Below are 102206 nucleotides of genomic sequence, written 5' to 3' on the forward strand. Positions count from 1 at the left end.
GAAAAACAATAGGGACCTCGCAGCGGTCACTGCTCGGGCCCTAATAATAATAATAATAAAAATAATAATAATTTCCACAAAAACAATGGGGACCTCGTAGCGGTCGCTGCTCAGGCCCTAATAATAATTTCTACAAAAACAATAGGGACCTCGCCGCCGTCGCTGCTCGGGCCCCAATAATAATTTCTACACAAAGTCCATTGTGGTGACCCGCCCCCTTTTAAGTAAATTCAAAATGGCCGACTTCCTGTAAAACCTAGCTCATTGCTCCAAGAGACTTTTTTGTAGGTCTTGGTCTTATACATACAGTGAACCCTCGCTACTTCGCGGTTCACCTTTCGCGGGTTCAGTGCTTCGCGGGTCTAAAAAATATTCGGGGGCATTGTAGTTTCGCCGAGCGGCACGACGGGGCGCTGGAGCGGTTAGACGGCCGGCGTGCGCCGAAGAAGAGCGTGGGCGAAGAGGAGAGTGGACGAAGAAGAGCACGTTCTCCCGGACACGATCGGTGGCGACGTTTCGCGCGGTTCGGACCGTACCAGAGCTCCGGCCGGCGTGCGTGGCAGTTAAGCCGTAGAGGAGCACCTTCCCCGGGCACGGGCGGTGCCAAGCGGCCCCTAAGTTTAACCGAATGGAAGCTCCGGAGGAGGAGGGCATGCTCGCGTCACAGTAAGCCGAAGAGGAGCACCTTCCCCGGGCACGGGCGGTTCCAAGCGGCCCCTAAGTTTAACCGAATGGAAGCTCCGGAGGAGGAGGGCATGCTCGCGTCACAGTAAGCCGAAGAGGAGCACCTTCCCCGGGCACGGGCGGTTCCAAGCGGCCCCTAAGTTTAACTGAATGGAAGCTCCGGAGGAGGAGGGCATGCTCGCGTCACAGTAAGCCGAAGAGGAGCACCTTCCCCGGGCACGGGCGGTGCCAAGCGGCCCCTAAGTTTAACCGAATGGAAGTTCCGGGGGAGGAGGGCGGGCGTGTGTCACAGTTAAGCCGAATTGGAGCACCTCTTCCGCCCGGGCACGAGCGGAGCGCGAGGCTGTCAGTTATGAATGAATAAATGAATAAATAAATAAAGAATGCCACCTTTCATTTCACAGGGCACACCGGACGGCGTACCAGCAGGTAAAAGTCGGAGTAATTAAATAAATACAAAAAGAATGGCTGGGGAATAAAAAAATAATACGTTTTAATAATAATTTGGTTTTTTTGTTATAAAATGAATTTCACTCTCTCTCTCCCCGTATATATATATATATATATATATATATATATATATATATATATATATATATTTATGATATATATTGTATATTTTTTTTAAGCATTTTTGAAGGTGCGCCGCTACTTCGCGGATTTTCAGTTTTCGCGGGTGGTCTCGGTCCCCATTAACCGCGATAACCGAGGGTTCACTGTACTCCATAAAATTTACAAAAAGCGAGGTGAAACACTCAACCAGAGCTGCTTTTTTTTAACATTTCTCGAGGGCCATGGCGAGCCATTTCAAAAAAGCTGCACAACTAACTTGTAAAATATTGATGAATTTGCTCGGCCTGATGTGTGTGTAAAGTTTTACGAGTTGTCGTTCATATTTAGAACCTCATAATCAGCTTTGTTTTATTGCCGAACAGTGCAATGCCACTCCCACAACTTTTCACGAAAAATCACGAATTTCGTATTGTGACATCCTCATGGCCGAAACAGTCATCCGAGCATATATGAGGGCGACCTTGTTGAGTTGCACGGAGAAAAACATCCAAGAAAATAACTTGTATTAGCTTTTACCAGTTGGTGGCGCTACTACTATGATGTAAAATAAGTTGGTAGATGTCTTCAGGGCTGAAGTATCCTCAAATGTGTACAACTTCGAGAAGATAGGATCATCTGAGTCATGTTGCCGGAGCTTTTGTTGCCACAAAGTACAATCGGACTTTTCAGCACCTTAATAGCCACGCCTTTTGCCAAAACGTCACAAAATTCGGCAGAGAGTAAGATCATTGTCTTGAGTCTTTTCTGACTAATTTTCAGTCGGATTCGTCAAAAGGGCACCGTGCAGTACGTGAAAATTAAAATAAAAACAAATTTTTGATTCCACTTGGCGGCACTGTGTGTATAACAAAATAATAACATTAAGATGTCTTCAGGTCGGGACGTTTTATTTACAGGTGAAGGTTTGGATTTTTAGGAGCATGTGCAGGGGAGTTATTAAGCATTCATTTATTTGTATTAGGTTCATTTTGTCTTCTTATTATTGATATTTGACTGATTCATTAAAAGCAGACAATTATGTTTTAGGTTAATTTTTTACCTGACATGTTTCAGCGAGTCTTTCGCCTTCTTCAGAGTGTCGCATGATGGTGTCTTGAGACCCGTCTTTATCAGCTGATGTTCCATGAGGGTGTGACTTACCTGTCAAAAAAATGAAAAATCAGAGCAGTAAAAGAACAAGCACAACATGAACATTACAAATCAGCAATCACTGACCACTGCAAAAGGGAAAACCACATCATGGACCGGGAGAAGGGCAGGGTCATCCGCACCGAAGAGAACAAACAACAGCGCTGGATCAGAGAGGCCATTGAGATCTGCAAGCGAGGCATAAAAACCATGAACAGAGACAAGGGAGCCTTCATCCTCTCTACCACCTGGAGCAGCATTTTGGCGGAGTGAACGGACAGCGGGGGGCGTGACTTGCCTTCATTCTTGTGACAGGTAAGTCACGCCCTCATGGAACATCAGCTGATAAAGACGGGCCACAAGACACCATCATGTGACACTCTGAAGAAGGCGAAAGACTTTCGTATTGTGACATCCTCAAGGCCTAAACACTCATCCGAGCAAATGTAAGGTAGATTTTGTTAACCTGCCCGGAGAAAAAAATCAACGAAAATAATTTGTATTTGTTTTAACCAGTTGGTGGCGCTACCACTGCGATCAAAAATAAGTTGGCAGCCGTCTTCAGGGCCTGAATATCCTCAAATGTGAAAAATTTCGAGAAGATGGATCATCTGAATCATTTTGCAGGAACTTTTGTTGCCACGGAGAATAATCAGACTCTGCGGCACCGTAATAGCCACGCCCTTCGAAGGAAAGTCACAAAAATAGGGATAGAGTAAGATCAATGTCTTGAGTCTTTTCTAGCCAATTTTCAATCAGATTCGTTAAAAGGGCACCGTGCAGTACGTCAAAATGTAAAAAATGATATTGATTGGCGCAAGGTGTATAACTGAATATAAACATATAGATGTCTTCAGGTACAGACTCTTTATGTACATGTGAAGTTTTGGATTTTTAGCAGCATGTGCAGGAGAGTTATTAAGCATTTTGTCCATTGCGGCGAAGGAAATCTTAAGTGAAAACTTTGATGCCCCGCCCCCGTCATATAGTATTTCGGAAACAAAAAATTTTAGCCCCAGTGTTTGTGCCAGGTCTTCAGATGCTACAGACAGAATTTTAAGGCAATCAGATGAAGCCTTTAGGAACAGGGTGCAAAAGAATGACCCCTGTAAACATGCAAAAAAGGGCAAAAGTCGGACTTTCAAAAATTCATAACTCACTTCCTGTTCATATTAGACGTTAAAATATCAAATTTTTCGCCATGCCCGATGAGACTGCCAAGTTTGGTGAGTTTTTGTGCATGTTTCGGGGGTCAAAAATGCGATCGAACAATCGGAAAAATAATAATAATAATAATTTCTACAAAAACAATAGGGACTTCGCAGCGGTCGCTGCTCAGGCCCTAATAATAATAATAATAATAACAATAAAAGTAATAATGTTTTCTACAAAAACAATAGGGACCTCGCCGCGGTCGCTGCTCGGGCCCCAATAATAATTTCTACACAAAGTCCATTGTGGTGACCCGCCCCCTTTTAAGTAAATTCAAAATGGCCGACTTCCTGTAAAACCTAGCTCATTGCTCCAAGAGACTTTTTTGTAGGTCTTGGTCTTATACATACAGTGAACCCTCGCTACTTCGCGGTTCACCTTTCGCGGGTTCAGTGCTTCGCGGGTCTAAAAAATATTCGGGGGCATTGTAGTTTCGCCGAGCGGCACGACGGGGCGCTGGAGCGGTTAGACGGCCGGCGTGCGCCGAAGAAGAGCGTGGGCGAAGAGGAGAGTGGACGAAGAAGAGCACGTTCCCCCGGACACGATCGGTGGCGACGTTTCCCGCGGTTCGGACCGTACCAGAGCTCCGGCCGGCGTGCGTGGCAGTTAAGCCGTAGAGGAGCACCTTCCCCGGGCACGGGCGGTTCCAAGCGGCCCCTAAGTTTAACCGAATGGAAGCTCCGGAGGAGGAGGGCATGCTCGCGTCACAGTAAGCCGAAGAGGAGCACCTTCCCCGGGCACGGGCGGTGCCAAGCGGCCCCTAAGTTTAACCGAATGGAAGCTCCGGGGGAGGAGGGCGGGCGTGTGTCACAGTTAAGCCAAATTGGAGCACCTCTTCTGCCCGGGCACGAGCGGAGCGCGAGGCTGTCAGTTATGAATGAATAAATGAATAAATAAATAAAGAATGCCACCTTTCATTTCACAGGGCACACCGGACGGCGTACCAGCAGGTAAAAGTCGGAGTAATTAAATAAATACTAAAAGAATGGCTGGGGAAGAAAAAAATAATACGTTTTAATAATAATTTGGTTTTTTTGTTATAACATGAATTTCACTCTCTCTCTCCCCGTATATATATATATATATTTATATATATATATATATATATATATATATATATTTATTATATATATTGTTTATTTTTTTTAAGCATTTTTGAAGGTGCGCCGCTACTTCGCGGATTTTCAGTTTTCGCGGGTGGTCTCGGTCCCCGTTAACCGCGATAACCGAGGGTTCACTGTACTCCATAAAATTTACAAAAAGCGAGGTGAAACACTCAACCAGAGCTGCTTTTTTTAACATTTCTCGAGGGCCATGGCGAGCCATTTCAAAAAAGCTGCACAACTAACGTATAAAATATTGATAAATTTGCTCGGCCTGATGTGTGTGTAAAGTTTTACGAGTTGTCGTTCATATTTAGAACCTCATAATCAGCTTTGTTTTATTGCCGAACAGTGCAATGCCACTCCCACAACTTTTCACGAAAAAGGACGAATTTCGTATTGTGACATCCTCATGGCCGAAACAGTCATCCGAGCATATATGAGGGCGACCTTGTTGAGTTGCACGGAGAAAAACATCCAAGAAAATAACTTGTATTAGCTTTTACCAGTTGGTGGCACTACTACTACGATGTAAAATAAGTTGGTAGATGTCTTCAGGGCTGAAGTATCCTCAAATGTGTACAACTTCGAGAAGATAGGATCATCTGAGTCATGTTGCCGGAGCTTTTGTTGCCACAGAGTACAATCGGACTTTTCAGCACCTTAATAGCCACGCCTTTTGCCAAAACGTCACAAAATTCGGCAGAGAGTAAGATCATTGTCTTGAGTCTTTTCTGACTAATTTTCAGTCGGATTCGTCAAAAGGGCACCGTGCAGTACGTGAAAATTAAAATAAAAACAAATTTTTGATTCCACTTGGCGGCACTGTGTGTATAACAAAATAATAACATTACGATGTCTTCAGGTCGGGACGTTTTATTTACAGGTGAAGGTTTGGATTTTTAGGAGCATGTGCAGGGGAGTTATTTAGCATTCATTTATTTGTATTAGTTTCATTTTGTCTTCTTATTATTGATATTTGACTGATTCATTAAAAGCAGACAATTATGTTTTAGGTTAATTTTTTACCTGACATGTTTCGGCGAGTCTTTCGCCTTCTTCAGAGTGTCGCATGATGGTGTCTTGAGCTGATGTTCCATGAGGGTGTGACTTACCTGTCAAAAAAATGAAAAAAATCAGAGCAGTAAAAGAACAAGCACAACATGAACATTACAAATCAGCAATCACTGACCACTGCAAAAGGGAAAACCACATCATGGACCGGGAGAAGGGCAGGGTCATCCGCACAGAAGAGAACAAACAACAGCGCTGGATCAGAGAGGCCATTGAGATCTGCAAGCGAGGCATAAAAACCATGAACAGAGACAAGGGAGCCTTCATCCTCTCTACCACCTGGACCAGCATCTTGGCGGAGTGAACGGACAGCGGGGGGCGTGACTTGCCTTCATTCTTGTGACAGGTAAGTCACGCCCTCATGGAACATCAGCTGATAAAGACGGGTCACAAGACAGCATCATGTGACACTCTGAAGAAGGCGAAAGACTTTCGTATTGTGACATGCTCAAGGCCTAAACACTCATCCGAGCAAATATAAGGTAGATTTTGTTAACCTGCCCGGAGAAAAACATCAACGAAAATAATTTGTATTTGTTTTAACCAGTTGGTGGCGCTACCACTGCGATCAAAAATAAGTTGGCAGCCGTCTTCAGGGCCTGAATATCCTCAAATGTGAAAGATTTCCAGAAGATGGATCATCTGAATCATTTTGCAGGAACTTTTGTTGCCACGGAGAATAATCAGACTCTGCGGCACCGTAATAGCCACGCCCTTTGAAGGAAAGTCATAAAATTAGGGATAGAGTAAGATCAATGTCTTGAGTCTTTTCTAGCCAATTTTCAATCGGATTCGTTAAAAGGGCACCGTGCAGTACGTCAAAATGTAAAAATTTATATTGATTGGCGCAAGGTGTATAACTGAATATAAACATATAGATGTCTTCAGGTACCGACTCTTTATGTACATGTGAAGTTTTGGATTTTTAGCAGCACGTGCAGGAGAGTTATTAAGCATTTTGTCCATTGCGGCGAAGGAAATCTTAAGTGAAAACTTTGAAGCCCCGCCCCCGTCATATAGTATTTCGGAAACAAAAAATTTCAGCCCCAGTGTTTGTCCCAGGTCTTAAGATGCTCCAGACAGAACTTTAAGGCAATCAGATGAAGCCTTTAGGATCAGGGTGCAAAAGAATGACCCCTGTAAACATGCAAAAAAGGGCAAAAGTCGGACTTTCAAAAATTCATAACTCACTTCCTGTTCATATTAGACGTTAAAAAATATCAAATTTTTCGCCATGCCCGATGAGACTGCCAAGTTTGGTGAGTTTTTGTGCATGTTTCGGGGGTCAAAAATGCGATCGAACAATCGGAAAAATAATAATAATAATAATTTCTACAAAAACAATAGGGACTTCGCAGCGGTCGCTGCTCAGGCCCTAATAATAATAATAATAATAATAATAAAAGTAATAATAATTTCTACAAAAACAATAGGGACCTCGCCGCGGTCGCTGATCGGGCCCCAATAATAATTTCTACACAAAGTCCATTGTGGAGACCCGCCCCCTTTTAAGTAAATTCAAAATGGCCGACTTCCTGTAAAACCTAGCTCATTGCTCCAAGAGACTTTTTTGTAGGTCTTGGTCTTATACATACAGTGAACCCTCGCTACTTCGAGGTTCACCTTTCGCGGGTTCAGTGCTTCGCGGGTCTAAAAAATATTCGGGGGCATTGTAGTTTCGCCGAGCGGCACGACGGGGCGCTGGAGCGGTTAGACGGCCGGCGGGCGCCGAAGAAGAGCGTGGGCGAAGAGGAGAGTGGACGAAGAAGAGCACGTTCCCCCGGACACGATCTGTGGCGACGTTTCGCGCGGTTCGGACCGTACCAGAGCACCGGCCGGCGTGCGTGGCAGTTAAGCCGTAGAGGAGCACCTTCCCCGGGCACGGGCGGTTCCAAGCGGCCCCTGAGTTTAACCGAATGGAAGCTCCGGAGGAGGAGGGCATGCTCGCGTCACAGTAAGCCGAAGAGGAGCACCTTCCCCGGGCACGGGCGGTTCCAAGCGGCCCCTAAGTTTAACCGAATGGAAGCTCCGGAGGAGGAGGGCATGCTCGCGTCACAGTAAGCCGAAGAGGAGCACCTTCCCCGGGCACGGGCGGTGCCAAGCGGCCCCTAAGTTTAACCGAATGGAAGCTCCGGGGGAGGAGGGCGGGCGTGTGTCACAGTTAAGCCGAATTGGAGCACCTCTTCTGCCCGGGCACGAGCGGAGCGCGAGGCTGTCAGTTATGAATGAATAAATGAATAAATAAATAAAGAATGCCACCTTTCATTTCACAGGGCACACCGGACGGCGTACCAGCAGGTAAAAGTCGGAGTAATTAAATAAATACAAAAAGAATGGTTGGGGAATAAAAAAATAATAAGTTTTAATAATAATTTGTTTTTTTTGTTATAACATGAATTTCACTCTCTCTCTCTCTCTCTCTCCCCCCGTATATATATATATATATATATATATATATATATATATATATATATATATATATATATATTTATATATTTATTATATATATTGTATATTTTTTTAAAGCATTTTTGAAGGTGCGCCGCTACTTCGCGGATTTTCAGTTTTCGCGGATGGTCTCGGTCCCCATTAACCGCGATAACCGAGGGTTCACTGTACTCCATAAAATTTACAAAAAGCGAGGTGAAACACTCAACCAGGGCTGCTTTTTTGAACATTTCTCGAGGGCCATGGTGAGCCATTTCAAAAAAGCTGCACAACTAACGTATAAAATATTGATAAATTTGCTCGGCCTGATGTGTGTGTAAAGTTTCACGAGTTGTTGTTCATATTTAGAACCTCATAATCAGCGTTGTTTTATTGCCGAACAGTGCAATGCCACTCCCACAACTTTTCATGAAAAAGGACAAATTTCGTATTATGACATCCTCATGGCCCGAAACAGTCATCCGAGCATATATGAGGGCGACCTTGTTGAGTTGCACGGAGAAAAACATCCAAGAAAATAACTTGTATTAGCTATTAGCAGTTGGTGGCGCTACTACTACGATGAAAAATAAGTTGGTAGATGTCTTCAGGGCTTAAGTATCCTCAAATGTGTGCAACTTCGAGAAGATAGGATCATCTGACTCATGTTGCTGGAGCTTTTGTTGCCACAGAGTACAATCGGACTTTTCAGCACCGTAATAGCCACGCCTTTTGCCAAAACGTCACAAAATTCGGCAGAGAGTAAGATCATTGTCTAGAGTCTTTTCTGACTAATTTTCAGTCGGATTCGTCAAAAGGGCACCGTGCAGTACGTGAAAATTAAAATAAAAAAAATTTTTTGATTCCACTTGGCGGCACTGTGTGTATAACAAAATAATAACATTAAGATGTCTTCAGGTCGGGACGTTTTATTTACAGGTGAAGGTTTGGATTTTTAGGAGCATGTGCAGGGGAGTTATTAAGCATTCATTTATTTGTATTAGGTTCATTTTGTCTTCTTATTATTGATATTTGACTGATTCATTAAAAGCAGACAATTATGTTTTAGGATAATTTTTTACCTGACATGTTTCGGCGAGTCTTTCGCCTTCTTCAGAGTGTCGCATGATGGTGTCTTGAGCTGATGTTCCATGAGGGTGTGGCTTACCTGTCAAAAAAATGAAAAAAATCAGAGCAGTAAAAGAACAAGCACAACATGAACATTACAAATCAGCAATCACTGACCACTGCAAAAGGGAAAACCACATCATGGACCGGGAGAAGGGCAGGGTCATCCGCACAGAAGAGAACAAACAACAGCGCTGGATCAGAGAGGCCATTGAGATCTGCAAGCGAGGCATAAAAACCATGAACAGAGACAAGGGAGCCTTCATCCTCTCTACCACCTGGACCAGCATCTTGGCGGAGTGAACGGACAGCGGGGGGCGTGACTTGCCTTCATTCTTGTGACAGGTAAGTCACGCCCTCATGGAACATCAGCTGATAAAGACGGGTCACAAGACACCATCATGTGACACTCTGAAGAAGGCGAAAGACTTTTGTATTGTGACATGCTCAAGGCCTAAACACTCATCCGAGCAAATATAAGGTAGATTTTGTTAACCTGCCCGGAGAAAAACATCAACGAAAATAATTTGTATTTGTTTAACCAGTTGGTGGCGCTACCACTGCGATCAAAAATAAGTTGGCAGCCGTCTTCAGGGCCTGAATATCCTCAAATGTGAAAAATTTCGAGAAGATGGATCATCTGAATCATTTTGCAGGAACTTTTGTTGCCACGGAGAATAATCAGACTCTGCGGCACCATAATAGCCACGCCCTTCGAAGGAAAGTCACAAAAATAGGGATAGAGTAAGATCAATGTCTTGAGTCTTTTCTAGCCAATTTTCAATCAGATTCGTTAAAAGGGCACCGTGCAGTACGTCAAAATGTAAAAAATGATATTGATTGGCGCAAGGTGTATAACTGAATATAAACATATAGATGTCTTCAGGTACAGACTCTTTATGTACATGTGAAGTTTTGGATTTTTAGCAGCATGTGCAGGAGAGTTATTAAGCATTTTGTCCATTGCGGCGAAGGAAATCTAAAGTGAAAACTTTGAAGCCCCGCCCCTGTCACATAGTATTTCGGAAACAAAAAATTTTAGCCCCAGTGTTTGTCCCAGGTCTTCAGATGCTACAGACAGAATTTTAAGGCAATCAGATGAAGCCTTTAGGATCAGGGTGCAAAAGAATGACCCCTGTAAACATGCAAAAAAGGGCAAAAGTCGGACTTTCAAAAATTCATAACTCACTTCCTGTTCATATTAGACGTTAAAATATCAAATTTTTCGCCATGCCCGATGAGACTGCCAAGTTTGGTGAGTTTTTGTGCATGTTTCGGTGGGTCAAAAATGCGATCGAACAATCGGAAAAATAATAATAATAATAATTTCTACAAAAACAATAGGGACTTCGCAGCGGTCGCTGCTCAGGCCCTAATAATAATAATAATAATATTATTAATAATAAAAGTAATAATATTTTCTACAAAAACAATAGGGACCTCGGAGCCGTCGCAGCTCGGGCCCTAATAACAATTTCTAGAAAAACAATAGGGACCTCGCAGCGGTCACTGCTCGGGCCCTAATAATAATAATAAAAATAATAATAATTTCCACAAAAACAATGGGGACCTCGTAGCGGTCGCTGCTCGGGCCCTAATAATAATTTCTTCAAAAACAATAGGGACCTCGCCGCCGTCGCTGCTCGGGCCCCAATAATAATTTCTACACAAAGTCCATTGTGGTGACCCGCCCCCTTTTAAGTAAATTAAAAATGGCCGACTTCCTGTAAAACCTAGCTCATTGCTCCAAGAGACTTTTTTGTAGGTCTTGGTCTTATACATACAGTGAACCCTCGCTACTTCGCGGTTCACCTTTCGCGGGTTCAGTGCTTCGCGGGTCTAAAAAATATTCGGGGGCATTGTAGTTTCGCCGAGCGGCACGACGGGGCGCTGGAGCAGTTAGACGGCCGGCGTGCGCCGAAGAAGAGCGTGGGCGAAGAGGAGAGTGGACGAAGAAGAGCACGTTCCCCCGGACACGATCGGTGGCGACGTTTCGCGCAGTTTGAACCGTACCAGAGCTCCGGCCGGCGTGCGTGGCAGTTAAGCCGTAGAGGAACACCTTCCCCGGGCACGGGCGGTGCCAAGCGGCCCCTAAGTTTAACCGAATGGAAGCTCCGGAGGAGGAGGGCATGCTCGCGTCACAGTAAGCCGAAGAGGAGCACCTTCCACGGGCACGGGCGGTTCCAAGCGGCCCCTAAGTTTAACCGAATGGAAGCTCCGGAGGAGGAGGGGATGCTCGCGTCACAGTAAGCCGAAGAGGAGCACCTTCCCCGGGCACGGGCGGTTTCAAGCGGCCCCTAAGTTTAACTGAATGGAAGCTCCGGAGGAGGAGGGCATGCTCGCGTCACAGTAAGCCGAAGAGGAGCACCTTCCCCGGGCACGGGCGGTGCCAAGCGGCCCCTAAGTTTAACCGAATGGAAGTTCCGGGGGAGGAGGGCGGGCGTGTGTCACAGTTAAGCCGAATTGGAGCACCTCTTCCGCCCGGGCACGAGCGGAGCGCGAGGCTGTCAGTTATGAATGAATAAATGAATAAATAAATAAAGAATGCCACCTTTCATTTCACAGGGCACACCGGACAGCGTACCAGCAGGTAAAAGTCGGAGTAATTAAATAAATACAAAAAGAATGGCTGGGGAATTAAAAAATAATATGTTTTAATAATAATTTGTTTTTTTTGTTGTAACATGAATTTCACTCTCTCTCTCCCCGTATATATATATATATATATATATATATATATATATATATATATATATTTATAAATTTGCTCGGCCTGATGTGTGTGTAAAGTTTCACGAGTTGTCGTTCATATTTACAACCTCATAATCAGCGTTGTTTTATTGCCGAACAGTGCAATGCCACTCCCACAACCTTTCACGAAAAAGGACGAATTTCGTATTGTGACATCCTCATGGCCGAAACAGTAATCCGAGCATATATGAGGGCGACCTTGTCGAGTTGCACGGAGAAAAACATCCAAGAAAATAACTTGTATTAGCTTTTACCAGTTGGTGGCGCTACTACTACGATGAAAAATAAGTTGGTAGAAGTCTTCAGGGCTGAAGTATCCTCAAATGTGTACAACTTCGAGAAGATAGGATCATCTGAGTCATGTTGCCGGAGCTTTTGTTGTCACAAAGTACAATCGGACTTTTCAGCACCGTAATAGCCACGCCTTTTGCCAAAACGTCACAAAATTCGGCAGAGAGTAAGATCATTGTCTTGAGTCTTTTCTGACTAATTTTCAGTCGGATTCGTCAGAAGGGCACCGTGCAGTACGTGAAAATTAAAATAAAAACAAATTTTTGATTCCACTTGGCGGCGCTGTGTGTAAAACAAAATAATAACATTAAGATGTCTTCAGGTCGGGACGTTTTATTTACAGGTGAAGGTTTGGATTTTTAGGAGCATGTGCAGGGGAGTTATTAAGCATTCATTTATTTGTATTAGGTTCATTTTGTCTTCTTATTATTGATATTTGACTGATTCATTAAAAGCAGACATTTATGTTTTAGGTTAATTTTTTACCTGACATGTTTCGGCGAGTCTTTCGCCTTCTTCAGAGTGTCGCATGATGGTGTCTTGAGACCAGTCTTTATCAGCTGATGTTCCATGAGGGTGTGACTTACCTGTCAAAAAAATTAAAAAATCAGAGCAGTAAAAGAACAAGCACAACATGAACATTACAAATCAGCAATCACTGACCACTGCAAAAGGGAAAACCACATCATGGACCGGGAGAAGGGCAGGGTCATCCGCACAGAAGAGAACAAACTACAGCGCTGGATCAGAGAGGCCATTGAGATCTGCAAGCGAGGCATAAAAACCATGAACAGAGACAAGGGAGCCTTCATCCTCTCTACCACCTGGAGCAGCGTCTTGGCGGAGTGAATGGACAGCGGGGGGCGTGACTTGCCTTCATTCTTGTGACAGGTAAGGCACGCCTTCATGGAACATCAGCTGATAAAGACAGGTCACAAGACACCATCACAGGGTTCGAAGTTAACTTTAAAAACTGCTTGCCCATAGGGCAAGTGCCACTAAAATTTGCCTTGCCCGAGTGGCCAAATTACTTGCCCAACTTGGGCAAGTGACAATTTTTTTTCTCTTGCCCTGAGTGACTTTTTGTATGACAAAGTGTCTAATTACAAATTGCATGAATTTTTTGTTCGGACAGTTCCCGCCTAGAAAGAATTAAAAATACGTTACAATCATAAGGGTTGCTTATAGAAAAATGTATCATGTATTAACACATTAATTAGGTGTCTGCTGACCCAGGATTATGTTATTGTTATGTTATGTTATATATGAAAGAGAATGTGGAATGACACTGAACGATGGAAGGTGGAAGGATGTGGAAAGATTGTGAATGACATTGAATGATTTGGAATGACACTGAAAGATTTTGAATAATACTGAATGACACTGAATGAAGTAAAACTTTCTGGGAACGGGCCAATTCAAGATAGCTGCCGCACTGTGGGGGAGGCTTTGGTACCAAATTTGGAAAGAGACCCAAACGGTTGGGTCCATTTTATATCAGTGTGGGGGTGAAACGTTGGTCTCGGCGGAGCTGTCTGAATATTGGAGAAGTTAGAAGACAAAGTAAAACAGAACAATTAAAATCACTCTTCAAATACATATTGTTTGGTGGGCAGAGCATGATTTACAGCTCACCATTTTATTGCATGCACCAAGCATGTTATACATTTTTCTGTCCATGGGATGGCGTAGTCAAGAAAAATGAAGCATCTCGAAGCCCATTCGTGTGTGAAGTATTTCCCTGCAGGGCTTGGCTGCTTTATGGGGCTTCATTTTGCCATCACTAGTTTTAGATAGTTTTAATTTTTGAAAGAGCATTTTTGTTTTAGTATTAAGGTAGGCCAGAAATGGAATGAAATGCAGAGATAGAAATGACACAGGAAAAATTTGGCTAGAAGGGCTATAATTTTCATTAAAGCAGAGAAGAAAATAGAAACGACAAAAAACATTGATGTGTACTTGTCCACTTTAAGGTAGAACTGGTTGAAGTGAAATGAGTCACAAGATTGGAAAAATAGGAAATACAATAGAATTAACATGTTCATTTTTGTGATAAGAAATTTGTGATTAGGTGAAAAGGGGAAAAAAAAGAGAATTACAGGCTTTTCAAATAAAACAACCTAGTAATTTAAATTGGCCAACTTGTAAAATGGAAAAGAAAATTCTAAATTATGCACAGAAAGCATGAACGTGTTGGGCAGAAGGAAGGAAAAAGAAAAGAAAGAAAGGAGGAAGCAGTAAGTCTTGTTACAAAACATTAACTTTTCAGGACGAGTTGTGGTAGCAATGGAGGATCACGTGACGTAATAAGTCAAACATAAAAGTGTGTGTAGAAGGAGTTCTACATCAACATGCGTTTTACTCATTAGGCCGTGATACACTGACAAAATTGGACTTCAATAGAATTAATAAGCACGGGCGAATTCAAACAAACGTCAAAACTTTAAAGGGGCGCATTGTCAGTGATAAGAAAGAGAAAAGATATTGCCAGACCACTTTTCTGTAAAAACTTTCCTTGGGACGCCTCGGTGACCCCCATTAAATCCCTGACCCTTCATAGATAAAGTTGAGGCCCAGTGCCTCTCAGGGCTGTAATTTATGTGGCAGAGAAAGGTCCAACAAGCCTTGGTAATCTTTAAAACAGTATCGTCATGGCCATGGAATGGGTTGTGTATGTTGGAACTTGTGAAGATACACTACAAGATTGTATCGACAAAGCATCTTAACGCACTACCAAATTATTATAAGCCATTTGAGCAAAACAGTGACTGCAAAAAATGACTTCATTAGCCTGGGTTACTGCAGGAACCAGGGCAAAATGAATTCATTTGCATATTTAGTCACAACAATTTGGATTTCGTGGCAGAGAACCACTTAGAGTGTGATTAAGAGCTTTCACTGCTGCTTTAAGGAATCAAAAAATTACATTCTTTTCCCACCACATTCACATTGCACGCCGGCCTAATTGTCACAGGGACACATTATACTGATAAGTTGCGGTGCATTTCAGCCCAGCGTCATTTTTTCCCCGCATCATCTAGGAGGCGCCACACGACTGTGGAGCCGTCCAAATTATCACCAAACCGCGACTTGACCTTCCTCCCGACTGGAGGAACTCAGACTTGTAACACAGACCAGGTGCGCATTCCAGACTGATAAGAAGTAAAAGTGTTTGAGAACCAAGGTCGCAGCCTGAAATCAAACTGACTTTTATGCGATGGGAGTACTAACATTGTGATACCAACGGATAAGAGATTGTTAGGATAAGCAGGAAGAGCGTAGGCGGGTGTGAGCTAATTAAAATTTGGGGTTTCCCATCTTGTATGAGTTGTATGGTTACAATGTGGACTGACAGTCAAGATAAATGTTCATGCGTTCTGTCGACATTGGGCTTTAAAAACCACAACAGGAAAAGAAAAGTTGTGCATAAAGCACGTCTAAAATAGTTATTTGTGAACGCAAAATTCACTTAACAGAAAATGACACAATTACAATTGGAAACTGCCTCGCCTTTATATCGACACAGCGCAGCTAAAAGGGAAAATGAACACACCCCCACACGCACACACACGCAGAAAATCAACTTGACAATTTGATCCCACGCCAGGGAAAAAGGTACCAGTAATTGAACGCACAAATTGGGAGAACAAAGGTGCAAACATTGCTGAGGACAGGATCAGCAAATTGGCAGATGGCAAATCCTGGCTGCCTAATTCATTGATTGGAAAAGTAATAAGAGTGACACACGAGCATAACCATGAGTCAAGAGAGGGGTAGTATGATATGAAATTGTTCCCACATACAGACTTTTCAACAAAAAACTTTTTTTTAGACAGTGTTATTTGTTTGAGATGCAATATTGTTTGGTTGTAATTCATATGTTTTCAAAATGGATTAAGTTGTTTCCGACAACATATGTTGATGCTAAAACAGTTGGAAAAAGTGTTGTGTAATCAAATTGTCAGGTTCAATCACCTAAGCATTCACTGAACATAGGCTAAATGAATGGAAGGAAGACAAGAGTTGATCTTTTACTCGCGAGGAGAACGAACAGAGGTGTGCTCAGTTACATCTCCAAATTCGTTCTGGAGCACACTCCGCCGAGCCCTCTATTTTATTAGGGAAGTCCCTAACAATACAATGTATTTGCACTAAGGGATGAAGGGGGGAGCACCAGCAGGAACATGTAAACATCTCAGACACAAGAGGAAAGACAGACATCAATGGCAGTCATCCACTGATTGAAAAGGCAGATATGCCCTTTTAGTGCTCTGGTACTAAAGTCTCAGTCCTTTTGTTTCAGAGGTGTGTCTCAGCACACCTCCTTTGATGTTGCAGACGTTGATCCAGTCTTCAGGCATCCGCTTCTCTGTGAAGTCTTCTCATCCATATGGTCAAACATGGGTCACGCTGTGGAACAATTCTTTTGCAATACTAATAGAGTAAAATATGGGATAAAATACATCTTCAACCTAACACAAATTATCCTGACATTTGGAATTTCAAGAAGTGATTTGAAGTGAAAATTATGCATTTTGTGAATGATGTTGTAACAAGTGGGACAGTTGTTGCAAAATTGACTCAAAGCGTCATTGTGCATACAGTCTGCAGGACTTGTGGAACGCACTAATGGGACTGTTAAGGGCAGACTTATCAAGAATATGAGGGAAAAAAAGGAGACAATGACCAGACTGTGTTTCAATCACAGCAATGAGGATAGTGCCAGCCGAAGTTAGGACACTATCCCCTATCGACTCTCAGGTTCATCAGAACCACCAGCGACTGGCACATCAGTCCCAGTCCACATGGGAAACATGTTTTGACCAAAAAAAAAAAAAAAAAAAAAAAGACGCAATTACTGGCCAGTGTGTTCTGATCCACAGAGAAATCACGTCCGTGTGGGAGACCAACTCTTCTTCAAGGTGCTGAAACGACTTCGTTGGGACAAGTGAATGCTGAGATGGCCCTCGCCAGATGATTGCAGTGACCCCGACGGCAGCAAAGGTCGCGGGGCGTGGCAGCTGGATCCACCAGTTGCAGTACAAGCTTCTCCGGTTTCCAGCTAAAGGCCGAGCAACGCGAATCCCTCGAACAGGAGCCCACCTGAGTCACAATATCGGACCACACGCACATCGGAACCGCACAACCAGCCACAGATACGAATGTTGAAGCCACAGAACAAAAAGATTAGATATTGTTTGGAAATTAATGACGTACATAAAGAATTTTAGCCTTGATTGGAGAACATTACTGCATTTACATTTTTAATAAAATGAAACAATTATTGATGTTATGACCACTACGAAGAATTTGAAAGACAATATATCGGGATAATTATGGTTTTCATTTTTGTTATTTGTAGTCTGTTCATGTTGCATTATTCTTATGACAAAGATGATTATTAACTGCATGTTTGTTGCCCAAATGTACCATTACAACCTGATTGATGTTGAGAATGACGAATTCGAACTGGACAATGACAAACTCGAACTGGACACTGAAACCTAAATAACACATGGACCCTTTTGCCCCTGCCCCCACACATGTACACACATACACCACACACGAAGATCCGGGAGGTAAAGACGGCTGTCCCCTCCTACAACGAGGCAAGGGCCTCCATCAAGTCGCCGCAGAGACAAGCTCTGCGTGGAGACAAGCTCTGCGTGGAGACAGTTTTGTTATTTTTCACTAGGTATATTGAAGTTTTTTTATGTTTTATTCCCAAGTGACCAACATACCATGAGAATCTCGTTCCACGCCGGAAGGGAGGAGGGGAATTTTGTCCCTACTGAGGGTTTTCGCCCCTCCACGGATGACCACACTGTTGTATGATTTCATTATGATGATCTGTCTTAAAGCCGTAAGGACATGATTTAAACCCACAAACGGGGGAATGTGAGATGGGATGAGGATATGTAAATAGTTTGTGTATTTCTAATCATGTTTTTATACACTATTTGTATCAGTTATAATTGCGCACACACACACAGACACTCACATTATTGCTTTAGCACACACGCGCACAACTGGAACACACGCACACACTTTAGTTTCGAATTCCTGACTGACTACTGTGGTTGATTGCTTCCTGCCTGCCTGCTAGAATTTCAGACAGACCTCCATTGTCTGCTTAGGTTGCTGATAAAAGACCGAACGGGTGGTAGAGAGTGAGAGAGAGTGCGCGAGATTGAACTGGCAAGACGCCTGCTTCACCTCCTGACTTCCTCTCCCATTCGCGAATGGTCAAAAACAGAACTCTAACTGGTTTGGTCTGGATTTATGCCACCTTCAGTCTAAAAATGGCGTCAGGACGTTTTAAACCTGACAGTTGCCTTGAGATCTCCGAGCTCGAACTGCCCTATTCCCACCTTGATCACAAGCTCCCATGAACCACTTGGACAGGGTTGCCTGTGTCCTTCTCGTTGATGTCCTTTGTGGCTCCATTCCTTTTCAGTGCTCCTAAAACAAAAAAGACAAGAAGCCAACTTAGTAAAGCTATTTAATGATTGTGAAACCTTATGGGACATGCTGAAATGTCTTCACACCACAATCCCTTAAAAAAAAAAAAATATATATATATATATTACCGTATAGAACATCAGAAAAAGGCAGGTCTCGGCGCTTGTTCTTGCTACGATGTCCAAAGAGATTGTACTTCAGAGACAGAGGATTTGTCATGATGAACGCCATCATTGTTCTGACACTATCGTCCAATCCACCAATACCTGCAACCATTATAACATGGGTGTCACTCGATCCAGATAATCATCACACACTTAAAAATATTTTGGCAGTTAAACTGGGTATGATAAACGTCACAGGAAAGGAATTGTTGATTAAGTGAACAGCTTCGGTAACGCCATATACACTCAAAGGGCAAGAGCCCAACATTCTACCAAAATGATTATGATTAGGGAGGTAACGATTCACTCAAGCCCCGATTAGATTTTTGATTTTCAGTTCTCGATTTCGATTCGATATTTTAATTGTTTTAAGTTGCTGCCACGTTTGTCTCTGTGCGCTCGTGTGATGCTGCAGCGATCCACAAACAAAATATGTCTATACGTCTTGTGCATTTTGAATGGAACCAAAAAACAATACACGATGCCAAATTGTACTATTATTATGAAACTGCCTATGAGTAGTAAAAGAAATACTTGTAAAAATATTTCACATTTTTAGAGCCCCAATACATTCTTTTAAATATAGAAGGGACTGAAATCATGTGAAAATTGAGTCTTTTTCTCAGTTTCCGACTTGGGGTGAACACATTCGGCTTATCATAGTTGCAGTTGACCATCTTGAACTCTGAAGTCTTTCAACTCGGCCTTCCGAATCAGGGTTTTAGAGGTGGGGCTATTTAGTGATACAGTAGGATGGTTTGATCTCTGTAGCTCCAGAATCAGGAATGTACTGGGACTGGGGTTCCTACTTGGGTTTAGGGTACCTAATTTTATATTTCAAGAAATTAAATAATTATTTATAATTTTGAAGATAATACATTAAAATTTCATCATTTTCATACCTGCATTAGATCCTGCAGTAGACTCACAGACTCAACACGTTGGACGTACTCAAGGACCTTCTGCAGCGCCTCTCTTGGTTAGGAAGCTTTTTCTCTGTGACAATCCATGGGGAGGTGTAGATGGTACTTCGTCATCACAGGCTTCAGACTCGTCACTTGAGAAAACATCCCTGCAATGGATGCATAGACACTTGGGCATGAATGTCATTTAACAACAAAAGCTAGAACAAAAAGCTTTGCATTTAAAAGAATACATCTGTGATGGGGAAGCCAGGTTAAAGTGTTAATTTTATAATTATGTAATTAGCTGCAGGTTAGTCTAGTGAAGGTGTAATCACTTCTATTTTGGAGCATAGCTTTTGCTCTGTCCAATCATTGCCTCACCTGCTGAAACCCACATTCGGGTATTTTACAAACCAAAAACTTAAATACCTGTACAGCTCTCATTTTTAACTTATTTTCTCTAACCTTTACCCACAAAATTTGAATATTCAAAATAAAAGTACACAAAGAAGTCACAATTTTTCCACATTAGTTACTTACGTAGTTCCTCTCAAATGCAGCTCAACACTGCATTGAATTAGAGCTTGATAAGCCTACACACAAAACATACAAAGCACATTGTGGCATGATTCTGAATGAGCCAATCTAGCATTTCAACATCTGTTCAACTGTTGGAATTTTAACTATTATCTGACTCTATTAACCAACATTCATCCAACAATTATGCGCGCTCGTTTTGGACACTGCATTGAATTAGAGCTTGATAAACCCACACACAAAACATACAAAGCACATTGTGGCATGATTCTGAATGAGCCAATCTAGCATTTCAATATCTGTTCAACTTTCATCTTTAATTATTTAAATAACAGGCAACATTCAACAGTTAATATGTTTTGCTTTACTTACCCAAATCAAACACATCACAAAAAAGCCTTAAATGAGCGAGTGGAGTAGATTGTATTAATTTGAGTGAAAGCTTAAGTCTTTTGGAGAATTTTGGAGAGAGATCGAGGGACACTGTGTTTAGCGTCGTAGGCCCAATGCTAACAATATGTAGCTCGTTGTAAAGGTCCTCATAAAAATAAATAAAACACACAACGCTTATCAGTATTATTAAAAGGGTGATTATAATGTACTTAAGTTTTCCCCAAAATAATTCGAGTACGTACGTTGTTGATATACCCTCTGTGTTCTCGTCACTTATCATTTTAGCATACTGTGTTTTAGCTAACGCACCAAGCAGTTTTCCAACACAGGCAACCTTGAAAAATTACAAAACACATTGTAAAGTAAGTCTAAAAAATGAGAGCCAGACATTTACCCAAGATTAATTAATTAATTCAATTATCGTTCGGGACTCACCGTGCTTTCAGCTCTTCTGCCGCACCTCAAAGACCGCGTAGCTTGCATTCGCTCCTTTTCTCACAGTTTGAATATGCTGCCTTCAAAAGAATCTGTAATTTTGACAACTCCAACTTGAATCTACAAAAATCAAGCAATAAGGTAGAAATAACTTCAAATATACTTTGAATAAAGATCTTTCACAGCATACAGAATTAATAAAATAACATTAATTAATAATGTTGATTTTGTTTATTAAAAAAAAAGTAACTGTGTTGACTGTTGGATGTGGCTGACAATGCTGGACCTGCCTTGTCAAATAGTTCATAGATGACAATCTTAGCTGTCTGGAATATTATAAAATGTTATCTTGTCCCTTAAGGGTTATTAAGTCACAGTTGGGGGTACATGTAAATTCACAAAATATAACGTCCAGCCTTGTTAAATTTAGCATAGATAAATACATGAATTTAATTTTAATTTTAATAAATCAATCAATCCTCTGTACTGCTTCTTGTCCTCACAAGGGTCCCCGGGAGTGCTGGAGCCTATCCCAGCTGTCTTCGGGCAGTCGACAGGGTACACCCTGAACTGGTTGCCAGTCAATCGCAGGGCACACAGAGACAAGCAACCATCCGCTCTCACACTCAGACCTTGGACCAGTGACCAATCAACCTATCATGAATGTTTTTGGAAAGTGGGAGGAAACCGGCGAAAACCCTAGCAGGCACAGGGAGAACCTTGCACTTCTGTACTGTGATGCGGACTTGCTAACCAGTCCGCCACCGTGCCGCTTGTTCTAAAGAGTCCCAGAAAATAAAAACACCCGTCCCTTAGTCAAAAGCGGAAAAAGTCCAACAACAACCCGACCATAATTTGCATTGTTCCATAAGTTAAATCAATGTCAAACCTAATAAAAGCTGACTTCTGGTCCTCAAAAATCCTACACTTATTTTAGTCCTTTCACAATCTCGCAGCATAGGCTCCATGGCCATGTCTCTATCGTTTTGGCATCCATTGAATAGTTCTACTGAGAATAGTCTTCGGGTGGTTACTATTAGCATAGCATGCATTAAATATCAAAAAGGCTCCAGAACAAATTTTCAAACCCATGCCCGCTTAGCTCATCTATAACCCATACAGGACCCAGACATGGTTGACCAGCTCTAACCTATGCCCACTTATCCCACACATAACCCAAACAGGACCGATAAATGGTGACCACTTCTAACCCATGCCCACTTAGCCCACACATAACCCAAATAGGACCCAGACATGGTTGACCAGCTCTAACCCATGCCCACTTGGCCCATATACAGCCCATATGAGACCCTCACATGGTTGACCAGTTCTAACCCATGCCCACTTAGCCCACACATAACCCAAATAGGACCTATAAATGGTTTCAGTAGTAGATTCAGTAGTTTTTATCATTACAGCATTTTCCCCTCTGTATAATGGACAGACATTAGGAGTGTTTCCTTACACTTAGATACGTTTATACTGTGTATATTTGCATGCTTTTTATGAATGTCTGCTGCTAATGTTATACATTAACGGCTACATTACGCCGCCGACTCTGTGTGAGCTATATCTTTGCTGCTGTAACACCTCAAATTTCCCCATTGTGGGACTAATAAAGGACATCTTTATCTTTATCTTTACCAGTTCTAACCCATGCCCACTTAGCCCATACACAACCCGTATTGCACCCACAACATTTGCCCAGTTTAAGCCCATGCCCACCAATCCCAGATGGCGCCCACATGGAACCCTGTACCATTGCCCACTTCTAGCCCATTCCCACTTGGTACCCAGGAATCCCGCATTTACCCCATTTGGGGCCCAGTTGGACATGTTGGCTGGGTACAGTACTTTTATTCTTGCAGTATTTTTATCATTGCAGTATTTTCAATCATTCAGTATTTTTTTTTATCATTGCAGCGTTTTTATTTATTTCCCCTCTGAACCATAGACAGGCATTAGGAGTGTTTCCTTACACTTGTATATGTTGTGGGCTGTAAGTGTGTATATACATGGGGATCTGTGTATATACGTATATACTGTGTATATTTGCATGCTTTTTATGAATGCCTGCTGCCAATGTTATACATTAACGGCTACATTACGTCGGTGCCACTGTGTGATGTATATCTTTGCTGCTGTAACACTGCAAATGTCCCCGTTATGGGACAATTAAAAGACATCTTTATCTTTAGAAATTGAAGATTCACTTGCGAGGCCATTTTCAACACGGACCTTTCAAGAGAAGCTATATCGTCCAACACTCGGTCAGTGCTGTCTAAGTGCTTTTCTGTATATTGTTTGTCCACCCGTGGTGTCATAAATTATGGTATTATGAGGGGGATTTATTCAAGTAGGACGAAGTAGGACTTCATTGAAGGCCCAGGTGTGAAATGCATGGCCCTCCACTGGTTCAAATAATATCTAAAACTAAATTACCAGTTACATGTGCAATTTCAATATTCAACAATTATCTCAACAAAAAAGGACAATCAGAATTTTTTTTAAATGCACAATAAAACAGAAAAGCCATTTCCGGGTATTTTACAATTCAGTCTTCATTGGGGAAAAAACATTCAACAATTTGCTTTTCTTATTTAATACATAGTTCAGCACAGCAGGTGGCGGACAAGCACCTTAAAATGTCATTCGCCTACACAAGGAAGAAGAACATGCCCGAGGCGCTCCCGTGTCCTCGTCTTTCGGTCAACCTGAGAATAATGTTCTTGAGGATTAAAGTTTATAAATGTAAGTATGATGTGATTTTTTATTTTATTTTATGTTGTTGAACAGTGTTTTTGTTTATTTTATAATATCGTCATTAAAAGGCTGTGGCGGTTGGAGAGTCAGCTTCGTGTTAGGGCGTGTTAAAGATCCCGATACCCACACTACACCCTCATTGAAGTATATACGAGTAAAATTATTCGAGCGCGCAGCCAAAGTATATTGTCCACAATTATTTGCGGACTTAACCAAAATCCCATTGAACTGGCGATGTTCGGTGGAATTCTTGTGCCCATGCTGAAAAAAATTCTCTTCAAATGTACATATCGAATTATGACATTATGATAAACAGTTGCATGTGTGCAATTTCGGTCACTCTTTTAAAGTCACCTACGTGTTTTGTCCCAGTGCAGCTAGCGTACTTAGCGACCTTGTGTGCATGCGCCGCAGATTGTGAGAGCGCCTCAAATAGTACAAATGAAGCTATAGCTTGTTCCGGTGGGTCCCAAGCCAGGGTTTTTTCCTAACTACCACATTACTTAAGTTTTAATATCACTCTCAACGTCAAAATTGTTACAAATAAATACATAATGATAACGTGCCGCCAAGCTCGATGACATAGGAGGCGGAAGTTGGTGTCGTCACACGCATTGTCCCAATTTTGCAATATCGGTACGCTTGGAACCTGTGCTCTGCAACACCCCATGTACACGTCAACGAGGAACGTATGGTGTAGAGTGTTTATTGCGATTGGGCCATTCTTTGTCACGGTCTTCTCTCTGACAAATTGGCATATTTAGCAGCCAAAATATAATGAGCCGTTGCTGTGATAGTAGTTGCAGCCCAAGGTTATTTTAGTAAACGAAAATGAACTCAAAACTTGAATAGAAAAAAATAAAATTCGATAATGAAAAAAATACAGTGAACCCTCGGTTATCGCGGTTAATGGGGACCGAGACCACCCGCGAAAACTGAAAATCCGCGAAGTAGCGGCGCACCTTCAAAAATGCTTAAAAAAAAAAGTGCGAAGTAGTGGTGCACCTTCAAAAATGTTTAAAAAAAAAAAATTAATAAATATATATATATATATATATATATATATATATATATATATATATACACGGGTAGAGAGAGAGAGAGTGAAATTCATGCTATAACAAAAAAAAAAATAATTATTATTAAAACTTATTATTTTTTTATTCCCCAGCCATTATTTTTGTATTTATTCAATTACTTCTTTTTGTATTTTTTTAATTGCTTCGACCTTTACCTGCTGGTACGCCGTCCGGTGTGCCCTGTGAAATGAAAGGTGGCATTCTTCATTTATTTTTTTTATTCATTTATTCATTCATAACTGACAGCCTCGCGCTCCGCTCGTGCTCGGGCGGAAGAGGTGCTCCTCTTCGGCTTAATTGTCATGCACGCCGGACCTGCTCCCCCGAAGCGTGTCTCCGTTCGATTGAACTCGGTTTCATTTCGCCCCGCCCGTGCCCGGGGAAGGTGCTCCTATTCGGCTTAACTGTGACACATGCCCGCCCTCCTCCCCCGGAGCTTCCATTCGGTTAAACTTAAGGGCCGCTTGGCACCGCCCGTGCCCGGGGAAGGTGCTTCTCTTCGGCTTAACTGTGACGCGAGCATGCCCTCCTCCTCCGGAGCTTCCATTCGGTTAAACTTAGGGGCCGCTTGACACCGCCCGTGCCCGGGGAAGGTGCTCCTCTTCGGCTTAACTGCCACGCACGCCGGCCGGCCTCCTCCGGAGCTCTCGTACGCTCCCGAACAGAGCGAAATGTCGCCCCGCTAGTGCCCGGGCGGAAGTTGTTCCTCTTCGGCTTAACTGCCACGCACGCTGGCCGGAGCTCTGGTACGGTCCGAACCGCGCGAAACGTCGCCCCAAATCGTGCCCGGGGGAACGTGCTCTTCTTCGTCCACTCTCCTCTTCGCCCACGCTCTTCTTCGGCGCATGCCGGCCGTCTAACAGCTCCAGCGCCCCGTCGTGCCGCTCGGCGAAACTACAATGCCCCCGAATATTTTTTAGACCCGCGAAGCACTGAACCCGCGAAAGGTGAACCGCGAAGTAGCGAGGGTTCACTGTAAAATGAAAATGCTCTTTCAAAAATTAAAACTATCTAAAACTAGTGATGGCAAAATGAAGCCCCATAAAGCAGCCAAGCCCTGCAGGGAAATACTTCACACATGAATGGGCTTCGAGATGCTTCATTTTTCTTGACTACGCCATCCCGTGGACAGAAAAATGTATAACATGCTTGGTGCATGCAATAAAATGGTGAGCTGTAAATCATGCTCTGCTTACCAAACAATATGTATTTGAAGAGTGATTTTAATTGTTCTGTTTTACTTTGTCTTCTCACTTCTCCAATATTCAGACAGCTCCGCCAAGACCAACGTTTCACCCCCACACTGATATAAAATGGACCCAACCGTTTGGGTCTCTTTCCAAATTTGGTACCAAAGCCTCCCCCACAGTGCGGCAGCTATCTTGAATTGGCCCGTTCCCAGAGAGTTTTACTTCATTCAGTGTCATTCAGTATTATTCAAAATCTTTCAGTGTCATTCCAAATCATTCAATGTCATTCACGATCTTTCCACATCCTTCCACCTTCCATCGTTCAGTGTCATTCCACATTCTCTTTGATATATAACATAACATAACAATAACATAATCCTGGGTCAGCAGACACCTAATTAATGTGTTAATACATGATACATTTTTATATAAGCAACACTTATGATTGTAACGTATTTTTAATTCTTTCTAGGCGGGAACTGTCCGAACAAAAAATTCATGCAATTTGTAATTAGACACTTTGTCATACAAAAAGTCACTCAGGGCAAGAGAAAAAAAATTGTCACTTGCCCAAGTTGGGCAAGTAATTTGGCCACTCGGGCAAGGCAAATTTTAGTGGCACTTGCCCTATGGGGAAGCAGTTTTTAAAGTTAACTTCGAACCCTGTGATGGTGTCTTGTGACCAGTCTTTATCAGCTGATGTTCCATGAAGGCGTGCCTTACCTGTCACAAGAATGAAGGCAAGTCACGCCCCCCGCTGTCCGTTCACTCCGCCAAGATGCTGCTCCAGGTGGTAGAGAGGATGAAGGCTCCCTTGTCTCTGTTCATGGTTTTTATGCCTCGCTTGCAGATCTCAATTGCTTCTTTGATCCAGCGCTGTAGTTTGTTCTCTCCGGTGCGGATGACCCTGCCCTTCTCCCAGTCCATGATGTGGTTTTCCCTTTTGCAGTGGTCAGTGATTGCTGATTTGTAATGTTCATGTTGTGCTTGTTCTTTTACTGCTCTGATTTTTTTAATTTTTTTGACAGGTAAGTCACACCCTCATGGAACATCAGCTGATAAAGACGGGTCTCAAGACACCATCATGCGACACTCTGAAGAAGGCGAAAGGCTCGCCGAAACATGTCAGGTAAAAAATTAACCTAAAACATAATTGTCTGCTTTTAATGAATCAGTCAAATGTCAATAATAAGAAGACAAAATGAACCTAATACAAATAAATGAATGCTTAATAACTCCCCTGGACATGCTCCTAAAAATCCAAACCTTCACCTGTAAATAAAACGTCCCGACCTGAAGACATCTTAATGTTATTATTTTGTTATACACACAGCGCCGCCAAGTGGAATCAAAAATTTGTTTTTATTTTAATTTTCACGTACTGCACGGTGCCCTTTTGACGAATCCGACTGAAAATTAGTCAGAAAAGACTCACTTACTCTCTGCCGAATTTTGTGACGTTTTGGCAAAAGGCGTGGCTATTACGGTGCTGAAAAGTCCGATTGTACTCTGTGGCAACAAAAGCTCCGGCAACATTACTCAGATGATACTATCTTCTCGAAGTTGTACACATTTGAGGATACTTCAGCCCTGAAGACATCCACCAACTTATTTTTCATCGTAGTAGTAGCGCCACCAACTGGTAAAAGCTAATACAAGTTATTTTTTTGGATGTTTTTCTCCGTGCAACTCAACAAGGTCGCCCTCATATATGCTCGGATGACTGTTTCGGCCATGAGGATGTCACAATAAGAAATTCATCCTTTTTCGTGAAAAGTTGTGGGAGTGGCATTGCACTGTTCGGCAATAAAACAACGCTGATTATGAGGTTCTAAATATGAACGACAACTCGTGAAACTTTACACACACATCAGGCCGAGCAAATTTATCAATATTTTATACGCTAGTTGTGCAGCCTTTTTGAAATGGCTCGCCATGGCCCTCGAGAAATGTTAAAAAAAGCAGCCCTGGTTGAGTGTTTCACCTCGCTTTTTGTAAATTTTATGGAGTACAGTGAATCCTCGGTTATCGCGGTTAATGGGGACAGAGACCACCCGCGAAAACTGAAAATCCGCGAAGTAGCGGCGCACCTTCAAAAATGCTTAAAAAAATATACAATATATATAATAAATATATATATATATATATATATATATATATATATATATATACGGGGAGAGAGAGAGTGAAATACATGTTATATGGCATTCTTTATTTATTTATTTATTTATTCTTTTATACATTCATAACTGACAGCTTCGCGCTCCGCTCGTGCCCGGGCGGAAGAGGTGCTCCAATTCGGCTTAACTGTGACACACACCCGCCCTCCTCCCCCGGAGCTTCCATTCGGTTAAACTTAGGGGCCGCTTGGCACCGCCCGTGCCCGGGGAAGGTGCTCCTCTTCGGCTTACTGTGACGCGAGCATGCCCTCCTCCTCCGGAGCTTCCATTCGGTTAAACTTAGGGGCCGCTTGGAACCGCCCGTGCCCGGGGAAGGTGCTCCTCTTCGGCTTACTGTGTCGCGAGCATGCCCTCCTCCTCCGGAGCTTCCATTCGGTTAAACTTAGGGGCCGCTTGGAACCGCCCGTGCCCGGGGAAGGTGCTCCTCTTCGGCTTACTGTGACGCGAGCATGCCCTCCTCCTCCGGAGCTTCCATTCGGTTAAACTTAGGGGCCGCTTGGCACCGCCCGTGCCCGGGGAAGGTGCTCCTCTACGGCTTAACTGCCACGCACGCCGGCCGGAGCTCTGGTACGGTCCGAACCGCGCGAAACGTCGCCACCGATCGTGTCCGGGGGAACGTGCTCTTCTTCGTCCACTCTCCTCTTCGCCCACGCTCTTCTTCGGCGCACGCCGGCCGTCTAACCGCTCCAGCGCCCCGTCGTGCCGCTCGGCGAAACTACAATGCCCCCGAATATTTTTTATACCCGCGAAGCACTGAACCCGCAAAAGGTGAACCGCGAAGTAGCGAGGGTTCACTGTATGTATAAGACCAAGACCTACAAAAAAGTCTCTTGGAGCAATGAGCTAGGTTTTACAGGAAGTCGGCCATTTTGAATTTATTAAAAGGGGGCGGGTCACCACAATGGACTTTGTGTAGAAATTATTATTGGGGCCCGAGCAGCGACCGCGGCGAGGTCCCTATTGTTTATGTAGAAATTATTATTAGGGCCCGAGCAGCGACCGCTACGAGGTCCCCATTGTTTTTGTGGAAATTATTATTATTATTATTATTAGGGCCCGAGCAGTGACCGCTGCGAGGTCCCTATTGTTTTTCTAGAAATTGTTATTAGGGCCCGAGCTGCGACGGCTGCGAAGTCCCTATTGTTTTTGTAGAAAATATTATTACTTTCAAATTTCCCCATTGTGGGACTAATAAAGGACATCTTATCTTATCTTCTCTTATTATTATTATTATTATTAGGGCCTGAGCAGCGACCGCTGCGAAGTCCCTATTGTTTTTGTAGAAATTATTATTATTATTATTTTTCCGATTGTTCGATTGCATTTTTGACCCCCGAAACATGCACAAAAATTCACCAAACTTGGCAGTCTCATCGGGCATGGCGAAAAATTTGATATTTTAATGTCTAATATGAATAGGAAGTGAGTTATGAATTTTTGAAAGTGCGACTTTTGCCCTTTTTTGCATGTTTACAGGGGTCATTCTTTTGCACCCTGATCCTAAAGGCTTCATCTGATTGCCTTAAAATTCTGTCTGTAGCATCTTAAGACCTGGGACAAACACTGGGGCTAAAATTTTTTGTTTCCGAAATACTATATGACGGGGGCGGGGCTTCGAAGTTTTCACTTAAGATTTCCTTCGCCGCAATGGACAAAATGCTTAATAACTCTCTTGCACATGCTGCTAAAAATCCAAAACTTCACATGTACATAAAGAGTCGGTACCTGAAAACATCTATATGTTTATATTCAGTTATACACCTTGCGCCAATCAATATCATTTTTTACATTTTGACGTACTGCACGGTGCCCTTTTAACGAATCCGATTGAAAATTGGCTAGAAAAGACTCAAGACATTGATCTTACTCTATCCCTATTTTTGTGACTTTCCTTCGAAGGGCGTGGCTATTACGGTGCCGCAGAGTCTGATTATTCTCCGTGGCAACAAAAGTTCCTGCAAAATGATTCAGATGATCCATCTTCTTGAAATTTTTCACATTTGAGGATATTCAGGCCCTGAAGACGGCTGCCAACTTATTTTTGATCGCAGTGGTAGCGCCACCAACTGGTTAAAACAAATACAAATTATTTTCGTTGATGTTTTTCTCCGGGCAGGTTTACAAAATCTACCTTATATTTGCTCGGATGAGTGTTTAAGCCTTGAGGATGTCACAATACGAAAGTCTTTCGCCTTCTTCAGAGTGTCACATGATGGTGTCTTGTGGCCCGTCTTTATCAGCTGATGTTCCATGAGGGCGTGACTTACCATTCACAAGAATGAAGGCAAGTCACGCCCCCCGCTGTCCGTTCACTCCGCCAAGATGTTGCTCCAGGTGGTAGAGAGGATGAAGGCTCCCTTGTCTCTGTTCATGGTTTTTATGCCTCGCTTGCAGATCTCAATGGCCTTCTGATCCAGCGCTGTTGTTTGTTCTCTTCGGTGCGGATGACCCTGCCCTTCTCCCGGTCCATGATGTGGTTTTCCCTTTTGCAGTGGTCAGTGATTGCTGATTTGTAATGTTCATGTTGTGCTTGTTCTTTTACTGCTCTGATTTTTCATTTTTTTGACAGGTAAGTCACACCCTCATGGAACATCAGCTGATAAAGACGGGTCTCAAGACACCATCATGCGACACTCTGAAGAAGGCGAAAGACTCGCCGAAACATGTCAGGTAAAAAATTAACCTAAAACATAATTGTCTGCTTTTAATGAATCAGTCAAATATCAATAATAAGAAGACAAAATGTACCTAATACAAATAAATGAATGCTTAATAACTCCCCTGCACATGCTCCTAAAAATCCAAACCTTCACCTGTAAATAAAACGTCCCGACCTGAAGACATCTTAATGTTATTATTTTGTTATACACACAGCGCCGCCAAGTGGAATAAAAAATGTGTTTTTATTTTAATTTTCACGTACTGCAACGTGCCCTTTTGACGAATCCGACTGAAAATTAGTCAGAAAAGACTCAAGACAATGATCTTACTCTCTGCCGAATTTTGTGACGTTTTGGCAAAAGGCGTGGCTATTACGGTGCTGAAAAGTCCGATTGTACTTTGTGGCAACAAAAGCTCCGGCAACATGACTCAGATGATCCTATCTTCTCGAAGTTGTACACATTTGAGGATACTTCAGCCCTGAAGACATCTACCAACTTATTTTTCATCGTAGTAGTAGCGCCACCAACTGGTAAAAGCTAATACAAGTTATTTTCTTGGATGTTTTTCTCCGTGCAACTCAACAAGGTCGCCCTCATATATGCTCGGATGACTGTTTCGGCCATGAGGATGTCACAATACGAAATTCATCCTTTTTCGTGAAAAGTTGTGGGAGTGGCATTGCACTGTTCGGCAATAAAACAACGCTGATTATGAGGTTCTAAATATGAACGACAACTCGTGAAACTTTACACACACATCAGGCAGAGCAAATTTATCAATATTTTATACGTTAGTTGTGCAGCTTTTTTGAAATGGCTCGCCATGGCCCTCGAGAAATGTTCAAAAAAGCAGCCCTGGTTGAGTGTTTCACCTCGCTTTTTGTAAATTTTATGGAGTACAGTGAACCCTCGGTTATCGCGGTTAATGGGGACCGAGACCACCCGCGAAAACTGAAAATCCGCGAAGTAGCGGCGCACCTTCAAAAATGCTTAAAAAAAAATACAATATATATAATAAATATATAAATATATATATATATATATATATATATACGGGGAGAGAGAGAGAGAGTGAAATTCATGTTATAACAAAAAAACCAAATTATTATTCAAACGTATTATTTTTTTATTCCCCAGCCATTCTTTTTTAATTTATTTAATTACTCTGACTTTTACCTGCTGGTACGCCGTCCGGTGTGCCCTGTGAAATGAAAGGTGCCATTCTTTATTTATTTATTTATTTATTCATTTATTCATTCATAACTGACAGCTTCGCGCTCCGCTCGTGCGCGGAAGAGGTGCTCCGATTCGGCTTAACTGTGACACACGCCCACCCTCCTCCCCCGGAGCTTCCATTCGGTTAAACTTAGGGGCCGCTTGGCACCGCCCGTGCCCGGGGAAGGTGCTCCTCTTCGGCTTACTGTGTCGCGAGCATGCCCTCCTCCTCCGGAGCTTCCATTCGGTTAAACTTAGGGGCCGCTTGGCACCGCCCGTGCCCGGGGAAGGTGCTCCTCTACGGCTTAACTGCCACGCACGCCGGCCGGAGCTCTGGTACGGTCCGAACCGCGCGAAACGTCGCCACCGATCGTGTCCGGGGGAACGTGCTCTTCTTCGTCCACTCTCCTCTTCGCCCACGCTCTTCTTCGGCGCACGCCGGCCGTCTAACCGCTCCAGCGCCCCGTCGTGCCGCTCGGCGAAACTACAATGCCCCCGAATATTTTTTATACCCGCGAAGCACTGAACCCGCGAAAGGTGAACCGCGAAGTAGCGAGGGTTCACTGTATGTATAAGACCAAGACCTACAAAAAAGTCTCTTGGAGCAATGAGATAGGTTTTACAGGAAGTCGGCCATTTTGAATTTACTTAAAAGGGGGCGGGTCACCACAATGGACTTTGTGTAGAAATTATTATTGGGGCCCGAGCAGCGACCGCGGCGAGGTCCCTATTGTTTATGTAGAAATTATTATTAGGGCCCGAGCAGCGACCGCTACGAGGTCCCCATTGTTTTTGTGGAAATTATTATTATTATTATTATTAGGGCCCGAGCAGTGACCGCTGCGAGGTCCCTATTGTTATTAGGGCCCGAGCTGCGACGGCTGCGAGGTCCCTATTGTTTTTGTAGAAAATATTATTACTTTTATTATTATTATTATTATTATTATTAGGGCCTGAGCAGCGACCGCTGCGAAGTCCCTATTGTTTTTGTAGAAATTATTCTTATTATTATTTTTCCGATTGTTCGATCGCATTTTTGACCCCCGAAACATGCACAAAAATTCACCAAACTTGGCAGTCTCATCGGGCATGGCGAAAAATTTGATATTTTAACGTCTAATATGAACAGGAAGTGAGTTATGAATTTTTGAAAGTCCGACTTTTGCCCTTTTTTGCATGTTTACAGGGGTCATTCTTTTGCACCCTGATCCTAAAGGCTTCATCTGATTGCCTTAAAATTCTGTCTGTAGCATCTTAAGACCTGGGACAAACACTGGGGCTAAAATTTTTTGTTTCCGAAATACTATATGAACGGGGGCGGGGCTTCGAAGTTTTCACTTAAGATTTCCTTCGCCGCAATGGACAAAATGCTTAATAACTCTCCTGCACATGCAGCTAAAAATCCAAAACTTCACATGTACATAAAGAGTCGGTACCTGAAGACATCTATATGTTTATATTCAGTTATACACCTTGCGCCAATCAATATCATTTTTTACATTTTGACGTACTGCACGGTGCCCTTTTAACGAATCCGATTGAAAATTGGCTAGAAAAGACTCAAGACATTGATCTTACTCTATCCCTATTTTTGTGACTTTCCTTCGAAGGGCGTGGCTATTACGGTGCCGCAGAGTCTGATTAATCTCCGTGGCAACAAAAGTTCCTGCAAAATGATTCAGATGATCCATCTTCTCGAAATTTTTCACATTTGAGGATATTCAGGCCCTGAAGACGGCTGCCAACTTATTTTTGATCGCAGTGGTAGCGCCACCAACTGGTTAAAACAAATACAAATTATTTTCGTTTATGTTTTTCTCCGGGCAGGTTAACAAAATCTACCTTATATTTGCTCGGATGAGTGTTTAGGCCCTGAGGATGTCACAATACGAAAGTCTTTCCCCTTCTTCAGAGTGTCACATGATGGTGTCTTGTGACCCGTCTTTATCAGCTGATGTTCCATGAGGGCGTGACTTACCTGTCACAAGAATGAAGGCAAGTCACGCCCCCCGCTGTCCGTTCACTCTGCCAAGATGCTGCTCCAGGTGGTAGAGAGGATGAAGGCTCCCTTGTCTCTGTTCATGGTTTTTATGCCTCGCTTGCAGATCTCAATGGCCTCTCTGATCCAGCGCTGTTGTTTGTTCTCTTCGGTGCGGATGACCCTGCCCTTCTCCCGGTCCATGATGTGGTTTTCCCTTTTGCAGTGGTCAGTGATTGCTGATTTGTAATGTTCATGTTGTGCTTGTTCTTTTACTGCTCTGATTTTTAATTTTTTTGACAGGTAAGTCACACCCTCATGGAACATCAGCTGATAAAGACGGGTCTCAAGACACCATCATGCGACACTCTGAAGAAGGCGAAAGACTCGCCGAAACATGTCAGGTAAAAAATTAACCTAAAACATAATTGTCTGCTTTTAATGAATCAGTCAAATATCAATAATAAGAAGACAAAATGAACCTAATACAAATAAATGAATGCTTAATAACTCCCCTGCACATGCTCCTAAAAATCCAAACCTTCACCTGTAAATAAAACGTCCCGACCTGAAGACATCTTAATGTTATTATTTTGTTATACACACAGCGCCGCCAAGTGGAATCAAAAATGTGTTTTTATTTTAATTTTCACATACTGCACGGTGCCCTTTTGACGAATCCGACTGAAAATTAGTCAGAAAAGACTCAAGACAATGATCTTACTCTCTGCCGAATTTTGTGACGTTTTGGCAAAAGGCGTGGCTATTACGGTGCTGAAAAGTCAGATTGTACTCTGTGGCAACAAAAGCTCCGGCAACATGACTCAGATGATCCTATCTTCTCGAAGTTGTACACATTTGAGGATACTTCAGCCCTGAAGACATCTACCAACTTATTTTTCATCGTAGTAGTAGCGCCACCAACTGGTAAAAGCTAATACAAGTTATTTTCTTGGATGTTTTTCTCCGTGCAACTCAACAAGGTCGCCCTCATATATGCTCGGAGGACTGTTTCGGCCATGAGGATGTCACAATACGAAATTCATCCTTTTTCGTGAAAAGTTGTGGGAGTGGCATTGCACTTTTTGGCAATAAAACAACGCTGATTATGAGGTTCTAAATATAAACGACAACTCGTAAAACTTTACACACACATCAGGCCGAGCAAATTTATCAATATTTTATACGTTAGTTGTGCAGCTTTTTTGAAATGGCTCGCCATGGCCCTCGAGAAATGTTCAAAAAAGCAGCCCTGGTTGAGTGTTTCACCTCGCTTTTTGTAAATTTTATGGAGTACAGTGAACCCTCGGTTATCGCGGTTAATGGGGACCGAGACCACCCGTGGAAACTGAAAATCCGCGAAGTAGCGGCGCACCTTCAAAAATGCTTAAAAGAAAATACAATATATATAATAAATATGTATATATATATATATATATATATATATATATATATATATATATATATGTATATATATATATATATATATATATATATATATATATGTATATATATATACGGGGAGAGAGAGAGTGAAATTCATGTTATAACAAAAAAAACAAATTATTATTAAAACGTATTATTTTTTTATTCCCCAGCCATTCTTTTTGTATTTATTTAATTACTCCGACTTTTACCTGCTGGTACGCCGTCCGGTGTTCCCTGTGAAATGAAAGGTGGCATTCTTTATTTATTTATTTATTTATTCATTTATTCATTCATAACTGACAGCTTCGCGCTCCGTTCGTGCCCGGGCGGAAGAGGTGTTCCAATTCGGCTTAACTGTGACACACGCCCGCCCTCCTCCCCCGGAGCTTCCATTCGGTTAAACTTAGGGGCCGCTTGGCACCGCCCGTGCCCGGGGAAGGTGCTCCTCTTCGGCTTACTGTGACGCGAGCATGCCCGCCTCCTCCGGAGCTTCCATTCGGTTAAACTTAGGGGCCGCTTGGAACCGCCCGTGCCCGGCGAAGGTGCTCCTCTTCGGCTTACTGTGACGCGAGCATGCCCTCCTCCTCCGGAGCTTCCATTTGGTTAAACTTAGGGGCCGCTTGGAACCGCCCGTGCCCGGGGAAGGTGCTCCTCTTCGGCTTACTGTGACGCGAGCATGCCCTCCTCCTCCAGAGCTTCCATTCGGTTAAACTTAGGGGCCGCTTGGCACCGCCCGTGCCCGGGGACGGTGCTCCTCTACGGCTTAACTGCCACGCACGCCGGCCGGAGCCCTGGTACGGTCCGAACCGCGCGAAACGTCGCCACCGATCGTGTCCGGGGGAACGTGCTCTTCTTCGTCCACTCTCCTCTTCGCCCACGCTCTTCTTCGGCGCACGCCGGCCGTCTAACCGCTCCAGCGCCCGTCGTGCCGCTCGGCGAAACTACAATGCCCCCGAATATTTTTTATACCCGCAAAGCACTGAACCCGCGAAAGGTGAACCGCGAAGTAGCGAGGGTTCACTGTATGTATAAGACCAAGACCTACAAAAAGTCTCTTGGAGCAATGAGCTAGGTTTTACAGGAAGTCGGCCATTTTGAATTTACTTAAAAGGGGCGGGTCACCACAATGGACTTTGTGTAGAAATTATTATTGGGGCCCGAGCAGCGACCGCGGCGAGGTCCCTATTGTTTATGTAGAAATTATTATTAGGGCCCGAGCAGCAACCGCTACGAGGTCCCCATTGTTTTTGTGGAAATTATTATTACTTTTATTATTATTATTATTATTATTATTAGGGCCTGAGCAGCGACCGCTGCGAAGTCGCTATTGTTTTTGTAGAAATTGTTATTAGGGCCCGAGCTGCGACGGCTGCGAGGTCCCTAATGTTTTTGTAGAAAATATTATTACTTTTATTATTATTATTATTATTATTATTAGGGCCTGAGCAGCGACCGCTGCGAAGTCGCTATTGTTTTTGTTGAAATTATTATTATTATTATTTTTCCGATTGTTCGATCGCATTTTTGACCCCCGAAACATGCACAAAAACTCACCAAACTTGGCAGTCTCATCGGGCATGGCGAAAAATTTGATATTTTAACGTCTAATATGAACAGGAAGTGAGTTATGAATTTTTGAAAGTCCGACTTTTGCCCTTTTTTGCATGTTTACAGGGGTCATTCTTTTGCACCCTGATCCTAAAGGCTTCATCTGATTGCCTTAAAATTCTGTCTGTAGCATCTTAAGACCTGGGACAAACACTGGGGCTAAAATCTTTTGTTTCCGAAATACTATATGACGGGGGCGGGGCTTCAAAGTTTTCACTTAAGATTTCCTTCGCCGCAATGGACAAAATGCTTAATAACTCTCATGCACATGCTGCTAAAAATCCAAAACTTCACATGTACATAAAGAGTCGGTACCTGAAGACATCTATATGTTTATATTCGTTTCCTGTCTTTTTTACGTCATAGTGTACATAAGGGTCTGATGCAACCTCTGACTGAGAATCAGCCTTGTCCGCATTGTGAATCATGTAAAAATCACCCAGCAGGGGGCAGAGGTGCAAAAGATCCGCCTTGAATCTGCGCCAGAGGTACAAATGGGGGGCGGGATCCTGGGGTAGACTTATAAGTGTGGAGAGCAGCGTGGGTAGCAGCAGCATCGGCAGCACTAGCAGCAGTCGCATTAGTAGCGTTAGCAATGAAATCCTCCAAGCAAATGACGATCGAGGAATGCTTTTTTGTAAAAAAAAAAGCTTCCTAAAAGCATCAAGGCGATGGAGACGCTTTGGTTGAGAGGATGACGCTTCGTCGTCGTCTCAACAAACAGGCGTCTAAAGAGGGTGCGCGTGCCTTGCGGCCTGCATCGCCTGCCTTCGGACAATAGCCAAAGCAGCTGAGAGTCCTCACCAGATCCCCCCGAACGAGGAGGTAAGCGCTCGCAAGTTACCATTGAACATGTGGTTTTACCCCTCATGCTTTTATTGTACATATCATGCATCTTGCGGGCAGAAAATGTCGCATAAATGTGCAGTTAGACGCGAGCGTATCTCCTCCCCGACGAGGAAACAACAATACTGAATGGTGTGGTAATCATGCATACTTTCTAAAATTCACAGATTGTGCATCCCGCGGCAAGAAAGTTCCTCCTCGTCTTGTTGGTGTAAAGAAAGGTAAATTATAATATGAAACTTCACACGCCAGCAATAAAATGCAGCAATAAATATATATTTCCAATTGTTTATATTTCTGTAATTTACAGGTTGTGCATCAGGAAGCAGTGGTTCCGGATGGCGTCACACTGGATGGCAACCGAGGAAAATCGACTTTACAGCAACCCCTGGACCACTGAATGCCGCTGCCCATTTGGAGTCTGAGGAGCCAGCTGATTTCCTGCAGCTGTTTCTCACGGATGAGCTTCTGCAGCACATCGCGGATGCCAGCAATCACTTCCCAGACAATTATTTTCACACAAACCCCAGTGGACAAACACAAGCTCGCCTATTTTCCACGGACCAGCAAAGCCAGACCACAACGAAAGTGTCGGGTCTGTTTGCGCAAAGGCAAACGGAGTGAAACAAGAATGTGGTGTGAACTATGTTGTGTGCCCTTGCATCAAGGCAACTGTTTTATTTTATATCACACAAAAAAAAAGTATGTATGACACTGATGTATTTCATTTTTGTACATAGTTCAACAGTTCAGTCGTTTAGTGTTATGTGCAAATAAATTTATTTTATCAAAAACATATTTTTTGTGCTTTTTTTTATTTTATAGAAGGCATGCATTATTTAGATGTTAGAGGTGTCATAAAAGCCATAAATAATAGTGTCAAAGTTCAAATTATGGTCAAAATGCATCAGTTTACAAAAAGCTCATTTTCTCAGTTTTATCCCCAGGGATTGGAGTTTTCATGAAATTTAGCTATTTTCAAATGCCGATTGTTCAAGAATGGAAAAAGATAGGAACAAACATTTTTTTTCTGTTGAAAGAAGAGAGTCTCATCTTTCTTCGGGTGTGCTCCATGTCTATATAGCATTAGAATACAATATTCTGTGGGCCTTGCAATATTAGTCAAAACCCAGGAAAACTCTGGGATTGAGTGGGTTGCTCCAGTGAAAATGGCTGGTATTTAATGAGTTAAGACTGGTTAGGACATCCGGCTCGCAGTCCCAAGGTGCAGGGTTCGATCCCGGGACCCAGCTTTCCTGTGTGGAGGTTGCATTTGTGAGTGAGTTTGAGCGCAGATGGTTGTTCGTCTTTGCGTGCCCTGCGATTGGCTGGCAACCACTTCAGGGTGTGCCCCGCCTACTGCCCGTTGACAGCTGGGTAGGCTCCAGCACGCTATCCTTGTGAGAATAAGCGGATTGGATATTACATGTATGTGTTTATGCCCTAGGCCAGGCGAGGGCAAACTACGGCCCGGGGGCCACATGCGGCCCGTTAAAAGTTTTAATCCGGGCCGCCGAACTTGAAAAAAATTTAATGAATAAACCTTGTTAATGTTTTATTTTCTAAACACTGTGGTTTTCAAAGACAAATATTATTGTTGGAATGCTTTTATTCACTTTCATATAAAATTAAATGTATTTTTTTTCTCAGATGAGGTGAGGTTTCCAAAACACTCCATCCATCTGCTCCTGGTCCGGCCCCTCTGTCATATTTTAGAACCCATTGTGGTCCTCCAATCAAAAAGTTTGCCCGCCCCTGCCCTAGGCTTTGTGTCTTTGCTTGGTTGACTGTGTAATGAGTGTATGAATGCATTTCTTTCTACCAGACACCTTGGACTTCCCATGGCAGATTAATAATCTATTTTATCTATCCATCAGAGTCACGAATGTCATTTGATGAGTAGAGAATTTAGAGTCTCCAATTAACCTAATATACATGGATTTGCGCATGGAAACCTGAGAAAAAGCCCTTAGTCCTACTTTTCCATCTGAACCACTTTATCCTCACGAGGGTCACAGCCGTGACATCCCAGCTGACTTCAGAAAGTAAGTGGGCGACGACTCATGATCTCTTGGTTGAATAATATTGTTAGGGGCTCAAAATGGCCCTCTACAATAAAATGGCAGAAGAATATTACATACTCTCTGGCAGAAGAATATTGCGTTTTTTTGTTTTGTCCAATTAACTTAAATAAAACTTGGGAAAATTTAATGATTACATGTAAACCAGCTGGTCTTCCCCATACCAAGCCCTGGCTAAAACTGACTGAAAAATGCATGATGTGTGCCTTTTAAACTCCTCGGCCCATCCACTATGCCAGGGATGGGCAAACTTTTTGATTGGGAGGGGGGGGGGCACAATGAGTCCTAAAATACATTTAATTTTAAACGAAAGTGAACAAAAGCATTACAACAATATATATGTCTTTGAAAAACCACAGTATTTAGAAAATAAACCATTAACAAGGCTTATTCATTTAATTTTTTTCAAGTTTGGGGGGCTGGATTGAAACGTTTAACGGGCCACAAGTGGCCCCCGGGCCGTAGTTTGCCCAAGTGCCCTAAGCCAATTGATTCTAAAAAATAACAGTTTTCTTCATCAAAACAACATTTTATGATCAACATAAATGTTAGTGAGTACATAAAGGTATACTCATTCGATCTATCATAACCCCATGCACTTAGACTGTACAAAAAAAAGAAAATTTTTATTTTAAAACCTAGTATTTCGCCATGACGTCACACGCTAGCGTCAAGTGCTTGGCGCTAAAAACCCGGAAGTAACAGCGGCGCTCGGTTTGAAAGTGGAGAGTTGTGCATGGTAGGCGAATTCGGGAGAAATGTTTGTTGAACACGAGGACTGTGGCGTAGAAGATGGTTTAACAGCGATCTAGTGCGCACCCAACCGTGATGGCTGACCAACGAAATAAATGCGGACCGACGGAGTGGACTGACAGGACGTGGAAAACAGGTGTGTGGCATGTGTGCGTGTGCACGAATGTGGGAGCGCGTTCACTATGGTGGCAGCGATCGCAAAGCAGCAGCACCACTCCTTGACAAAAGTATTGTACTTTCTCTGATGTTTTGGGTTTGCTCTGCTTTGGGGTTTGTAGTTCTGGCCACGCAAAAGTAACAAAGCAAGTTCTTGGATGTCTGCTTTTTTCTTGAACTGTTAATTGGTTAACATCGTGGCTCTTATTTTTATCTAATGTATGGAGTTTGGTGGCTATCTATATGCACAACTATATTAGTTGCACTTGAAATTGCATACAGAAAATTTGTATAAATAGGTTACGCTATAAAGTATAACAATATTAACAATCGTTATTGTTGTTACTGTTTATTTATTTTATTTTGCAATAACTGTGCTCCAAGCTTAGCTGTTGTGCCAGCTGCCAAGTAAAAATATGTAATCTCACTCAATAATAGGAATAAATACTTAACTAACATCTCAATTTTTCGGGTTGGGCTGTGGGGGAGGGGAGGGTGGCTGCCTGACAAAAAGCAGACTGTCCTGCACATGCGCAGACCAGCCGAGTGTGTGAAGTGTGCGTAAGTGCAGTACCGGGACCGACCACTAGACAGCGATCCTGAGTAATTTTTCCGCACACACATTTCTAGCACACTCGTCTTGTTTTTGTGACCTTCCTGGGAAGCCCTGAAACTTTGACAGGACCTCCCCCTGAGCTTCTTATCACTGAATTCAATGCTCTTTTTTGTGGGGCCCAGATTTTTGGTCCCCACAAAAATTTTGGTCCCCTACAGTGGGTGTGCTGTCCGATGTTGGTCCCCAACATGTAGCTTATACAAACACACACACACACCCCTACTTGTTTTTTTTGACATTGTTGGGCCACCTGAGCAAAACTCACATTGTGGGAACCACCCTTTCTAGTGGTTGTACAGCTCTGAAAAAAATCAGGCAGTGTCCAGGAATTTAGTTAAACACAAAAACCACTTCAAATTACCAATTAATGACCTGGAGGTCAAATGAGTGACTCAAGTGCATGTAATTCAGTCACTGTAGCCCAAAGATTCTCTGGGCCAGTGGATGAACCATTATTCGTCTTGGACAGCATTGAAGCAGGCCGTAGCCTGGTTTCTAAAGCTGAAAGACTTACTGACAGAGTAAAGGAAAATAGAAAGGAGTTAATCACATTAGGTGAAGAAGGCAAGATGAATTTATTCAAGAGAACTGTCAAAGGAAAGTATTTGACCTGCGACGACTTGGATAAAGCAGAAAGAGAACTTGTGAAATACTGTCAAAGGCGAAGTTTCAAAAAAGATTTAGCCATATTTGAAAAACAAAAAAGGGTGAAGAAAAGTAGCCCACTTTACAAGTTCAATATAGTACTTCAAGATGGTGTCATGAGGGTTGGTGGACAGTTGAGCCACGCAGCCATGCCTGAAACAGCAAAACAGCAAGCCATCTTGCCAAGGATTCACATAACACAAAGCTAGTCCTGAGATACATTCATGAGATTACAGCTCACGCTGGAAGGAACCACATGATGGCTAATCTGCATCAACAGTTTTGGATACCTCGAGCTGCTAGAGTCATCAGAAGAGTGCTACCTGACGATCCGCCTTTCAAGAGAATTGGCGTTGATTATTTTGGTCCATTCTAAGTAAGTAGGGTTAGAGGACAAGTAAAGAGATACGGCGTGATTTTTACATGTCTCGCTGTACGAGCCGTACATCTGGAAATTGCATCTTCACGTGACACAGATGCTTGTCTCAACGCAATCCGAAGATTTCTTGTCAGAAGAGGACAAGTGAGAGAGATGTATTCTGATAACGGAACCAACTTTAGATCAGCTGACAGTGAAATGAAGAAATCAATCAAAGAATGGAACACTAAGTAAATCGAGAAACACTTGCTGCAAAAAGGTATTCAGTGGCATAGCAATCCCCCAGCAGGTTCCCACCACGGAGGAAGCTGTGAGCGACTTATTTGGTCTGTGAGAAAAATCCTGAATGTCACTGTAAAAGAACAAATTTCGGGTGAAGAAAGTCAATATACCTTGCTTGGTGAGGCTGAAGCAGTTATAAACAGCAGGCCTATCACAAGGACATCTTCCGACCTCAACGACTTGGAAGCACTCACACCCAACACTCTGTTGTGGCTGAAGGTCAAACCTGAGTTACCTCCTGGAGTCTTCTGTAAAGACGACCAATACGCCCCAATACGTACCTCTGGGAATGAGCTGGTCAGCTCTTTAAAGAGTATTATGTAAGTTGAAATACATTAATCCATTTTTCTTTTTTGGACCATCTTTAACTGTGTAGTGTGTAATGTCTAAAATACAAAATGATCTGATTTTAGGGTGCAGTTGACGACTGTGGCACAGGTCCTCGCTCTACAAGTGCTAATAGTCTTCGGCAAAGAGAAAAATCTGCCATAAGGTACAGAAAACATTGGCATCAGAGTAAATGGATGCATGTTTTTGCAATGTGCGAGGAAACTGGCGAACTCAGAGAAAACTACGCAGGCTTGGGAGAACATGCAAACTCTACACAGGAAGGCCGGAGCCGGAATCGATCCCACAACCTCTGCATTGTGAGACCATCGTGCTCACAAGTCGCCCACCGTGGCGGCCGTCCATTATGAATGCCATCCCACCATCCATTATCTGTACGGCTTCTCCTCACAAGGGTTGCGGGGGGTGCTGGAGCCTATCCCAGCTATCTTGGGGCAGTAGGTGGGGTACACCCTAAACTGGTTGCCAGCCAATCGCAGGTCACACAAAGACAAACAACCATCCGCGCTCACACTCACACCAATTTAGGGTGTCCAAACAACCTGCCATGCATGTGTTTGGAATGTGGGAGGAAACCGGAGAACCCACGCAGGCGTGTGGGAAACATGCAAACTCCAAACAGGAAAGCCGGAATCAATCCCGCGACCTCTGCATTGTGAGACCATCGTGCTAACAAGTCGCCCACCATGCATCCCTGCTAAATAAATGATTAATTTTTACATTTTAGTATTTGTAAGCGATCTTGTGTTCATGACAGCATTTTCAACAGTGTGGGTGTTTGTATGAAAGCATTTCACTCGTGTATGGGCATGAGCATGTTTCAGTTGTATTTATGAATAACAATAATTTCACAATTGTGCCTGAGCGCCTTTCACTGGTGTGTATGAGAATGTTTCACCTATGTGTATGAGCGCATTTGACGAGTGTATGAGCAGCAACTATTTCACTAGTGTGTATGAGAGCGTTTCACTCGTATGTATGATAGCGTTTCATAAGTATGCATGAGCAACAACAATTTCACTGGTGTGTAAGAGTGCATTTCAGAAGTGTGAAGCGATTCCTGACTTTTGTCCCCAACGGCACCTCATACTCCCCATCTCCCGCTCACTTCTCCTGACCCCATGAGCCATCCCCGTTGCTACTACATGGAGATTTGATGTGTTTTTTTGTTTTTTTTGTTATTAGCTTCTTCAACATCTCTTCTGATTCTCATCTCTTCTCTGGCGCTCGTCTCCGCCTGTCTGATTTGAAGTCGACCTCAGAATTTGCACTATTTTGACATGACTTCTGTGGTAATCACTACTGACATATTGTGTCATTTGCTCAATAATACATTAAAATTATAATAAATAATAAAAATGGGTCCGGTGCCGAGCTCTGGCTTCATATCTTTAAAAGTGGTCTTCTCAAATCTGTTACTAATGGCCTCTAAATCGGTTGTGGTAGAGAAGGGGCAAATTAGACCTTATGGCATCTTAATTTGGTCAAGTCTTGTACCCATTTTCAAGGCCAGCGACTATTGCTTTAGCTATATACAAGAAAAGGATTATTCTGAATATACACAACAACAAATCCCAGATGTCCATCCCAAATGTTGTTTCAAAATAATCCAGTTCAGATGATAAACAAATGTATTGGTATGTTGAGGTCATTATTTCAAATCAAAATATACACTTCTTTTTCAGACAATGGGGAGGATCGAAGAAGTGGAAAAGTTGCAGGAGTAACTTCAAAACAATGCAAAGAGACAGAATCTGGAAGAATGTCAAGTTTGTCCATGTTTATATTTCTGGAATTTAGTGGGCGTGCATCTCGAAATGTTTGGGGATGGTTTGGGCTGCCAGACAAGACTTTCACTGCGAGCGCTGGACCACTGGATGCTGCGGCAAACAGCGGACTTCTTGCAGCTATTTATTACCAACAAGCTACTCCTGCACATCAATGATGCGGATGGCACAGACTGCTTTGCAGACAATTATTTTGAGGCAAAACCAAGAGGTCTGTAAGCACTCTGAAAACAAAGTAAAATATTTGACACCCACGGCAAAGAAAGCCATGCTACAGCATAGGGCTGGGCGATAAACCGAAAATTTACCGTTACCGAAATTTATTACAATGACCGAAATCATTTTGCCCATGTCGGTAAATTCGATGAATAAAAAAAGAAAAGCCTTTTGTCTGCGGCAATGTTCATGCCCCTTTAAGACCGCTACAGCGCCTCTAGTCATGTGACTCCACCCGTCTGTCGCTCTCGTTGCTGGCGATTCAAATCCAGAAGCTTTCTCACCACCCACAACACAACCATGCTGTGCTGAAAGTTCAAAGTGAGAAGCAAGGTTCGACAAGTGACAACAGCCCATGAACGGAGGCGACACCATACGAGAGAACGTCTCAGAGGTGGACGCGATAGCCTAGCACATAGCTAAAGATAAAGCTCCTCTAGTTACGTGGCGCGCACAGGATTTAAACGCTTCATGAAAGCCGTATTTCCCGATATGGACTACATCGGGCCGGGAGCTTAGACATGTCAAGCATTTTGCATCTACATCCGACTTGTGGTCGGGTCGCAACATGGATCCCTGATTGAGCCTAACTGTGCATTACATAGATGACAAGTGGCGACTGCGCAGCAGAGTACTCGAGACGGCACATTTTCCCCGATAATACCCACTTGTTTATTTGGCTTGCATTGACATTTTCTTTCATTTTATTTCGCGTTTTTTTATTTGCCATTATTTACATCATGAGAGCATCTTGGCGCAATCTATTTGCAGAAAAAGATTTCGCAAGAGGTACCCTTTTTCTTTGTGACATTGTTCAAGTCATGCAAAGCAAGCTCAGGGTTCGCGGTTAACCGCTTCCCGATTGCCCGGGGCAAGTGAAATTTGGCCACGGGCAAGGTAAAATTATGGGCAACTTGCCCGACCGGGCAAGCATTTTTTAAAGCAGCCAAATATCTTTAATTTTGACGAAAACGGTGGTGTGATCTGTTTGTGTGCACTGTATGGTGATGGTTTAACCCAGACAACCCCTTATGTTTTGGTATGGTCCATTGGCCTTATCGGGGGTAATGGGCGGGCGCTACGGGGATCAGTTAGTTCAGTGAATGTCGAGTTAAAGTGGACGTCAATAAATCCCGCAGTATTGGAACTCGCTGTCGTAGCATCCTCATTTGAAGTTTGAAAAACACAACAAAAACCTACGATATTTTGGCCGAAAATTGACAGCCGGAAGTTTTCTTACCTTCTGCGCATGTTTACGAGTGGCGACGAGTTCGTTCAAATCCGAACATTTCGGATTCCTCTGACATGACTAAAATAGCTCGAATATTTTTAAGTAGACAATTCAGTTGTGAGTAAGGAAGGGAGTAATATTTGATTATTGGCTGTTAATTCATTAGCTCCATGATGTGACCTGACATAGTGTCAGTGACTGTGTTCTGTTTATGCTATGAAACTTATGGAGGCAGCACCACAGGCACTGGTCTTAAAGGAATACACAAATTTGCCACACTCATAATTTACTCATGTGATTCCTCAATTAATACGCTCTCCTGGACTTAAAATTGATCATCTGGATTGCTGTAATATCATTTTCCCAATTTAACATGCAGATTTGTTAATTATTAAAACTACAATTAACATTTTCAATAACTGCACAGGATGATACATTTGCTCTTGTGAGTAGGGTTTCATGGTTGATGATGAAAACAAGATTAATTTATGCTTATCAGATTATATGTTTATTTACATTTGTGGCGCACATTTTACAACCATAAACATTTTATTCTTAGAGAAAAAAAATTGTCACTTGCCCAAGTCGGGCAAGTAATTTGGCCACTCGGGCAAGGCAAATTTTAGTGGCACTTGCCCTATGGGCAAGCAGTTTTTAAAGTTAACCGCGAACCCTGCAAGCTATTTGGAATGTTCATACAAATGATTTTTGTACTTTTATTTTTCATTGAAAGTAAAGTGTACCAGTTGGTCAATAAAAAAAACAGTCAATATGCAATTCCTGCATTTATTTTGATTTTAGTCCACGTGGGAATTTATTGTGCATTTATCGTTATCGAGGTAAAATTGCTCGATTTCTCGCGATATTGATTTGAGGTCATATCGCCCAGCCCTTCTACAGCATGTATACAGTGTGAGACGTGTTGTGTTCACTTGCTCCAAGGCAATTGTTTTTAAGTGTATACCACATATCCAACGAATTGTGTAATTTGTATGGCGGGGTGTACACATGCGTTGCAAAAACACATGCACACACTGTCACTCACGCACTTCCGTATATAGTTTATTTCAGCACCTTTTGTCATGCTGTTTTTATTTTATAGAAGGAAAGCATTATTTTGATGTCTGAGCTGTCACAAAAGAAAAAATAGAACTGTTGAAGTGAAGTCAAGCTTGTGCTTGAAATGTTTGTTCTTAGTTTCTCAGTTTTTCGTGAGCAATGGGAATTCAGTTATATTCAAACGCTGTCAGGTAAAGGCTCCATATTTTTATAGCATTATAGCACACTATTCTGTGGGCGCTAGAATTGAAGGGTTTGCGTTAGTAAAAATAGGTGGGATTAAATGAGCTGAAGTGTATCTCTTGAGTGCTCCTTAAATATTTGCCTGTGTTGGTATATTTTATTTTGGTCGTGTCATGTTTATTCTTACGCTGAAAGAGACATGAGGTGTTCGAAAAAAATAAATGATTTTTTTTTTTCCCGGTCAAAACTACCAATGGTGTCTGTTTTTTTTCCCTCCGTGAAATGTACGAGTTATCACTTTGACGCGCATGATGTCACGTGGCTGGAGGACTGGAAACTTGCACGAACAACATTTACGTTGAAATGTAACAATGACACATATCGACATCTAACAAACATGCATGGGCATCTAACATTGACACTTACATTGACGTCTATAACATAAACCATTACAATCACATCTAACAAACACGGACATCTAACAGACACATCGACATCCATCATAAACATTTACATAGACATCGACATCTAACCAACCTCTACATAGACATCTTACACACATCGACATCTAACAAACATTTACATAGACATCTAACATAAACACATCTAATATAGACACATAGATTGACATCTAACATCGACACATTGAGATCTAACATAGACATACATTGACATCTAACATAGACTGTTACATCGACAACTAACATCGACACAAGGCTTTGTCAAATGACACGTCATGACGACATATACAGAGACACAAGGCACAACAGCATATTTTTGGTACAAATTGAACCCGATATGTTAGCTACCTCGTTCGACTTAAAGGGTTAGCGAACTTGTTATGGTGGTTGAGGCGTGGTGGCTACCCAGCTCGTGTAGTGTATATTAAACTTAAGTTAATAATTTATGACCAGTAAACACGGATGTTGTAACGCAAAACAATGTTCAAATGTTAGTTTTTTTTCAACACATTTCATGAGAAAAAGCTCTACTTGTCTGTGAGAAATGTATGTTGTAGACCCATTATATAACACAATATTACACAATTTTACATTGGAATTTCATTTAATAAAACATTGACAATTATCTTTACAAACACTGTGTATGATTCATCTTTTCATTTGTTGTTCAATGAGCAAAACAGTGGCGATCAAAACAGTGCAAATTAAATGACATTTTATAGGTATCTGGTTGCAATACAGTGAACCCTCGCTACTTCGCGGTTCACCTTTCGCGGGTTCAGTGCTTCGCGGGTCTAAAAAATATTCGGGGGCATTGTAGTTTCGCCGAGCGGCACGACGGGGCGCTGGAGTGGTTAGACGGCTGGCGTCCGCCGAAGAAGAACGTGGGCGAAGAGGAGAGTGGACAAAGAAGAGCACGTTCCCCCGGGCACGATTTGGGGCGACGTTTCGCGCGGTTCGGACCGTACCAGAGCTCCGGCCAGCGTGCGTGGCAGTTAAGCCGAAGAGGAACAACTTCCGCCCGGGCACTAGCGGGGCGACATTTCGCTCCGTTCGGGACCGTGCGAGAGCTCCGGAGGAGACCGGCCGGCGTGCGTGGTTGTTAAGCCGAAGAGGAACACCTTCCGCCCGGGCATGAGCGGAGCGCGAGGCTGTCAGTTATGAATGAATAAATGAATAAATAAATGAAGAATGCCAGGGCACACCGGACGGCGTACCAGCAGGTAAAAGTCGAAGTAATTAAATAAATACAAAAAGAAGTAATTGAATAAATACAAAAATAATGGCTGGGGAATAAAAAAATGTTTTAATAATTTTTTTTTTTTGTTATAACATGAATTTCACCCTCTCTCTCTCTACCCGTATATATATATATATATATATATATATATATATATTATTTTATTTATTTATTTTTTTAAGCATTTTTGAAGGTGCGCCGCTACTTCGCACTTTTTTTTAAAAGCATTTTTGAAGGTGCGCCGCTACTTCGCACTTTTTTTTTTTTAAGCATTTTTGAAGGTGCGCCGCTACTTCGCGGATTTTCAGTTTTCGCGGGTGGTCTCGGTCCCCATTAACCGCGATAACCGAGGGTTCACTGTAGTAAGTTACATTCTAATTTACATTGACAGGTAATGGAAATGACTACTGGTAACCTCAATTGAACTGTATTTCAGTCAGAATGCCTCAAACATCATAAAAAAATAAAACGTTGAGTATTATTTCTCCTTCAAAATGTCAGAAGAAATACTCTATAATGGCCTGACGACATTAACATAGCTTATAGTATATAGCAGGGGTGGGAAAACTTTTTTATTGGCGGGCCACAATGGGTTCTAAAATTTGACAGAGGGGCTGGACCAGGAGCAGATGGATGGAGTGTTTTGGTAACCTCATCTCATCTGAGAAAAAAAATAAATTTAATTTTAAATGAAAGTGAACAAAAGCTTGTCTTTGAAAAACCACACTATTTTGAAAATAAAACATTAACAAGGTTTTTTTTTTTTTTTTTCAAATTCGGCGGGCCGGATTAAAACGTTTAACGGGCCGCATGTGGCCCCCGGGCCGTAGTTTTCTCACGGCGGTATATAGCATAGCGGCATAGGTTCCCTCGTCAACATCAAGTGAGTTACCCTCTTACCAAGACCAAAATACGGGGCTCTCCATCTCCCGGTCACTTCTCCAGACCCCAACAGTCACCCTCGTTGCGAGAACTTGGAGATTCGATGTTTATTTTTTTTCGCTTCTTCAACTTCGTGTCTGATTCTTTTCTCTTCTCTGGCTCCAGGATTCCGCTGTCAATCAGATGACGATTGAGGCGGGACTTCCGGTTCAAAGTCACCCTCAGAGTTTGCAACCATTTGAGATGGCTTCTGTGGTAATAACAACTGTCATAGGTGCAATTTGCTCTATAAAGCATTAAAAAAATAATAATAATAATAAATTACAAAAAATAGTCAAGTACAGCACTCGTCTCATAAACTAGGTAAGAATTTAGCGTTACTAACGTTGCTACACTATAAAGAGTGTTTTACTGACTAGCTAAACCCAGTTTGCTTAAACTGATCGTACACTGGACGAAATCTTACCGTTGTCTTTTTACAAATGGATTATGAAATTGTTGCAGAAATTGTTTTGCTGTGACGGAGGGCAAGTTTTATAAGGTTCGTTCATCGGGAAGGTTTTATATTAGACGAGGATGGTCTTGTTCTTCGGATTTTTTATTTATTTATAAAAGGCCGAGCATTTGTATTTGCGCTCAGACTGTGTTGCACAGTGCACACGAACCAAAAGCTCTAAAGAAAACACAATACCCGATCCAAACGGAGGGACGTGTTATCTTTATCTTCCACACCGCCTATCTTGTACTGGCTTGCGGGGAGGTGCTGCCGCCTATCCCGTCTGACTTTGGGCGAAATGCGGGAGGGACGACCTGAACAGAGAAATACAAAAAGAAGCAGTACAGCGTCAGTGTAACTCCTTACGGGATAATATCCTCGTCGCATAAACAAGGTAAGAATTTCACGGTATGCATTTTGGTGAACTATAAAGCGTGCTTTACTGACTGGAGCGACGTCGAGTTAGCCTAAATGTATCGTGCATTGGACTAAATCTAGCAAGTTAGAATTATACGATTTGTTCTTCGGGAAGGTTTTATATTAGAGGAGGAATTAAGATCTTGCCCTTCGGACATTTTTTGTGATAAAAGGCCGAGCATTTGCATTTGCGCACAGTATTAGTCCACGAAACAAGAAATACCCATGTACAAATAACTTGCAATTATAATAGTTGGAGCTGTAACAAAGTGTTTTTCATACGGTGTTGTATAAATTAGCAGGAAATTAGAACACAAATTAAAACACGTACAGTAGATACAAGAAGAACAACGACAGTCACATGTTGAGTCGAAAGCTAAAGAATAAAAATGTGTCTTCAAAACGTTTTAAAAGTGGACAGAGAGGGGGCTTGCCTAACATTCAATGGAGAGTCAGGGAATGGACTCCGAGTGCAAGTTTCAGGCCATCTATCTCAAGAAAGAGCTTCTGATGCACCTCAAACGGGTACTGCAAATTTAGTAAGTTCAGCGCATAGTTAATTCCCATGAGCAGGAGACTGGCAACATTTCCACAACCTCATTTTCTTAAGCAACAATGGAAACAGAGGCATGGGATGTGTCTTCTTGTCCCTCACTTGCTTGGAAGACATAGAGTACGTGTGTCAAACTCAAGGCCCGGGGCCAGATCTGGCCCACAACCTAATTTTATGTTGCCCGCAAAGGGCAAATCATCTGCATCAACTTCCTGTTTCTAGCATATTTTCTTCACAACAACACTGAGATATGAGATATTGCCAATTATTTGTTACCAATCCTCCCCTTTTAAAATAAATTGAAAAATTGTTGAACAATTACTTACTAGCTTCTGATTTCAAAACTGGCTTTCCAATCAATTTATATGGGTTCACAGTCCCTCTGAGGGAAACCACAACTACGATGTGGCCCGTCCATAAAAATGAGTTTGACACCCCTGACATAGACCTTCAGTACTTGCTTGGCCTGGTCCTCTTTTGCTTGTTCTCTGCTGACTTCCTGAAAGAGCATATACATCCATGGTTAGGTGCATAATGTCCCAAATTTGTGTTTGCTTTTTATAGTTCTGAATATCGCTGTCTTCAGGCAGTATCCAAGAAGCTCCAGAATCTTCACCTTGCAGGAGACTTCCAATGGCACGTTTTTGCAATCATTAACACTGCATCATCCAAAGAGAGCAAACCATTTTCAACATTTGAGATTGGTCAGTAATATTTACAAGTAACACCCACTCGTGTGGATTGACCAATAGATTAGATCTAGAAAAACATGAAATTACTCAAATTATGACAACATGTTTCAGCCGGACACCAGTGATATGTGACAGTATTTGCAATCTGCATTACATGTTTATAACAGCATATATGAGAATCAAAAAATAAATAAAAAGGGCAATGAAAACGGAAATTAAAATAGAAACCTCAACCTCAAGGATAGGATTTTTGTCGAAATCTCAAAATCGAAACTTTGGACCTTCTGATTTATTTTGTCAATTACCCGAAAGTAACCTTTGCCAAATGCCAACCCTTTAGCCAGAGCAGGTCACATACTGGCAGCAATTAATTTATTTGAATATTGTGACAAATAAAAATGTTTGCTGCACAGTCTATGAGTTAATTGCAGCTTTAAAAACGTAATACTGTTGTAATTTACCTGGTAGTCCGTGATGAGTTCCTCTGCAGACTGTCCGAGGAATTTCATCAAGGAATGGATTATGCCTTCCAGCTTCAACGTTTTGCTATTTAAAAAGACACAAGATGATTAAGTGTCTTAAATAAATAAAAGCTCACATATGCATTGCTTACATCCCAAAAAGTGCATCTCAACTTTAAATAAAAAAAATAGCAAGATATCCATAAGCTCTAACAGATCTTTTATTGTTTTATTCTGTTAATGTTTATGATGGACTTATCCAAAATAGTTTGATGCAAATTATATTTGCAGTAATAAAACACAACCCTCTTACATGACTGAGTGAACTGAGCATAGGTCTTATTTCAGTGCCAGTAACTCGGCCTTTTTTTCCAAGTATCTCCTTCAATTCCAGGGTGTAAAGTTCCATCTTGGTTAGCCAGGTTCTCTCAAATTGAACATATGTAATTTGTTTGAACTCTTTCTTAATCTGAAACATTTTTCCCTCAATTAGAACATTTTCAAAATTAAGAAATCTAAATCACGATTTAAATTTTGATTAATCGTCCAGCACTAGAAGATACAGCAGCAGGTATTACTCCTCCTCTAAAATAATAAAGGCAGTACAATCATCACTTAATTTGACACAGAGTTTGGATTAATTGCTGGACTATGGTCTGATATTTGTCCCACTTGAAACTAAATCTGAATATTGGTTATTTGAATGTGAATATCTTAACTTTGATATTTGAATTGAAACCTGAATGTTTTGAATTGAACACTGAATTATTGAATTGAAAAACTGAATTCGAATTACATAAATTGTATATTTTTAATTTGATTCTGAATTTTTCGATCATAATGTTTTTGTTAAGAACTATATCCCAATAAAATTCCTCAAAAAAAAGGTCTCCTCACCAAAAATTCAATACTGCATATGCTCAAATTCAGTTTACTAAGTAAAAATTCAAGACTCAGTGACAGACATACGGGAGCTTTAGGGTGCCTCAAGGATGTGCAATGGATTCCAATCACCTTCCACCTATCACATCAACCCCCCATCCTTCAGCAGATCCACTGGCTTCCAGTCAATCAACAAATCATTTTCAAAATTCTTCTATATATTTTCAAATCTATGGCTGGCGACCAGTTCAGGGTGTAGTGCGCCTTTCGCCCGTAGTCAGCTGGGATAGGCTCCAGCACCCTCCCGTGACCCTGTACCGGATAAGCGGTGTGGATAATGACATGACACATGACTTTCAAATCTCTTCACAACCTCGCCCCTCCCTACCTTTCAGACATCATCCATATTCCCACTCCATCCCGCGCTCTCCGGTCTTCATCCTCCTCACTCCACCCCTTGCCTGCCACCATGGGGGACAGAGCCTTCAGCGATTCGGTTCTCCAGCTCTGGAACTCTCTCCACCTGACCTCTGTAATTGCACCACCCTCCCTGTGTTTAAAACTAAACTCAAAACCAATCTGTTCCGCCTTAATTACTCTCTCCAATTCCAGATATGTCCCTCATCCACTTTATTGTATTTTATCCTGCTTGATTTACGTGTTGGTGTTTCTACCCGTATTTGTGTTTTTACTTTCGTATTTTACTCTGTACAGCGGCCTTGAGTGTCCTGAAAGATGCTTCCAAAAAAAAAAAAAAAAAAATATATATATATATATAAACACACACACACACACACACACACACACACACACACACATATATATGTTGTTTGTTTTTTTTTCATGGTGGAAAAAAATTTCATCTAAATAACTCTAATGAATTTGTCTTTTATCATGGTGGTCTGTAGGATGAATTGGATCAAGAGCCTGCCAAGTGCACCATGGTGGTGTTTGTTGTCCGGGAGGAAGAGGATCTTCAGCCACCACATTACATCGGGGCAGTTATTGTAGGTGTGAAGGTTCTTTGTCAGTTGCCATCTCTTGCACATAGATGTGTGATGCTGTTTGGCCTCATCTCTCCACTAAACCTGTCTTACCTAAGTAAGTTAAAACACGCTTTTGATGCACCACAAAAAAATACTCATGGAGATAGAACCAAACAAATTGACACGAATAGTGTGCGGTTTGAGTGTCAAACTAAATATTTGATAGCCCAAAAAAAACCCATTTCAGAATGTCCTTTTTAACCGTTTGTAGGTTGTATTCAGAGAAAAAAACTACAGCATTTTTCTAAAACAAAATTACATCAATTTAATGTCTTTATTCCAAAGTAACAAATATATATATATATATATATATATATATATATGTGTATATATATGTGTATATATATATATATACACAGACCAGTTGTCCTTTCATTTTACCATGAAGAGTCCTGAGACCTCTATGGCCCTGGTTAGACGACCACCCACCGCTGTGTTGTTGGGAATAAATGTGCAACATTGTTCACCGAACATAGCACAAACACCACCTCTCTCATTCAACAATACATCAACAGTCATCCTGTTTCGGAATGCCATTAGAGATTGGTTGATAGCCGTTCATGCACAGTTTCAAACCCACTTTGCGTCCAATTACCTAATTTTTGCACGTTGTGATGATGCAGTTGACCTGTCTGCGTTCTTTGTTCTTCGTTCGAGGACTCAAATCCTGTTACTTGATCTGTTAATTTACACTTACTTACTTACTTACACTAAGGAGAACACCGATGGCTTCCATGTATGTTGAATCATTTTTTTTTTTTTTTTTGCCGTGATACTCTGCTTTCTCTTTTTTAACGTCACCGATGTCCTGTCATGACATTGGACAGTTCACACAGTTTATTAACAAACAATATAAAACATACCATTTACGATCAATCAATTACATTTTGTGAAATGGCACTCTCCAGAAACTACCAATAATTTATAAGCAGGGCCTAGTTATGAAAAACACATACAGATATGCACTAAGTCTCAAAACCTTTTACATTTTTGGGTGATTTATCAAATGATCTATCATATCCACACCACCACCAGATTTCCCCTCTTGATAGTGATTGAAGTTTATTTCAACCACTATCAAAACCAGACACAGTGGTGGTGAAAAGATTCCTAACCGCTTAGCTCTGTCAGCAACATTAATGCTATTTAAATTTTCAAGAGCAACTATCATAGAAAACATGTTCATCTACATCAACTCTAGTCACAGGATACACGCTGACCCAATCCATACATGTATTATCAAGATAAGCATTAATATAATATCAATAATACAATTTCATTTGCTTATTTTGGATATCTCGTTGTCCAATTGCTATCTTTTCACGAAAGTACAGACTTTCTCCTGTAACTTTGTTCTGTGGACCAATAGTTGCCCACTTGAGTATTACTCATGGTTCCAACTCAAATCTATCAACATGTCGTCCAAGCTCCACAAATATGTCCCATCACTTTTTTTTTTTCAATTATCTGCTTGGTGTTTGCAAATCCATTTTGATTAGTAATTGGGATTCTTACTGTTGGTATTGTACTATAGTCACATCATAGTTTGTTTATGTAACTCTGGGTTGTTCCCACATATAACACAACAACAAAAATATCAGAATAAAATTGTATACATCCAACATAGAACAGCTGCTTTTAACCACTTCAGGGTCATTTTGTCTGAAATATCCCCTCTACTTAGTCTGGTGTCTTATGAAATAAGACCACCCTATCATCAGACTTCCGCTCATCTCCTTTGTAGGAGATTTCAACCAAAATGACCTTTTTACATGTGTCAAATGAACCAATGTTGACTCTTCTACTATATTTACAGCTGTGAGAGCTGTCAATAAAACTAAACATGGCATTCCCCCTTGGGTAATTACATATGTCTTATCTTCAAACTTCTTTCAAGCATCCAGTCTCCTGGCTCCACTAGTTTAGTGCCCTGCTAGGAGACAGAAAGATCCTCACCACTCTAAATTTGTGCCTGTCTTTGTTTTTCTAACACTTTTCACATGTAGTCAGCTAAAGTTGCTTCAGCATCTATTTCCCATTTGTTCTTAAATTTGAGGTATTCTATAAGGCCTTCCAAACAATGTTTTACAACGTCTCGGTCCTAAATACAATGAAATACAATACAGTGCAACTCTCTGTATATAACTCAAATTAACTCACATAAACACATTTACAGTAGATACCAGAAAAACAACAGAACAGCAACAGTCTCATGCTGAGTCAAAGGCCCGAATATTCATCTTCAAGCGAGGTTTAAAAGTGGACAGAGAGGCGACTCGTATAACATTCAATGGAAAGTCACAGTGCTTGTCGTTTTTACAAACAGTTTTACTAATTTCCATACACTGTGTCCACTGCCTCCCCGTTTCCTCAATGCATAGCCTTTTCACTTTTTTTTTTTTGTTCATTCTTTTCACCAATCCAGAGCTTTGAGGGTGGTAAGCACAATTATCTTTCAAATCAACGTGAAACATTCCTATCTCTTTCACAAGTTAGTTAACAAAATGGGTACTATTATCACTGTTTATTATTTTCAGGAATACCATATCTCGGAATGATATCCTTACAAAGTACTTTTGCCACTGTCAATGCATCTGGATTTGTTGGTTAGAAAGAGTTCTAACCATTTCGAATTCACATCTATGATGACCAAACATTTATTTTATTTTTTTTCTTCACTTTGGTTTTTATCAAATAAGTCCATATGAATAATTTGAAATGGATATTGTGGTGTAGGAAAGCGTCCTCTGCGTGGACTCAAATTACCTTGTGAATTGTGTTTCGCACACGTTAAACATGCCCTACAAAAATGTTTCGAATAAGCATTAAAGCCGTAAGCCGTATAATAACGTAATATCTGATGCACCATTTCCCCTGTTGAGACATGTGTTATCCCATGACTCAATATAGCAGCCCATTTGTAAAGATTATTGTTTGGTCATACAGAGATCACGTAGCGATGTTACACCATTTTCCTCCAAAGCCTTTGTTTAACTTTGGGACTTCTATCACTAAAACGTGTATGTCCGCAACAGCTTCTTTAGCTGTATTGTCTGCAATGTGTATTCAAGGAAAACACTTATGCAATGTATGCGCTACACATTTTAAGACGACTATATGTGTAAATAGTAACACAATTTACTCTCTTTAGTTTACACGCTTTTGTTTAAGATACTAATTCTGTTGCATGAGCTGAGTAATTTGAGGAGTAACTGCTAAGTTCTTTTTCCCAGTGTCATTTGATACAACTACAGTATTTTATTCATTTATTTATTTATTTATTTCCATCTACAAATAGCACTTCTCCGTTTTCTGAAGGCGAATCTTTTTGATGCCTTTACTTTTGGTTACTTTTTTCTACTAACTCATAACAATCTAGTTTTGTACCATCCTCCTGACATAATAATGACAGCCGGGTTTAATGTTGTACATCTCTCTATAATCAGATGTGGTTTTGATAACAATGTATTCATACACTATAAATGTCCCGCCGGTGACAAAAACGTCATGTTCATCAGCAAAAGCAATGCAGAAACCGCACGTGGTACTCTCAAAACCAGAGGATGGAACAAAACTATGGTTGCACTTGTTTCTGCAATTTCCAGATTGTGGGACTAATAAAAGACCATCTTTATCTTAATCTTATATCTACAGCAATAGATACTGCATTAACTGTTCTCATGCAGTGCTTCAATGCACATTCTACGTTGTCTAGTTTGGAATAGAAGTATGCGATTGGTTTCATCTTATCTCCATGTTTCTACACTAAAACTAAGGCCTTTTGCATCTGGACAAAGGGTCAGTGCCATACTTAATACGAACACTTGTTTCCTTTCACAAAAGCTGAATATGCTTTATCAGTCCAGTGTAAGGACAATGTCATTTAGAGGTTTTCCTCATTCATCATTTTACTCAGTGGCACAGTAATTTCTGCATAATTTGGAACTCAGACTTTACAATAATTTGTTAATCTTAAGCATGTTAATTTTATTTTTATTTCCTATTTTTCTAACTTTATGACTCATTTTACTTCAACCAGTTCTACCTCAAAGTGAACAAGTACACATCAATGTTATTTGTAGTCTCTAATTTCTTCTCTGCTTTAATTCCTTGGATGTTAAGATGGCGGCGCGCATGGACGCAGCGGCTAACAGCTCCCCCTCACAGTGCTCCTTATTACTTTTTATTAGTGTTTGCTTGCTCTTATTGGCATCAACTGAGGCACAACATCGATATACCCGCCAGGACATCGTGAACATTGGATATCGATGCGAAATAACCATCACAGAGGAATTTTGCTATGATCGCAAAATTCCGAACAAACTGGCGAGGCTGCCCGGCTCACCGTGGCTGGTCATCGGGACCGGGAGGCGGCGCAGGCGACGCAGAGAGAGGAAGCAGAAGCGAGGCTGCAGGTCCGGTGTCTTGCAACGGCTGCGACGGCAGCCCCATAGGCAACCACTACCGAGTCTGCACCTCACCAACGCCAGATCCGTGGTCCACAAAATCGACGACCTGGGATTACAAATCCTGGGAAACCGCTATGTGCGCGATAGCAGTGTGATCGTCGTCACGGAAACCTGGCTGCACGCAGACGTCCCCGACGCTAGCATCCAGCTGGCCGGGCGCTCGCTACATCGCGCGGATCGGACGAGGGACACCGGTAAGAGGAGGGGCGGGGGGCTCTGTGTTTACGTGCATGAGAACTGGTGCGGCGATAGCACGATCGTCGAGAAGCACTCTTCCCCCGACATCGAGTTCATGTCCGTTAAATGCCGGCCTTATTTTCTCCCGAGGGAGCTAACGGTAGTGATTCTCACAGCTGTTTACATCCCTCCCGACGCTAGCACTAGCACGGCGCTCTCGCTACTCGCGTGCGTCATCAATAAACATCAGCGGGCGCACCCTGATGGCGGTCACATTGTAGCGGGAGACTTTAATAAGGCCAATTTAAAGACTGTACTCCCAGAGTTTCACCAGCATGTCAAGTGCCCGACGAGGGGAGACAACACTCTCGACCATGTGTACTCGAACATCAAGCACGCATACAGAGCCCTCCCACTCGCCCCCCTCGGCCAGTCAGACCACCTGTCCTTGCAGCTCGCACCTGCGTACACCCCTCTCAGGCGCAGATTCAGGCCTACCACAAAGACTGTGAAAACCTGGCGTGACGACGCCATGAGTGAATTACAGGACTGCTTTCATGACACAAACTGGGACCTCTTTGATCATCAGGACCTTGATGTCTACACGCATTGTGTACTGGACTACATCAAGTTCTGCATGGAAACTGTGTCCCAACAAAAGACTATACGGACCTTCCCAAATGCGAAGCCCTGGATGTCCAGCAGGGTTCGCGCTCTCCTCAAGGCCCGTGACGCTGCCTTCAGGTCAGGCGACAAAGCCCAGTACAGGGTGGCTCGTGCTGACCTGAGCAAAGGCATCAAGCTAGCAAAGGCAACCTACAAGGGGAGGCTGGAGGCCCACCTTGCCAGTAACAGACCACGGGAGGTGTGGCAGGGTCTACGGAGCATCACCAACTTCCGTGGCAGCAGCACGACCTCTGTAGACCCGAGTGCATCGCTGGCAGAGGAGCTTAACTGCTTCTTCGCTCGCTTTGACTCGCCCCAACCATCACACCCCCGCACTTCAAGCTCCAACTCCCCCCCACTCATCGTAGAGGAACACGGTCAACCCCAGGAAAAGCTACTGGATCCGACGGAATACCAGGCAAGGTCCTCAGAGCATGTGCCCACCAACTGTCACATGTTTTCTGCAGGATCTTCAACCGCTCCCTGGCTCAGGCAGTCATCCCCTCCTGCTTGAAAACCTCCACCATTATTCCTGTCCCCAAAAAGTCACCAGCCGTCCACCTGAATGACTACCGTCCTGTTGCTCTCACACCAGTCATTATGAAGTGCTTCGAGAGGCTGGTTCTCCAGCACATCAGGGACTGCCTTCCTCCCACTCTGGACCCCTACCAGTTTGCATACCGGGCTAACAGATCCACTGAGGACGCCATCGACACTGCTCTGCATGTTGTACTGGGCCACCTGGAACAACAGCGGAGCTATGCAAGGATGCTCTTTGTGGACTACAGCTCGGCATTCAACACGATCATCCCAGACATCCTCGTCGCCAAACTGGACACTCTCGGCCTCCCTGCCCTCACACGCATCTGGATTAAGGACTTTCTGACCAACAGACCCCAGACTGTGTTGCTCGGCCCCTACACGTCCTCCACCCTCATGCTGAGCACCGGTTCCCCCCAAGGATGCGTGCTGAGCCCTCTCCTGTACGCCCTCTACACCTACGACTGCAGCCCGGCCCACGGCAACAACACCATCGTCAAGTTTGCTGACGACACGACAGTGGTCGGTCTGATCTCGGAAGGTTACGAGACAGCCTACAGAGAGGAGGTAAAGAGACTGACAACTTGGTGCAAGGACAACAGACTGCACCTTAACTCTGCTAAAACAAAGGAGATTGTCGTCGACTTCAGGAGGAACAAGACGCTGCCGCCCCCCCTCTGCATCGAAGGCGTGTGTGTGGAGAGGGTCCACACGTTCAAGTTCCTGGGAGTACAGATCTCCAATGACCTTTCTTGGAGTCACAACACCACAGCAGTGGTAAAGAAGGTCCGCCAACGTCTGCACTTCCTGAGAGTCCTCAGGAAATTCAACCTGGACAGGAAGCTGCTGCTGGCCTTCTACCACTCGTCCATCGAGAGCCTGCTGACGTACTCTGTCTCCACCTGGTACAGCGGCTGCACTGAGGCGGACAGAGTGAGGCTCCAGAGGACAGTCAAAACAGCGCAAAGGATTATTGGCTGCCCTCTCCCCTCGCTGTCGGACATCTACACCGCCCGGTGCCTCAGAAGGGCTCTCAACATCGTCAAAGACAATACCCACCCAAACTCACACCTGTTCGACCTGTTGCCCTCTGGCAGGCGCTACAGATGCATCAAATCAAGGACCAATAGACTGAGAAACAGTTTCTTTCCGAGAGCCATCTCCATACTGAACTCTCACACACACACGAGACCACCCTAACCTTGCAAAACAGCATTGTGATGTGTTTCTATATGCCCTATTCAGTCTTATTTATTTATCTAATTTATATATTTGTCTGTATTATTGTTGTATTGCACTGGAGAGGGGAGCCCTCTAATCTCGTTGCACACTTGAGTACAATGACAATAAAGGGATTTCTATTTCTATTTCTATTTCTATTTCTAATGTAAATACTAGCCCTTCTTATCAAATTACCATCTTTTTTTTCCGTGTCATTTCCATCTGTGCATTTCATTCCAGTTACTAACTACAGTTACCTTAATAGAAAGATCATCAACTGAAGTATGAAACATAACATATTTATTTCTTCAAATCATCCTTACAGCAGAACCTAATTCTTATCCTTATTCATTTGTTCAAGTCACACCTTCTTCAATCACCAAACTCTCTCTCTGACTTCCTCCCCCTACTTGGGAACGAGCATCTAACTTCAAAGAGCTGTTAACTCTTTGTTACAGCACACTCATGAGTTACGATTACACCAATACCCATTGCCCTCTGTCAAACTTTCCTCACTCCTTTTTTTTTTTTAATTTTCCAAATTCACTGTAGCCTTACCAAAGCCACTCAAAACTATCAAGGTATCAAATCAAAAACTACAAAATCAGGAAACACCTATGCTCCTACAAGGGTTTCTCATGCTCACTTCTTCATTCAATTAAGATTTCACAACACCTACTCCTCTCTTTCTGAAAAAGACACAAGTATACAATTAAGTAAAACCCATCATCAGAATGATATACCTTGTCTGTCGGATCATGTAAGTATAAATTGTGCCATCAATAATCTTTTTCTGTAAATTAATCACATCCCCACAACTTGGGCTCTCATTGTTCTGTAAAAGTAAACCTAATTTCAATTCATGCAACCAACTCAGTGTCCTTCTGGGTCCCTCAACCACACAGGTTCTAATTCTGTTACTCTAGACAGTTTTCCACTTGCAAATCTGACTATGACACATTTCTCTTGCTCTATCATTTGGAATTAATTTATTACAAGCAATCCTACATGCACCAGTGTCACATAAAAAGGTAATTGGTGACCCATTTACCAATAAGGTTATTTCAGCTCAGTTATTTCATCAAAGGCCAATATCTCTTGTAAATTTAGGAGGACCTCTTCATCTAGAAACTCATCTGTTCCTTGATCAGCCTCTAAATCCTGTTTAGATGCTTCCTATCCTAGTCATGCTGAAGGTTGCTTTTTCTCAGGGCAATCTCTTGCTATATGGCCTTCTTTACCACAACGCCAGCAGCCTGATGTATTTTGCCTGTTTGCTCCTCTTCCTATTCTTCCTCCTCTCTGTCGTCTGCCCCTTTGTCCTCTAAAGCTACCTAGGCCCTTTCCACCTCGATAAAAGACCTCCTGTCCTACCTGTCCTACCTGACCTGTCCTGTCTATAGACCTCTGCTTCTTTTTATTTTCTATCTTCTCAGCATGGAGGGCGTGATTTACATACTCCTCCAGGGTACCTGTTGGCAGGCAAATGAAATGTTTATTTACCCACTTATGAATTACCTCTCTTGAGCCTGCATGTAAAGCATTCTTCAACTGCTGTTGAAATGGCCCATTTACATTACCATTTTCCTGTAGCCCGCTGTGATTTTTAAACACAGCTGTCATTCTCACTTTGTGTTGCTCAAAAGTCTCATCATCCTTTTGTTTTACTCTTCCTATTTCAGTGTAATTTGCTCTATCTGACTTTTCGCATTCCTTTCCTTTGCTTATTTTGTTTTCATTCTCTTTTTGTTTCCTGTATCCCTCTTCTCTTTTTAAGGCTACCCTCATCCAATATTCTGTTTCCTCAAAGCCATTTTTCTTCATCTTTTTGGGGTCTTTTTCGTCTTTCCTATGATTGATCCCTGCAATGCGGCTATTTTTTGTGTATTTAACTGACCATTAAAGCCATGTTCAGTTATCCATGTATCTAAATACTGAGTTTTATCAGGATCCTGTTTTTCGATGAACTTCCAATCTCTACACTGCAGCGTATCCCTGGGTTTTATTTTACTACCTAATATCCCCATTTTAGAAAATTTGGACCAGTTTGTCAACACCTAAGGTGTTCTAAAAACTGGTTTCTCATCAGTAGGACAGCAACTCAAATTTCCTGTTGTGGTAATTCTCAATTCAACCTTTTCAGGTGGAGAATTATTGCCTTTGCATCCACACCAGTCTGCTGTGTACAACCCTACTGTATTACATCGGATAAAATACCAAGTGGTATTTGTAATCCCCAATCACACCGTTCACTCACTTTACATACGGTTTGCGCAAACATTCACACACGGAATTTAAGTGTACACACAGACTCCGCCGTCCTACTTTCTCCACGGAATTTCTCGGACTCCGCCGTCATATACCTGCCATTGACTAGTATTCACAGGGTTTTTTTATTTCTCACTCCACTGTCCTTCATGGACCTGCCATCGACTAGTATGCACAGGATTTCTTATCTATACACAATTTCTTTCTCTTTTCTCTATCTATCTTTCTTTCTTTCTCTTTTCTTATTTCATCTCTACTTCATGTCTTTCTTTGCTTTTTTTTCTTTTTTATGTTTTATTTTTATTTATTTATTCTTAATGCTCATTTATTTATTCTGAACACTTATTTATTTATTCTTAACGCGCAATGACCTCCAGTCAGTCACTTCCCCCCTAAAAAAAAATATCTCACCACTGTTGTCTTCCCTCCATTGGATCGCCGTCAACCGTCAGATCCCAGCTGGTGGGGTGAGGTCCCGTCCTGGAAAAGGATTTTTAGGCTCTCTCTAGTGAGCCTGCCATGGCCATGGTCTTTCTGGAGTTCACCACACCCGCTGGAATCCTCAGGTATCTTGGCTTCCCGCTCGAAGGACCAAAATAATGTCAGGTTCAATCACCTAAGCATTCACTGAACAAAGGCAAAATGAATGAAAGGAAGACAAGAGTTGATCTTTTACTCGCGAGGAGAACGAACGGAGGTGTGCTCAGTTACATCTCCAACTTCGTTCTGGAGCACACTCCGCCGAGCCCTCTATTTTATTTGGGAAGTCCCTAAACAATACAATGTATTTGCACTAAGGAACGAAGGGGGGAGCACCAGCAGGAACATGTAAACATTTCAGACACAAGAGGAAAGACAGACATCAATGGCAGTCATTTACTGATTGAAAAGGCAGATATGCCTTTTAGTGCTCTGGCACTAAAGTCTCAGTCCTTTTGGTTCAGAGGTGTGTCTCGGCACACCTCCTTTGATGTTGTAGACGTTGATCCTGTCTTCAGGCATCCGCTTCTCTTGAAGTCTTCTCATCCATATGGTCAAACATAGGTCACGCTGTGGAACAATTCTTTTGCAATACTAATAGAGTAAAATATGGGATAAAATATATCTTCAACCTAACAATAGTGTAAACTGACATACTGAAGACTGGACAGTCATTAATTTGATTGTCCAGTCTTTCCCTCATGAGATAATGCTTCACTTAGAAAATGTGTACAGCGCGAGCTGAAAATGCATTTGCAGTACTAAACTACCACATTTCTATAACAGCTTAATTCAACGTTTCCAATGTAAATTTCTTCCTTTATATAGTGTAAACTGACATACTGAAGACTGGACAGTCATTAATTTGATTGTCCAGTATTTCCCTTATGAGATATTGCCTCACTTTGCAAATGTGCACAGCGCAAGCTGAAAATGCATTTGCAGCACAATAAAAACCCAAACTTCTATAACAGCTAAACCAAACGTTTCCAATGAAAGATTCCACCTTTATATCGTGGAAAAAGACATCCTGAAGCCTGGACAGTCATTAATTTGATTGTCCAGTATTTCCCTTATGAGATAATGCCTCACATAGCAGAATCATAAAAACATGGACGTGATGGTAAACTGTCCATTGTGCCGATAGATGGTATTCTCATGAGGTTAGGCTTGCTATGGAGAGTGGCATGGGGGTTGTGTCTCATGGTTGGAATGGGAAAGATGTCAATTTGGGACACATCGTCAGTAGTGTTCCATCAAATCACTGGGTGTTTCGGCCTTTATCACTAGACACCCTCATCGATGGTGGCCAGCGGCCGGTTGATCACGCCCGCGCTTATGTCCCATGCCCAATTAACTGTGGTGGATGGTTCTGCCCTGGGTACTCAAGTGGGATGACGCAGATTAGTGGTGGGATGGGGAGGGGGGACGGGGGTCATGTTGCTGATCTATGAGCCCAGTAGGGGTCCTTCCTCTTCATCCAGATCCACTGGCTGCTTCTTTCAGCCGCTTTAGAGAGCGATCTGACTGTGTGCCGCAGAGCCTGTCCATGGATTCCCAGGTCTTTCAGCAGCTTGATGGTTGATGAGGCCAGAAACCCTCTGCATCCAACTTCGACGGGATAGACCTTGGCTTTCCACCCTCGTTGTTGTGCGTCCGCCGCCAGTTCAGTGTAGCGCAACTTCTTACGCTCATAGGCCTCTTCAACTGCATTTTCCCACGGGACTGTGAGCTCTGCAATGTAGACAGTCTTCAATGAATGGGACCACAGCACTAAGTCTGGCCTTAGGGTGGTGGTTGCAATCTCTGCTGGGAAGATTAGTTGCTGACCTATATCGACCAGCATCTTCCAATCCCAAGCCTTGGTTAGCTGACCAACTTCTGGCTTGAGAAAAGGATGGTTGGGCTTTTCCTGTCCCTCTCGGACAAATTTTGGTGCTGTAATGGTAGTGGTGGCTCTTAAGGGCAAGGAGTTGATGGTAGTTCTCCTGCTTTCAAGCACTGCTGCCAAGCTCTTGAGGACCTGGTTGTGCCTCCAGGTATAGCGGCCTTGTGTGAGGCTGGTCTTACAACCAGTCAGGATGTGTTTGAGAGTTGCTGGTGTTGGGCAGAGGGCACAGGTTGGATCTTCGCCATACCACTGGTGGAGGTTTTTTGGGGATGGCAGCACGTCATTGGTAGCTCTGATGATGAAGCTGATGTTGCTAGCTTCCATCTCCCAGAGATCCCTCCAGCCAAGCTTTCTTTTCTCCAGGCCTTCCCACCTCATCCACTGTCCCTGCTTGGCAAGCGAGACAGCCTTTGCAGACCTTTCAGCCTCTTCCTGGCGGCGCACCTCCTCCACGACCATTTTTTTCCTCTCTGCGGTTGAGGCCTTACACCAAGTTGGTTTGCTTGCTGTAAGGCCAAAGCCTCCTCTTCCCCTCTGGACGTGTCCCACAATATCGCTGTGCCTCAGGGCTGCTGTGGCATGCTGCACTGCACTGGATGGTGTCCATTTCCGTGCAGTTGACAGGGGTGGTGCCGTTTCACTGATGGTCCGGTCTCTGGAGTCCGTCAGCGTCATCTGTAGTCTCACTTTAGAGCACTTGTATTCTTCAGTGAGACTTGTGATGGGCAGTTCGAGGACTCCTTTGCCATAGAGGCTGATGTTATTCAGACAGCGTGGGACACCAAGCCACTGTTTCACATATACTGTGATGGCTCGCTCCATCTTCTCCACAGTTGTTAGTGGGACCTCGTAGACAGTGAGTGGCCACATCACGAGAGGGAGAAGCCCAAATTGCAGACACCAGAGCTTGAGCTTCCCTGGTAGTGGAGTCTTGTTGATGTTGTTCAGGTCGTTGATGATATCCTGTCTTAGCTGCTGCACCTGGTTTTTATCCTTAAGACTTGAGTCATACCATCTGCCCAGGCTTTTGACAGGTTGTTCTGCCACCGTTGGTATTGGTTCGTCACCAATGCAGAACTTCACGTCTTTTAGCTCTCCCTTGATTATCGAGATGCTACGTGACTTGTTCGGCTTGATTTTCATCCGGGCCCAGCTGATGTTTTCCTGCAGCTTACCAAGTAGCCGCCTGGTGCAAGCTGCAGTGGTGGTCAGAGTGGTCATGTCGTCCATATATACTCGGACGGTGGAAGGCGGATCCCGTTCCTGGTTCGCTCACCCCGCCACCCATTTTGAGGCCCTGATGATGACCTCCATGGCCATTGTAAAGGCCAGGGGTGAGATCGTGCAACCTGCCATGATGCCTACTTCTACTTGCTGCCATGATGTTTTGAAGTCGGGTGTTGTGAAGCACACCTGCAGGTCTTCAAAGTAGGATTTTACCAAGGTAGTGATGGATGTTGGAACGCGGAAGAAGTTGAAGGACTCCCAGAGAAGGCTATGCGGAACTGAACCAAAGGCATTGGCTAGGTCGAGAAAGATGACATGAAGATCCCCTTTGTTCTTCTTCGCTGCTTGAATCTGATGCCAGATCATACTGGTGTGCTCCAAGCAGCCAGAGAATCCAGAAATTCCAGCCTTTTGTACGGATGTGTCAATGTACTCGTTTTTTCTCCAGGTAGGTGGTGTGTGTCAAGACGCTGAAAAAGATTTTCCCTTCAACGTTGAGAAGGCTGATTGGCCGAAATTGACTGATATCTGCGTCCTTCTCTTTTGGAATTAGTACACCTCCAGCCCTTCGCCATGCCTTTGGTATTATCCCCTTCTGCCAGACGATTCTCATTAGCCTCCAAAGATAGCGTAGGACATCTGGTGAGTTCTTGTAGAGCTTATATGACACTCCATTTGGTCCTGGTGCAGATCCTGATCTTGCACGCCCACCATGTTCTCCACTTCTTTCCATTTTGGAGGGCCGGTCTCGATGTTGACCTCTGGTGGTCGAATGGGGGGGATATCATGTGGGATGGCTAGCTGTTCATGCCTTTTCGTGTCTTGGTAGACCTTTTCCAGGTGCTCTTCAAGTTCCTTCTTTGAAGTTTGCAGGAACCCGCTTTTGTCCTTAGCGAAGAGATCTTTGACAAACTTGAAGGGATTTTTATAGAACAGGGTTCTTGTGTGTTCCTTCTTCCTGCGAAGTTTCCTCAAGTTCTCTGCTCTTCGTAAGGTTTTCAACCGGAGCTTGATGTCCCCATGGAGCAGCATGAGACCTTCTCTCTCTGGATCAGAGGCTTTTCTCCACTGTTTCCGCAGGTCCCTTCTTTCCCTGATCAGTCTCTCTATCTCTTGTTGCCTCCTAGGTTTGGTTGGTGGTGGTATTTTGTTGGTGGTTTTCCAGCTGTTCACTCCAAAGCGCTCCTCTCCATAGTGGTAGATGATGTCACCGATGTGTTCCAGCTTTCTCTCTGCAGTGCCCACTTGTTGCTCCAACATTTTCACCAGGTCGTTATTGACGGTTTCCCACTCTCTCTTCTCAATAGTTTTGGGCCACCTCACACTCTGTCTGTGCCCTTTGATCTTGTTCTCTTTGGGAGGTCTCTGTGGCTGGGTGGGTTCTACCTCCTGCAATTCTGTGTTTATAATACCCTCCTCAGTGACAGGGGGGCTGATGCTCTGCGAACTTTGGTTTTTTTCCCGTCGCTGTGCTTCACTCGACTGATTTGACGCATTACTTCGTAAGAAGTATTGGTCAATGCGAGGCCCTTGACTCGGCTTTCCCAAACACCGCTTCTTTCCTTGGTGGATCTTCAACCCTGTAACTGATGTTACTTTTGCCCAGCCACAGGTGCAGACCTGAAGTGAGTGTCCTGCTGCCATTGTCTCATGCACCGTGTTCTTGCTCGTAGTCATGTTTGTTCCTAGGTCTGTAACCGTGTGGTCAGTCATTGAGCCATCTTGCGCCCCCGCTCTCGCAGGCTGTAGGGGTGTCATTCTTTGTAGACTTTCTGTAGCACTTGGCGGGTGTCTCCAACAAACTGAACACAGTGTCAGAGACTGCCAGCATGGGTAGCTAGCCCATGTCAGCCCCAGTGGGGTCTATTCCCTCCTGTCAGCAGTCTCTCCAGGCTGTCACACAGACTTTTTCTAAGTGTTGCTGTATCTCATGAAGGAAATACTGGACAAAGAAATTAATGACTTCCCAGGCTTCAGGATGCATTTTTACACTATATAAATGTGGAAATTTACATTGGAAACGTTTGGTTTAGCTGTTAATGAAGTTTCGTTTTTTTAGTGCTGCAAATTCATTGTCTGCTGGCGCTGTACACTTTTTCTAAGTGTTGCAATATCTCATGAAGGAAATACTGGACAATCAAATTAATGACTTCCCAGGCTTCAGGATGCCTTTTTACACTATATAAATGTGGAAATTTACATTGGAAACGTTTGGTTTAGCTGTTAATGAAGTTTCGTTTTTTTAGTGCTGCAAATTCATTGTCTGCTGGCGCTGTACACTTTTTCTAAGTGTTGCAATATCTCATGAAGGAAATACTGGACAATCAAATTAATGACTTTCCAGGCTTCAGGATGCCTTTCTACACTATATAAAGGTGGAAATTTACATTGGAAACGTTTGGTTTAGCTGTTATAAAAGTTTGTTTTTTTAGTGCTGTAAATGCATTCTCAGCTCGCGCTGTACACATTTGCTATGTGAGGCATTATCTCATAAGGGAAATACTGGACAATCAAATTAATGACTTCCCAGGCTTCAGGATGCCTTTTTACACTATATAAAGGTGGAAATTTACATTGGAAACGTTTGGTTTAGCTGTTATAAAAGTTTGGTTTTTTAGTGCTGTAAATGCATTTTCAGCTCGCGCTGTACACATTTGCTATGTGAGGCATTATCTCAAAAGGGAAATACTGGACAATCAAATTAATGACTTCCCAGGCTTCAGGATGCCTTTTTACACTATATAAAGGTGGAAATTTACATTGGAAACGTTTGGTTTAGCTGTTATAAAAGTTTGGTTTTTTAGTGCTGTAAATGCATTTTCAGCTCGCGCTGTACACATTTGCTATGGTGAGGCATTATCTCATAAGGGAAATACTGGACAATCAAATTAATGACTTCCCAGGCTTCAGGATGTCTTTTTACACTATATAAAGGTGAAAATTTACATTGGAAACGTTTAGTTTAGCTGTTATAAAAGTTTGTTTTTTTAGTGCTGTAAATGCATTTTCAGCTCGCGCTGTACACATTTGCTATGTGAGGCATTATCTCATAAGGGAAATACTGGACAATCAAATTAATGACTTCCCAGGCTTCAGGATGCCTTTTTACACTATATAAATGTGGAAATTTACATTGGAAACGTTTGGTTTAGCTGGAAATGAAGTTTCGTTTTTTTAGTGCTGCAAATTCATTGTCTGCTGGCGCTGTACACTTTTTCTAAGTGTTGCAATATCTCATGAAGGAAATACTGGACAATCAAATTCATGACTTTCCAGGCTTCAGGATGCCTTTCTACACTATATAAAGGTGGAAATTTACATTGGACACGTTTGGTTTAGCTGTTATAAAAGTTTGGTTTTTTAGTGCTGTAAATGCATTTTCAGCTCGCGCTGTACACATTTGCTATGTGAGGCATTATCTCATAAGGGAAATACTGGACAATCAAATTAATGACTTCCCAGGCTTCAGGATGCCTTTTTACACTATATAAATGTGGAAATTGACATTGGAAACGTTTGGTTTAGCTGTTATAAAAGTTTGTTTTTTTCGTGCTGTAAATGCATTTTCAGCTCGCACTGTACACATTTGCTATGTGAGGCATTATCTCATAAGGGAAATACTGGACAATCAAATTAATGACTTCCCAGGCTTCAGGATGCCTTTTTACACTATATAAAGGTGGAAATGTACATTGGAAACGTTTGGTTTAGCTGTTATAAAAGTTTGGTTTTTTAGTGCTGTTAATGCATTTTCAGCTCGCGCTGTACTCATTTGCTATGTGAGGCATTATCTCATAAGGGAAATACTGGACAATCAAATTAATGACTTCCCAGGGTTCAGGATGCCTTTTTACACTATATAAATGTGGAAATTTACATTGGAAACGTTTGGTTTAGCTGTTAATGAAGTTTCGTTTTTTTAGTGCTGAAAATTCATTGTCTGCTGGCGCTGTACACTTTTTCTAAGTGTTGCAATATCTCATGAAGGAAATACTGGACAATCAAATTAATGACTTTCCAGGCTTCAGGATGCCTTTCTACACTATATAAAGGTGGAAATTTACATTGGAAACGTTTGGTTTAGCTGTTATAAAAGTTTGGTTTTTAGTGCTGTAAATGCTATGTGAGGCATTATCTCATAAGGGAAATATTGGACAATCAAATTAATGACTGCCCAGGCTTCAGGATGTCTTTTTTACACTATATAAAGGTGGAAATTTACATTGGAAACGTTTAGTTTAGCTGTTATAAAAGTTAGTTTTTTTAGTGCTGTAAATGCATTTTCAGCTCGCGCTGTACACATTTGCTATGTGAGGCATTATCTCATAAGGGAAATACTGGACAATCAAATTAATGACTTCCCAGGCTTCAGGATGCCTTTTTACACTATATAAATGTGGAAATTTACATTGGAAACGTTTGGTTTAGCTGTTAATGAAGTTTCGTTTTTTTAGTGCTGCAAATTCATTGTCTGCTGGCGCTGTACACTTTTTCTAAGTGTTGCAATATCTCATGAAGGAAATACTGGACAATCAAATTAATGACTTCCCAGGCTTCAGGATGCCTTTTTACACTATATAAATGTGGAAATTTACATTGGAAACGTTTGGTTTAGCTGTTAATGAAGTTTCGTTTTTTTAGTGCTGCAAATTCATTGTCTGCTGGCGCTGTACACTTTTTCTAAGTGTTGCAATATCTCATGAAGGAAATACTGGACAATCAAATTAATGACTTTCCAGGCTTCAGGATGCCTTTTTACACTATATAAAGGTGGAAATTTACATTGGAAACGTTTGGTTTAGCTGTTATAAACATAAGATAAGATAAGATAAGATAAGATAAGATGTCCTTTATTAGTCCCACAATGGGGAAATTTGAGGTGTTACAGCAGCAAAGATATAGATCACACAGAGTCGGCGGCGTAATGTAGCCGTTAATGTATAACATTAGCAGCAGACATTCAGAAAAAGCATGCAAATATACACAGTATAAACGTATCTAAGTGTAAGGAAACACTCCTAACGTTTGGTTTTTTAGTGCTGTAAATGCATTTTCAGCTCGCGCTGTACACATTTGCTATGTGAGGCATTATCCCATAAGGGAAATACTGGACAATCAAATTAATGACTTACCAGGCTTCAGGAGACCTTTTTACACTATATAGAGGTGGAAATTTACATTGGAAACGTTTAGTTTAGCTGTTATAAAAGTTTGTTTTTTTAGTGCTGTAAATGCATTTTCAGCTCGCGCTGTACACATTTGCTATGTGAGGCATTATCTCATAAGGGAAATAATGGACAATCAAATTAATGACTTCCCAGGCTTCAGGATGCCTTTTTACACTATATAAATGTGGAAATTTACATTGGAAACGTTTGGTTTAGCTGTTAATGAAGTTTCGTTTTTTTAGTGCTGCATATTCATTGTCTGCTGGCGCTGTACACTTTTTCTAAGTGTTGCATTTTCTCATGAAGGAAATACTGGACAATCAAATTAATGACTTTCCAGGCTTCAGGATGCCTTTTTACACTATATAAAGGTGGAAATTTACATTGTAAACGTTTGGTTTAGCTGTTATAAAAGTTTGTTTTTTTAGTGCTGTAAATGCATTTTCAGCTCGCGCTGTACACATTTGCTATGTGAGACATTATCTCATAATGGAAATGCTGGACAATCAAATTAATGACTTCCCAGGCTTCAGGAGACCTTTTTACACTATATAATTGTGGAAATTTACATTGGAAACGTTTGGTTTAGCTGTTATAAAAGTTTGGTTTTTTAGTGCTGTAAATGCATTTTCAGCTCGCGCTGTACACATTTGCTATGAGAGGCATTATCTCATAAGGAAAATATTGGACAATCAAATTAATGACTGCCCAGGCTTCAGGATATCTTTTTACACTATATAAAGGTGGAAATTTACATTGGAAACGTTTGGTTTAGCTGTTAATGAAGTTTCGTTTTTTTAGTGCTGCAAATTCATTGTCTGCTGGCGCTGTACACTTTTTCTAAGTGTTGCAATATCTCATGAAGGAAATACTGGACAATCAAATTAATGACTTTCCAGGCTTCAGGATGCCTTTCTACACTATATAAAGGTGGAAATTTACATTGGAAACGTTTGGTTTAGCTGTTATAAAAGTTTGGTTTTTTAGTGCTGTAAATGCATTTTCAGCTCGCGCTGTACACATTTGCTATGAGAGGCATTATCTCATTAGGGAAATATTGGACAATCAAATTAATGACTGCCCATGCTTCTGGATGTCTTTTTACACTATATAAAGGTGAAAATTTACATTGGAAACGTTTAGTTTAGCTGTTATAAAAGTTTGTTTTTTTAGTGCTGTAAATGCATTTTCAGCTCGCGCTGTACACATTTGCTATGTGAGGCATTATCTCATAAGGGAAATACTGGACAATCAAATTAATGACTTCCCAGGCTTCAGGATGCCTTTTTACACTATATAAATGTGGAAATTTACATTGGAAACGTTTGGTTTAGCTGTAAATGAAGTTTCGTTTTTTTAGTGCTGCAAATTCATTGTCTGCTGGCGCTGTACACTTTTTCTAAGTGTTGCAATATCTCATGTAGGAAATACTGGACAATCAAATTAATGACTTTCCAGGCTTCAGGATGCCTTTCTACACTATATAAAGGTGGAAATTTACATTGGAAACGTTTGGTTTAGCTGTTATAAAAGTTTGGTTTTTTAGTGCTGTAAATGCATTTTCAGCTCGCGCTGTACACATTTGCTATGAGAGGCATTATCTCATAAGGGAAATATTGGACAATCAAATTAATGACTGCCCAGGCTTCAGGATGTTTTTTTACACTATATAAAGGTGGAAATTTACATTGGAAACGTTTGGTTTAGCTGTTATAAAAGTTTGGTTTTTTAGTGCTGTAAATGCATTTTCAGCTCGCGCTGTACACATTTTTTATGAGAGGCATTATCTCATAAGGGAAATATTGGACAATCAAATTAATGACTGCCCAGGCTTCAGGATGTCTTTTTACACTATATAAAGGTGGAAATTTACATTGGAAACGTTTAGTTTAGCTGTTATAAAAGTTTGTTTTTTTAGTGCTGTAAATGCATTTTCAGCTCGCGCTGTACACATTTGCTATGTGAGGCATTATCTCATAAGGGAAATACTGGACAATCAAATTAATGACTTCCCAGGCTTCAGGATGCCTTTTTACACTATATAAATGTGGAAATTTACATTGGAAACGTTTGGTTTAGCTGTTATAAAAGTTTGTTTTTTTCGTGCTGTAAATGCATTTTCAGCACTAAAAAACCATACTTTTATAACAGCTAAACCAAACGTTTCCAATGTAAATTTCCACATTTATAGAGTGTAAAAAGGCATCCTGAAGCCTGGGAAGTCATTAATTTGATTGTCCAGTATTTCCCTTATGAGATAATGCCTCACATAGCAAATGTGTACAGTGCGAGCTGAAAATGCATTTTCAGCACTAAAAAACCAAACTTTTATAACAGCTAAACCAAACGTTTCCAATGTAAATTTCCACCTTTATATAGTGTAAAAAGACATCCTGAAGCCTGGGCAGTCATTCATTTGATTGTCCAATATTTCCCTTATGAGATAATGCCTCTCATAGCAAATGTGTACAGCGCGAGCTGAAAATGCATTTACAGCACTGAAAAACCAAACTTTTATAACAGCTTAACCAAACGTTTCCAATGTACATTTCCACCTTTATATAGTGTAGAAAGGCATCCTGAAGCCTGGAAAGTCATTAATTTGATTGTCCAGTATTTCCTTCATGAGATATTGCAACACTTAGAAAAAGTGTACAGCGCCAGCAGACAATGAATTTTCAGCACTAAAAAAACGAAACTTCATTAACAGCTAAACTAAACGTTTCCAATGTAAATTTCCACCTTTATATAGTGTAAAAAGACATACTGAAGCCTGGGCAGTAATTAATTTGATTGTCCAATATTTCCCTTATGAGATAATGCCTCTCATAGCAAATGTGTACAGCGCGAGCTGAAAATGCATATACAGCACTAAAAAACCAAACTTTTATAACAGCTAAACCAAACGTTTCCAATGTAAATTTCCACCTTTATATAGTGTAGAAAGGCATCCTGAAGCCTGGAAAGTCATTAATTTGATTGTCCAGTATTTCCTTCATGAGAAATTGCAACACTTAGAAAAAGTGTACAGCGCCAGCAGACAATGAATTTTCAGCACTAAAAAAACGAAACTTCATTAACAGCTAAACCAAACGTTTCCAATGTAAATTTCCACATTTATAGAGTGTAAAAAGGCATCCTGAAGCCTGGGAAATCATTAATTTGATTGTCCAGTATTTCCCTTATGAGATAATGCCTCACATAGCAAATGTGTACAGTGCGAGCTGAAAATGCATTTTCAGCACTAAAAAACCAAACTTTTATAACAGCTAAACCAAACGTTTCCAATGTAAATTTCCACCTTTATATAGTGTAAAAAGACATCCTGAAGCCTGGGCAGTCATTAATTTGATTGTCCAATATTTCCCTTATGAGATAATGCCTCTCATAGCAAATGTGTACAGCGCGAGCTGAAAATGCATTTACAGCACTAAAAAACCAAACTTTTATAACAGCTAAACCAAACGTTTCCAATGTAAATTTCCACCTTTATATAGTGTAGAAAGGCATCATGAAGCCTGGAAAGTCATTAATTTGATTGTCCAGTATTTCCTTCATGAGATATTGCAACACTTAGAAAAAGTGTACAGCGCCAGCAGACAATGAATTTTCAGCACTAAAAAAACGAAACTTCATTAACAGCTAAACCAAACGTTTCCAATGTAAATTTCCACATTTATAGAGTGTAAAAAGGCATCCTGAAGCCTGGGAAGTCATTAATTTGATTGTCCAGTATTTCCCTTATGAGATAATGCCTCACATAGCAAATGTGTACAGTGCGAGCTGAAAATGCATTTTCAGCACTAAAAAAACAAACTTTTATTACAGCTAAACCAAACGTTTCCAATGTAAATTTCCACCTTTATATAGTGTAAAAAGACATCCTGAAGCCTGGGCAGTCATTAATTTGATTATCCAGTATTTCCCTTATGAGATAATGCCTCACATAGCAAATGTGTACAGCGCGAGCTGAAAATGCATTTACAGCACTAAAAAAACAAACTTTTATAACAGCTAAACCAAACGTTTCCAATGTAAATTTCCACCTTTATATAGTGTAGAAAGGCATCCTGAAGCCTGGGCAGTCATTAATTTGATTGTCCAATATTTCCCTTATGAGATAATGCCTCTCATAGCAAATGTGTACAGCGCGAGCTGAAAATGCATTTACAGCACTAAAAAACCAAACTTTTATAACAGCTAAACCAAACGTTTCCAATGTAAATTTCCACCTTTATAAAGTGTAGAAAGGCATCCTGAAGCCTGGAAAGTCATTAATTTGATTGTCCAGTATTTCCTACATGAGATATTGCAAAACTTAGAAAAAGTGTACAGCGCCAGCAGACAATGAATTTTCAGCAATAAAAAAACGAAACTTCATTAACAGCTAAACCAAACGTTTCCAATGTAAATTTCCACATTTATAGAGTGTAAAAAGGCATCCTGAAGCCTGGGAAGTCATTAATTTGATTGTCCAGTATTTCCCTTATGAGATAATGCCTCACATAGCAAATGTGTACAGTGCGAGCTGAAAATGCATTTTCAGCACTAAAAAACCAAACTTTTATAACACCTAAACCAAACGTTTCCAATGTAAATTTCCACCTTTATATAGTGTAAAAAGACATCCTGAAGCCTGGGCAGTCATTAATTTGATTGTCCAACATTTCCCTTATGAGATAATGCCTCTCATAGCAAATGTGTACAGCGCGAGCTGAAAATGCATTTACAGCACTAAAAAACCAAACTTTTATAACAGCTAAACCAAACGTTTCCAATGTACATTTCCACCTTTATATAGTGTAGAAAGGCATCCTGAAGCCTGGAAAGTCATTAATTTGATTGTCCAGTATTTCCTTCATGAGATATTGCAACATTTAGAAAAAGTGTACAGCGCCAGCAGACAATGAATTTTCAGCACTAAAAAAACGAAACTTCATTAACAGCTAAACTAAACGTTTCCAATGTAAATTTCCACCTTTATATAGTGTAAAAAGACATCCTGAAGCCCGGGCAGCCATTAATTTGATTGTCCAATATTTCCCTTATGAGATAATGCCTCTCATAGCAAATGTGTACAGCGCGAGCTGAAAATGCATTTACAGCACTAAAAAACCAAACTTTTATAACAGCTAAACCAAACGTTTCCAAAGTAAATTTCCACATTTATATAGTGTAAAAAGACATCCTGAAGCCTGGGCAGTCATTAATTTCATTGTCCAATATTTCCCTTATGAGATAATGCCTCTCATAGCAAATGTGTACAGCGCGAGCTGAAAATGCATTTACAGCACTAAAATTTACATTTTAAGGACTTTTGCCCTTTTTTGCATGTTTACAGGGGTCATTCTTTTGCACCCTGATCCTAAAGGCTTCATCTGATTGCCTTAAAATTCTGTCTGTAGCATCTTAAGACCTGGGACAAACACTGGGGCTAAAATTTTTTGTTTCCGAAATACTATATGAACGGGGGCGGGGCTTCGAAGTTTTCACTTAAGATTTCCTTCGCCGCAATGGACAAAATGCTTAATAACTCTCCTGCACATGCTGCTAAAAATCCAAAACTTCACATGTACATAAAGAGTCGGTACCTGAAGACATCTATATGTTTATATTCAGTTATACACCTTGCGCCAATCAATATCATTTTTTACATTTTGACGTACTGCACGGTGCCCTTTTAACGAATCCGATTGAAAATTGGCTAGAAAAGACTCAAGACATTGATCTTACTCTATCCCTATTTTTGTGACTTTCCTTCGAAGGGCGTGGCTATTACGGTGCCGCAGAGTCTGATTAATCTCCGTGGCAACAAAAGTTCCTGCAAAATGATTCAGATGATCCATCTTCTCGAAATTTTTCACATTTGAGGATATTCAGGCCCTGAAGACGGCTGCCAACTTATTTTTGATCGCAGTGGTAGCGCCACCAACTGGTTAAAACAAATACAAATTATTTTCGTTGATGTTTTTCTCCGGGCAGGTTAACAAAATCTACCTTATATTTGCTCGGATGAGTGTTTAGGCCTTGAGGATGTCACAATACGAAAGTCTTTCGCCTTCTTCAGAGTGTCACATGATGGTGTCTTGTGACCCGTCTTTATCAGCTGATGTTCCATGAGGGCGTGACTTACCTGTCACAAGAATGAAGGCAAGTCACGCCCCCCGCTGTCCGTTCACTCCGCCAAGATGCTGCTCCAGGTGGTAGAGAGGATGAAGGCTCCCTTGTCTCTGTTCATGGTTTTTATGCCTCGCTTTCAGATCTCAATGGCCTCTCTGATCCAGCGCTGTTGTTTGTTCTCTTCGGTGCGGATGACCCTGCCCTTCTCCCGGTCCATGATGTGGTTTTCCCTTTTGCAGTGGTCAGTGATTGCTGATTTGTAATGTTCATGTTGTGCTTGTTCTTTTACTGCTATGATTTTTCATTTTTTTGACAGGTAATTCACACCCTCATGGAACATCAGCTGATAAAGACGGGTCTCAAGACACCATCATGCGACACTCTGAAGAAGGCGAAAGACTCGCCGAAACATGTCAGGTAAAAAATTTACCTAAAACATAATTGTCTGCTTTTAATGAATCTGTCAAATATCAATAATAAGAAGACAAAATGAACCTAATACAAATAAATGAATGCTTAATAACTCCCCTGCACATGCTCCTAAAAATCCAAACCTTCACCTGTAAATAAAATGTCCCGACCTGAAGACATCTTAATGTTATTATTTTGTTATACACACAGCGCCGCCAAGTGGAATAAAAAATTTGTTTTTATTTTAATTTTCACGTACTGCACGGTGCCCTTTTGACGAATCCGACTGAAAATTAGTCAGAAAAGACTCAAGACAATGATCTTACTCTCTGCGGAGTTTTGTGACGTTTTGGCAAAAGGCGTGGCTATTACGGTGCTGAAAAGTCCGATTGTACTTTGTGGCAACAAAAGCTCCGGCAACATGACTGAGATGATCCTATCTTCTCGAAGTTGTACACATTTGAGGATACTTCAACCCTGAAGACATCTACCAACCTATTTTTCATCGTAGTAGTAGCGCCACCAACTGGTAAAAGCTTATACAAGTTATTTTCTTGGATGTTTTTCTCCGTGCAACTCAACAAGGTCGCCCTCATATATGCTCGGAGGACTGTTTCGTCCATGAGGATGTCACAATACGAAATTCATCCTTTTTCGTGAAAAGTTGTGGGAGTGGCATTGCACTGTTCGGCAATAAAACAACGCTGATTATGAGGTTCTAAATATGAACGACAACTCGTGAAACTTGACACACACATCAGGCAGAGCAAATTTATCAATATTTTATACGTTAGTTGTGCAGCTTTTTTTAAATGGCTCGCCATGGCCCTCGAGAAATGTTCAAAAAAGCAGCCCTGGTTGAGTGTTTCACCTCGCTTTTTGTAAATTTTATGGAGTACAGTGAACCCTCGGTTGTCGCGGTTAATGGGGACCGAGACCACCCGCGGAAACTGAAAATCCGCGAAGTAGCGGCGCACCTTCAAAAATGCTTAAAAAAAAATACAATATATATAATAAATATATATATATATATATATATATATAGATATATATATATATATATATATATATATATATATACAGAGAGAGAGAGAGAGAGTGAAATTCATGTTATAACAAAAAAACCAAATTATTATTAAAACGTATTATTTTTTTATTCCCCAGCCATTCTTTTTGTATTTATTTAATTACTCCGACTATTACCTGCTGGTACGCCGTCCGGTGTGCCCTGTGAAATGAAAGGTGGCATTCTTTATTTATTTATTTATTTATTCATTTATTCATTCATAACTGACAGCTTCGCGCTCCGTTCGTGCCCGGGCGGAAGAGGTGTTCCAATTCGGCTTAACTGTGACACACGCCCGCCCTCCTCCCCCGGAGCTTCCATTCGGTTAAACTTAGGGGCCGCTTGGCACCGCCCGTGCCCGGGGAAGGTGCTCCTCTTCGGCTTACTGTGACGCGAGCATGCCCGCCTCCTCCGGAGCTTCCATTCGGTTAAACTTAGGGGCCGCTTGGAACCGCCCGTGCCCGGCGAAGGTGCTCCTCTTCGGCTTACTGTGACGCGAGCATGCCCCCCTCCTCCGGAGCTTCCATTTGGTTAAACTTAGGGGCCGCTTGGAACCGCCCGTGCCCGGGGAAGGTGCTCCTCTTCGGCTTACTGTGACGCGAGCATGCCCTCCTCCTCCGGAGCTTCCATTCGGTTAAACCTCGGGGCCGCTTGGCACCGCCCGTGCCCGGGGAAGGTGCTCCTCTACGGCTTAACTGCCACGCACGCCGGCCGGAGCTCTGGTACGGTCCGAACCGCGCGAAACGTCGCCACCGATCGTGTCCGGGGGAACGTGCTCTTCTTCGTCCACTCTCCTCTTCGCCCACGCTCTTCTTCGGCGCACGCCGGCCATCTAACCGCTCCAGCGCCCGTCGTGCCGCTCGGCGAAACTACAATGCCCCCGAATATTTTTTATACCCGCGAAGCACTGAACCCGCGAAAGGTGAACCGCGAAGTAGCGAGGGTTCACTGTATGTATAAGACCAAGACCTACAAAAAAGTCTCTTGGAGCAATGAGCTAGGTTTTACAGGAAGTCGGCCATTTTGAATTTACTTAAAAGGGGCGGTTCACCACAATGGACTTTGTGTAGAAATTATTATTGGGGCCCGAGCAGCGACCGCGGCGAGGTCCCTATTGTTTATGTAGAAATTATTATTATTATTATTATTAGGGCCCGAGCAGTGACCGCTGCGAGGTCCCTATTGTTTTTCTAGAATTGTTATTAAGGCCCGAGCTGCGACGGCTGCGAGGTCCCTATTGTTTTTGTAGAAAATATTATTACTTTTATTATTATTATTATTATTATTATTAGGGCCTGAGCAGCGACCGCTGCGAAGTCCCTGTTGTTTTTGTAGAAATTATTATTATTATTATTTTTCCGATTGTACGATCGCATTTTTGACCCCGAAACATGCACAAAAACTCACCAAACTTGGCAGTCTCATCGGGCATGGCGAGAAATTTGATATTTTAACGTCTAATATGAACAGGAAGTGAGTTATGAATTTTTGAAAGTCCGACTTTTGCCCTTTTTTGCATGTTTACAGGGGTCATTCTTTTGCACCCTGATCCTAAAGGCTTCATCTGATTGCCTTAAAATTCTGTCTGTAGCATCTTAAGACCTGGGACAAACACTGGGGCTAAAATCTTTTGTTTCCGAAATACTATATGACGGGGGCGGGGCTTCAAAGTTTTCACTTAAGATTTCCTTCGCCGCAATGGACAAAATGCTTAATAACTCTCCTGCACATGCTGCTAAAAATCCAAAACTTCACATGTACATAAAGAGTCGGTACCTGAAGACATCTATATGTTTATATTCTGTTATACACCTTGCGCCAATCAATAACATTTTTTACATTTTGACGTACTGCACGGTGCCCTTTTCACGAATCCGATTGAAAATTGGCTAGAAAAGACTCAAGACATTGATCTTACTCTATCCCTATTTTTGTGACTTTCCTTCGAAGGGCGTGGCTATTGCGGTGCCGCAGAGTCTGATTATTCTCCGTGGCAACAAAAGTTCCTGCAAAATGATTCAGATGATCCATCTTCTCGAAATTTTTCACATTTGAGGATATTCAGGCCCTGAAGACGGCTGCCAACTTATTTTTGATCGCAGTGGTAGCGCCACCAACTGGTTAAAACAAATACAAATTATTTTCGTTGATGTTTTTCTCCGGGCAGGTTCACAAAATCTACCTTATATTTGCTCGGATGAGTGTTTAGGCCTTGAGGATGTCACAATACGAAAGTCTTTCGCCTTCTTCAGAGTGTCACATGATGGTGTCTTGTGACCCGTCTTTATCAGCTGATGTTCCATGAGGGCGTGACTTACCTGTCACAAGAATGAAGGCAAGTCACACCCCCCGCTGTCCGTTCACTCCGCCAAGATGCTGCTCTAGGTGGTAGAGAGGATGAAGGCTCCCTTGTCTCTGTTCATGGTTTTTATGCCTCGCTTGCAGATCTCAATGGCCTCTCTGATCCAGCGCTGTTGTTTGTTCTCTTCGGTGCGGATGACCCTGCCCTTCTCCCGGTCCATGATGTGGTTTTCCCTTTTGCAGTGGTCAGTGATTGCTGATTTGTAATGTTCATGTTGTGCTTGTTCTTTTACTGCTCTGATTTTTCATTTTTTTGACAGGTAAGTCACACCCTCATGGAACATCAGCTGATAAAGACGGGTCTCAAGACACCATCATGCGACACTCTGAAGAAGGCGAAAGACTCGCCGAAACATGTCAGGTAAAAAATTAACCTAAAACATAATTGTCTGCTTTTAATGAATCAGTCAAATATCAATAATAAGAAGACAAAATGAACCTAATACAAATAAATGAATGCTTAATAACTCCCCTGCACATGCTCCTGAAAATCCAAACCTTCACCTGTAAATAAAACGTCCCGACCTGAAGACATCTTAATGTTATTATTTTGTTATACACACAGCGCCGCCAAGTGGAATCAAAAATGTGTTTTTATTTTAATTTTCACATCCTGCACGGTGCCCTTTTGACAAATCCGACTGAAAATTAGTCAGAAAAGACTCAAGACAATGATCTTTCTCTCAGCCGAATTTTGTGACGTTTTGGCAAAAGGCGTGGCTATTACGGTGCTGAAAAGTCAGATTGTACTCTGTGGCAACAAAAGCTCCGGCAACATGACTCAGATGATCCTATCTTCTCGAAGTTGTACACATTTGAGGATACTTCAGCCCTGAAGACATCTACCAACTTATTTTTCATCGTAGTAGTAGCGCCACCAACTGGTAAAAGCTAATACAAGTTATTTTCTTGGATGTTTTTCTCCGTGCAACTCAACAAGGCCGCCCTCATATATGCTCGGATGACTGTTTCGGCCATGAGGATGTCACAATACGAAATTCGTCCTTTTTCGTGTAAAGTTGTGGGAGTGGCATTGCACTGTTCGGCAATAAAACAACGCTGATTATGAGGTTCTAAATATGAACGACAACTCGTGAAACTTTACACACACATCAGGCCGAGCAAATTTATCAATATTTTATACGTTAGTTGTGCAGCTTTTTTGAAATGGCTCGCCATGGCCCTCGAGAAATGTTAAAAAAAGCAGCCCTGGTTGAGTGTTTCACCTCGCTTTTTGTAAATTTTATGGAGTACAGTAAACCCTCGGTAATCGCGGTTAATGGGGACAGAGACCACCCGCGAAAACTGAAAATCCGCGAAGTAGCGGCGCACCTTCAAAAATGCTTAAAAAAATATACAATATATATAATAAATATATAAATATATATATATATATATATATATATATATATATATATATATATATATATATATATATATATACGGGGAGAGAGAGAGTGAAATTCATGTTTTAACAAAAAAACCAAATTATTATTAAAACGTATTATTTTTTTATTCCCCAGCCATTCTTTTTGTATTTATTTAATTACTCCGACTTTTATCTGCTGGTACGCCGTCCGGTGTGCCCTGTGAAATGAAAGGTGGCATTCTTTATTCATTTCTTTATTTATTCTTTTATACATTCATAACTGACAGCTTCGCGCTCCGCTCGTGCCCGGGCGGAAGAGGTGCTCCAATTCGGCTTAACTGTGACACACACCCGCCCTCCTCCCCCGGAGCTTCCATTCGGTTAAACTTAGGGGCCGCTTGGCACCGCCCGTGCCCGGGGAAGGTGCTCCTCTTCGGCTTACTGTGACGCGAGCATGCCCTCCTCCTCCGGAGCTTCCATTCGGTTAAACTTAGGGGCCGCTTGGAATCGCCCGTGCCCGGGGAAGGTGCTCCTCTTCGGCTTACTGTGACGCGAGCATGCCCTCCTCCTCCGGAGCTTCCATTCGGTTAAACTTAGGGGCCGCTTGGCACCGCCCGTGCCCGGGGAAGGTTCTCCTCTACGGCTTAACTGCCACGCACGCCGGCCGGAGCTCTGGTACTGTCCGAACCGCGCGAAACGTCGCCACCGATCGTGTCCGGGGGAACGTGCTCTTCTTCGTCCACTCTCCTCTTCGCCCACGCTCTTCTTCGGCGCACACCGGCCGTCTAACCGCTCCAGCGCCCCGTCGTGCCGCTCGGCGAAACTACAATGCCCCCGAATATTTTTTAGACCCGCGAAGCACTGAACCCGCGAAAGGTGAACCGCCAAGTAGCGAGGGTTCACTGTATGTATAAGACCAAGACCTACAAAAAAGTCTCTTGGAGCAATGAGCTAGGTTTTACAGGAAGTCGGCCATTTTGAATTTACTTAAAAGGGGGCGGGTCACCACAATGGACTTTGTGTAGAAATTATAATTGGGGCCCGAGCAGCGACCGCGGCGAGGTCCCTATTGTTTTTGTAGAAATTATTATTAGGGCCCGAGCAGCGACCGCTACGAGGTCCCCATTGTTTTTGTGGAAATTATTATTATTATTATTATTAGGGCCCGAGCAGTGACCGCTGCGAGGTCCCTATTGTTTTTCTAGAAATTGTTATTAGGGCCCGAGCTGCGACGGCTGCGAGGTCCCTATTGTTTTTGTAGAAAATATTATTACTTTTATTATTATTATTATTATTATTATTAGGGCCTGAGCAGCGACCGCTGCGAAGTCCCTGTTGTTTTTGTAGAAATTATTATTATTATTATTTTTCCGATTGTTCGATTGCATTTTTGACCCCCGAAACATGCACAAAAACTCACCAAACTTGGCAGTCTCATCGGGCATGGCGAGAAATTTGATATTTTAAACGTCTAATATGAACAGGAAGTGAGTTATGAATTTTTGAAAGTCCGACTTTTGCCCTTTTTTGCATGTTTACAGGGGTCATTCTTTTGCACCCTGATCCTAAAGGCTTCATCTGATTGCCTTAAAATTCTGTCTGTAGCATCTTAAGACCTGGGACAAACACTGGGGCTAAAATTGGGGCTAAAATCTTTTGTTTCCGAAATACTATATGACGGGGGCGGGGCTTCAAAGTTTTCACTTAAGATTTCCTTCGCCGCAATGGACAAAATGCTTAATAACTCTCCTGCACATGCTGCTAAAATCCAAAACTTCACATGTACATAAAGAGTCGGTACCTGAAGACATCTATATGTTTATATTCTGTTATACACCTTGCGCCAATCAATATCATTTTTTACATTTTGACGTACTGCACGGTGCCCTTTTAACGAATCCGATTGAAAATTGGCTAGAAAAGACTCAAGACATTGATCTTACTCTATCCCTATTTTTGTGACTTTCCTTCGAAGGGCGTGGCTATTACGGTGCCGCAGAGTCTGATTATTCTCCGTGGCAACAAAAGTTCCTGCAAAATGATTCAGATGATCCATCTTCTCGAAATTTTTCACATTTGAGGATATTCAGGCCCTGAAGACGGCTGCCAACTTATTTTTGATCGCAGTGGTAGCGCCACCAACTGGTTAAAACAAATACAAATTATTTTCGTTGATGTTTTTCTCCGGGCAGGTTCACAAAATCTACCTTATATTTGCTCGGATGAGTGTTTAGGCCTTGAGGATGTCACAATACGAAAGTCTTTCGCCTTCTTCAGAGTGTCACATGATGGTGTCTTGTGACCCGTCTTTATCAGCTGATGTTCCATGAGGGCGTGACTTACCTGTCACAAGAATGAAGGCAAGTCACACCCCCCGCTGTCCGTTCACTCCGCCAAGATGCTGCTCTAGGTGGTAGAGAGAATGAAGGCTCCCTTGTCTCTGTTCATGGTTTTTATGCCTCGCTTGCAGATCTCAATGGCCTCTCTGATCCAGCGCTGTTGTTTGTTCTCTTCGGTGCGGATGACCCTGCCCTTCTCCCGGTCCATGATGTGGTTTTCCCTTTTGCAGTGGTCAGTGATTGCTGATTTGTAATGTTCATGTTGTGCTTGTTCTTTTACTGCTCTGATTTTTCATTTTTTTGACAGGTAAGTCACACCCTCATGGAACATCAGCTGATAAAGACGGGTCTCAAGACACCATCATGCGACACTCTGAAGAAGGCGAAAGACTCGCCGAAACATGTCAGGTAAAAAATTAACCTAAAACATAATTGTCTGCTTTTAATGAATCAGTCAAATATCAATAATAAGAAGACAAAATTAACCTAATACAAATAAATGAATGCTTAATAACTTCCCTGCACATGCTCCTGAAAATCCAAACCTTCACCTGTAAATAAAACGTCCCGACCTGAAGACATCTTAATGTTATTATTTTGTTATACACACAGCGCCGCCAAGTGGAATCAAAAATGTGTTTTTATTTTAATTTTCACATCCTGCACGGTGCCCTTTTGACAAATCCGACTGAAAATTAGTCAGAAAAGACTCAAGACAATGATCTTTCTCTCTGCCGAATTTTGTGACGTTTTGGCAAAAGGCGTGGCTATTACGGTGCTGAAAAGTCAGATTGTACTCTGTGGCAACAAAAGCTCCGGCAACATGACTCAGATGATCCTATCTTCTCGAAGTTGTACACATTTGAGGATACTTCAGCCCTGAAGACATCTACCAACTTATTTTTCATCGTAGTAGTAGCGCCACCAACTGGTAAAAGCTAATACAAGTTATTTTCTTGGATGTTTTTCTCCGTGCAACTCAACAAGGCCACCCTCATATATGCTCGGATGACTGTTTCGGCCATGAGGATGTCACAATACGAAATTCGTCCTTTTTCGTGTAAAGTTGTGGGAGTGGCATTGCACTGTTCGGCAATAAAACAACGCTGATTATGAGGTTCTAAATATGAACGACAACTCGTGAAACTTTACACACACATCAGGCCGAGCAAATTTATCAATATTTTATACGTTAGTTGTGCAGCTTTTTTGAAATGGCTCGCCATGGCCCTCGAGAAATGTTAAAAAAAGCAGCCCTGGTTGAGTGTTTCACCTCGCTTTTTGTAAATTTTATGGAGTACAGTGAACCCTCGGTAATCGCGGTTAATGGGGACAGAGACCACCCGCGAAAACTGAAAATCCGCGAAGTAGCGGCGCACCTTCAAAAATGCTTAAAAAAATATACAATATATATAATAAATATATAATATATATATATATATATATATATATATATATATATATATATATATATATATATATATATATATATATATATATACGGGGAGAGAGAGAGTGAAATTCATGTTATAACAAAAAAACCAAATTATTATTAAAACGTATTATTTTTTTATTCCCCAGCCATTCTTTTTGTATTTATTTAATTACTCCGACTTTTATCTGCTGGTATGCCGTCCGGTGTGCCCTGTGAAATGAAAGGTGGCATTCTTTATTCATTTATTTATTTATTCTTTTATACATTCATAACTGACAGCTTCGCGCTCCGCTCGTGCCCGGGCGGAAGAGGTGCTCCAATTCGGCTTAACTGTGACACACACCCGCCCTCCTCCCCCGGAGCTTCCATTCGGTTAAACTTAGGGGCCGCTTGGCACCGCCCGTGCCCGGGGAAGGTGCTCCTCTTCGGCTTACTGTGACGCGAGCATGCCCTCCTCCTCCGGAGCTTCCATTCGGTTAAACTTAGGGGCCGCTTGGAATCGCCCGTGCCCGGGGAAGGTGCTCCTCTTCGGCTTACTGTGACGCGAGCATGCCCTCCTCCTCCGGAGCTTCTATTCGGTTAAACTTAGGGGCCGGTTGGCACCGCCCGTGCCCGGGGAAGGTTCTCCTCTACGGCTTAACTGCCACGCACGCCGGCCGGAGCTCTGGTACTGTCCGAACCGCGCGAAACGTCGCCACCGATCGTGTCCGGGGGAACGTGCTCTTCTTCGTCCACTCTCCTCTTCGCCCACGCTCTTCTTCGGCGCACACCGGCCGTCTAACCGCTCCAGCGCCCCGTCGTGCCGCTCAGCGAAACTACAATGCCCCCGAATATTTTTTAGACCCGCGAAGCACTGAACCCGCGAAAGGTGAACCGCCAAGTAGCGAGGGTTCACTGTATGTATAAGACCAAGACCTACAAAAAAGTCTCTTGGAGCAATGAGCTAGGTTTTACAGGAAGTCGGCCATTTTGAATTTACTTAAAAGGGGGCGGGTCACCACAATGGACTTTGTGTAGAAATTATAATTGGGGCCCGAGCAGCGACCGCGGCGAGGTCCCTATTGTTTTTGTAGAAATTATTATTAGGGCCCGAGCAGCGACCGCTACGAGGTCCCCATTGTTTTTGTGGAAATTATTATTATTATTATTATTAGGGCCCGAGCAGTGACCGCTGCGAGGTCCCTATTGTTTTTCTAGAAATTGTTATTAGGGCCCGAGCTGCGACGGCTGCAAGGTCCCTATTGTTTTTGTAGAAAATATTATTACTTTTATTATTATTATTATTATTATTATTATTAGGGCCTGAGCAGCGACCGCTGCGAAGTCCCTGTTGTTTTTGTAGAAATTATTATTATTATTATTTTTCCGATTGTTCGATTGCATTTTTGACCCCCGAAACATGCACAAAAACTCACCAAACTTGGCAGTCTCATCGGGCATGGCGAGAAATTTGATATTTTAACGTCTAATATGAACAGGAAGTGAGTTATGAATCTTTGAAAGTCCGACTTTTGCCCTTTTTTGCATGTTTACAGGGGTCATTCTTTTGCACCCTGATCCTAAAGGCTTCATCTGATTGCCTTAAAATTCTGTCTGTAGCATCTTAAGACCTGGGACAAACACTGGGGCTAAAATTGGGGCTAAAATCTTTTGTTTCCGAAATACTATATGACGGGGGCGGGGCTTCAAAGTTTTCACTTCAGATTTCCTTCGCCGCAATGGACAAAATGCTTAATAACTCTCCTGCACATGCTGCTAAAAATCCAAAACTTCACATGTACATAAAGAGTCGGTACCTGAAGACATCTATATGTTTATATTCTGTTATACACCTTGCGCCAATCAATATCATTTTTTACATTTTGACGTACTGCACGGTGCCCTTTTAACGAATCCGATTGAAAATTGGCTAGAAAAGACTCAAGACATTGATCTTACTCTATCCCTATTTTTGTGACTTTCCTTCGAAGGGCGTGGCTATTGCGGTGCCGCAGAGTCTGATTATTCTCCGTGGCAACAAAAGTTCCTGCAAAATGATTCAGATGATCAATCTTCTCGAAAATTTTCACATTTGAGGATATTCAGGCCCTGAAGACGGCTGCCAACTTCTTTTTGATCGCAGTGGTAGCGCCACCAACTGGTTAAAACAAATACAAATTATTTTCGTTGATGTTTTTCTCCGGGCAGGTTCACAAAATCTACCTTATATTTGCTCGGATGAGTGTTTAGGACTTGAGGATGTCACAATACGAAAGTCTTTCGCCTTCTTCAGAGTGTCACATGATGGTGTCTTGTGACCTGTCTTTATCAGCTGATGTTCCATGAGGGCGTGACTTACCTGTCACAAGAATGAAGGCAAGTCACACCCCCCGTTTTCCGTTCACTCCGCCAAGATGCTGCTCCAGGTGGTAGAGAGGATGAAGGCTCCCTTGTCTCTGTTCATGGTTTTTATGCCTCGCTTGCAGATCTCAATGGCCTCTCTGATCCAGCGCTGTTGTTTGTTCTCTTCGGTGCGGATGACCCTGCCCTTCACCCGGTCCATGATGTGGTTTTCCCTTTTGCAGTGGTCAGTGATTGCTGATTTGTAATGTTCATGTTGTGCTTGTTCTTTTACTGCTCTGATTTTTCATTTTTTTGACAGGTAAGTCACACCCTCATGGAACATCAGCTGATAAAGACGGACGGGTCTCAAGACACCATCATGCGACACTCTGAAGAAGGCGAAAGACTCGCCGAAACATGTCAGGTAAAAAATTAACCTAAAACATAATTGTCTGCTTTTAATGAATCAGTCAAATATCAATAATAAGAAGACAAAATGAACCTAATACAAATAAATGAATGCTTAATAACTCCCCTGCACATGCTCCGAAAAATCCAAACCTTCACCTGTAAATAAAACGTCCCGACCTGAAGACATCTTAATGTTATTATTTTGTTATACACACAGCGCCGCCAAGTGGAATCAAAAATGTGTTTTTATTTTAATTTTCACGTACTGCACGGTGCCCTTTTGACGAATCCGACTGAAAATTAGTCAGAAAAGACTCAAGACAATGATCTTACTCTCTGCCGAATTTTGTGACGTTTTGGCAAAAGGCGTGGCTATTACGGTGCTGAAAAGTCCGATTGTACTTTGTGGCAACAAAAGCTCCGGCAACATGACTCAGATGATCCTATCTTCTCGAAGTTGTACATATATATATATATATATATATATATATATATATATACGGGGGGAGAGAGAGAGTGAAATTCATGTTATAACAAAAAAAACAAATTATTATTAAAACGTATTATTTTTTTATTCCCCAGCCATTCTTTTTGTATTTATTTAATTACTCCGACTTTTACCTGCTGGTACGCCGTCCGGTGTGCCCTGTGAAATGAAAGGTGGCATTCTTTATTTATTTATTTATTTATTCATTTATTCATTCATAACTGACAGCTTCGCGCTCCGCTCGTGCCCGGGCGGAAGAGGTGCTCCAATTCGGCTTAACTGTGACACACGCCCACCCTCCTCCCCCGGAGCTTCCATTCGGTTAAACTTAGGGGCCGCTTGGCACCGCCCGTGCCCGGGGAAGGTGCTCCTCTTCGGCTTACTGTGTCGCGAGCATGCCCTCCTCCTCCGGAGCTTCCATTCGGTTAAACTTAGGGGCCGCTTGGAACCGCCCGTGCCCGGGGAAGGTGCTCCTCTTCGGCTTACTGTGTCGCGAGCATGCCCTCCTCCTCCGGAGCTTCCATTCGGTTAAACTTAGGGGCCGCTTGGAACCGCCCGTGTACACAAGTTGTACACATTTGAGGATACTTCAGCCCTGAAGACATCTACATACTTATTTTTCATCGTAGTAGTAGCGCCACTAACTGGTAAAAGCTAATACAAGTTATTTTCTTGGATGTTTTTCTCTGTGCAACTCAACAAGGTCGCCCTCATATATGCTCGGATGACTGTTTCGGCCATGAGGATGTCACAATACGAAATTCGTCCTTTTTCGTGAAAAGTTGTGGGAGTGGCATTGCACTGTTCGGCAATAAAACAACGCTGATTATGAGGTTCTAAATATGAACGACAACTCGTGAAACTTTACACACACATCAGGCAGAGCAAATTTATCAATATTTTATACGTTAGTTGTGCAGCTTTTTTTAAATGGCTCGCCATGGCCCTCGAGAAATGTTCAAAAAAGCAGCCCTGGTTGAGTGTTTCACCTCGCTTTTTGTAAATTTTATGGAGTACAGTGAACCCTCGGTTATCGCGGTTAATGGGGACAGAGACCACCCGCGAAAACTGAAAATCCGCGAAGTAGCGGCGCACCTTCAAAAATGCTTTAAAAAAAAATACAATATATATATATATATAAATATATATATATACATATCTATCTATATATATATATATATATATATATATATATATATATATATATATATATATATATATATATACGTATATATATATATATATATATACGGGGAGAGAGAGAGTGAAATTCATGTTATAACAAAAAAAACAAATTATTATTAAAACGTATTATTTTTTTATTCCCCAGCCATTCTTTTTGTATTTATTTAATTACTCCGACTTTTACCTGCTGGTACGCCGTCCGGTGTGCCCTGTGAAATGAAAGGTGGCATTCTTTATTTATTTATTTATTTATTCATTTATTCATTCATAACTGACAGCTTCGCGCTCCGCTCGTGCCCGGGCGGAAGAGGTGCTCCAATTCGGCTTAACTGTGACACACGCCCACCCTCCTCCCCCGGAGCTTCCATTCGGTTAAACTTAGGGGCCGCTTGGCACCGCCCGTGCCCGGGGAAGGTGCTCCTCTTCGGCTTACTGTGTCGCGAGCATGCCCTCCTCCTCCGGAGCTTCCATTCGGTTAAACTTTGGGGCCGCTTGGAACCGCCCGTGCCCGGGGAAGGTGCTCCTCTTCGGCTTACTGTGACGCGAGCATGCCCTCCTCCTCCGGAGCTTCCATTCGGTTAAACTTAGGGGCCGCTTGGCACCGCCCGTGCCCGGGGAAATTGCTCCTCTACGGCTTAACTGCCACGCACGCCGGCCGGAGCTCTGGTACGGTCCGAACCGCGCGAAACGTCGTCACCGATCGTGTCCGGGGGAACGTGCTCTTCTTCGTCCACTCTCCTCTTCGCCCACGCTCTTCTTCGGCGCACGCCGGCCGTCTAACCGCTCCAGCGCCCCGTCGTGCCGCTCGGCGAAACTACAATGCCCCCGAATATTTTTTATACCCGCGAAGCACTGAACCCGCGAAAGGTGAACCGCGAAGTAGCGAGGGTTCACTGTATGTATAAGACCAAGACCTACAAAAAAGTCTCTTGGAGCAATAAGCTAGGTTTTACAGGAAGTCGGCCATTTTGAATTTACTTAAAAGGGGGCGGGTCACCACAATGGACTTTGTGTAGAAATTATTATTGGGGCCCGAGCAGCGACCGCGGCGAGGTCCCTATTGTTTATGTAGAAATTATTATTAGGGCCCGAGCAGCGACCGCTACGAGGTCCCCATTGTTTTTGTGGAAATTATTATTATTATTATTATTAGGGCCCGAGCAGTGACCGCTGCGAGGTCCCTATTGTTTTTCTAGAAATTGTTATTAGGGCCCGAGCTGCGACGGCTGCGAGGTCCCTATTGTTTTTGTAGAAAATATTATTACTTTTATTATTATTATTATTATTATTATTAGGGCCTGAGCAGCGACCGCTGCGAAGTCCCTGTTGTTTTTGTAGAAATTATTATTATTATTATTTTTCCGATTGTACGATCGCATTTTTGACCCCGAAACATGCACAAAAACTCACCAAACTTGGCAGTCTCATCGGGCATGGCGAGAAATTTGATATTTTAACGTCTAATATGAACAGGAAGTGAGTTATGAATTTTTGAAAGTCCGACTTTTGCCCTTTTTTGCATGTTTACAGGGGTCATTCTTTTGCACCCTGATCCTAAAGGCTTCATCTGATTGCCTTAAAATTCTGTCTGTAGCATCTTAAGACCTGGGACAAACACTGGGGCTAAAATCTTTTGTTTCCGAAATACTATATGACGGGGGCGGGGCTTCAAAGTTTTCACTTAAGATTTCCTTCGCCGCAATGGACAAAATGCTTAATAACTCTCCTGCACATGCTGCTAAAAATCCAAAACTTCACATGTACATAAAGAGTCGGTACCTGAAGACATCTATATGTTTATATTCTGTTATACACCTTGCGCCAATCAATAACATTTTTTACATTTTGACGTACTGCACGGTGCCCTTTTAACGAATCCGATTGAAAATTGGCTAGAAAAGACTCAAGACATTGATCTTACTCTATCCCTATTTTTGTGACTTTCCTTCGAAGGGCGTGGCTATTGCGGTGCCGCAGAGTCTGATTATTCTCCGTGGCAACAAAAGTTCCTGCAAAATGATTCAGATGATCCATCTTCTCGAAATTTTTCACATTTGAGGATATTCAGGCCCTGAAGACGGCTGCCAACTTATTTTTGATCGCAGTGGTAGCGCCATGTCAGGTTCGCCAATTTGACATATCGTGTTCGAAAGCTAAAAGGAGAGACAGACAGCTCAAGTGGAGACAGAAAGGTTAACAAAGTTTATTTGGCAACTTCATCTTCCTTCTGTTCCTCGATGCTTTTCACACATTCCCTTTTATAACATCGGGGAATCAGATTACACTCAAGGGTGGTACAGTTCGTCTTCTCAAAAGCTGGTTTGGTCCGGTTCATCATTGGTGTGTCGTCGTGGGTCGCAGCTGACTTTGACGTCAGCATCTCTTATCAGGACCTAGCACGATGTTGCTTGCTTCAGACTCACTTCTGAAGAAGTGCCACCGCCCTTCTTTTCAACATGATATGTGCACCATGTATTGAAATAAAGTTGCGTCATGGCAAATGTATAATAACCTCCAAATATTATTCTAACATTCCCCCCTGTTTATTCTACATTTGCCCCAAATATTATCATCAATGGAATTTCCAAAGATTTAATTCCATCAAATCATTAGCTTGATAGCAAATGTAAACCCCTCTATTTTTCTTTGTTTAACTTTAATGTATTTGAGCGTTTTGGATTAACGAATAGGATCTCCCAGGTAAATTCAGTCGTCGTCATCAACTTGGTCATCACTGTCTCCTCCATCACCAGCACTTCTGTAATTAATCAAAGGATATATTTCCTGTCGTTTGGAATTTGTTGGAGCGAGAGCTGTTGAGATAAGTCGGAAAAGCAAAACGCGAATGCAGGGAATACAACAACATCCATACAGTACAAGGATTGAGGTGAACATTGTTATAGAAATCATTACAGAAAATACCATATTTTTATATTTACCAAACGTTTTGTTCCACCACTCATCCCATGCAGAGGTAGTCACACCTGAGTGTTCCTTCAGCTTATGCTTCAGGGTGCGCAAGCCTGCAATGGCTCTTGTGAGGGACCCTTCCGGAGAAGTGTTGTTAGGAATGAAAGTACAACCATTGATCCCCAATCATGGCGCAAACCCCTCCTCTCTCTGCCAACAGCATGTCCACCGCGATGCGGTTTTGAAATGCCATGAGTGATGTTGCTGCCAATTGTTCTTTTGGACCAATTTTACGTCACCCCAGATGGAAGGACGACGTAGGACCAATTGTTCTTTAATAGCTATAAATCCTTCTTCAATGAAGTTCCCCAATCTTTGCACGTTATAGTGTATGTAATTTATTCGATCCACATTCTTATTCGGTGTAATCCAAAGAAGAATGGACTCGAACCCCGCTGCGATTTGATTTACCAATTTATACTCATCTGGTACGCCCCTTGGTTGGCCAATTGCATCCAAATAAGTCATATCACCATCCCTCCAGGAAGCACTTCGTCTTTTCCTGGCGTAATAATAGGGGTATTCGTCGGCTTCAACTGCCCTTTGAATATCCCTTGCTGTGGATGGAAAAATAGACACTGGTAAGAGAAGTGACACCAATGCACAAGTTCCAACTGCGTCCTTTAATGAATCAAATAATTTAGTACCCCGCACCACCACCACACATCGCTGCGTGGCAGTAGTGTACCTGCTTGGAGTACAGTTGTCTTACACCACTTGTGTTCCTGTGAGATTAACACAAGTAAAGTTAGCCACTGCCACATCGGTAGAAAAGATAGACTTATCTTTCGTTGCCTTAATCGCAGCGTACACATCATTCCAAGCAATGCAGTCCGCATTAGGTGTTAATTTCATCATTACTTCTAAAAGGCATGTTGATGGAAGCTGTTGGAATTACTCATAGTAATGGTCTCGGACACATGCATGAAACACAGCTTTAAGTGCAACCAAACCTACACAACACAAAATCTAAATTTTTTATCCACGCGAAAATCATGTCAACCGAGAGACCCCTAATAGGGTAGGGTTGAGATGACTTTTTACAATGCACAAGGTGTATGTTGCTTGGGGAAACTGTCCTCGTTTTGGGCTTATGTTTCCCTGACAATTGTGTCGAGCACAGATCATACAGGCTCTTCAAAAAATCTTTTGAGAAAAAATTAAAACCCATATGTTGTATAAAATTGGTTTGGTTTGTCTTACCATACCATCCCTCCTGTTTGACATGTGTGTCAACATGTGTCAATATTGCGAAAAATATTTTTTGGAAGAATTTTTTTTTTTTTTTTGTTTTTTTTTTTTTTTTTTTTTTTTCTCTCTCTTCTCTTCGTTTTATTTTGTAAGTATTTTTGTGTACTAAGCTGACCAGTGAATTCATATTTTGTTATCCATGAGTTTAAATGTTTTACTTTTTCCGGACATTGGCTTTCTATAAATTTCTAGTCCTTACACGTCAATTGTTGTTTCGGATCCTTTTTGCTAGCTTTTTTACTGTTTGATTTCCCCATGTTTTCCTAAACTGTTCTCCAATCCCTGAACAGGCTGACAATTACTCTGTTTTAGGTAATTCCCAAGCTTCTGCTTCCCAGACAGTTGTCGGTTAAATTTCCTGTTCCAAAATGAGGTTGCAAGCCTCCATACACACTTATTCATTCACACTATTTTTCCCTTTTTATTTATTTATTTTTTTCCCTCGTCTTTTTTTTCCCCTTATTTCTCTTTTTTTCCCCTTTCAAACGCGCGTGGAGGATACACCCCTGTTATCCTTTATCAGTGTTATAGACTATCTCTGTCTCTTCACGTAACATTGACTAGTATTCTTACGGTTTTACACAGTTTTAAAGACTTACTCTGTCTAGTCCCCACAATATCCCCACGGAATTTAACTACTTACTTGCAGAGGAGTCCGCCCTCCTGTTAACGCAGAATTTAACTACGTACCCCTTCAAATGCCCACATTTATCACACTCATTCATCACATTCGGACTTCACACACTCACCCAAGATGAGCTGAACGTCTCTCTCCGCAGCCTCCCTTCAACTTTCAGCATCCAGTAGCAAAGTCGAGGACCAGGTCCAAAAAAAGAAAGAATCCTCATCTTGTCGTGGCCACGATTGTCCCCGGTCGTCGGCTTCGCCCCTGGACGCCTCCAGTATGTTGGGTTCACGGCTCTGAAGGACCAATTTTATGTCAGGTTCGCCAATTTGACATATCGTGTTCGAAAGCTAAAAGGAGAGACAGACAGCTCAAGTGGAGACAGAAAGGTTAACAAAGTTTATTTGGCAACTTCATCTTCCTTCTGTTCCTCGATGCTTTTCACACATTCCCTTTTATAACATCGGGGAATCAGATTACACTCAAGGGTGGTACAGTTCGTCTTCTCAAAAGCTGGTTTGGTCCGGTTCATCATTGGTGTGTCGTCGTGGGTCGCAGCTGACTTTGACGTCAGCATCTCTTATCAGGACCTAGCACGATGTTGCTTGCTTCAGACTCACTTCTGAAGAAGTGCCACCGCCCTTCTTTTCAACATGATATGTGCACCATGTATTGAAATAAAGTTGCGTCATGGCAAATGTATAATAACCTCCAAATATTATTCTAACACGCCACCAACTGGTTAAAACAAATACAAATTATTTTCGTTGATGTTTTTCTCCGGGCAGGTTCACAAAATCTACCTTATATTTGCTCGGATGAGTGTTTAGGCCTTGAGGATGTCACAATACGAAAGTCTTTCGCCTTCTTCAGAGTGTCACATGATGGTGTCTTGTGACCCGTCTTTATCAGCTGATGTTCCATGAGGGCGTGACTTACCTGTCACAAGAATGAAGGCAAGTCACACCCCCCGCTGTCCGTTCACTCCGCCAAGATGCTGCTCTAGGTGGTAGAGAGGATGAAGGCTCCCTTGTCTCTGTTCATGGTTTTTATGCCTCGCTTGCAGATCTCAATGGCCTCTCTGATCCAGCGCTGTTGTTTGTTCTCTTCGGTGCGGATGACCCTGCCCTTCTCCCGGTCCATGATGTGGTTTTCCCTTTTGCAGTGGTCAGTGATTGCTGATTTGTAATGTTCATGTTGTGCTTGTTCTTTTACTGCTCTGATTTTTCATTTTTTTGACAGGTAAGTCACACCCTCATGGAACATCAGCTGATAAAGACGGGTCTCAAGACACCATCATGCGACACTCTGAAGAAGGCGAAAGACTCGCCGAAACATGTCAGGTAAAAAATTAACCTAAAACATAATTGTCTGCTTTTAATGAATCAGTCAAATATCAATAATAAGAAGACAAAATGAACCTAATACAAATAAATGAATGCTTAATAACTCCCCTGCACATGCTCCTGAAAATCCAAACCTTCACCTGTAAATAAAACGTCCCGACCTGAAGACATCTTAATGTTATTATTTTGTTATACACACAGCGCCGCCAAGTGGAATCAAAAATGTGTTTTTATTTTAATTTTCACATCCTGCACGGTGCCCTTTTGACAAATCCGACTGAAAATTAGTCAGAAAAGACTCAAGACAATGATCTTTCTCTCTGCCGAATTTTGTGACGTTTTGGCAAAAGGCGTGGCTATTACGGTGCTGAAAAGTCAGATTGTACTCTGTGGCAACAAAAGCTCCGGCAACATGACTCAGATGATCCTATCTTCTCGAAGTTGTACACATTTGAGGATACTTCAGCCCTGAAGACATCTACCAACTTATTTTTCATCGTAGTAGTAGCGCCACCAACTGGTAAAAGCTAATACAAGTTATTTTCTTGGATGTTTTTCTCCGTGCAACTCAACAAGGCCGCCCTCATATATGCTCGGATGACTGTTTCGGCCATGAGGATGTCACAATACGAAATTCGTCCTTTTTCGTGTAAAGTTGTGGGAGTGGCATTGCACTGTTCGGCAATAAAACAACGCTGATTATGAGGTTCTAAATATGAACGACAACTCGTGAAACTTTACACACACATCAGGCCGAGCAAATTTATCAATATTTTATACGTTAGTTGTGCAGCTTTTTTGAAATGGCTCGCCATGGCCCTCGAGAAAAGTTAAAAAAAGAATAGAATAGAAATAGAAATCCCTTTATTGTCATTGTACTCAAGTGTGCAACGAGATTAGAGGGCTCCCCTCTCCAGTGCAAGACAACAATAATACAGACAATATATAAATTAGATAAATAAATAAGACAGTGCAATGGAATTCAGTACTGAATAGGGCATATAGAAACACATCACAATGCTGTTTTGCAAGGTTAGGGTGGTCTCGTGTGTGTGTGAGAGTTCAGTATGGAGATGGCTCTCGGAAAGAAACTGTTTCTCAGTCTATTGGTCCTTGATTTGATGCATCTGTAGCGCCTGCCAGAGGGCAACCGGTCGAACAGGTGTGAGTTTGGGTGGGTATTGTCTTTGACGATGTTGAGAGCCCTTCTGAGGCACCGGGCGGTGTAGATGTCCGACAGCGAGGGGAGAGGGCAGCCAATAATCCTTTGCGCTGTTTTGACTGTCCTCTGGAGCCTCACTCTGTCCGCCTCAGTGCAGCCGCTGTACCAGGTGGAGACACAGTACGTCAGCAGGCTCTCGATGGACGAGTGGTAGAAGGCCAGCAGCAGCTTCCTGTCCAGGTTGAATTTCCTGAGGACTCTCAGGAAGTGCAGACGTTGGCGGACCTTCTTTACCACTGCTGTGGTGTTGTGACTCCAAGAAAGGTCATCGGAGATCTGTACTCCCAGGAACTTGAACGTGTGGACCCTCTCCACACACACGCCTTCGATGCAGAGGGGGGGCGGCAGCGTCTTGTTCCTCCTGAAGTCGACGACAATCTCCTTTGTTTTAGCAGAGTTAAGGTGCAGTCTGTTGTCCTTGCACCAAGTTGTCAGTCTCCCTACCTCCTCTCTGTAGGCTGTCTCGTCACCTTCCGAGATCAGACCGACCACTGTCGTGTCGTCAGCAAACTTGACGATGGTGTTGTTGCCGTGGGCCGGGCTGCAGTCGTAGGTGTAGAGGGCGTACAGGAGAGGGCTCAGCACGCATCCTTGGGGGGAACCGGTGCTCACCATGAGGGTGGAGGACGTGTAGGGGCCGAGAAACACAGTCTGGGGTCTGTTGGTCAGAAAGTCCTTAATCCAGATGTGTGTGAGGGCAGGGAGGCCGAGAGTGTCCAGTTTGGCGACGAGGATGTCTGGGATGATCGTGTTGAATGCCGAGCTGTAGTCCACAAAGAGCATCCTTGCATAGCTCCGCTGTTGTTCCAGGTGGCCCAGCACAACATGCAGAGCAGCCCTGGTTGAGTGTTTCACCTCGCTTTTTGTAAATTTTATGGAGTACAGTGAACCCTCGGTTATCGCGGTTAATGGGGACCGAGACCACCCGCGAAAACTGAAAATCCGCGAAGTAGCGGCGCACCTTCAAAAATGCTTAAAAAAAAAATACAATATATATATATATATATATATATACGGGGAGAGAGAGAGTGAAATTCATGTTATAACAAAAAAAACAAATTATTATTAAAACGTATTATTTTTTTATTCCCCAGCCATTCTTTTTGTATTTATTTAATTACTCCGACTTTTACCTGCTGGTACGCCGTCCGGTGTGCCCTCTGCAATGAAAGGTGCCATTCTTTATTTATTTATTTATTTATTCATTTATTCATTCATAACTGACAGCTTCGCGCTCCGCTCGTGCCCGGGCGGAAGAGGTGCTCCAATTCGGCTTAACTGTGACACACGCCCACCCTCCTCCCCCGGAGCTTCCATTCGGTTAAACTTAGGGGCCGCTTGGCACCGCCCGTGCCCGGGGAAGGTGCTCCTCTTCGGCTTACTGTGTCGCGAGCATGCCCTCCTCCTCCGGAGCTTCCATTCGGTTAAACTTAGGGGCCGCTTGGAACCGCCCGTGCCCGGGGAAGGTGCTCCTCTTCGGCTTACTGTGACGCGAGCATGCCCTCCTCCTCCGGAGCTTCCATTCGGTTAAACTTAGGGGCCGGTTGGAACCGCCCGTGCCCGGGGAAGGTTCTCCTCTACGGCTTAACTGCCACGCACGCCGGCCGGAGCTCTGGTACTGTCCGAACCGCGCGAAACGTCGCCACCGATCGTGTCCGGGGGAACGTGCTCTTCTTCGTCCACTCTCCTCTTCGCCCACGCTCTTCTTCGGCGCACACTGGCCGTCTAACCGCTCCAGCGCCCCGTCGTGCCGCTCGGCGAAACTACAATGCCCCCGAATATTTTTTAGACCCGCGAAGCACTGAACCCGCGAAAGGTGAACTGCGAAGTAGCGAGGGTTCACTGTATGTATAAGACCAAGACCTACAAAAAAGTCTCTTGGAGCAATGAGCTAGGTTTTACAGGAAGTCGGCCATTTTGAATTTACTTAAAAGGGGCGGGTCACCACAATGGACTTTGTGTAGAAATTATTATTGGGGCCCGAGCAGCGACCGCGGCGAGGTCCCTATTGTTTATGGAGAAATTATTATTAGGGCCCGAGCAGCGACCGCTACGAGGTCCCCATTGTTTTTGTGGAAATTATTATTATTATTATT

At 42.4% G+C, this 102206-nt stretch overlaps 2 long non-coding RNA genes across 2 annotated transcripts; both read left to right on the forward strand.

Annotated features, from left to right (window-relative positions):
* The first annotated feature begins 34642 nt into the window (after positions 1–34642).
* On the forward strand, positions 34643–79715 carry LOC148315556 (uncharacterized). Its single transcript, XR_015840821.1, has 3 exons — positions 34643–34739; positions 79451–79551; positions 79627–79715. It is a non-coding gene; the product is annotated as an uncharacterized LOC148315556 (long non-coding RNA).
* On the forward strand, positions 37893–38734 carry LOC148315557 (uncharacterized). Its single transcript, XR_015840813.1, has 3 exons — positions 37893–38196; positions 38385–38438; positions 38528–38734. It is a non-coding gene; the product is annotated as an uncharacterized LOC148315557 (long non-coding RNA).
* Positions 79716–102206: the final 22491 nt, after the last annotated feature.

This window comes from Idiotropiscis lumnitzeri, unplaced genomic scaffold (assembly GCF_059441095.1).
Source record: "Idiotropiscis lumnitzeri isolate Australia: NSW breed Sydney's pygmy pipehorse unplaced genomic scaffold, RoL_Ilum_1.0 HiC_scaffold_99, whole genome shotgun sequence".
NCBI classification, from domain to species: Eukaryota; Metazoa; Chordata; class Actinopteri; order Syngnathiformes; family Syngnathidae; genus Idiotropiscis; species Idiotropiscis lumnitzeri.